The sequence below is a fragment of the Cenococcum geophilum genome, assembly GCF_001692895.1.
Source record: "Cenococcum geophilum 1.58 unplaced genomic scaffold K441scaffold_23, whole genome shotgun sequence".
Classification (NCBI taxonomy): domain Eukaryota; kingdom Fungi; phylum Ascomycota; class Dothideomycetes; order Gloniales; family Gloniaceae; genus Cenococcum; species Cenococcum geophilum.
In genome coordinates, this window is record NW_027137581.1 from 1,146,830 (window position 1) to 1,291,008 (window position 144,179).

The 144,179-nt window shown below is 36.5% G+C and overlaps 7 protein-coding genes across 7 annotated transcripts in view; 1 reads left to right on the top strand and 6 right to left on the bottom strand.

The window, feature by feature from the left end:
- K441DRAFT_660432 (uncharacterized protein) overlaps positions 1–555 on the top strand; it is a 624-nt gene extending 69 nt beyond the window's left edge. Inside the window, exons 1-2 of the mRNA XM_067648697.1 lie at positions 1–64; positions 119–555. The exon at positions 1–64 is cut by the window's left edge and continues 69 nt beyond it. Of these exons, the coding sequence (XP_067503658.1) occupies positions 63–64; positions 119–431 (315 nt within the window). The 5' untranslated portion in view covers positions 1–62 and the 3' untranslated portion in view covers positions 432–555. The remainder of the gene's footprint in view (positions 65–118) is intronic.
- On the bottom strand, positions 486–1,603 carry K441DRAFT_660433 (uncharacterized protein). Its single transcript, XM_067648698.1, has one exon. It carries the CDS (start codon positions 1,543–1,545, stop codon positions 721–723), a length of 825 nt encoding a protein of 274 aa, XP_067503659.1. The 5' UTR covers positions 1,546–1,603; the 3' UTR covers positions 486–720.
- A 36,365-nt stretch (positions 1,604–37,968) lies between these two features.
- On the bottom strand, positions 37,969–38,610 carry K441DRAFT_660437 (uncharacterized protein; the record flags this gene model as incomplete). Its single annotated transcript, XM_067648699.1, has 2 exons — positions 38,588–38,610; positions 37,969–38,516 (listed from the first exon to the last, which is right to left on the bottom strand). Coding segments are annotated over exons 1-2 (346 nt in total), but the record flags the coding sequence as incomplete, so codon positions are not given.
- A 1,822-nt stretch (positions 38,611–40,432) lies between these two features.
- On the bottom strand, positions 40,433–40,921 carry K441DRAFT_562740 (uncharacterized protein; the record flags this gene model as incomplete). Its single annotated transcript, XM_067643574.1, has 1 exon — positions 40,433–40,921. One exon carries the CDS (start codon positions 40,919–40,921, stop codon positions 40,433–40,435), a length of 489 nt encoding a protein of 162 aa, XP_067503661.1.
- Positions 40,922–41,866: 945 nt separating this feature from the next.
- K441DRAFT_677673 (uncharacterized protein) lies at positions 41,867–42,574 on the bottom strand (the record flags this gene model as incomplete). Its single annotated transcript, XM_067651092.1, has 1 exon — positions 41,867–42,574. The coding sequence occupies one exon, from the start codon at positions 42,572–42,574 to the stop codon at positions 41,867–41,869; it is 708 nt and encodes a 235-aa protein (XP_067503662.1).
- A 19,476-nt stretch (positions 42,575–62,050) lies between these two features.
- K441DRAFT_562510 (uncharacterized protein) lies at positions 62,051–67,024 on the bottom strand (the record flags this gene model as incomplete). Its single annotated transcript, XM_067643561.1, has 2 exons — positions 62,051–62,188; positions 66,911–67,024. Coding segments are annotated over 2 exons (252 nt in total), but the record flags the coding sequence as incomplete, so codon positions are not given.
- Positions 67,025–89,574: 22,550 nt separating this feature from the next.
- Positions 89,575–93,301, bottom strand: K441DRAFT_562126 (uncharacterized protein; the record flags this gene model as incomplete). The annotated part of the gene is made up of 2 exons (XM_067643554.1): positions 89,575–89,668; positions 93,153–93,301. Coding segments are annotated over 2 exons (243 nt in total), but the record flags the coding sequence as incomplete, so codon positions are not given.
- Between the last annotated feature and the right edge of the window lie 50,878 nt (positions 93,302–144,179).

The window sequence follows — 144,179 nt, forward strand, 5'->3', positions numbered from 1 at the left end:
ACACTACTTTCCGTCCCAACCCTAGCTACACACTGTAACACTATATACGAGCAAGCGCGAACATGTATGCTTAGAAGCTTTCCGAGAACGAAGTGCCTGTCCCCTAATATCTTTCTAGGTGCTCAGGAGCAACCGTAATCAAAGATTATACGGATGACAAGGGGAATAAAAAGTCAACTTCGACTTATGAGAAGAAGGATTGTGGCCAATCCACGTGTTCCGACTCCATCAGTTACGAATCGCCTCAAAGCAGTTCAGATATGGATATTGATAAGAATAAGGAACCACCTCAAAGCAGTTCAGATATGGATATCGATAAGAATAAGGAACCACCTCAAAGTAGTTCAGATATGGATATCGATAAGAATAAGGAACCACCTCAAAGCAGTTCAGATATGGATATCGTGAAAGATGAGGAACCTAGTTCTTAACGGACAGCAAGCAGTTAGGTTCATATATTATATATTGATAAGGACATATCATAAAGTGTAATGGATTTGCTATTCGTTTGTGGACTTCGATCTAAATATACGACTCTTGAAATGTTTTACGATCCTATCGACCTATGGAACTTTAGAAGTCACATCAGTCCTTGGTCGAACGATAAGCGTTCAAAGCTCTAACTGATTAACCAAATACGTCGTAGATCTGTCGAAGCTAACGACGACTTCTTAATGTATATATAGAGGCTCTAGAACCACGTTCAAGAGAACAAAGTCCTCATTCTTGATCGTCCTGTTCGACAGATCCTATCATTCCTTCCGCCCATGCTCTAATCTTTCTCAGCGCGATTTTGTCATTTTCTTTCTCTGAGGTGTCCAAGTTCTGTTCCACCCAGCCTCGTGTACCTCCAGAGATTAGTTTCTGGCCAAATGGCCTGCAAGAGCCTAGGTCAATAATAACCACATGATCGTGATTATCAACCATGATATTGGCAGGATTCAGGTCGTTATATGCAAGACCAAGGGAGTGAAGATGTTCGACAGCCGACTCAATACCTTTTATTGCTCCAATCGTGTCGAAGCTTGCCGGGTCCTTCCTGAGCCGTGCTTCTATTGTTTGAAGGTATTTTGTCAAAGCGAAGCCAATGATGCGACCTCTCTTAATGACAGATCCAAGATAGTAGACGAGGTTTGGGTGTGGGTTCTTCTTGAGAAGTTCCAGTACCTGGATTTCGTCCAGAAGAATTTTTGGGATAATATTGAGCCCTTTAAGTCTCCCGTAATTTGAGAGATTCGGCCGCTTCAAGTAATAGCCGTTTCTCGACGTGACGTCTGCCAAGGTCGTGTCTTCTGGTGGGATAGAAAAGATGTCCTCATCCGGGATTCTCTTAAGGCTGTCATTGACTAGACGAAGTGTGGGGTCTCGTTTGGCGCAGGTCGCAGAGCCGAAGAAGGCATTGTCATCCTCGTCTACGTACGTGAATGTTAGATGCGAAAGCCTCTCCTCCCCAGGTTCTGCTATGAAGAATTCGCTGAGACTGTGTAATGACTTAAACGATCGCACTAATCCTTCAGTGCTTCCATCCTTGGCATCGCTCATCATGAGACACGGTGGGGCCAGGAATGAAAAGATCGCGTAGAAATGAATATTGTAGCTAAAGCTATCCGTTGGGAAAAGTGGTGTAGGGATCAGTTAGGCTAACCTGGCTAAAAGCTCGGCTCACATGTCCGATACCGCCGATCGTGCCAAGCAAGAAGGGTTATCAACTGGTATAGAATGCACCGCTAATTGCTTAATAGGCTAAAAAGTCACGTGTTTAGCTAGCTACCTAGCTAAGATCCTTGTATATCTACGGCGCTACCTATAGCTAAGCTGTAGATATACCTTATATACTTATATATTTAACTACCCGCTAATTAGGGCGCTAATTAATATAAACTATAGTATAATTTAGGGCCTAGGTATATATGAAAAAGGTCTTCCTTTTTAATTCTAAATCCTTAATTACGGTAGTACGTCTACTATTATATCTATACAATGGCGCTAACCGACTATATAGAGATTAATAATGCGGAATTACGCACTAACGCGTACTATATCCTCGCCTTTACACGTGCGGCTAGGCCTAATAATATATCTTTAGCGTATAACCTAAAGTATATAGAGTATAAGGTAACCTCTCCCCTAAAAGTATTATAGTTATAGTTATAGCTAATACGTTATCTAGCTCTAGGTCTTCTATAAGCGAAAGCAGTACTATAACGGTAATACTATTCTAGAGGATAAGCTACTTTTTTTCCTTATTAAGGAGGTTATAGGCTAGCCCTTAAGGGTAAAGAGCTGTAAAGCTAATAGTAAGGCGCCCTAAGAAGAGACACGGCTCTTATTATTACGGCACTAGTAAAAACTAGTAAATTGTAGCTGATAGATATTGGTAGATTATGGCAGATAGTTGTAGATAGTCGCAGATAGTTTTATATAGTTTTAGATAATTACCGTTACGTGACTAGAGGATTGTATATAACGTTAATCGGCGCCGCCCTCCGTCTCCTTTTCTTTCTTTAGCTTTAGATCCTTGTTTATAGACTACCAATTATATAGGCTTACGCGTCCCTTTTGCCGTGCTCGTGCCTTAATTAATTAAGTCGCTAACATTATCTAAAGCTTAAACTACCCTTTCTTTCTAAGAAGGAACTTAAATATATTTATAGGACTATAAATAAGAATAGAACATAGAAGTAGATTTAAAAACTATTACCAGAATTTAAAGAATAGAAAAGAATAATAAGACTTATAAAATAAGTATAAACTAGAACCCCTATAGAATCCTACTAAAAGTTACCCTAATAACTATACCACTATGCTAAGAAATATAGTAGCTGGTAAAGTAGCCGTAGGACCCTTAAATACCTCTAATAGTAAAATAGCAACTAACTTAAACTCCTAGGAGAAGCTTATAGTAGCTAATACTAAAATTAAATAACTTTAAGAGCTGCTTAAAGCTAGAGAACCCCCTATACTTAGTAAAGAGTTATTAGATACCTAAAGACTTGCTATAGTCCTTAAAACCCTAGCCTAATATATAGTATTAGCATTATTACGATCTATAAAGGTCGCGGACCCTCTATTACTTATAGACGGAACTAACCCTATATTTAATAATTAGAAGCTTTAATTACAGAATAAGCTTAAAATTAATATAGACTCTTTCCTACTACTTAGGCTAAAATAGCCTATGTCTTTAGCCGTACCGGTAGGGATATATAGACGTACTTACGTCCGTAATACGTATAGGACTTAGCAGATCCCTTCCTCTCTAAAAAAGAGATAATTATTTACCTGTCTTCTATTTATAAGGACCCCTTTAAGGTATAAAACGCCCGGCTTAATTATAAAAGCCTAAATATAAAAACAATAGAGACTTTCTTAGCCTTTTAGACCCGCTTTCTATGCCTAGCTAGCTAGGCTTAAATTCCCTAGAAATATCTACTGCTAGACCTATTTAATAAGCCCACTCTAGACTTACAGCAAGCCGTACTGCTAGTTTTTACTACTATATAGACGCTAAATAAACTTATACACTAGCGCTTAGCTATTAACTAAGGCCTCTATTATATTAAGGTACGCACTAAACGGTATAAAGCTAGAAATCCTTCTAATTAGACTATAAGTAATATAAGAACGGCTTATAGTACCCTAGTATAATTTATAACTCCTATAGCACTAGCCGTATAACCCGCCGTTAATTTAGTAGCTAGCTATATAGCCAGTCCTACTATAGGTCTGGCTTATACTCGACCTATATATAGCAACCCCTATAAATAGGCCCTTAGTAATTAAGGAGCTTATTTCTTATATAGTTAAAAAAGCTACTATATAAAGGATTGCTTAATAAACGTAAAAGCGGATAAAGTTCTATTAATCTAGAAAGGTAGTATAGAGTTAAAAAAGAGGAACCCTAAACGAAGACTTCTCTTTAAAGTTAAAAGGGATTAATATATTATATATTAATCTAGGTCAGCTAATTAGTAGAAAAAGCTGCACTATCCCTTATACTTTATTTTGTAATAGATATTAGGTTTTAACCTCTACTTTAGCTAACTCTAAAGTAAATACCTTTGCCTTAATAGATACCTAATATACTATAAGCTAGCTAACTTTTTAAACATACCTATTAAAGAACTGCCTAAACTAATTCCTATTTATAGGTATAATAGATAAATAGGGCCACCTATTATAACTATCTTACGGATCTACCTCCACGTTAATAGACGAAGGTAGTATAATATCCCCTTTCTTATTATGGACCTAAAAAGCTATAATATAATTATAGGGAGAAAATAGCTAGTCTATTTAGGCGTATAGCTTAATATATAGAATAAACGGCTTATCTAGCCTAAAACCCTACCCCTAACCCCTTCCTTTATAAAAGAAATTGGCATTATAATAGAAAACCTTATACGGCACTAGATTAATACTATTTATTAGGCTAATGCTATATATAGGGACTAGGCCTTTAAAAAGGATATATAGCTTAATCTGTAACAGATCTATATGCTATACCGCCCCTAAATTATATATATTACGTTATCCGCACTAGAGACCTAAGAAGTCCGTAGTAACCTAGCTAAGCCCCCTATAAAGAACTTAGGCCCTATAAAGCCGTAAAGAAAAGCTAGAAATATTAGACGCTATACTAAACTAATAAATAGAAAGGATAATTTATAGAAAATAGAATATAAGCTAAGAAAGACTATAAACCCTATACCGCAAAATATAGCCTAATAGATGTCTGTAAAGAAACCTACGGACCTTCTACTAGTTAATATCTACAATATTAGCGCCGTAGAATTCTACTAGAACTTAGTTTAACCTAATACTATTACCTTTATAACTAGCTTATATAAAATTAATTAAATAATTAAGAAAAAGAAAAGTAAGCTTAGTAGATAGGAAAGTAAGCTTAGATAAGAAGCTAGTAGAATAAAAACTGCCCTATTAATACTAGGAATTTAAGGACATATTCTCTAAAGTAGCGTTTAATATACTTCCGCTATACTAACCGTATAACTATAAAATTAAGATTAAGCAAGATAAGAAAAATACCTATAGCTTTAACCCCCTTTACTAATAGTTTATTACCAAATTATAAGCTATAAAGTAGTACCTTATTAGTAACCTAAATAAGGGCTTTATTAAGCCTAGCTAAGCCCCTTTTAACTCGCCTATTTCCTTTATTAAAAAGCTAAATAGAGGACTTTATTTCTATATTAACTACTATAAGCTAAATAATATACTCTTTAACTACCTTAACGACTTCTATACAGCCTATTTAGATAATATTATAATCTACTTTAAGAATAAGCTAGAATATAAGGAGTATATCTATAAAGTTCTATAACGGCTCCGTAAGACTAGCCTCTAGGTTAATAATAAAAAGTTAGAGTTTAGTGTTAAGCGTATAAAGTATCTAGGTTTTATTATTAGTGTAAATAGAATTAAAGCTAACCTAGAGAAAATAGCTGTAATTAATTAATGGGTACCCTTTCGGACCGTAAAGGGGGTATAATTATTTTTAGGGTTTTATAACTTCTATTAACGCTTTATTAAAAACTATAGTAGAATTACCTAGCCTCTTAACTAACTTACTAGAAAAAACTAGCCCTTCTATTTTAACACTATATATAGGTAGGCCTTTAATAAGCTTAAAAACGGCTAGTATTGGCTCTCCTACTTACTTATTTTAATCTAAAATGGCCCTTAATACTAGAAACTAATGCCTTAGACAGCGTAATAGCTAGTGTTTTTTCCTAGAAGTAACTAGATAGAGAATAGTACCCTATTATATACTATTTAAAGACTATAATAAATACCAAGCCAAACTACTATATCTATAATAAAGAAATGCCAGCTATTATCTCTAGCTTTTAATACTAACATATATAGCTAAAGGGGCCCCTAAGCCCATTATAGTAGTTTTAGATTATAAGGCCCTTAAATACTTTATAATAACTAAGGCCCTTATAGTATAGCAAGCGCGCTAGGTGGATACCTTATTTTAGTTTAACTTTCTAATAATATATAAGCTAGGCGCTATTAACTATACGGATACTCTTATAAGGCGTAAATAGGACCTAAATAACTAGATAGCTGTAAAGATCTCCTTATAGATATAGACGCTACTATAATTAAAGCACCTTAATCCTTAAATATAGGTAGAATTAAGTATAAAATCTTTAGAAGCTAAGATATGCCCTATTAACTCCCTAGAACTTAACCTTATTAATAAACTACTATAGGTAAACTGTACAGCCCCTTTTTTATAGGAGTACTATTGTGGGAGGGTACGACCACTCTCAGATAGGAAAGTCACAGTGCCGTCTGTCTGTCTGTCGGTCGGTCGGTCGGTCAGTCGGTCGGTCGTCAGTCGTAATCAATCAGTAGGAAAGCAGTCAGTAAGAAGAAAGGAAAGAATGTATTCCGGTCGGTCGTGATCGAGAGAAGGAGAGAAGCCGAAGGCTCGATATATACAGGAAAATGCCAAGGCACTAAGTAGTGGCCCATTTTACCCCACTACACTATAAAAAGGTAAAGGATATTACTAGCCTATAGTCCCTTAAAAATGGACTGCTTAAGTACTAGGTATAGCTAGTAGTAGTAAAGGAATAGAACTTACGGACTTAGCTTATTGCCGAAGTATATACCTAGGTCTTTATAGCCCATCTTAGAAAAAATAAGAGCTATAGAGTTATTTGTAACCGCTATTACTAGCCTAAAATAGTTATAGATATTAACCGTTATATACGGAACTGCGATTGCTGCTATAGATCTATAATCCTATAAAATAAAACCCTAAAACTATTAAAACTACTCCTAATACTAGAACACCCCTAGTAGTATATCTCTATAGACTTTTATAAGCTGCCTATAGACTGTAACGGATATAATATAGTTATAATTTTAGTTAACCGCTTTAGTAAGCGCCTATTCTTAATCCCCTATTATAAGAATATTAATACTAAAGAGGCGGCCTAACTATATATCTTCTATATTTACTAAATCTATAAACTACTAAATACTATTATATCCAATTATGGGCCGTAATTTATATCGGCTTTCTAGAATAAGTTTACCTAAATCTTAAGTATTAAGCTAAAGCTTTCTATAGTATACTACCCCTAGATAAATAGTTAGACGGAAATTATAAATTAATACTTAGACTAGAGACTTTGGCCCTTTATTAACTACTTCTAAAATAACTAGGCTAAACTACTACCCCTAATAGACTACGCCTAAGCAGCCCTACCTTATAACTTTATAGGATTCGCCCCTATCTAACTAGAAATAGGCTACTTACCCTATATAAGCTTTAACTAGGAAAGACTAAAAGGACCCCAGACTATATATAAGAAACTATCTTATAAGGAAGCCTAGCAGTACACCAAGCGCTTAGAAAAAGCCCAGATAGTAGCCTATATAAATTTAGAAAAGGCCTAGAAATTAATATAATAGTAGGCAAATAAGTATAGGTAAGAGCCTAACTTTACCGTAGGAGATATAGTCTGGGTTATAATAAAGAATTAGAAAACGGAACGACCTAGCCATAAGCTAGACTATTAAATAGTAGGGCCGTATAAGGTCCTTAAAAAGATAGGTAACTTATATAGAGTAAAGCTCCCAGATTTAATTAAGGTTTACCCTATTTTCTCTCTAGATAAGCTATATTAAGGCGCCTCCGTATATACCTAGTCTATCTAGGTCTAAAAGTCTTCCTTCCCTTTAGCGGTTAAGCTTATTCCTTTACTGCCGTAGCTCTTATATAAGCTAAATATTTAGGAGATCTTCTTCTAGAAGGATATCTATTTGCTTAGCGCCCTCTATAGCTATTATCCTTAACTCTATAGCCTCCTTTAGTCTTTCAAATATAAGGGTACTAGGCTCGTCTGCTACGGTCCCTATCTTTTCCATTATATGCCTATAATATTCAATAGGGAGTCCTTATATAAACTACCACCCCTTTTCTTATACAGTAAGGTTTTCTACAGCTACCGCTTTAGCTAAAATAGTGGTAAAATCTTATATATAGTAACGTAGATTTCCTAGCTGCTCTGCTAACTTCCGAACAAATGCCTTAATAAAGTCTCTTAACTCTATTCATTAGTAGTAGTCATCCGCTTAATATTTAGCCCTAAGCTTTCTTATAAGTTTTATCCAGTCACTAATTACAAACTTAGGCAGACTTTAAACCTATATCCCTATCTAGTAATCGCAGTACTTTAAAAGGCCCTAGTGCTTCTCCTTGCTTATTATACAATATCGAGTATATAGCCATTTATACTGTTTAATGAACTATAATACGTTCTATCCTATAAAGTAAAAAGTCCCTATAGTTCCTAGAGCTAGCATCGGCTAAATTATAACGCAGATCTTATCTTAAACCGGTAACTACTAGTTATAGGGTAATATACCTAGAGCTTCCTTAGGAGCTTATAGGTGGTTTTTACGGTGCTTATCCTTCGCCTACTAAGGGTTATCGGTCCTAGGTGTCGCGGGTAAACATTATAATAGGTCTGCTTATATTGCCGCCTAAGGTAATAGCATCCTAGATAGCTGTTCTGGTGTTAGTTTATACTTAGCAAAAGACGTATAGACTTTAGTTCCTTCTAGCTGCTTCTTAATACCTAGAGGTCGGTCTTCCTAAAAGAGCATAGTGTCTTTATCTACGGCCACTAGGTCTTAATACGTCCATCTATTTTAACTTGCCGTTATTCTATATAGTAGGGTACTACTAAACCTTATGCTTTTACCTATATCTGCTTCTTTACGGAATACCTTTAAAGCTACTACTAACACAATCTAGATAACTTAAAAGAAGATAAAACTAAGCTAGAATAGGTAGCTTTTAAGAGCAGATCTAATCTCGTATACTTATAACCTTACTTAGTATTCTCTCTTCTATTCCTAAAGGGCAGCGCTAACCTCCTCTACCGCCAGTTACGTTAGATCTCGTTTCTATCTAATTAATTAGCCCTTAGCTGCCTATTGTCTCTATATCTCTAATAAAGCTCTAGCCATATCTGTGCGTAGATAGATAGTAAAGATATTAAGTAACTCTAACCACCGGTAAAAGTTATCTAATTAGCTCGCTGGTTCGCTTAACGTCCTTACTAAGACCTTTTAATTTCTACCCTTTTTCCTTCTGTTTCCACTCTTTAGCCTATATATTAAGTCTAGCTGTCCTATCTTTTCCGGGACTGGTTTCCCTTACTATCCAATACTGCCTAATTCTCTTCTTCTACTATCTCGTCTGTTTAGCTAGCGGTTCTTTTATAGCTAGTTGTTCTTCTACAGCTAGCGGCTCTTTAGTAGTTATAGTATGTTCCTATATATATATAGCACTAGACTTCTAATCTAAAGAGCTTACTGTTATCCCTATATAAAATGCTATAAAGTATATAGAAGAGTACAACCACTCTTAGATAGGAAAGTTATAGTGCTATCTATCTATTAGTCGGTCGGTTAGTTAGTCGGTCAATTATAATTAGTTAGAAGTAATTAGTAAAACAGTTAGTAAGAAGAGAAAGAAAAGAATATATTCCTAGTAGGTTCGTAATATTAAAAAAAAGGGAAGCAGAAGGCTTAATAAATACAGGAAAATGCCAAGGTACTAGGCGTAAGCCATTTTACCCCACTACACTATATCTCCAATTAATAACTTAGAGATAAGAAATATCTTTAAGGATAAAGGTAAAGGGGAGGGGGATAGTATTACGGACCTTATATTAATAGGAGTATAACTACTAAAAAGAGATATAAATAAGTTAGTTAAGATAGTATAGAATAAAGGGTAATTAAGTTACGTAGCTAGCTGTGTTGCAAGTTTAAAATATAGAAATATAAAAACGTAAGAATATAAAGCGTACTAATGTACTAACGTACTAATATACTTAGTATATTTCTTAGAAGTAGTATTATATATTTAAAGGACTTCAGTCCCTACCTAGATAGTTATTTTCTTTATAGTAAATTTTAGAATATAATTAAATTTAATCTATTAGGTACCTACCTTACTAAGTTTAGAGTTATTTTATTTATTTATCTATATACCTAGCCTATTAATAAGTCTACCATAATATTTCCTATAAAGCTTTGTTATAACTTACTAAGCTAATACTATATAAAGAGACCGGGCTATTAGCGACTCAGTTAATCGAGATATAAGTACGGCAAGGGGGTCGCGCAAGCTTATACAATTGGATTGTCTATAAACGAGAATCTAAAGCTAGGGAAAGGAAAGGAGAAGAAGAGCAGCGCCGTTCAATATTTTATAAGATCTTTGCGTTACGTAACCGCAATATACGGCAATCTGTAACAACTTACCGGTGTGTAGTTCTGCTAAGTCTTACCAGTGCTATAATATTACCTCCCCCTCTAAAAAAGCCTGCCCTTAGGCTTTATTGCTAAAAGTCTTAGTAAGAGAATCTAACTAATTAGATAACTTTAACTGCCGGTTAAAGTTTCTAGATATCTTAAGACCTTATATAACTAAGAAATTTCTAGGGTATTTTTGTTCTTATATTCTTCTAGTAGCTTATTATCTTTGTTATACCAGCATTCTATCCACTTATTTAGGTACTTTAGCGGTCTGGGTTTATTAGGGTAACGGCTATAAAACTTCTAAAGCTTATAGGGACTACCTATAAAGTTCTATATAGGGTACTAAGTGAGATCTAAGTTATATCCTTTCTAACTAATACAATATTTTAATATTCCCTTTATAAGTTTACAGGTTAGTATTTCTTTAATTTCCTATTTATTATTATTATTAACTTAAATTAGCAGGGGAGGTTTATTCTTTTATTTGGGTAGTAGATTATTTATAGCTTTCTATAGCTTATCCGGTAAGAAGATAGGGTGAACTTTAATTAAGTCTGGGAGCTTAACCTTATACAAGTTGCCTACTTTATTAAGAATCTTATATAGTCCTACTATCTTATAGTCTAGCTTACGGCTAGACCGTTTTATCTTCTAGTTCTTTATTATAACCTAGACTATATCGCCTATAGTAAAGTTAGGCTCGCGCCTATACTTATTCGCCTGCTATTTTATTAATTTTTAAGCCTTTTTTAGGTTTGTCCGGGCTACTTTCTAGGCTTCTTCTAAGCGCTTAGCGTACTGCTGGGCTTCCTTATAAGATAGTTTTTCACGTACAGTCTAATTCCCTTTTAGTCTTTCCTAGTTAAAGCTTATATAGGGTAGGTAACCTATTTCTAGTTAAATAGGGGCAAATCTGGTAGAGTTGTGGGCTAGGGTAGCTTAGGCATAGTCTATTAAGGGTAATAGTTTGGCCTAGTTATCCTAGAAGTAGTTAATAAAAGGCCAAAGTCTCTAGTCCAAGTATTAATTTATAATCTCCGTTTAACCGTCTATCTAGGGGTAATATACTATAGAAAGCTTTAGCTTAATACCTAGGATTTAGGTAAACTTATTCTAAAAGGCTAATATAAACTACGGCCTATAGTTAGATATAATAGTATCTAGTAGTCTATAAATTTAGTAGATATAGTAGATATATAGTTAGGCCGCCTCTTTAGCATTAATATTTTTATGATAGGGAATTAAAAACGGGCGCTTACTAAAGCGGTTAACTAGGATTATAACTATATTATATTTATTACGGTCTAGAGGTAGCTTATAAAAGTCTATAGAGATATATTACTAGGGGCGGTTAGGTATTAGGAGGGCTTTTAATAATCCTAGGGTCTTATCTTATAGAATTATAGACCTATAGCAGTTATTGCAGTTCCGTATATAGCGGTTACCAATAATCCTACAGGTCTTATTTTTTCTAGGGTAGGCCGTAGAGACCTAGGTATATACTTTGGCAATAAGCTAAGTCTATAAGTTTTATTCCTCTACTACTACTAGCTATTCACGGTACTTAAGTAGTCCACTTTTAAGGGACTATAGGCTAGAAACGTTCTTTGCCTTTTTGTAGTATTCCTATAAAGAAGGGGCCGTACAGTTTACCTATAGTAGTTTATTAATAAGGTCCAGTTCTATAGAGTTAATAGGGCATATCTTAGCATCTAAAGAGTCTGTATTTAGTTCTACCTATATTTAGGGGTTAAGGTGCTCTAGTTATAGTAGCGCTTAGGTTTATAATAAGATCTTAGCGGCTATCTGGTTATTTATATCCTATTTACGCCTTATAAGAGCGTCTGTACGGTTAGTAGCGCCTAGCCTATATATAATTAGGAAGTTAAACTAAGATAGGGTATCCGCCTAGCGCGCCTATTAGGCTATAAGGGCCTTTATTATTATAAAATATTCTAAGGCCTTATAATTGGACACTACCTAAATAAACTCGGGGGTGCCTTTTAGTTGGGCTTGCTAGTGCTAAAAGCTAGAGATAATAGCTAGTATTTCTTTATCGTAAATTAGGTAGTTTAGCTTAGTATCTACTATAGTCTTTAAATAGTAAGCAATAGGGTGCCATTTTTTGTCTGTCTACTTTTAGGAGTAAACGCCAGCTATAACACTATCTAAGGTATTAGTTTTTAGCATTAAGGGCCGTTTTAGGTTAATATAGGTAAGTAAGGGAGCAGAGACCAGTCGTTTCTTAAGCTTATTAAAGGCCTACCCATATACGGTGTTAAAGTAAAAGGGCTAGTCCTTATAGGTAAGTAGGCTTAGTGGCCGGGTAATCTTGCTATAGTTCTTAATAAAGCGTTAATAGAAGTTATAGAACCCTAAAAATAACTATACCCCCTTTACGGTCCTTAGGGGTACCTATTAGTTAATTATAGCCGTCTTTTCTAGGTCTGCCTTAATCCCATTTATACTAATAATAAACTCTAAGTACTTTATATACTTAACACTAAATTCTAACTTTTTAATATCGGCTTAGAGGCTAGCTTTCTAAAGCCGTTATAGGACTTTATAGACATGCTCTTTATATTCTAGTTTATTTTTAGAGTAGATTATAATATTATCTAGATATACTATATAGAAGTTATTAAGGTAGTTAAATAGTATATTATTTATATATCGTTAGTATATGGCTAGTCCGTTAGTTAGTCTAAAAGGTAGTACTTTATATTTATATGTTTTATAATAGGTCCGAAATATAATAAGGTCTTCTAATTTAGGGTCCATCTTAATTTAGTAAAAAGCCTAGCGGATATTAAGCTTTATAAAGATCTTAGCTCTACTTATTTAGGCCAAAGTCTTATTAAGTAAAGGTAGTGGGTAGCGGTCTTTAAGGGTTAAATTATTAAGCTTATAGTAGTTAATATAGAAACAAAGTCCTCTATTTAGCTTTTTAGTAAAGAGAATAAGTAAGTTAAAAGGGGCTTAACTAGGCTTAATAAAGCCCTTATCTAGGTTATTAATAAGATACTGCTTTATGGCCTATAATTTAGTAGTAGATTACTATTAGAGGGGGCTATAGCTAAGGGTAACCACCTTATCCAGCTTAATTTTAATTTTATAGTTGTATGGTTAGTGAGGCGGGAGTATATTAAACGCTACTTTAGAGAAGGTGTTTTTAAATTTCTGGTATTAACAAGGCAGTTTTTGTTCTACTAGCTCCTTATCTATAAGCTCGCCTTTCTCTTAGGCTAAGGCTTCTTTCTCTTTAATTATTTAATTAATTTCATATAAGCTTAGTATAAAGGCAATGGTATTAGGCTAAACTAGGTTCTAGTAGAATCTTATAGCGCTAATATAGCAAATATTAACTGGTAGAAGGTCCGTGGGTTTCTTTACAGATATTTATTAGGCCGTATTTTACGGTATAAGGTTTATAGTCTTCCTTAGCTTATATTCTATTTTCCGTAAGTTATTCTTCTAGTTTATTAGTTTAGTATATTATCTAATATCTCTAGCCTTTCTTTATAGCTATATAGGGCCTAAGTTCTCTATTAGGGACTTAGCTAAGCTACTACTAACTTTCTAAGTCTTTAGTATGGGTGGTGTAATATAGGTAGTTTAGGGGCGGCGTAGTATACGGATCTGTTGCGGATTAAGCTATATATCCTTCTTAAAAGCCTAGTCCCTAAGCATTGCATCGGCCTAATAAATAGTGTTTATCTACGGCCGTATAAGGTTTTCCATTATAATACTAATCTCTTTTAAAAAGGAAGGCGTTAGGGGTATAGTTTTAGGCTAGATAAGCTACCTGTTTTATATGTTAAGCTATAAGCCTAAATAGGCTAGCTATTTTCTCCCTAAGATTATATTATAGCTTCTAAGGTCCGTAATAAGGAAGGGGATATTATACTACTTTTATCCGTTAACGCGGAGGTAGATCTATAAGATAGTTATAATAGGTAGTCCTATCCGTCCGTTATAACCGTAAATAGAGATTAGTTTAGGTAGTTCTTTAAGGGGTATATTTAAAAAGTTAGCTAGTTTTATAGCGCACTTTATATTAATTAAGGTAAAGGCATTTACTTCTAAGTTAGCTAAAGTAGAGGTTAAAACTTAATATTTATTACGAAATAAAGTATAAGGGATAGTGTAGCTTCTTCTACTAACTAGCTAATCTAGATTAATATATAATATATTAATCCCTTTTAACCCTAGAGAGGAGTCTTCCTTTAGGGTTCCTTTTTTTCTAGCTTTATACTATCTTTCTAAATTAATAGGACCTTATTTATCTTTGCCTTTATTAGGTAGTTTCTTATAGGGTAGCCTAGTTAACCGTATAAGAAGTAAGCTCCTTAATTACTAAGGGCCTATATATAGAGGTCGCTATATATAGGCCGGGTGTATACTAAACCTACAGTAGGGGTAGCTGCGTAGCTAGCTGCTAGGTTAATAATAGGAGTTACTAATCGTGCTAGGGCACTATAGGCTGTACTTATAGTATTTACGGCCTAGTTTATAAGGTTTCTAGTTTTTAGCTAATTAGCGCGTGCCTTAATTTAACGGAGGCCTTAGTTAATAGCTAGGTAATAGTCTATAAGTTCCTTTAACGTCTATACTATAGTATAAGCTAGCAATACGGCCCGCTGTAGGTCTAGGGTAAGCTTATTAAAGAGGTCTGGTAGTAGGTCTTCTTAGGGGATTTAAGCCTATTTTTATTTTTTTTTATTTTTTTATATCTATTGTATTATACTACGTACAATACTGCGCATGCAGCCTCTAGGCTATGGCGCTATAGTCATATATATATAAATCCCTTAGGACAGCTTAACATATACTAGTAACTATATCCTAGTAGTTTATAAGCCCCTAAACTAGGGGTTTATAGTTCCTTAGTAAAATACTAAGTTATAAATAACTACTAGAGAATAAGAAAATGGTAGAAAACTATAAGAAATAAGAAATCCTAACGCCTTTCCCTGTCCTTTTGTAATTTATTTCTGTTTTTTTACTTACTAATATCTCTTTTTTAGAAGCCTAGTAGGAGTTACCTCCTATAGATCCTGCTATTATTAGCCACTTTCTAGTAGCTATTTCTGTCCTACTTAGAAATAGAAAAAGCGCCTCTCTTCCTCTTTATATACAAAATAGCTTCTTTAGAGAGAGAGAAGAGCCTAGTTTCTTTCGCATTTCTCTTCTTTCTTCCCTATATAGGTTGNAGTCTAGTAGTAGATGTCTAGGGGTTTGTAGTGCTCTACATTCCCTAAAGCATCTACCTTCTTTATCCTCTCCTATTACTTTAGTAAAGGATTTAAAATAGCCTTTTCCTAGCTTTAGCTAAAAGAAAGCCGATTATAGCCTTTTAGGATATTTATCCTTAGGGGCTTTAAGAGAAAAGGAATAGCTTCCTTTACAGATCCTAGTATAGTGTTTTCCNTTATTCTTATTCTGCTGCTAATTGTTTTTCCACTATTCTAGTATCTCTTCTCTTGCCGCTCTCCCTATATAGGCTAAGGAGGTATAAGAAGATTATTGTTTTCTTCTAGAAAGGCCCTTTTTAGCTAGCTTATCTGCTATTTCGTTTCTATAGATTCCTAAATAGCTAGGNACCCAGTAGAAGTTAATAGAGATCCCCTTACTAGCTAAATAGGAACAGCTTTGCGTAATTTTAAAGACTAGTTCTTGCCCCCCTATAAGAGAATTAAGCTATAATCTCTTAATAGCCGCTTGGCTATCTATAAAGATATAGACTTGTTTCTCTTCTAGTCTTTATTATTTTAGGTGTTTTAGGGCCCTATAGACTGCATAAAGCTCTACGTTTATAATTTCTATATAGGGTCCTAAATTCCAGTTCGTTGCATATTTAATCCTATTTCTCTCCCCTATTTTATATATAGCAGCTATATTTAATTTATTGTCTTTAGAGCCATCTATATAGTATATATCTACTAAGTCTCACTCTAGGGATTCTTGTAGATTTTCTACTAGTCTTAGATGTTCTTGTACAGCTTCTTCTTTACTACCCCTTAAGATAGAAAAGAATGCAGAGATAGGAGGAGACCACGGTTTTTGCCATTCTAAAGAGATTCTCTCTATTTTCCAGGTTTAAATTAGCTGCTAAACTCTAGAGGCTAAAGATAGTAGCTATGTCTTTAGCTGTAAGAAGTACTTTATAGTAGAGTTTTTAGGGCTAGAACTAGAGCTAGAATTAGCTGCTAATTCGTCCCTATCTTTGTTAATCTCTTCTATATAGACCTTCTTAATTACGTGGTTTTCCTTAAATTTTAGGATTCTTAATGCGTAGTTATTGCAAAGCTTTTTAAATCTAATTCTAGGAGGAGGAATAGAGGCTTCGATTTCTATAGCTTAGCTAGGAGCAGGTAGTTATATATTAGCTAGTAATACAGTAGAGTTCGACATACCTGCTTATCTAGGCCTCTACCCTAGTTTTCTAGTACTTTAGTCCCAAACTACAAGCAGTTGGCTGCCACCACCAATCGCATAGGGATTCTCACCAGTTCTTATAGATATCTTATAATAGGGTTGGCCCAAGTACTAGTCCGCCCCCTAGCAGTCTATATAAGAGTTTCCTCCTAGGGTTAGTACGCTTTCGCACAGCTTAGGAGCCTTCTATAGCCTCTAGTTTCACGCCTCTCTTTATTATTTCCGCCGGCATGGGTATAAGCTGCCATTTATAGGGGTTGTAACTCCCGTCTTACGCACCTACTTTTGGCGTAATCCTATAAGGGCGTTGTAGCTGCATCCTGCAATATAGTTAGGTATACCTTCTACGGTCAAGGCCTAGTTAAAACCTCTCCTACCTAAGTAACTCCTGTTTACTCCATAAGCACGTCTTATTGGCATACCGTCCTAGCAAAGCGAACGGTTCTGTCTGTTAATATACTAACACGCGCATCCGTTCTCTTAAGCCACGTAGTAGTCTCTCCGGCTAAGACGTGATTTTACCTACCTATTAGGTATACTAAGGGTCAGAGCCCAGCTAAGGGGTGAGGTCCTTAGAGCCAGCAGTAGCTACTACGCACTACGCCCTGTAGGAGGTTTTAATTCCCGTTTCGCGTTGCCTATAAGAGTCTCCTTATAATAGGCCGACCGTGTCTTACAAAAGGGGGCCATAGACCAGGTCCCGTGCCAGGTAACCTACTCCCCCCTCTCCTACTAACCAAGCTTGTGTCCCCCCTCCTTATAAGCTGGCCTGTGTCTCTAACTTATTAAGTCCTCGTACAACTGGCCTGTGTTTCCTTAGAGCCTCCCCCATATATATACGCAGGTTGCGTACACCACGCCTATTAAGACCCTCCTGTGAGTCACCTAGTCGAGCGCCATGGAGCCGTCGAAGCTGGCCTGTGTTTCCGCTACCTAGAGCTTTGCCCGTGTTTCCACCTCGTCGAGCCGTCTGGTCGCCGTCTGGTCGCCGTCACGTCGCCGTCGCGTCGCTGTCGCGTCTGTCGTCCAGGTCGCGCGCACCACGCCTATTAAGACCCTCTTCTAAGTCACCTGGGTGTTGTATACCAGATAGGCCCTCGTAGAGGGGCCTTAACAAGTTCTCTAGGCAGGGCCTTAATAAGTTTCGTACGATTCTACGACGCGTTAACCTTAACAAGTTCTTATAAAAAAGAGGTTCCCTACGCCCTCGCCGTGTCCCTACGGTCTCAGAGCTAGTGCAAGCCAAAGGGTGTCCTGTTATACGACTAGGACGCGTCTATGTTAACTAGCTAGGTGATAAGGCCAGTTTCGGGCCTGGCTACGAGCCAGGTAGTCGTATATCGGGTGGTTTTCGTATCCCAGTTTCCCTTGATGGCCCCCCTAGATGGTAGAGCAGGAGCCCTAGGCGGGGGCAGTAGGACTCCTGGTGTTGTTGAGGGCGATGCTTTGTACGATGCTTCGTATGCGTCGCAGGCTCAACACCACAGAACCGCGACGACAGCGCGCTGCACGCGCTGCGACGGCTCCCTACCATCGCCTCTGCACTTGGCCATCAAAAGAAACGATTTCCTGATGATGTTTCCACCCGCGGCGACGTGGACGCGTGCAGTAGGGCTTCGCGGGCTAAGCCTATTTAGCTAGGTATAGAAAGCGGGTTTAGAAGGCCGAAAAGGTCTCCGTTATTTTTATATTTAGGCTTTTATAGCTAAGGCGGGCGTTTTATACTTTAAAAGGGTCTTTATAAATAGAAGATAAGTATTTAATTATTTCTTCTTTAGAGATAAAGGGGTCTGCTAAGTCTTTAGTATATCGCGGGTATAAATGCGTCTAGGTATCTCCGCCAGTACGGCTAAAGACGTAAGCTATTCTGGCTTAGGCGTTAGGGAAGTAGTCTGTATTAACTTTAAGCTTATCCCGTAATTAAAGCTTCTAATTATTAAATATAGAGTTAGTTCCATCTATAAGTAGCGGGGGATCCGCGACCTTTACTAATCGCTTTAGTACTATATAGGCCTTATTTAATCTACTAAGGCGCTAGAATAGGGCCTAAAGGACTATAGTAAATCTTTAGTTGTCTAATAATGACTTATTATTAGATATAGGGGTATCTCTAGCTTTAAGTAGCTCTTATAGTCGTTTAATTTCAGTATTAGTAGGCGTAAGCTCCGCCTAGGGGGTTAAAACGTTAATTATTTCTTCGTCTAAAGTATTTAAGGGTCCTATAGCTGCTTTACCTACTACTATAGTTCGTGGCATAGTGGTAGGCGTATTAAGTAATTCTAGGTAATTTCTTTAGGGGTTCTAATCTGTGCGTGTCTTATAGGTCCTTTCCTTAGGGTTCTATTCTTTTCTTTTAGGTCCTGTCCTTATAGTCCTAGTAATATCCTTAAAGTCCTATTCTATATTCTTATCCTATTTATAGTTTTATAGATATATTCAAGTTCCTTCTTAGAAAGAAAGAGTAGAGAGAGCTTTAGATAATATTAGTAACTTAGTTAATTAAGATATAAGTATAGTAAGGGGGTCGCGCAAGCCTATATAATTGGATTGTTTATAAACGAGAATCTAAAGCTAGGGAAAGGAAAGGAGAAGAAGAGCAGCGCCGTTTAATGTTTTATAAGATCTTCGCGTCATGTGACCGCAATATACGGCAATCTGTAATAACTTGCTGGTGTATAGTTTTGCCAAGTCCTACCAGTGCCGTAATACAGGCTTTTAAGAAAAATATACGGCTTAACCTATAACAGACCTATATATTAAGCCGCCCCTAGGCTACCTATATTATATTGCCTATACTAAAAATTAAGAAAGTTAGTAAAAAGCTAGCTAAGTTACTTATAGGGAATTTAGGCCCTATATAGCTATAAAGGATAATAAAAATTCTTCTTCTACTTTTAATTCTTAATTAACGTCTAATACGGTCCTAACTAAGGTTTATATAGACTACTACTATAATATAGATATAAAAAACCTCTAAGGGAGACGTAAGTGGTAATATATAGTATACCCCTTTAAGTGTTATAGTACTAGCAAGTCGCCAGGTAAATTGCTAGGCAAATTCTTATAGATTGCTATAGATTGCGTTATATAACGTAAGGTTATATAAAACTTCGAGCAGTACTACCTATCCTTCCCTTTCTTTTTCCTTAGCTTTAGATCCTTGTTTATAGATAATCCAATTATATAGACTTATATACGTCCTTCTTGCTATATTTATGTCTTAATTAACTAAGTTGCTAACATTATCTAAAGCTCAAACCACTCTTTTTCCTAAGAAGGAACTTAAATATATCTATAAAACTATAAATAGGATAAGGACATAGAATAGGACCTTAAGGATATTACTAGAACTATAAGGATAGGACCTAAAGAAAAAGAATAGAACCTTAAGGAAAGGACTAATAAAACACGCATAGACTAAAACCCCTAAAGAAATCACCTGGAATTACCTAATACCCCTACTACTATACTACAAACATAGCTATAGGTAAAGTAGCTGTAGGACCTATAAATACCTTAGATAAAGAAATAATTAATATTTTAACCCCCTAGGCGGAACTTGCGACAGCTAATACTAAAATTAAACGGCTATAAAACTGCTTAAAACTAGAGACACCCCTATATTTTAAAATATCCTATTAAATAGACTTGCTATAGTCCTTAAGGCCCTAGCCTAATACACTATATTATTAAGATCCGCAAAGGTTGCGAACCCCCTATTACTTATAGACGGGACTAACCCTATATTTAATAATTAGAAGCTTTAACTACGGGATAAGCTTAAAGTTAATAAAGATTACTTCCCTAATAACCGAGCTAAAATGGCCTATATCTTCGGCCGTACTGGTAAAGACGCCTAGATATGCCTACGTCCGCAATATATTGCAGACTTAATAAATCCTTTTATCTTAAAAGAAGAAATAATTAACTATCTATCTTCTATTTATAAGGACCCCTTTAAGATATAAAATGCCTACTTTAATTATAAAAGCCTAAATCTAAAAACAACGGAGACCTTTTTAGCCTTTTAGGCCTACTTTTTATATCTAGCTAGCTAAGCCTAAATTCCCTATAAAGGCCTAATGCCAAACCTCTTTAATAAGCTTACTCTAGACCTATAGCGCGCTATACTATTAGTTTTTACTACTATATAGACGTTAAAGGTACTTATAAACTACTGCCTAGCTATTAACTAAGGCTTTTATTAAATTAAGGTATAAGCTAAGCAGTATAAAGCTAGAAACTCTTTAAACTAAACTATAAGCTCTATAGAAATGGCCTATAGTGCCCTAGTATAATCTATAACTCCTATATCTTCTACTATATAGCCTATTGTTAATCTAGTAGCTAGTTCTATAGCTAGTCCTACTATAGGCCTAGTATATACTTAGCCTATATATAGCAACCCCTATAAATAAGCCCTTAGTAATTAAAAAGCTTACTTTTTATACGGCTAAAAAAAACTACTTTATAAAGGACTACCTAATAGCGGTAAAGATAAATAAAGTTTTATTAATTTAGGAGAATAGTATAGAGTTAGAAAAAGAGGAACTCTAGAGAAAGACTCCTCTTTAGGGTTAAAAGGGATTAATATATTATATATTAATCTAGGTTAGCTAGTTATTAGAAGAAGCTACACTATCTCTTATACTTTATTCCGTAATAAATATTAAGTTTTAACCTCTGCTTTAGCTAATTTAGGAGTAAATACCTTTACCCTAATTAATATAAAGTGCGCTATAAAACTAGCTAACTTCTTAAATATACCTCTTAAAGAACTACCTAAACTAATTCCTATTTAAGGATATAATAGGTAGATAAGGCTACCTATTACAACTACCTTGCGGATTTACCTCCGTATTAATAGATAAAGGTAATATAATACCCCCTTTCTTATTACGGACCTTAGGAGCTATAATATAATTTTAAGGAGAAAATGTCTCGCCTATTTAGGCTTATAGCTTAATATATAGAATAGACGGCTTATCTAGCCTAAAGCTATACCCCAACACCTTCCTTTATAAAGAAATTAATATTATAATAGAAAACCTTATATAACTATAGACAAACACCGTTTATTAGGCCGACGCTATATATATAGGGACTAGGCCTTTAAAAAAGATATACAGCTTAATCTAAAACGGGTCCATATATTACGCCGCCCCTAGACTACCTATATTACGCCACCTATACTAAAAACCTAAGAAGTCGGTAATAACCTACTTAAGTTCCCTATAGAGAACTTAGGCCCAATATAGCTATAAAGAAAGGCTAGAAATACTAAACGCTATACTAAACTAATAGATTAATAGAATAACTTATAGAAAATAGAATATAAGCTAAGAAAGATTATAAACCTTATACTCTAGAATATAGCCTAATAAAAGCCCGTAAAGAAACCTACGGACCTCCTATCAGTTAACATCTACTATATTAGCGCTATAGAATTCTACCAGAACTTAGTTTAACTAAATACTCTTGCCTTTACCACTAGCTTATATAAAATTAATTAAATAATTAAGGAAAAAAAGTAAGCTTAGTAGATAGGAAAGCGAGCTTATAAATAAGGAGCCAGTAGAATAGAAACTACCCTATTAGTACTAAAAGTTTAAGGATATATTCTCTAAGATAGTATTTAATATACTTCTACCTTACTAACTATATAACTATAAGATTAAGATTAAGCTAGATAAAGAAAACACCCTTAGCTATATCCCCCTCTGTAAATAATCTATTACTAAACTATAGGCCGCTAAGTAATACCTTATTAATAACCTAATAAAGGGGTTTATTAAGCCTAACTAGGTCCCTTTTACCTCCCCTATTCTCTTTATTAAAAAGCCAAATAGAGAACTTTATTTCTATATTAACTACTATAAGCTTAATAATATAACCTATAAAGACCGTTATCTACTACCCCTACTTAATAAAATACTAGCCCAAATAAATAGAGCTAAGGTATTTACAAAGCTTAATATCTATTAGGCTTTCTACTAAATTAGGATAAACCTTAAATCTATAGATTTTATTATATTTTAGACTTAATATAAATTATATAAGTATAAGATACTTCCTTTTAGACTAACTAATGGACTAGCTATATACTAACAATATATAATTAATATACTCTTTAACTACCTTAACGACTTCTATACGGCCTACCTAGATAATATTATAATTTACTCAAAGAATAAGTTAGAATATAAGGAGCATGTCTATAAGGTCCTATAACGGCTCTATTAGGCTAGCCTCTAAGCTAATATTAAGAAGTTAGAATTTAGTATAAAGTATATAAAGTATTTAGGGTTTATTATTAGTATAGACGAAGTTAAGGTAGACCTAGAATATACGGTTGCAATTAATTAGTAGGAACCACTATAGACTATAAAAGGGATATAGGCTTCTATAACTTCTACTAACGCTTTATTAAGAATTATAGTAGAATTACTTAGCCTCTTAGCCGCCTTACCTAAAAGAACTAACCCTTTTACTTTAATACCATCTATCTATCGCAGTCACGTGAGGGGATATTTTAATTTTTGTATAATTGGGAGGCGCAGGGCTATAAGGTCGCTCTAGGGCTAGTTCTTAGCAGTTTTGCTAGTTCCTAGCACTCAAATCTGCTAAGGATTTGCCCTAAAGCGGCCAGATGTCCCCGACCGCAAGCCTATAGCTATAAGACTATCTAACTATAGTAGTCGCATTAAGGCTAGCTCTTAGTAGTTTTGCTAGTTCCTAGTACCTACTAAAGAATTACCTTAAAGCGCTATCTATATATAATGTATACTAAGTATAAGGGATAGCGGGTAGGGAAAGCGAATTAGCCACGTAGTGACTGCGTTTGATATTCGCGAATATTGCGGGAGGTCTTAGCATTGTGCGTTGCTAAGGTAAATGCTGTTAAGTAATATATAGACGCTAGTATCTATCTATCGCAGTCACGTAAGGGGATATTTTAATTTTTGTATAATTAGGAGGCGCAGGGCTATAAGGTCGCTCTAGGGCTAGTTCTTAGCAGTTTTACTAGTTCCTAGCACTTAAATCTGCTAAGGATTTGCCCTAAAGCGGCCAGATGTCCCCAAGCGAAGCTCCTACGCCCAACAAGACATTACCGCATTTTGCCATATTCTGCCAAATTCTACCACCTTATTACATTCTGCCAAATTCTGCTACATTATCGCATTCTGCCAAATTCTGCCATATTATCGCATTCTGCCAAATTCTGCTATATTGTTGCATTCTGCCAAGTTCTGCCATATTATTATATTCTGCTATATTCTACTAACCCTAAGTTATAAGCTAACCAATCAGGATTTTCCATACCCGGCATAGAAAATCGCTATTAGCTCGCTTACCACTAGCGCCTTAGCGGCCCTCTTAACATCTTAACCTATTACGTAGTAATCCTTACGCTAAGAGCGGTATACTACGCTAAAAGTAAGAGTTAAGGCGATAGAGGTTAGTAGTTTTAGTCTTAATATATAGGCGAAAGGCTTCTGATAACCACCGACCTAGCTACTGAATTTGCTAATATAAATACCCTAAATCTTTAGCGAACTGGGCAGCGCCCTAGTGGAAGGAGTGGTTTAAGTAACTACTTAGGTTAATCCCAGCGGCTACTAAATGGGAGAAAAGAATCTTGCGAACCCCTAAAGAGGTAAAGGGTTTACCATTAAGACTAAATAAGGGAGAGTTAAGGGGTTAAGGGTCCCTATTAAACAGCTTTATTATAGTAGCAACTGGGCATAATAGGCCGCCTACCGCCGCAATGGCGACGTTAACGCCCTGGTGTTACTTATCGGCTTTGCTCTATTTAAGGCGGAATGTTATTCTACTAGGTATAAAGGTAATATCGTATTAAGTAGCCTTTTTCGCTAGGAAGGTCGTTCAGTTTTTAAGCTCCGCTATAGTATATATAATCTCGCCCATTTATAGAAATCTAGCAAATGCGAGGGTGAATATAGCATTAGTGTTAATATCTAATAGCAATAGGCCGTATATTACTACCTGGGCTAGAATGTCCCTAGTAATAGGTTGCTTATCCTTTTTTATTAAGGGAGAGATAGCGGCTGCTCTGGCGAGTAATTGGTGTACTATAGAATCCTTAAATGCTATAATTAAGATGCCGTAATCTACGTAGCGCGAGCGAATTACGGAGACGTAGGCTCGTAAGGTTTTGGCCTTAAGCCTGCCTATCTATAGCTGGGAGGTACTAAACATACAGCGGGTAATCCATTCGCCTAGTTTACGCGGCTTAGCCGGGTAAAGGGAGACTTCTTTAAGTGCGCAGTATAACTCCCAGCTGTTAACTGCTGAGGAATAGTTCCTATAGGTTGCTAGCATAAGGCCGTTCTAGAGAAGGAGCGCGTAGAGGTTAGATAGCGCATTAATATTATCTTTAAAGTTTATAAGCGGTTGTGAGTAGTCCGTTAGGTTTACGGCACCTATTAAAAACTTATTAGCTTTAGTAGTAATAAATTAAGGGCCTAGTATAGGCAGAACTAATAGATAGCCGCGGCCTAAAATTAAGATAGTGCATTAGCCAAGCCATTTAAATCACTTGGGATCCACTTCGCGGATATTATAATATCGTAAGCTATAGCAGCCAGTATAATCTTACGGAGCGATTCGTTTGCTACGCTATAGACAACGGTCTTCTTAATACCCTAGTGAACTACTATACTATTAGTGTGAATAGATAGCGCGCTATACTACTAGTTGGTAGACTATAGATTAAATGCGTAAGCAATAGCATATATCTCTTTTAGATTAATATGGTCTACTTATTAACTAAGCTTAGGCAATATACTAAACGCCTAAGATTAAGGGAGGTTAGCTATATACCACTACCAATTATCCTTATATTTAAGTTCCTTAAAAAAGTAAAAGTCACTAAACCCGAACCGGGTAGAGGTGTTAGTAAAGAGATAAATATAGGTATACTTAACGTCGTTAAAGAACAATACTCTATTACTCATAGTAAGTAGGTTAAGCCAGATATATAAGTTACTTCGCAACTTAGTGCTAAATCACCTAGGTTTATACTTATTTACTAGAGTCTCCGGCTAAGTAGTAATAAAGATCTAGAGGGATTTAGAGTAAGATTAACCGAGTCTAATTATATGGGCGCACTATATAAGGTAGCCCGCAAGCTACTAGGCTTAAAGGAACAATAATAAGCCGTATTAGAGTGCGGTAGTAACTTTCTTAATAGCACGTAATTATTTCTATAGTGATAATCGCGTTTATATTTATATAGTGTTAATAGTATATCCTAGAACTTTAATAATAGTTCCTACTATATCTTTAGAGCCATTTTAAGGGATACCTAAGGAGTTAGTAATAGAGATATAAGTCTAGGTAACAGCCACTAAGTTATTTAGGTTAGTAAGGATAAAGATAAAGTCATCTAGGTAGTGTTCCACCTTATAAGGCAGTTATAAATAGAGTATCCAATACAGGCCTTCCGCAAAGAGGTTAAATATAAGCAGCGCAGTTCGAAGACCGAAGGATAGGCAGTATTCCTAGTAGGTAATACCTTCCCAGGAGAAGCCTATTAATGTTCTTACCCTATAAGATAGGGGGACTATACGGAACGCGTCTTTAATATCTCTTTTAAGTAGTAGACATCTACAACCTATAGAAATAACGTAGGCTTAAATAGCGGTAACTGTAGTGTATACTAGTGCTTTATATTCTTCTAGGATTGCGTTATTAACTAAAGATACTAGTGGAAAGGAAAGATTATAAATTTAGCGGTATCCTCTATCCGATTTTGGCACTAGGCTAAGAGGTAAGACTATAATAGGCCCTATCGCGATTCTAATGTGTCCTTTTTTAAGGTCTAATATTATCTTCTTAAAGATAAGGTCGGCGTTATCCTAAGAGGAGTTATAGTTCCTATAAGATCTTAGGGTAGGGATAGACTCGGCTCCTATCTTATAGCTATAGGTTAGGATACCTACTAAGGTAGCTGGTAGATTGCCTGGGTAGTTAGATAGAAGGGAGTGCTACGCTGAGATCCTTAGGGGTAATGGAGAGTGGTGGAGAGCCTTCGCCTCTATAAAGGTAGAGAATAATGGTAACGTATTAGGCCTAGGTCCTAGGCGTATAATTAAAGTTAGTATTGTTGTTAGGCTAGACCCTACTTTATAAGGTTTGCCTTGCTGTTCCTAGGCGTAAGCTTTAGATAATGCAGTGTAATTTTTACTATACTTTAAGCACTTATGCGGGTATTTGCAAGCTATATTATCGCAGCCTCTGCTATTAAACCTACGGCAGGTATTAGAGGTATAGGAGGTATCTAACCTAGGTCTCTTTAAGGCAGCAAAGCCGATAGCACTAGACATTGTAAGGTATAGCGCTGTATACTAGGCTGGCATTTGCCAATTAGCGGGCTCTAGTTGGCCATTGGTTATTATAAAGGTATAATAGTTAAGTATTAAGTTAAGTATATAACCTACCTAGATATACTAGGTTAATAAGGTACGAATTATATTTATCTAGAGAAGCATGCTAGTAATAAGGTCTAGCGGGTATATATAGAGGGTGCCAGTAATAACCACGTAGTTAGTAAAACCTTTAAACTAGACGCCTTTATCTACAAATAGCTTTCTATCTACCTTTGCCTTTCTTATAACTAGAGTACCATTCTTAATCCGTATCTCGTCGGTGATCTTAATTTAAGCGGTATAAACTTAAAGACGGGCGAGGTTTACTAGATTAAAGGTACCCTTAAAAATATCTAGGTAATCCCTTTTTATAACGCTAGGAAGGCGGAGTTTAAGTAACTTTACGCCAGGAGGGAGAGGCTTACTAAGGACATTAGCTATAGTAGCTGTTGTGGTGGCCTGTAAGGCTAAAGTGGCCAAGCCTAACTGTAATTAAGCCATTTAAGCTAGGTAGTATTTATGCTAGCGAGCCTCCTCCGCTAGGCGGGCTTTGCGCTCTTCCTTATACTTCTAAATCTCCCTTTTATCTCGGGCTTATTCCCTTTACTCTTTAGTAATTTCGCGCTCTTCTACGGCAGCGGCGCGTATATTAGCCTTAGACGGCATTATAGAACTAGTGGAGGAGGGTGTAGCGGTTATAGACGATGGTGTAGTTAAGGTAGGTCGTCTAGGTGGGTTTGCTCGTTAAGATTATACACGCATACAAGTCTCCCAGTTAGTTATGAGCGGTAATAGCGTTATAAAATAATTCTTAAACGAATAGATGATAAATGTATAATAAATATTAATAAGTTTAGCGATATTAAAAGCGAATTAGCCACGTAGTGACTGCGTTTGATATTCGCGAATATTGCGGGAGGTCTTAGCATTATGCGTTGCTGAGGTAGATGCTGCCAAGCAATATATAGACGCTAGTATATATAGACAAGCCTCTAATAAGCTTAAGAAACGGCTAATCTCTACCTCCTTACTTTCCTACTTCTACTTAAAATAGCCCTTAAGGCTAGAAACCGACTTCTTAGATAGTATAGTAGCCGGCATTTTTTCCTAGAAGTAACCGGACGAAGAATAGCACCTTATCGTATACTATTTAAAGACTTTAGTAGATGCTAAGCTAAACTACCCTATCTATAATAAAGAAATACTAGTTATTATCTCTAGCTTTTAGCACTGGCACGTATAGCTAAAAGAGACCCCTAAGCCTATCTAGGTAGTTTTGAATTATAAGGCCCTTATAGTGCGGTAAGCGCACTAGGCAGATACCCTATCCTAGTTCCACTTCCTAATTATATATAGGCTAAGCGCTATTAACTATATAGATGCTCTTATAAGGTATAAATAGGACCTAGATAACTAGATAGCTATAAAGATCTTATTATAGACCTAGACGCTACTATAACTAAAGCACCTTAACCCTTAAATATGGGAAGAACTAAGTACTAAATCCTTAAGCGCTAAGATATGTTCTATTAACCCTATAGAATTTAACCTTATTAATAAACTACTGTAAGTAAACTATACAGGCCCTTCTCTATAGGAGTACCGTAAAAAGGCAAAGGATATTACTAGCCTATAGTCCCTTAAAAATAGACTACTTAAATACTAGGAATGGCTAGTAGTAGTAAAGGAATAGAACTTATAAACCCGGCTTATTACTAAAGTATATACTTAGGTCTCTACGGCCTACCCTAAAAAAAAAGACCTATAAAATTATTAGTAACCACTACTACTAGCCTAGAATAGCTATAGATATTAACCGTTATATACGGAACTGCAATAATTGCTATAGGTTTATAATTTCACAAGATAAAACCTTAGGACCATTAAAGCCACTTCTAATACTAGAGCGCCCCTAGTAGTATATTTTTATAGACTTTTATAAACTACCAGTAGACCGTAATGGGCATAATATAGTTATAATCTTAGTTAACCGTTTGTTGGTTTTATAAGGTAATATTACATAGCTACGGTTCGTAGATAGTATAATAATTGTTCATTCTATGTATCTTAATTAGGGGGGGGGCGAGGAACTTAAGGCTCCTCGCTACGCTAGTGCCGCGGCGACACGTGACGGCAACTTGCCGCACGTAACGGCAACTTGCCACACGTGATGGCAATATGCCTTATATAGTGACCCCTTGCCTTTATTCCCAATACTAGCAACTCTTCTTTTATAGTTGCCATCTATATATATACCGCTTAACTAGCGGAATAAATATTAATCCTTCTTACTTACTATTGCTATTATAATATAAGTTTTACTATCCTAAAATTCGCCTCTTAGCATATAGTGCTTTCTTACTTATAAGTTATAGGTAGGTATCTAATTAGTAGGGCTACTAAGGCGCTAGCGGTAAGCAAGCTAATAGCGATTTTCTATACCAGGTATGGAAAATCCTAATTAGCTAGTTTAAGTTAGGGTCTATAGAATATTATACTCCCCTCTTTAAAAAAGTCTTAGTAAGAGAATCTAACTAATTAAATAACTTTAACCGCTGGTTAAAGTTCTTGGATATCTTAAGACCTTATATAACTAAGAAATTTCTAGGGACTCTCTTTTAACCTAACCTTTAACTTATATACGTAGAGTATTTATATTAACAAATGTCTCTAGTGCCTTATTTAGGTTTACCTTTATTATTATATCTACCGGGTTATCTTAGCTATTAATCTATTAAATCTTAAAGAGTTTTTAACGCTTATAGGATTACTAAAGTGCTATAATATTAATTATAAGGCGCTTCTCCTTTATAGTACTAAGCTTAACTAAACACTTATAGAGGGAATATAAGTCGGTATATATAATTATAAGGATAATAGAAAGTATAAGTTAATTTATAATTATCTTTAGGGTAGTTCTAATTGTAATTACTATATTAACTTTGCTAATTATTCTATATATCTCTAACGCCAGAACGCTTTAAGTAATATACTTACTCTTAGTTGAGCTTTAATAGATAAGATTACCGTAAATTATAAAGTTATTTTCTTTAGTAGATTTATTTATAATAATAATCTTATATTCTAACTAGGAGCTAAAATCTTTATTATTTACAAACGATCTATTAATAAATACAAAGAGCTTAGCGGTAGGAAGATTAATAGGTATATAGAATAGTCCCCAATTAAAATAGTTTATTTACTAGAAAAAACGTTTATTTAGGGTAAGGATATTATCCTTAGTTAGTTTCTAGTATTAAGCCGTAACAAAGAGGTTAAATAAAGCCTTAGGTTAATAAATAGAAGTAATATAAGCTTTGCAAGCACATTGCTCTACATATCCTTGCTTTAGAGAATTAACGTTAATAATATTAATCTTTTTGCCTTAACCCTTCTAGCGTAAAGTAATAGAATCCTCGTTTAGGGAGAGGATGCATCTATTAAAGAGTAATAGTATTATTAAATTAAGCTTTTCTTTTGGCTTTGCTATAAGGTTTACCTTTACTAGCTTATCTTCTTTAAGAGCTAAGAATTAGTTATCTCCTAAGATAATTATATTATTAGTTTATATACCAATAATTCTAAATAGGGTTCCTGTGGTTATAATAAGGAAGTAGGGATTAAATATAGATATAGTCATTAAAAGCTTCTCTTTATAGTGCTTACTATAGGTAGCCTACTAGTAAGTTCTTGCCTCTGTAATTCCGTATAATAGCTTAAGCACAACTATAATTATATCTTTAGGATATTAGTGGCGAATTTACTCTAGAAGGTGCGCCAATATTAAGCGCTAAAGGTGCGTCTTTAATTAGGTGTAGGCCTAAGGAATATCTCGCAAATAAACCGCTATTTTATTCTTTATTAGGGAGGGAGCTAGTGCAATAATAACTCGCTAACTAGCTCGTTAAATTATAGGAGATTGTATAAGAATTACCTCCTTACTATTATTATTGTAACCTTAGATAATAAGTCTCGATTTCTTAAATAGGGCATTAGTAGCTTTACCCTTAATCTTATTAACTATTTTTAACTTAAAGATGCAAACTTTATTAAACTTAGCTAGGTTATATTTCTTAAATTTAAAAACTCCTCTTATAATAAGGCCGTCGATCTTCTACTTATTAGATGCTTAAAAAGGAGCTTCTAGGGTTATAATACAACCTTTCTTTTAGAGCTATTTTGCCAGCTTAAAGTTAGCCTTCTCTTTAGCTGTTATAAAGGCCATTAATAACTTAACTCTATTCTTAATGGCAGTAATAAATTGCTCTTTAAAATTAATAAGATATTAGTAATTTTATAATTCTTTTAGGCGACCTCTATCGCGTTATAGTTGTGGCGCATCTACTATAATTGTATTAGGATTATAGTCGCCTTCTAAAGTATATTAATTATAGTTCTCCTTTAGAGTATCTTTTAGGGAATCCTATAAAGGCTTAGAATTGTTATCTTTATAGTAAGGCTTAATAATAATTAAATAGAATTAAGTGGGTCTATAAGGCATCTAAATAGTATAAGTTTAACTATTACTTACGATAAGTTAATATAGGCCTAACTATCCTCCCTTTTTACGCTATACGTGTACCTTAGACTGGAGTGGCAGATTAAGCGTAGTTAAGGTATTTAGGCCATTTCTTATTTCTAGTGTATTATTAACCTAGCATATAGCGTAGAGGTATTAAACCTCCTTCGTTACCTTATAAATAGCCTTAGCTTATTATATAATAGAGGGAGATAGTAAAGAGTTATTAGTTATTTAAGGGTAGGCGCTAAAGACTAGTAATATAGGTATAAGTCCATCTAGGCTAGCGGAATTATTAATAGCTTTAATAGCTATTTATAAGGTAATTTCTTTACTAGCATCCTTTAGTTCTAAAGAGATAATCTTATATACGCGGTATAATAGTATATAATATCGCTTTACTTTCTAATACTATTATATGCCTTAATGGGGACTTCCTTAACCTTAATTACTATTGCCTTTATCTATTATTGGAACTCTATAAATAAGAAGTTCTTTCCTACGTTATAGATGATTTAGTTAGGGGGTCCTAGGTAGATATTAATCTAGTATAACTAAAGGGTATCCTATGTGTTTCTAGCTAATATATCTTTAAGAAACGTGCGGCTTAAAAGAAAGTTAAGAAGTTAATAACTTAGAGTACTAGCTTACCGCTAAGATATATAACGTTAATAATAATATAAAAGTTAAAGTTATAGTTATCCTTAAGGGTAAACTTAAATCGGCTAGGGAACTTCTAGTTTATTTAGTAGTAATAGCAGTACTTTATAAGATGCTTAATTGCCTTAACCTTAACTTTATAGCCTACTTGCTAAAGAACCCTAAGTAATTAATAAACGGATAGGTGGCCAAAACGATAGTGTAATTGGCGTAATTCTAACTTAGTTAAGTAGCTTTAAGTAATACTCCTTTCTAGTTAATAAAGGAGCAATTAGGGGTAATCCTATTTGCGTATAATAGGTATTTAATTATCTCCCTAAATAAATATATTCTTAAGGTTATTAAGTCTAACGCCTAATTTATTTATATCTTTAATGTAAAATAGAAACGGAGTGTTTGTAGGAATAATATAGAAAGTAATATATCCTAAGGGGGTTTAGACCCTAATTATGCTAAGAGAGATTATAGTACCTTTGCTAAAATAAATCGTATATTAGCCTGCCGTTAATTAGTTAATCTAAATAGAGCTATTAAGCTACTAAAGAGCTTAAACTTAAGGTTCTCCTACTATAGATACTCCTACGGCTCCTATATCTAACATAATACCATAAAAGACGTTCGCTAAGTATCTATTATTAAAAAAAAACGCGGAACTCTCCTTTGGCTTATTAAAGATATCTAACTTTATAATAGAATAAAGTATAGATTAGTTATTAAGAATAGCGACGGTTTATATACTATCTACCTTACTATACTTAGTAAAGTATTAGTTAGGAGAGTAGTTTTTAATTTCCATATCTATAAGGAGCTATTTAGTCTTATTAACCTTACCCTTAAGATCTTCTGCGCCTTTATATTAAACTAGGAAGCTTTAGAAGTAGGCTATAGTAACCTTATAATTTCTAATATTTCTTATACTCTAACGGAACTTATTATATGCCTCCTTTTACTTATTAAGGGAGTATCTAGTTAACTAGTAATTTGGCTTCTTATAAACATAGTACTTTTTTTAGCAATTATTTTAAAATAAACCTCTATAAGGACCTCCATAATTGCCTTATAGTTAATATTAATTATACCCTTTACCGTATTCCCTACTACGGCTACTATATATTTAGTTAGTCTAGTTATAATCGTATTAGCTAGAAATGCTTAGTTAGGTAAGGTTTTTAGTATAAAACTATTAAGATTCTTATATTTATATCGCAGTACCTATAGCGAAGCGTAGCTCGGTATATACTCCTTTAAATATATCCATAGGTTTATATAGCGCTAAATTACACTTAGGAACGCTATAGCATACTAAGATAATCTAGTCCCTTAGGCTATTCTTATTCTAGTAAGTTTTAGTAAGGCTATATTAGATTTTCTAGAGTTTATTAAAAAGTAGTTAAAGGCACTCTAAATAAGTCTTTATTGGGTTAAAAGTAATAACTCTTTAAAATATAGTCTCCCGCCATTTAGATATATAAAGTTAACAATTTTTATTAGTTTTAAAGTAAGCTTTAGTAAGCTAAAGCATTATATTAAAGCTATAGTTTTTACCCGTAATATAGTTATAATAGAATATTACTATCCGTCCCTTTAACATAATAGAGAAAGCGTAGTAGTACTAGTAGCATTAAATTTTAACTTTATTGCAACAGTTATAGAAGACCTATAGTTTTGCTCTAAGTATATTATATAATTCTCCTCTAAACTTCTTCTCTTTGTCTAAATATGCCTTTATTAGATTCGTGACTTCTTATAGTAAAGGTTTACCAGTTAGCTAAAGTAGAGGAGCTAGAGGTAGCGGAGGTAGAGGAAGAGTACCTCTAGGTAGGAGAGTACCTCCTAGTAAGAGAGTATCTTTAGGTAGGGGATTAGCGTTTTAGGGGTTTAAATACGAATTAAAGTTGCCTTCTAAAGAATATAGGTTAGTTTTAGGTTTCCGTAGTTAATATATAATTTTAGCTTCCGTCTATACTAGTTTCTCTATACTAATAATAACGGCCTAAATATTGCTAGCAATTAGGTTACCGTTCTTAGTAATATATACCCCATTCCTATAAAGAAAGTCTTAGAAATCTTAAATAATATTAATATTGCTAAGTACCTAAGTATTAGCGGTCTATCCTATAAAGTCCTCCCTAAAATATTCCTATAGTTATAAATTGGTATAGTGTCTACTTTAGTAGAATAGGATATAGTATAGGAGAAAGCTATTAACTTATTTTACGGTATAAGTTATTATATTAATGGTAAATTTGTCCTAATTTTTATTAATAAATTTCGCGTATAAAGCTACCCCTAGTGGTAAGGAGTCTTCCCAGTTATTTAAGGTAGGCGTAGCCATATTTTTAGAGGGAGGAAAGTATTATTAGTATAGGGATTGTCGTTTAGTACGCGTTCGTCGTTTAGTACGCGTTTGTGACGTATATTTGCGATTATAGGGCTTAGGACTAGTTCTAGCCTTAAATCGCAAAGACTTATAAAGTGTATTATTCTGCTTAATAAACGTAAGAATCTATAATCTGGGAAAGGCTTAGGACCAGTTCTGGCCTTTAGATCTTTAAATTTGTAAAAAAGTTCTATTTAAGGTTTAGGACCAGTTCTAACCTTAAAAGATAGCTTCCTTTAGCATAAGTAGCACTAGTATAGTGGCTTGTCTCTTCTTAGTGGAATACCTAGCTGCTCTATAGTATAATAGTAAAGTTAACTACTAATTAGTATTGGTTTTACAAGGTAATATTACGTAGCTACGGTTTATAAATAGTATAATAATTATTCGTTCTATATATCTTAATTAGGGGGGGGCGAGGAACTTAAGGCTCCTTGCCACGCTAGTGCCGCGGCGACACGTGACGGCAACTTGCTACACGTGACGGCAATGTGCCTTATATGGTGACCCCTTGCCTTTATTCCCAACACCGTTTTAGTAAACGCCCTTTCTTAATTCCCTGTTAAAAATATTAATACTAAAGAGGCGGCCTAATTATATATCTACTATATCTACTAAATTTATAGACTATTGGATACTATTCTATTAGACTATAGGCTGTAGTTTATATTAGCCTTTTAGAATAAGTTTACCTAGATCCTAGAAATTAAGCTAAAGCTTTTTATAGCGTACTACCCCTAAACAGATAGTTAGAGATTATAAATTAATACTTAGACTAAAGACTCTAGCCCTTTATTAACTACTTTTATATTAATTAGGCTAAACTACTACTCCTAATAAACTATACCTAAGTAACCCTACTTAATAACTCTATAGGATTTGCCCCTATCTAACTAAAAATAGGCTACTTACCCGATATAAGGTTTAACTAGGAAAGACTTAAAAGACCCTAGACTATATATAAAAAACTATTTTATAAAAAAAACCTAGTAGTACGCTAAGCGCTTAAAAGAAGCTTAGGTAGTAGCCTATATAAACTAAAAAAAAGCCTAGAAATTAATAAAATAGTAGGTAAATAAGTATAGGCGCGAGCCTAACTTTACTATAGGCGATATAGTCTAAGTTGTAATAAAGAACTAAAAGATAGGACGGCCTAGCCATAAGCTAGACTATTAAATAGCAGGACTATATAAGGTCCTTAAAAAAACAGTTAACTTATATAAAGTAAAGCTCCTAGATTTAATTAAGGGTTATTTTATTTTCTTACTAAATAAGCTATAGAAAGCTATAAATAACCTATTACCTAGTTGAAAAAAATTAACCTCCCCTAATTTAAGTTAATAGTAATAATAAATAGGAAGTTAAAGAAATACTAGCTTATAAACTTATAAGGGAAATATTAAAGTACTATATTAATTAAAAAGGATATAACTTAGACCTAACCAAGTACCCTATCTAGAATTTATAGGCTATCCCTAAAAGCTTAAAGAGTTTTATAAGTAATATCCTAGTTTACCTAAACCTCTAATGTATTAAGATAATAAAGATAATAAGCTACTAGAAGAGTATAGAGATAAAAACGCCTTAAGGCTTTAAGGCCCTAATATAAAGAACAAATCGGAACCTATAAGAAACTAGTAGAATTTAGTAAAACTTAGTAAAAATTGCGAATATTACAGCTACCCTTTTTACTTTATTTCGAATAAAGCCTAAAGGTAGGCTTTTTTAGAGGAGGGGTAATATTATAGTACTTGCAGAATTCAGCAGAACTTAGTAAAACTTAATAGAGAGATACGGTTACGTAACTAAAGGACTATATAAAAGAACCCTGCTTTAATCGGCTTCCTTTTCTTTCTCTAGCTTTAGGTTCTCGTTTATAGACAATCTAATCGTATAGGCTTGCGCGTCTATCCTTGCTGCGCTTGTGCCTTAATTAACTGAGTTGCTAATAAAGAACGTATTTACAGCTCGTAATAGAAATATTAGGGGAAATGCTTCATTTATATTAGTAGGGGGAGGGTACTTAAGCAGTTTCTTTAAGCTTGTAGCGTATACGTAATAGATTATATAATAGTAAGCGGACTACCTTATAGATATCTTCTCGAGCTATTAAGCCCCTTAGTTAGATTACTCCTTATAGGGCCTTTTATATATATTTTCCGCTAGCCTTATTAGTAGTCTAACAATTTACTATAGCTAAGCGAGAGATTTATATAGGTTTCTTATTTCTTAGCGTATAATTAGCCAACTAGATCTTAGCCAAAGATCTAAATATCCTTAACTTCTACCAAAAGCTTTAACTTACTACTAAATCTTACCACTAATGCAGCGAGCTGTTAGCTAGCTGCAGTCTTATGGCTAACTGACTGTCATAACTCTATAAGCTCGCTAACTACTTACGTTATCAGCCTCTTGGCAGTGACGCTGTTAGCGATGCTAACTCCCGGACACACTGAATATATACTCGTATAATTAGAAGCTCCTCTACCGTAGTAAGTATAGGTAGGAAGCCAGGAACGAGCCCCAAATTAAGCTCATTACCTTTACTAAATAGGGAAGAAAGGGCTAAGTTCTTAAGGCTATTAGCGTCCCTAATATAGGCTTTGTATATACCTATATTATTATCCTCCGTAGCTAGGCCTATTAAATACTACCGCTCCTTATAACGTCTATACGTTTCTATATATATAGCTTATAGCGTATCTCTAAACTTCTTAATTCGCTCCTAATTAATAGCCGAAATAGGTGGTAGGAAAATAGAAAGTTAAACGATACCTCCTACGGTTAAGGTTTGCAGGAGGTGCGCAGTTTTGCACGGTTTTGAAGTTCTTTCTCTTGTTAACCCAGTAAATGAGTGTTTGGATAAAAATAAGGTATTTGCATATTTCATTATATACTTGATGATATGATTAATAGATTTTTTGGCGAAGTTGTCCCTATAAACGGAGGGATTCATTGAAGCGAGCCCACGGTCATTTCCCGTGTGTTATTAACTATTCGAAAAAAGCAGTTTCGATCTTCGGGATTAGCGACCGTGGTGTATGCTGCAATTAATACAGCGAATTAACCGAGTAATAAATTACTCTGGACGTAACATTGTAATGTTAGTATACAAGTTCCAGCATCCAATCAGGATCTCAACACCGCCAGTAGGGTTATCCCAGCACTATAAAACACGAATAACAGTAACAATTCTCAGTTGTGGTAGCACCGGCTAGACTGTGGGATAAGGAATTCATTTCTAGAATTTGGCAACTGCTACACCATAGCAATGCATTCTGGGGTGATGAGACCAGTAGGGACCTGCTATGACCTTGAACACCAGACAACAGCTTCAGTTCGTGCTATGTTGTACTGTATTATATTACTAATACTGTTCGCAAGGTTGAGATCTAACTCACATCTCACAATAATCCAATTGTAACATCTCCTTTAACTCTTGCGTAGATCTCAACCTGAACATTACATCAGCCCAATTGTAACATCTCCCTTGACTCTCGCGTAGATCTCTACCTCCACTTCAAGATCTAGCTCAATCTTAATCTTCAAGCTGCTGTCCTTCTCTCCTACTTTCGGCGGTCGGTCTGCAATTCGAGATTGATGGACGGGTACAATTCTTCTACCACGGTTGGTAGACGGTAGCCCTTCGTTCATAGCATTTAATTCTGCTGCATCCATTCCTACGGGGGGGGGCCTTTGCTTCTGCAGCGCAAGTTTCGCAGGTTTACGGGTATTTGTGGGGACTGGGGAGGCTTCCATGTCAGACAAGCTGTCTTCGGTGCGTACACGGTTTTGTTCTTGCACGTCTCTGTCGACGGGGATTAACTACACGTGGAAAAGGCTGGGGGGTCGATAGGAAAGAGTGGAGCCGAGACTTACCCCATTGGAGTGACTTGCGGCTGCTGGGGGAGGTAGGATCTGATAGACCGCTACGCGAAGTAACGGGAGGGATTAGTGGAGAAAATTGAAGAGCTGTGCTGTAAAATTTGGATTAGACACAGACGGCCGGGCGCGCGATTTAAGGTGAATATTGTGTCAAGGTTCATAAACATGACGACGAGGCTTTATCCTCTAGAGCGCTAGTTTGCTACCAGAGTCTGAATTTGAGCACGACATAAGTGTTGCAATACAGGTTTCCCTTGAACAGTCTTAGGGAGATGAGGGAGGAGTGTATACAGATTGGCTCTAGCGCTAATCTGTTTTGTGGTCAGACCGTGATTTACTTGGAACCGCGCCGATAGGATGAGCAAGAAATGCATCCACAGATCCAAGGACCTTGTTTAATTCCGTTTACACCCTGCATTTGCCCAACCAAATCGGGACCTAAAACCTTATCTGACTCCCAAATAGAACTAGTGAGATCTTAGGATGAGAGATGACATAGAATTGTGAGGGAAAAGGACAACTGCAGCCTGGGAGTACTTGCTTGTGAGGGCGAAAACAGGTTTATGTGACAGGTAGACCCGAAAAGTTCGACGGCTTGAAAGTTGCTGTGACACGTTTTAGCTTTTTTAGCGGAGACGTCTCCGGTTTAAACTACGAAAAAGTGATGATATCATTCCAGATGCTCCAGCTGATCAATCCAAAAAGTCTCCCATTTCTAACAAGGAGATTTAATCCTGTAGGAGTACTCTCCCACCTCTTCTCTCAACGCAGTGGGATTACCGCCAACCGCCTCAATTCCTCCCTCACTATCAAGTTCTTCCTCTTCCTCTTCCTCTTCATGCTCTACATTCTCTATTAACGTAGTCCTATCCCCCCCAATCCCCTCATCCTATAGCCTCACCTCCTCACCCACCTCCACCGATTCCGGTCGACGCAACCCCTTCGCCTTCCCACCAGCAGCGATCCGGACAACCCTCGCCTCGCGGGGACGCCGGCGAGGGGCGCTGGGTCGATTGGGCGTGCGGGTGAGGTGGCGGCGGCGGGGGAGTCGAGGGGTGGTGCTGTTGGGTCCTAGGTGCCGGTGCTGGTGCGGGTTTTGGGCGGGCTGGGATGATAATGGTGGTGGTGGTAGTTGTGGGGCACTGGTGTGGCAAGGGAGTGCACCGCGTCGCGGCTCTGATATGGCGGGAGCTTGTTTCGGGCGGTTTGCGGATGTAGTGTCCGAGATGCGGATAGGAACCGAGCTGGAAGACGATGCAACCGCACTGGACCTTAACGATTTGCGTGGAGAATTCGTCTACAACGTCAGGGCAGTAGGGGCAGGTTTGGGGCTAAGGGGCGTTGAGCTGGCAGGCGCGGCTGCACCTGGGTTCAGAGCCTTCGAGCGGTGTTGTACTGGTCAAGGTCGGGGTGCTGGGCTAGGTCTTAATACGATTACTGACGCGGGGATGGCAACGCGTGTGGCGCGGGTTTTTGGTACGTGAAGGGAAAGAGAATAAGTATGTTGTCATGACCATAGAAGCGGCTGTTGTCTTGAATTATTTACCCAGAAATGCCAACCATCAAGCAAAAACACTTCAACTCCAAACGCCCTAAGACGCACAACGTCCAGATTCAAGAATCATGAACGGCCCTTTCAGCAAAAAGAAAAAGAAAAAAGAAAAAACCAAACTCAAACAATCGTCCAGTACTGCTGCAGTATGTCGTTTACAAAGTCCAGTCCTGGATTCGTTCGGAGTCGACCCGCGCCGGTTATGCACTAAGCCTTGTTATTCTCTGCCATTAAGCAATCAGCCTGCTATCGGCCTGGGGATACAATAAAAGCCTTTTTTTGTTAACTCACAATAACGAGAGTGTTAAGTCGCCTCGGATACTCGCTTTGAGCTCAATCTCGACCTCGAGATTAGCTTCCAGCTTCAGCTTCAGTCCTTCCTGATCATCCAACGTGCCCTTCTTCGCCTGCTGCGGGTCCATCCGATACGGCTGATTCGGATCGGTGCCGCGCATGGGGATCTCGCCTCGCAGCGCTCGAGCCTTGGTGACGGGGCCGTCCATGGAGGTGCTGTCGGGCCCGATGCGCTCAAATGCCTGCATGGAATTGAGCTCGTTGTTGGCGTCAGCCTCCTCGAGAGCTTCCAGGCTGGCTGTCTTCATGTATTTGCCCTCCTCGATGCCCTTGAGAATGCGTCGCCGGCGGTCGCGGCGAGACTGCGAGCGGGACCGGTTTGACTGGAGGCCGGCTTCGCGTCGTGCTTGCTTTTTGGCATTCACCAGCTTCTCCTGCTGCATCACGGTGCGAGCCTGAGGCTCTGAATCGGATTGGGCCATGTTGACGGTAGCGAGATGAGAAGATGAGAAGGTGAGGGTGGTGGTGAATCAAAGGTATAGTATTGGAATTAAGAGATGAGGGGTTATAGAAGATGGGCAATAGGGTCTATGGCGAGGGAAAGAAGTGATGGTGAGGGTGGATGAGAGATGAGTACTGGGAGTTTGAAGGAGAACATGGACAAAGAAGGGGAGAGCACCAAGGCCAGGGTCATGTTGGGCCGGCGAGTACGAAAAACAAGATTGATGGACGAGATGGATTGGTGGACTAGGGGGTGGTGGCCCGCTGCAGGTTGGATGCATGCGGGCGCTGGGAGCAGGCCGTATCGGGATATACACGAGCACGCGAAACTTGGATCGTCGATTATTGACGTCACAGGCTAAGGATTACGACTGACGTCTGGCGATGCTAAACCCTGGGGACAAGGAGGCGTCAAGAACGGCCAGCTCGACACCAAAAGAGGCAACGATTTTTGTGGAGAACTGTCGACGACCGCGGTAAATTTTACACAACTTACGTCAACAAGAGATCATGCTCCGGTCTTGCTGCATCTAGGCGAAGGCGAAGCTGTCCGAGCTCCCATGGCCGCTGCTGTCCCAGCCCCGCAGGAAAGAACCTCCCGCAACATTTTCCCAATTATTATTTTTACAACTCAGGACACATTGCCATTTTCACAGAGTACACCGCGATTGGCTCTTTTGAGATGCTGGATAGCTTTTATATGCACATAATGCTGCAGAGGTAATAATAATAATAACAATAACACTAAGGGAATCCAAACGCCGTCCCAACACTATAGATCCAATGTGATTAACCCTGACATCACCGAACAATAAATTTGACCGCGCCATCCTGAAAGCTGCGTTGGATATAAAAGCTCGTCGCCGGTGGTAGTTTAGTTGCTAATCGAGGTCAGCCTGTTTCATCTGAGGCTCAATTTGCTGCACTTACAGTAAGCCCAACGTGAGATCACCATGAATCTTAGCCTTCAGCTGGATTTCAATGTCCAGGTTGAGCTCCAGCCTCAGCCTCAGCTGCTCGCTCTTGTCTTTACCGTCATCCTCCTGCTTCCCGCCGCTAGTCAGGCCGCCCAGGGCCTGTCCTGCCGTGTTGCCGACCGAGTTGACGGCGTTGCCCGCCGTGTTCTGTACCATGTTGCCAGCACCGTTGACGAGATCTCCGCCGGGAACGTTCTCGGTGATGCCGTCAAGAGGACCTCCGCCTCTCTTCGCCGCCCTCTGGCGCTGGCGGTTGCGTCGGCCGCCGGTCGCGGACACATCGGACCGTGTGGCGGACTCAGCATCACTGTAATCGGGACCGCCTTTTCGGCCACGGCCGCGGGACTGACGGCGTCGGGACACGGCTTTCTTAAGCAGGGGTTCTGGTTCGAGATCAGAGGACTCGGCGTCGCCATGAACTCCTGCGTTGCCAATGGCTTCAGCCTCGCCTTCACTCTCAACCTCGGGAGTGGGTTCGGGTGTGGGTTGTTGTTGCGGCTTCTTGTTGCCCAACTTCTTTGGGGTCTTTTTCTCGGTGGTTTTCTTACTCGAACTCTGGGAATTGAGACTCCCGCTTCCTCCAATGGATGCGCTACCTGAGGCTTGACCCTCGGCTCCTAGCGAAGACTGCCGCTCCTCAATCGTCTTGTCGGCCATGTTTGCTGATAACGCGGATGATGGATGTGACGAGATAATGTAATTAGATGAGAGTGCGAAGTGCGAAAATGCTAGAATATGAAGAGCGTGAAAAGTGTGAGTGTGGGATTATGGCGAATTGGATTGGAAAAGTACAGGAGTAAGAAGAGCAGTGTGTAAAGAGAAAAGTGCTTGAGAACAGGAACCGGTTTGAAGTTGAGAGACCTTGACATCCTGGCGAGTTGCAAGCCACCCGACCCTGCAGTCTGACGCAACTTCTCCATGTTGCACCCCACGAAAGCGGCCTACCACTGGGTGCACGGCATCGCCATAAAACCTCGCAAAACCTTGCAAAACCTGTCCGCCATCCTGGTCACAACGCTTGTTCGGAACACCGCGAAATGCTGCCGCCGATCGTGCGCCGTGCGCCTACAGATCCCAATGCCAACTTGAAGGCCTTGCTCGTGCCCGTTTTACGCAGCTCACACGCCTCCGTCACTGGTGTTTCGAACATGGTGCATCTTCGATTTCATGGAATGCTGTCTCGTGCGGATCCGGCTAGCCTTAGAATTACTCTTTTTGTAGGCAGTGGTGATGTAAACGGCCAGATGCAGGTCAGATGCAGGCCAGACGCACGGCTCTGCCAGAGATCAATGTTCATGACTGTAGTGGCGGGGGAATTGGCTGTCTGTGTGTTTGACAACCAAGTTTGCATGGTAACGTCGCAACGCTTGGCCGGACATATCTTTTTATTGTGAGGTGCGAGATACACGCGGTCAAATCTTATCTCGCCACGAAGAAGCTGTCATGTCACTCATGTGAAAATTAGAGTGAACCGGAGGAGAAGATCGAAGGACAACACGGTAGTGCGTACGGCTCGCCCTAAATATTAAGGTTTAACCACAGCTTATAAATTGTCTTCTTAGACACCTTTACTGCCTCTGCAATAGCTGCTATACTTTTATTAGCTTTAACACAAAGCCTAATTCTATAAACAACTTTATCTAGAAGGCGGCGGCCCATAATTACGACGATTGTGGTGGTAAATTGAAATCATACTCCCTCCGCAAATTTTTGGTGAGGTACGATGTAATTTTTTCGGCTTGGCGAATTTTTACCGATATTTCGTAAACGACTATAAGCAGACCCCAATTTTCGGCTGCAACAACGTGCTCAAAATTTTTTTTCCTAATAACAACCGTAAATAAGTTATAGGGTTAGTCTTTTAACTTTATAGGCGTTAATTTATAGATACCGGTTTTTACATACGGTTAGCTCTATATTGTACTATCTCGGATTACTACCATAAAGAGTATTTCGGTACTACTTCTCCTAAATTAAATAAAAACGGACAATATTATATATCTAGAAGTTTTGCTCATATAATAAGGTATATTATTTTATTATATATTATTCTTAATTCTTAATTAACGTCTAATATAGTTCTAATTAAGGTCTATATAGACTACTGCGATTAGCGACTTAGTTAATTGAGGTATAAGCACGGTATAAGGGATACGTAAGCCTATATAATTGGATTGTCTATAAACAAGGATCTAAAGCTAAGGAAAAGGAAAGGGGAGGATACGTAGTGCCGCTCGAGGTTTTATATAACCTTGCGTTACGTAATTATAATTTATAATAATTTATAGCAATTTACCTAGTAACTTACTAGTACTATAATATTACCCCCCCTTTAGAAAGCCTACCTTTAGGCTTTATAGTCTATATTATATATATAAGGCGTTTTTATCTTTATACTCTTCTAGTAGCTTATTATCTTTATTATACTAGCATTCTATCTATTTATTAAGGTATTCTAGCGGTCTAGGTTTATTAGGGTAACGGTTATAGAACTTTTAGAGCTTATAGGGACTACCTATAAAGTTCTATATAGGGTACTAAGTGGGGTCTAAGTTATATACTTTCCAACTAATATAATACTTTAGTGTTCCCCTTATAAGTTTATAAGCTAGTATTTTTTTAATTTTCTATTTATTATTACTATTAACTTAAATTAGTCAGGGCGGTTTATTCTTTTATTTAGGTAGTAGGTTATTTATAGCTTTCTATAGCTTATCTAGTAAGAAAATAGGGTAAACCTTAATTAAATCTAGAAGCTTTACTTTATATAAGTTACCTATCTTTTTAAGGACCTTATATAGTCCTACTATTTAATAGTCTAGCTTATAGCTAAGCTATTCCGTTTTCTAGTTCTTTATTATAACCTAGACTATATTACCTATAGTAAAGTTAGGTTCGCGCCTATACTTATTTACCTACTATTCTATTAATTTTTAGGCCTTTTCTAGATTTATATAGGTTACCGTCTAGGCTTTTTTTAAGCGCTTAGCGTACTACTAGGCTTCCTTATAAGATAGTTTCTTACGTACAGTTTGTGGTTCTTCTAGCCTATCCTAGTTAAAGCTTATTTAGGGTAAATACCCTATTTCTAGCTAGATAGGTATAAATCCCGTAGAGTTATCCCTTGCAGCGTCAATTTAGGTCCTTAGGTTATCGATAAGAACCAACCAATTAGATTGGCTGAATTTAGTGCCCGTACTTAGAAATATTGTGGTGTTCCCGCATGGACTACGTACTTTAAGGACCCTGACGTTGCAAGGGATAGGGTAGGGTTACTTAGGTATAGTCTATTAGGAGTAGTAGTTTACCCTAGTTATTCTAAAAGTAGTTAATAAAGGGCCGAAGTCTCTAGTCTAAGTATTAATTTATAATCTCCGTCTAACCATTTATTTAGGGGTAGTATATTATAGAAAGCTTTAGCCTAATCTCTAGAATTTAGGTAAACTTATTCTAGAAGGCTAGTAATATCCTTTATCTTTTCGCGGTACTCTATTATGGAACCCTACTATAGGGGCCTCTATAGGAGAGCCCCGTGCTCTTATATACACCTTACGTATAGCTTATATTAGCTACGCGTAGGTATATTACCTCCTTACGCCCTTAACCCTTATAATTAATCGCGTAACGTTTTATAGACTCCTTGAATATATACGCTTTATAGCCACTGCCCACGTCCTATAATATTACGTTACGCCTTTTTACTACTAATACTTAGCCTATAACTAATTCTACGTCTTTATAATACTATAGGCGCTGCTAAAAGCAGTATGTCTATAAATTACCTTACTTTATACTTCTAAGGAACCTATAATAGTAAGACGATATTTCTTACTAGCTACTATATTAAACCCAAAGAATAATCTAATACCTATACTTAACCTACAACGCCAATTAATCCTAGGAGAATTTAATTTATTAGCCCTAGCCTTAACCCCTAAGGAGATAAACACCAATAATATCTTATTCTTTAATAACTATATAACTATAAACAAGTAAATAAAAGAGCTACTATTTATTAAAATCGAAATATAAGACGCTAAGATATTTATAAAAATAGTAGTACGAGAACCTAATAAATACTATCGCCTTATATAGAACTACTACCTAAAGCTTATATAAACTAAGATGCGTACTACCTAAGATTATAATATTATCTAAGACCTATAAGCTCGTAAGGCGCTCGCCAATAACATATATTAAGAAACTAAAGATAACCTCCACGTGTTTAAACGCGACGTCTAATAGTTAAAGAAGGCTAAGATTACACTAATTACTATAATTACTAAAAAAGAAGGCATAATTAAATACCTATAATCTTAGCTTAATAAGTATATTTATAACAACGCTAGATACCCTTTTACTGTATATAACGCCATCTAAGTCTTTACACCCCTAGTAACTTTACCTACTTAACGCTTAATAAAGGGTTAGCGCTAAGTAGCTTTATTTAATAGGAACCCCTACTAAAGCAGCGATAATAAAAGCTATAATAATTAGACCTAAGCTGCTATTATAAGGTTTAATATATACTACCTTAATCCCCTAGTCTTTTAGGGAGACTGCAAGGAATATAGCTACTAAAAGATATAAATCCGTAAGAAACTAATTTAAAGCGCCTACCTTTTTCCTACGGAAAATACTAAGATTAGCTATATTATTGGGCGAATAAAGGGTATACTATTTAATAGACTCTTCGCCTAATAGAAAACTAGTAGCCCCTAAAAGTAGTAGTCTTACTAAAAAGTCCTTAATAATCTTAACCTAATATACTGCGACTATAACCTATTAGCTACTAACTAAGCTAAACTACATACCCTAAAGATAAGCCCTACTAAATTATTTAATAAGTTCTATGTTAAATTCTAGGAATATACTAGAGCCCTTACCTAAGACAATACTAAAGGCTAGGGAGATCTCCTTAAAAAAGTTACTTATCGCCTTAGTTATATAGCCGCTAGCTATAACTACAATAATATTTATAATATAGTAGTAGCCCTACGGAAGATTAAATAATAACTAAATTAGATTGTTACTGCTAACCCTTACTTAAAGACCTCCCTATAGAAGCCCTCTGGACCTATTAAACCTATATATACTAAGACACTAACATTTACTACCTTAAATACCACTAGAGCTAATATTAACCTCTTTATACTAATCTTTCCATAAAAACTCCTAAATAGAGAGTATAAGCTACTCCGGAAACTAGGACGCTACTATAAATACCGTTAAAAAGGCTATTATTATAATAACCTAAACTACCTAATAGCTAGGTTTAGTAGCCGCCGCCTAATACCTAACTTAATACCTTAAATACTAAATATATTACTATATACCACTACCATATAAAATAAGGACGTAGTAATAGTAGTAAAGTTAGATACGGAGGTAGAAAACGCTAAGTCCTAGCCCTAAGTTATAGGTTAGGACGTTCTAATAACGGAGGGATTTATATATTGACTTGCTTAATAGATAACTTAGTAAAAATAAATAAACGGAAATAGATAGTTTTACCTATAATAGGAACTACTGCTAAAAAATAATATAAAAGCCGTTCTATAATTAACTATAAAGCTATTAATAAATTTATAGATACCTAATTTATGTGTACTTATAACCTACCTACCTTACCCCTTACTAAAGCCCGCGCCCTATAACTCGCTAACAGTAGTTATACTGCATAAAAGATTACCTATATAGTATAACTCTACTTAGATATAAATAGGCACTAAAAAGAACTTTAGGCCTATATTATACTACTTATTAATTACCCTATTATCCTTAAAATAAACTAGCTTAAATAATATAACCCCACTATTAACTAGAAGAAGAAGGAAGTAACCTTTAACTCTAAATACTATAGAGAGACTTGCCTAGGGTATAGCCTAGCTGCCTTTATTTACTCCCTAGGATATTAACCTAAGGAATCCCTTATTATCCTACCTATAACTAACTGCCACTATATAAGCGCCCCGGCCTTCTACTATATAGCATATAAGAAAGGCTAGACCGCTACTATAGCTTCCTAATTATAACTATATAAGCTTAATAAAGAATAAAACTACGTCCTTTATAGTAATAGAATAAATATAGTTAACCTTTTAGAAAATAATTCCCTTATAGAACTTTACGGACTTTTACCTTTAGACTTTAAGAAGTTTATAAAGCTTAAAAAAGGACTTACTAATAAAGAACTCCGTAAGCTCCTCCTTAAGAGGTACTATAACTTTACCAATATATGCTTATAAAAGGGCGTAGATATACTCCCCCTATATTAACCTAATAACTATGCCATTAATATTAAGTAAGAAAAAATGCCACCTTATAAGAGACTCTACTTAATATTAAAAGACAAACTTCTAGTTATAAAAAAGTATATTAATAAGCACCATAATAAAGGATTTATTTATCCTAGTATATTACTAGTAGCCGCCCCTATCCTTCTCGCTAAAAAGCTAAAAGGANGTATTTAATTCTACGTTAACTATAGAGGACTTAACGCTATTATAATGAAAAACTGATACCTAGTACCGCTTATACGTAAGACCCTTAAGCGGCTTAGTTAAGCCAAAATCTATACTAAGCTTAATATTATCGCCGCCTTTAACCATCTTTAAATATAGGAAGGTAATAAATGGAAAACTATTATATAAAACCTAAGTAGATAGTTATATAACCGCAAGGTATGGGCGACCCTAGGGCAACCTAGAGGTGACTCGCCTATGAGGCACGTGCTCTATACATGCCTAAGGAAAACCCTTCCTACCTCGCATACAGACTCCTCCTTTTCCCTTAAGGATTCGTCTCTGTCTATACAATATACCCTATTATTCTATTATTAGACTCCCTATTTACATCCTTACCTTATATTTAAATCCTTACTAATCCCCTTAGTCGGTTTAATTTTTCTATAATACCTCTGAAAAGAAAACCAACGCCTACACCTAATAGTAATACGCTAGCAATATGACCGTAGAATGTCTTAGGATCTAGTGTAAACAAAACCGCTAGAAGCATACTAGTAGCATCTAAGCCACCTTCTAAACCTTAAAATAATTAGACATCTATAAACGCTAGAGACTAGTTTAACTTATATACCTAGGCTTAACAGAAGCTTAGTAAGGTTACTAGCGTTTTACCTAATACCGCTAATATAAAGGAGCTAGAGAAGCTAGCTAAGAAAATAGCTAACTTATAGAGCATTATTGATTTAATAAAGCCCTCCTGTTGCCTCTCTAGTAAAGAGTATAAGTTACGTAGTGAACGCATATGCTGATTAAATCTCGACGCCCTAGTTAAGAAGTCACTACCCGATATTAACGGTACTACTTAATAGTATTTTAACTGGTGGATTACCGCAGTTAAGAACCGATTTAAGGTTAATAACGCTAACTATAACTGCAAGCGACGTACGCGCTAGGCTATTAAAGGTTTTATAAAAAAAAGATAATTACCTAACTAGTTTATTACCAGTTAGGCACTAAGGATAAGGGTCCTTTACTATAGGATAAGTTTAAGACTATAGTCTAAGACCAGATTAGGAACCCTGTAGTAAGACGCTTTAAGTAAACTTTTAGGGAGACCACCTAAAAGCCGGATGGCTTAGGGGACCCCTTAGACGCTAGTGCTACGCAGGCGAGTTAAAGGACCGTAGGCGGCCACTGTAAGGAATACTAGAAGTAGGCTAATAAAGAGAAGTTAGCTCGGGCTTTAGAAAACCTAAAGCCCTAGTAGCGTATCTCTTTTAACTGCAACTAGGGCCTAATATAGAGGGAGAGAAGAAATATATTATAGTATATATTGTAATAGATATACCCTAGAGCGAAGTCCGTCTATATACTTTATATAATAATAGGTACTAATTTAACCTTATTAATTAAGACGTTGTTTATAGGTTTAACCTGCCTATATACTATGCGCTATATTTATATAAACCTATTATACGTTTCCTTAATAGTAACTAGATAATAATCTAGGATACCTATAATCTAATAGTTACCACTAGCAACTCCTAGGGTACCCCTTGCACTATTAGCTCGTAGACCTTTTAGGGCGGCTTATTTAATAGTTATAATATAGTTCTTAGATAGGGTTAGCTCGCGGAAGTAGATCTATTAATTAGCTTCTATTCTAGACAGTTTATCTAGGGTACTTTAGACCCTAAACGCCTCTAAATAGTTACCCTTAACGCTCTCCTAGTAGATATTAAGGCTAGTAAAATAGTCTATTTGCTATAGCTAGAAAACTTCTTTATACTGGTTATAAATATAATAGAGGACCTATTATTACTAGCAGTAAGTACCTATATAGACCCTTTGGATATAGAGATACCGGTTATAAATATAGTAAAGGACCTACCGTTACTAGCAGCGAGTACTTATAAAGACCCTTTAATGCTGGCGCAGATTACCTATACGTAAGGGAGAGGTAATCGAAACCCTAAAACTATTAAGTATACTGCAGTAGAGCTGTATATACTCTTAGTGCGAGTATACCTATAAAACGCATATTGGCCGCACCTTTCTCTCTACTAGCTCCTAGAAGCACACTACTATATAATAGTTACTTCGACCTCCGTAGCACCTAGCCTATTAAATATATATAAGGAGGAAATTAATATCTTCTCTAATAAGCTAGTAAGTATACTATCGCAGAACTCTAAGTATAACTATATAATTAACTTAGAAAAAGGTAAAACGCTACCGTAAATGCCACTCTATAACCTCTTATAGAAAGAGTTATAGATCTTATAAGAGTACCTAGACAGTGCTCTTAAGAAGGACTAGATTAGGCCTAGCAAGTCGCCTACTAAAGCGCCTATCCTCTTTATACTAAAATCAGACGGTATAATGCGGCTATGCGTTAACTATAGACGCCTAAATAAGATTATAATTAAAAATTGGTACCCCTTACTACTAGTCGGCGAACTCTTTAATAGGCTTAGCTATGCGAAGATATTTATAAAGCTAGGTCTTTATAATACGTACTATAGAATTTGCATTAAAAAGGGAGACGAATAAAAGACTGTATTTAAGACACGCTATAGTTACTTTAAGTACCTAGTAATGCCCTTTAGTCTTACTAACGCTCCTATAATATTCTAGAGCTATATTTATAAAGCTCTAAAAACCCTAGTAGATACCATTTATATAGTCTACCTAGATAATATTCTTATCTACTTAAATAATAAGGATAAGTACGTCGAACACGTTAAGTAGGTACTGCGATAGCTCCGCGCTTAAGGCCTATACGCTAAACTATTAAAATATATCTTTTATATTAAAAACGTTAAGTTTTTAGGCTTTATTATTACCCCTAGGGGTATTATAATAGACCCTAACCGCGTAAAAGCTATTAAGGAATGGCCTAAGCCTAAGTCCTATAGGGATATCTAGGTCTTTCTTAGCTTTGCTAACTTCTATAGGCGATTTATTTAGAACTACTTGGATACCGTATACCCCCTATATATATATTTTATATAGGCATATCGCGACCTAATATTAGATAGGGAGAAGAAGTAGAAGCGTAAGTTAAAAGGGCTTACTAAATAGTATTAACCTTGGTCCTGGCTTAATAATACGCAGTAGGCGTTCTGTAAGCTACGCGCTACGTTTATATTAGCTTCTCTACTTTACTACTTTAACCTTAATCTACCCCTAATAGTAATTACTAACGCTTCTAACTATGCCTATAGCGGTATACTTCTGCAGCCTTTAGGGTAAGAAGATTAACTCCACTAGTACCTAATCGCTTATTATAGTTAGAAACTTACTAGCCTAGAAGTATAGTATAATACGCATAATAAAGAATTACTCGCTATAGTATAATGCTTTAAGACGTGGCGCTATTACCTTAAATATACCGCGCATATAACGCGCGTACTCTATAATTATAACAATCTTAGGTACTTTATAACTATTAAAAGCTTATCTACTTACTAGGTCTAGTACGCTAAGGAACTAGCTAAGTTTAACTTTAAGATTAAATATAAGCTAGGTAAAGCAAATCCCACTAACGCACTATTTTAGCGCCTAGATTATGCTAAAGGCTTTAAAAATAGTAGTAAGAGGACAATCCTTAATGCTATACTGCCTATATTGTAGCAAAAGTTGTAGGTTATAGGCCTTATGGGCAGCCCTAGTGCTATTATACTAAACTAGTAAGTAGCATGCGTGCAGTATATAAGTGACCCTTATAAACTTGGCGCCGGCAAACTAGAGTATCCTACTATTCTCTCTAAGACTACTTTAACTAACCTAATAGCGCTTAACCCTAGGGAAGACCCCTTAGCCTAGGCTATGGTCCCCTATAATAACCTAGTGAGTTACCTATATATTATACGTTACTTTGCTAGCACTAACTTTGCGCAGAGTCTCGTGCTATAGTAAGAAGTAATAGTAGCTGCTTTAGCTAAAACGGCGTTTATAAAACAACCCCCTAAGTTACTAGTTAATTTTATTTATAGAGTATAAAAAAAAGGGACGCCTTTACACGCTCTATATATAATTAGTTAACTTAGGGATAGGTTCCTACTAGTAATAAGGACTACACTCTAAATAATTAAGGACTTCTAAGGTAAAATAATAAGGTCTAGGTGCCGAATTATATACTACTATAATAGGAGATTCTTAAGCGTAATTATAACGATCCTATAGGCGGCCACTATAGTTTTAACCGTACCTTTAAGGTAATTGTGTAGAAGTACGCTTGGAACGGCCTTACTTAGGACCTTTATAAATACCTAGATAATTACAATACCTACTAACACTCTAAATCGCGCCGCTATAAACCCTATAGTAAGCTTCAGCCTCTTTAGGCCCCCACCCGAGCCTAGCGGCATTATTTACTTAACTTTATTATAGATCTCTTAGAGTCTAAGACTCCTAATAGCGTAGAGTATAACTCTATTCTTATCCTTATAAACTATTTTATAAAGCTAGTACGCTACTATCTAGTATATAAGATGATTAATGCTACACAACTCGCAGAACTCTTATTTAGAGTCTTTACGTAAATAGGACCTTTAGATAATATTGTCTCTAATAAGGGTAGTATATTTATAAGCGAGTACTAAAGCACTATATGCTACTATTTTCGCGTTTAACGTAAACTTAGTACCGCATTCTACCCGTAGATAGATAGTTAGATAGAGTGTTAGAACTAGGAGCTTAAGGTATACCTACGTATATTTACGAACTGAGAATAATCTAATTAGTCCTCCCTACTTAAAGAAGCAGCTTTTGCCTAAGTATCTAATTTAGTTTTATATACTGTCTCTAATAAGGCCCCTTACTCTAGTCTTTTTACGTTCCGTTTAAATAGATCCCTATATCCGTTTATTAATAAGTAGAGGCGTATCTATTTATTAAACTCTATCTATCCTATAGTAGATTTTAGTTTCCTAATCTTATCTAGCCCCCTAGTCTCTTTTTTAGTTATAAAGCTTATCTTTGCCTTAACTATATATGTCTTTAGTAAGACTAATAAAGAGTTCTTAGGCTTGTTAGGGATAGGTTTAATTATTAAGGCTTAGGGAGTTTAGAACGTTTAGGGGAAACAGGTAAAGATAAGATATTTATAGTATTAGGTTTAGAGTCTTTAGTAGTGGTAGAGCTTTAAGGTTTTAGCGTCTTTACTCCTTTAAGTTTAATAGATTCGTATATAGTTTTAGAGGCTTAAGAGAGTTCTTTAGTTTTAGAGGTCTTTAGAGTATTTAATAGAATAGGTATAATAAAGGTTTTATAGGGTAGTTAAAGAGGGGTTTAGATTTTGAGGCTAAAAAGTTTGGTTAAGCTGGCTATAAAGAGGGCGCTGTTAGAGGCTAAGGAGCTATCTAAATTACTAGAGTAGTTGGGTATGGTGCCAGGGTCGAAGTTATTATCTTTAAGGTCCTCCGTAAAGATATTTCTAGTATTTTTCTTAAAATCTTTAAATATGTAAGAGTAGAGGAATGTAACGGCGCTGGGGCGCGTCACCTAGTTAGGGGTTCGTGTAAGACTTGGCATATATATATAGACGTCGCCTTACTACCTTTTCTTGCTCCTTAGCTTAATATCTTCATAATATAGCATTTGTTCGCTTAATCTTGCAAGCATTTATTTAAGTTTCTGTTAAGACATTTATTTAATAGTTTAAGCCGTTATATTATATTAAGCTCCCCAGTTATATATAGGCTATAATATTTATATCTTAGATCCCAGGTCGCGAAGTCCTATAGTAGTAGGGTTGCTTATAAGCTTAGTCCCTATACCGTATAGGCACCCTTATACTTATGTTTTTATTCTCTTCTTTTTTTTCCCTTCTTTCTACCTAACGGCTGCCTATACTATAGGGAAGCACGTGCCGGGTAGTAACCTCTTTCCGACCGTACGAGCTCGTCGACCGACCAAGCAACGCGCATATCCGTCAACTGAACGCGTATGCCTACTGACCGACCTATCGACCGAACGACGATAACGCGTCTAACGCGTATATCTATCGACAATTAATTAACCTACCAACCAACTAAACGACCGTATATCTACGGACGCTTACACCGTACTGCTACCTAAATAGTCCTTTTTAACAGACACTAAGCTATATATACTGCGAGAAACGACATCGGCTAATACTAAGATACTATCTACGAGAACGACGTTGATTAATACTAAGCCATTAGCTGCGTTCAAGCCTTCTTAGGCGTTTATTCAAACTGTTAGGCTACATAGAAGTTAACTAATACTTAGCCACTATCTGTAAGGAACGACCCTAACTAATACTAAGAATAAGAAGTTAAAGAAATCCTAGTAGTTAAGAAGGACTGCAACGTCTTAAAATACCATACTAGCTAAGTAGGTCACGATAAGGACCTAAAATAGTATCCTACGTCTAATTTTAAGTACTCTCCCTATAAGTTACGGGACTTCTACTTAGCCTACCCTAACCTCCTAGGACTACTACGCTAGTTAGAAAACTAGATTAAGTGTTAAGAAGAAGGGGTAGATAACTATAATAATTTAGATAATAATACGGAGCTAGAATAACGCCTAAGGGCAGGCTTTTTTAAAAGGGGGGGGGGTGATGTAATGGTGCTAGGGTACGTTACCGGCCGTACTATTTGCTACTATCTAATACTGTTTGCTACTGTCTAATACTGTTTTCTACTATTAGCTCGCCTACTACTAGCGCCTTAACGACTCGCGCTACTTATTTATTTATACCAGCCTTAGTGACCCTCTTTTCTTCTCCTTAGCTTAGTATCTTGATTAGATAGTAATCCATAAGCTTTAGTTTAGAGGCATTTATATAAGCCGTTACAGTAACCTATTAAAAAAGGTAGTAGAAATAGCTAGTATGCAGATTAGGCTCTTTTTAATAACCACCTTAGGGATAAGCCCCGCATAGGGCGTACTAAAAGATTACCCTTAATATTAAGCAGAGAGTTATTAACGCCGTTATATACAATTGTTATAGGCGTAAAAAAAAGCAGCTAAAAAATCGCTTAAGAAATAGGAATCTCTATAGCATCTGTTTAAATTACACTTAAAAAGTATAGCTTCTATAAAATAAAACTAATAAGGAAGTTTAGATTAACTATAGCTATAAAAAACAAATGGTATAGATTTATAATAGCCTACTACTACTAGACCGTAAAAGGTTAGAAGGATATAATTTGGTTAGATAAGATAAGTATTATTTTTAGCCATCGTTAAGGGGGCTACTAGGTATAGTAATAATCCTATAAGGCCTATGTATGCGGCTGCGTATAAGAGTGGTAGAAGAGATATTCTAAGTTTATGTTTTGGGGTTGCTTTATATACGACTTTAAAGGCCCTTATTATATTTAAAAGCCCTAGATAAAGAAGAAATTTAATAAGTTAAAATCTATTATTAAGATCTAGAATAAAGCTTTAGAGCGAAAGGTATATAAGGCCTAGGAGAAGAAATAAGCCTATAAAAGAGATTTATATAAATAATATTATAGGAAGTGTATGGGCGGAGTACCTACTAAATAGAAGTTTATAATAGTATAAGGAGCTTCTACCTAATTAGATAGAGGTGGAATTAATTAATAATAATATTTAACAAATATCTATTACGGGACTACCGTTCTATACGCTACGCTATACGCGTAACTAACGTTATAGGATTCCCTTCTTTATTTGTTTATTTATTTGCATTATTTAGCAGATAGTTTATCCGCCCTATTGCCCCTATATAGATTTAGCCGCAGCTGCATTTATATTAAGCTCTCTAGCAATCCTCTTAAGTCTCCACAATAGCTATATATAGCTATTAATTCTTTAAATCTAATGCCTGTTTATCTAGCGTTCGTATATAATACTTCGTTATTATAATAATATCTTACTGCTAAAACTTCTTCCTTTTACCTAGAACTTTACGTGCTTAAATCCTAATATAATTATATAGGAAGATAAGGCTACTTCTTATATTGTAAGAATTTACTAAACCTACTTTAATGTCTGCGAGATTTAACGTCTTCTTTAGCTAGGCAATTTGCTTAATCTAAATAAAATTAAGCTCTACTAGAGCTACTTAAAATGGATTACTATAAAAAAGAGGCCTATTTACCTCTTATATAGCTATAAAGAAGGCTTAGCTTAGAGCCTAGTAGGATCTTAAGCAGTAGCAAATTTAGTAGTGAATTGAGAATTGGTAGTTTATACACCGATTATAAGAAAAGAAGGACTTATATAAAGATTGATCTATAAAGAAAAAGAGGCTATATATATAGTGTAGGTGCAGATAATAGGGGGGAGATAGCGGGTATACAATATATCTAAAATAGGGTGGTAGTATAACCTAATTTAGATTAATAAAAGGATCCCTCGCCATATTAAGAAGGTTATAAAACTTTATTATAGAGTAAGTATAAGCAACGATAATATATAATAAGGTAGATATTATTAAGCTATATATATAAACTATATAAGGAAGTCAAGACGTTATGTAAGGAAAGAAGGTAGGAAAACGAGAAGAAAGGGTATATATTATAGACTTAGTTACTTAGTTAACACATATCCCTTGCACCGATAGGGTCCTATAAAATGTGGCCTATGCACGCATGTCGAGAACATCAACTTTCTCGCGCCATAAACTCTGTCGAATACCACTATACAAAGACGGCCCGTGTTGGCAGGAGCACGTAGATCGACTCAACTCTAAAGAATAAGACTTTATATACAATATACACCAATATTTCATTGTTTATGACTTTATTTATAAGCTGTAATAATGCGGCAGAACGACTTACCGCCCATATGTAATTGGCGCGCACGGGCCACATTTTATAGGACGTTATTATCGGTGCAAGGGATACAGAGCAGAATAGGATTTAGGTAGTAGTCCTAGCAGAACTTAATAGGATTTAGTAGAACTTAGTAGAACTTAGTAAAATATAGCAAAATACGGCAGGTTGCCGTTAGGTTGCCATAAATTACTATTAAATTGCCGTCTTATAGTCGGTCTTTAGTTACTAAGTTAGTGAAAACAGGTGGACGTATATAAGGTATTACGGGGGTATCCTATAATAAACTTAAAGGAGGTAACGACTATAGAGAGGGAGTAGAGGAAAAGTAGTAAAGCTAAAAGCAGCTTTGTAAGGAAGCTAATTATAAGCTCTCTATAATTGTTAAGGTGCTTAAAACTAGTTACTAGACGTTATATAATTACTATAGTTTACCTAATACCTATATATGATTTTTCCTTCCTAAACAGAGCCGTAAGGAAATTGTTAGTGACTTAGTTAATTAAGGTATAAGTACGGTAAGAGGGGCGCGTAAGCCTATACAATTAGATTATCTATAAACAAGAATTTAAAGCTAGGGAAAGGAAAGGAGAAGAAGAGTAGCGCCGCTTAATATTTTATAAGATCTTTGCGTTACGTGACCGCAATATATAGCAATCTATAGCAACTTGCCGGTGCGAAGTTTTGCTAAGTTCTGTTAACTAAGTTCTACTATTTTCTACTAGTACTATAATATTACCCCCCCTTTAATAAAGCCTGCCCTTAAGCTTTATATATCCGTATTACTCCTATAGGGCGTTTTTATCTTTATATTCTTCCAGTAGTCTATTATCTTCGCTATATTAGCACTCTATTTACTTATTTAGGTACTTTAAGGGTCCTAGTTTATTAGGGTAACGGCTATAAAATTCTTAAAGCTTATAGAGACTGCTAATAAAGTTTTATATAAGGTACTAGGTAGGGTCTAGGTTATAGCCTTTCTAACTAACGCGGTACTTTAGCGTTTTTCTTACTAGTTTATAGGCTAGTACATCTTTAATTTTCTATTCATCGTCGCTATTAACTTAAATTAGTAGGGGAGGTTCGTTCTTTTATCTAGGTAATAGGTTATTTATAGCTTTCTATAGCTTATCTAGCGAAAAAATAGGGTAAACCTTAATTAAATCTAGGAGCTTTACTTTATATAAGTTACCTATCTTCTTACGGACCTTATATAGTCCCGCTATTTAATAGTCTAGCTTATAGCTAGGCCGTTTCGTCTTTTAGTTCTTTATTATAACCCAGACTATATTACCTACGGTAAAGTCAGGTTTGCGTCTATACTTATTTACCTACTATTTTATTAATTTCTAGGCCTTTTTTAAATTTATATAGGCTACCGTCTAAGCTTTCTTTAAGCGCTTAGCGTACTACTAGGCTTCCTTATAAGATAGTTTCTTGCGTATAGTTTATAGTCCTTTTATTCTATCCTAGTTAAAGCTTATTTAGGGTAAATACTCTATTTCTAGTTAGATAGATGCAAATCCTATAGAGTTATAGGGTAGGGTCGCCTAGGCGTAGTCTATTAGGGGTAGTAGTTCGCCCTAGTTATTTTAAAAGTAGTTAATAAAAGGCCGGAGTCTCTAATCTAAATATTAATTTATAATCTTTATTTAACTATCTGTTTAGGGGTAGTATGCTATAAAGAGCTTTAGCCTAATACCTAGAATCTAGGTAAACTTATTCTAAAAGGCCGATATAAATTATAGGCTATAATCGGATATAATAGTATCTAGTAGTCCGTAAATGCGGTAAACGTAGTAAATATATAGTTAGGCCGCCTCCTTAGCATTAATATTCTTATAATAGGGAATTAAGAATAGGCGCTTGCCAAAACGGTTAACTAAAATTATGTTACGAGGCGCGGAATAGTGGCTGCTAAACATATGTATTCGAGGAGTCTATAAGACATTACGCGATCAATTGTAAGGATTGAGGGCGTAGGAAGGTGATATACTACGCGTAGCTAATGTAAGCTATACGCGAAGCGTACGCGAGGGCACGGGGTTCCGCTAGGGAGTCTCCTATAGAGGCTTCTACGGCGGCGTTCCGTAACACTACCCCCCCCCCTTTTATAGAGGCAGAGCTCCGGCGACGCTGTGGTTACTATATATATATAAAAGGAATACTTAAGGTATAGAGAAGGAAAAGGAATAATGCTAAAGGGGTTAGTAGTATAGAGTTTTGCCAGCTCTAATCGTTAAATAGACTAATTAGGATTTTCCATCCCTAGGATAAAAAATCGCTATTAGCTTAGTAGAAGGCGGTAAGCTAAACTAACATCTTTATAGTCTACAGCGATATTATATAATAAGGCCTGGCACCTAAGAATTTAACTAATTAGATAACTTTAACCGGCGGTTAAAGTTCCTAGACATTTTAACGATTTTTTGGTTATATAATGGCAATCTACGGCAATTTAACGGCAATTTGCCCTTACGTAGTAGTGTATAACGGTTAAACTCTATAAGGGCTCCTATAGAGGATTAGGTACGAAATCTCTACTTAAGCCCGGTTTCTATAGGTTTGCGTAGTAAAAGTCGCTAATTAGGTCCTTTGTATTTTTAAAGTCTTTCTATAATTGCTATTCTGGCTAATCTATATTAAATCCTGTATAGATAGCTCTGTAGTAGAGCCGCCGTCCTCTGCCTTTACTAAAGTATTTAAAGTTAATAATTTATTTAACGGTCTACTCCTTATAGTTCTTATCTTTGTTCTTATCTTAGATTAGTACTAGTAGGGGTTTAGACTATATCTATCCCAGTAAGGAATTAGGCTAGTAAAGGTATAGTAGCTATAGGTAAAATATAGGCTATATCCTACGGGTAGCTAGGGTAGGTAAGAGCTCTAGCTTATATACGGCTCCCTTATTAATAACTCATTTAATTTAATAGGGGCCGAGATTTTTATAATTAAGTGACTTTATAGGCCTTTGCGTAGAGATATTATATACATTTAGCTATACCTAGTCGCCGACACGTATCTCCAGTAGTGGTGTTCTATAACAGTCGGCGAAGTAGGCTTACTTTACTTAAGCCCAGGCCATTTCTCCCCTGTAGTAGTTAAGTAGATTTTTTTATACGGTCTATATACTAGTTAGTAAGTAGCATCTTAAGGCGTTTTCTATATAGCAGTTTCTTATTAATAGGTTCTAGTAGCTTTATGCTAAATTAGGGGTAATAACCCTTATTCGCGAAAAATAGAGTAAGTCCTATAGTGGCTAAGACGTAGTTATTAGCTATAAACTTGCCTAGTAGGAGGTAATCTACCTAGTTGTTCTAGCCGTAGGCAACGACCTATCGTAAGTACGCCTTTATACTGGCGTTGGCGTTTTCTAGCTGTCCTATAGTCTTATAGTAGAAGGATATAGATATCTTAACGGAGATACTAAGACGTTAACAGATCTGTCTCTATAGGTTAGAGTTAAATTGTATACCCTGGTCGGACGTAATAGAGTTAGGTATCCTATATAGTTAATAAACTTCGCGAAAAAAAGCGTCTACAACGTTGTTAACGGCTATACCTTCGGTTAGGATATAGTAACGTTCCTTTATAAGTTGGTATATTATTATTAGAATGTTCTTATAGGTATAACCATGCCATTTATAGGGTGGTAGGTTAGTAATAAAGTCTATAGCTATATCTGCCTACTACCGTATAGGGATTAGTAGCGGGTGTAGTAGTCCTTAGTACTTAGTGCGAAAGGCCTTAATACGCTTATAGCTATAGTAGGCGCTTATAAAGCATTTAACTAAGTCTATTATCTTAGGCCAGAAGTAGTATCGGCTAAGGAGTTTATACATTCCTCCTTTACTTAGGTAACCGCTTAACCGGAGGTTATAGGCTATTTAGATTAATTGCCGTTATAGGTCTTCTAAATTAGGGACAAATAGACGGCCTCTATAGTAGAGTCTATTCTCCTTTACTTCTAAGGCTGCTATATTAATTTAGCCTAAGTTTTAGAGGCTAGTAGGTGGCTTACAGACGCTAGCAGTTTTTGCGGTAATAAGTTAGTGTAATAACGGGTTAATAGAGATGTTATATGTAGCAGTAATAAGCTTATTAATTTTAGGGGGCGGCTCTAAGTCTATAGCGTAAAGCTAAGGTGCGGATGGTTTTATTATAGGTAGCATACTAGGGGCCAAGTTCTTTACTTTTAGGATTATCTGCTATTAGAACTAATTATAGGGGTTATCCTCTAACTAAGGAAGATCTTATAAGCGGCGTATTAGGCTATTAGGTTTTATACCTTATACTCCTAGCCTATATATAATTTTAAAGTTAAAACCGGAGAGGAACTTATTCTAATATACTTAGCATTAGTTTAGCTGCTTTATAGTTATAAAGTACTTAAAGTTACAATAATCTGTAAGGACTTTAGTTAGCTAGTTAGGTTTTACTAAAGAGAGTTCTAGTTAGAATTCTTTAAACGCTTATATAATTATAGGGGGTTCTTTATTATAGATCTTATAGTTATACTCTTATAGTATAAGCTTAGACGAGTAGAATGCGGCTAGGTAAAGGAAACCGTTATTACCTATCTAAGAGAGGACGCCTACGTTAATATAATCTAAGGAGTTGGTTTTAAGATAGAGTTATCATCCTAGTATAAAGTGAGCTAAGATAGGTACTTTAGTAAAGGCATTTTTAAGGTCTTGGAACGCCTTCTTATAGTTAGGTATCTAGGTAAAGCATAGGTACGTTTTTCTTCCTTTTATAGAAAGGCCCTTCGTTTATATTATTGCTATAAATAGTGCTACTACGCCTAAGAAGTTATATATAAATTTTTAATAAAAGTTAGTAAAACTAAGGAAGGCTTATACGTCCTTAATGCAGTTAGGGGCTTACTATTTAGTAATTATATATACCTTCTTAGGGTCTATACGGACACCCTTAGTAGTAATAATTAGTCTAAGGTATTTTACTTCTATAACTAAGAATTTATACTTATTTAAATTAATATAGAGTCCTACTTTCCTAAGGCGCTATAAAACCTTTTAAACGTGCTTAGTATACTTAGAAGGGTTATTACTGTAAATAAGTATGTCGTCTAGGTACGCTAAGTAGAAGTCATTAAGGTAGCCTTATAAGGCGTTATTAATATAGCTTTAGAAGGTACCTAGGCCGTTATATACGCCAAAGGGCATAATAGTATATTTAAATTGGCCGAAGCGTAATACAAATGCGGTTTTCCATTTATTACCTTCCTATATTTAGAAATAGTTAAAGGCGGCGATAATATTAAGCTTAGTATAGATTTTAGCTTAGCTAAGCTACTTAAGGGTCTTACGTATAAGTGGTACTAGGTATTAATTCTTAATCGTAATAGCGTTAAGTCCTTTATAGTTAACGTAAAATTAAATACCTCCTTCTAGCTTCTTAGCGAGAAGGATAGGGGCAGCTACTAATAATATACTAGGATAAATGAACCCTTTATTAAGGTGCTTATTAATATACTTTTTTATAACTAGAAGTTTATCTTTTAATATTAGGTAGGGTCTCTTATAAAATAGCATTTTTCCTTATTTAATATTAATGGTATAGTCGTTAGGTCGATGTAGAGGAAGTATATCTACGCCCTTTTATAAGCATATATCAATAAAGTTATAGTACCTCTTAGGGAGGAGCTTGCGGAGTTCCTTATTAGTAAGTCCCTTTTTAAGCTTTATAAACTTCTTAAAGTCCAAGGTTAAGAGTTTATTAAGTTCTATAGGCGTATCGTCCTCTAGGAGGTTTACTCGATCTATCCTATTACTATAGAGGACGTAATCCTATTCTTTATTAAGTTTATATAGCCGTAAGTAAGAGGCTACTATAACGACCTAGTTCCTCCTTCGTACTATATAATAGAAGGCTACGGCACTAACGTAGTAATAGTTAGTTATGGATAGTATAATTAGAGGTTCTTTAGGTTAATATCCTAAGGAGTAGGTAAAGGCGGCTAGGCTATACCCTAGTCAGGTCTCTCTGCAGTAGTTAGAGTTAAAAGTTACTTCTCTTTTCTTCTAGTTAATAATAGGGTTATGCTGCTTAAGCTAATTCATTCTAAGGATAATAGGGTAATTGGCAAGTGCTATAACGTAGGCCTAGAGCTCTTCTTAGTGTCCATTTATATCTAGATAGAGTTATACTATATAAGTAATCCTTTATGTAGTATAACTACTATTAGCAAGTTATAGGGCGCGGGCTTTAGTAAGGGGTAAGGTTAGTAGGTTATGTTTACACACAAATTAGGTATCTATAAATTTATTAATAGCTCCGTAGTTAATTATAAAACGGTCTTTATATTGTTTTTTTAGCAGTTATTCCTATTATAGGTAAAACTATCTATTTCCGTCCGTCTATTCTTACTAAGTTATCTATTAAGCAGGCCGATATATAGATCCCTCTATTATTAGGGTATCCTAGCTCGCGACTTAGGGCTAGGACTAAGCATTTCCCGCTACTTCCGCTACTGCTGCTTCTTTATCTTATACGGTAACGGTACGTAGCGAGGTATTTAGTATTTAAGGTATAAAGTTAGGTGTTAGGCGGCGATTACTAAACCTAGCTATTAGGCAGTTTAGGTTTTCGTAATAATAGCCTTCTTAACGGCATCTATAGTAGCGCCCTAGCTTCTAAAGAAGCTTATACTCTCCGTCTAGGAGTTTACGTGGGAAGGTTAGTATAGAGAGGTTAATATTGGCTCTGGTAGTAGTATTAGTAGTAGGTGTCGGTAACCTAATATATATAGGTGTGGTTGGCCCAGAGGGCTTTTATATAGGAGCCTTTAGGTAAGGGTTAGCAGTAAAGATCTAATTTAGCTGTTGTTTAATCTTCTATAGGGCTGCTACTATGCTATAAACATTATTATAATTATAACTAGCGGCAGCGTAACTAAGATAATAGGTAACCTTTTTAAGAAGGTCTTCCTAGTCTTTAGCGTCGTCTTAAAAGAGGACTTTAGTGTATTTCTAGAACTTAATATAGAACTCGTTAAATGACTTAGTAGGACTTATCTTTAGGGCGCGTAGTTTAGCTTAACTGGTAGCTACTAGGTCGTAGTCGCGATATATTAAATTAAGATTATTAAGGACCTTATAGTAGGACTACCACTTCTAGGGGCTATTAGTCTCCTATTAGGCGAAAAGTCTATTAAATAGGGTACCCTTTATACGCCCAATAATGTAACCAATCTTAGTATCCTCCCTAGGAAAGAGGTAGGCGCTCTAGGTTAGTTTCTTATAGATTTATATCTTCTAGTAGCTATATTCCTTACGGTCTCCCTAAAAGACTAGGGGATTAAGGTATTATATATTAGACCCCGTAATTATAGCTTAAGTTTAGTCGCTATTATAGGGGTTATCCCTATTAGGTAAAGCTACTTAACGCTAACTTTTAGCTAAGTGTTGGGTGGGTAAGGTTGCTAAAGGCGTAGAGACTTAGGTGGTGTAATACGTAGTAGGGAGGTACTTAGCATCGTTACAAATATGCTCGTTAAGCTAAAACTGTAGGTATTTAATTATACCCTCCTTCTTAGTAACCTAGGCAATAAATACAATCTTAGCTTTCTTTAATTATTAAATATTACGCTTAGATATATAGAGGTTATCTTTAGTCTCTTAGCGTGTGTTATTAGTAAGTGCCTTACTAGCTTATAAGTCTTAAATAATATTATAATCTTAGGCAGTACGCAGTTTAGCTCGTATAAGCTTTAGGTAGTAGTTCTATAGAAGGTGGTAGTATTTATTAGGTTTTCGTGCTACCATTTATATTTTTAAGACTTTTATTAAAGTTCTAGAATAATAAGCCTAGCCGTTATTAAGATATTGAGTTTTAGCCCCCAATTTTGAGCTAAATTGCTATTCCTTTAGAACTACTTAATGAATTACTTCTAAAGTTAGAGTAGAGCCTTAGAATAGGCATAAAAGGTTAGTTATAGAATTTTATAATTTATTATAAAGCCGTTATTAAGATATTAAGATGCGATTTTCCTGATTTTTGGTGGTTTTTAGAGTAGTCTGAGGACTAGGGTGGACCGGGGAGTGGTGGAACACGTTACTACGCGTGGCTGACATAAGCTATACGCGAAGCGTACGCGAGGGCACGGGGTTCCGCTAGGGAGTCTCCTATGGAGGCTCCTGCGGCGGCGTTCCGTGACAAATTATAACTATATTATATCTGTTATAGTTTATAAGTAGCTTATAGAAGTTTATAGAGATATACTACTAGGGGCAGTTGGGTATTAGGAGAGGTTTTAATAATCCTAGGGTTTTATCTTATAGAATTATAGACCTATAGCAGTTATTATAGTTCCGTACGTAACGGTTAATATTTATAACTATTTTAGGCTAGTAGTAACAGTTACCAATAATCTTATAGGTTTTATTTTTTTAGGGTAAGCCGTAGAGACCTAGATATATACTTTGGTAATAAGCCGGGTTTATAAGTTCCGTTTCTCTACTACTACTAGCCGTTCTTAGTACTTAAGTAGTCCATTTTTAAGGGACCATAGGCTAGTAATATTCTTTACCTTTTTATAGTATTTCCGTAGAGAAGGGTTTATATAGTTTATTTATAGTAGTTTATTAATAAGGTTAAATTCTATAGGGTTAATAGGATATATCTCAGCGCTTAAAGATTTAGTACTTAGTTCTTCCTATATCTAAGGGTTAAGGTACTCTGGTTATAGTAGCGTCTAGGTCTATAATAAGATCTTTACAGCTATCTAGTTATTTAGGTCCTGTTTACGTCTTATAAGAGCGTCCGCATAGTTAGTAGCGCTTAGCCTATATATAATTAGAAAGTTAAATTAGGATAAAACGTTTGCCTAGCGCGCTTACTAGGCTATAAGGGCCTTAGTTATTATAAAGTATTTTAGAGCCTTATAATCCGAAATTACCTAAATAGGCTTAGGGGTCCCTTTTAGCTATACTCACTAGTGCTAAAAGCTAGAGATAATAGCCAACATTTCTTTATTATGGATTAGGTAGTTTAGCTTAGTATTTATTATAGTTTTTAAGTAGTAAGTAATAGGGTGCTATTCTCTATCTATCTGCTTTTAGAAATAAACGCTAGTAATAATACTATTTAAAGCATCCGTTTCTAGCATTAAGGGCCATTCTAGGTTAAAGTGGGCGAGTAAGGGAGCGGAGACTAGTTGTTTCTTAAGCTTATTAAAAGCCTGCTTATATATAGTATTAAAGTAAAAGGGCTGGTCCTTTATAGTAAGGCAGCTAAGGGGTTAAGTAATCTTACTATAGTTCTTAATAAAGCGTTAGTAGAAGTTATAGAAGCCTAAGAATAACTATATCCCTTTTACGGTCCGTAGTGTGGGAGGGTACGACCACTCTCAGATAGGAAAGTCACAGTGCCGTCTGTCTGTCTGTCGGTCGGTCGGTCGGTCGGTCGGTCGGTCGTCAGTCGTAATCAATCAGTAGGAAAGCAGTCAGTAAGAAGAAAGGAAAGAATGTATTCCGGTAGGTCGTTATGGTGAGGAGAGAAGCCGAAGGCTCAATATATACAGGAAAATGCCAAGGCACTAAGTAGTGGCCCATTTTACCCCACCACAGTAGTAGTTTCTACTAATTAATTACGGCCATCTTTTCTAGGTTAGCCTTAATTCCGTCTATACTAATAATAAACCCTAAGTACTTTATATACTTTACACTAAATTTTAACTTCTTAATATTGGCCTAAAGGCTAGCCTTATAGAGTTATTATAGGACCTTATAGACGTGCTCCTTATATTCTAACTTATTCTTAGAGTAAATTATAATATTATCTAGGTAGGCCGTGTAGAAGTTATTAAGGTAGTTAAAGAGTATATTATTTATATATTGTTAGTATATAGCTAGTCTATTAGTTAGTCTAAAAGGAAGTACTTTATACTTATATAATCTCTATTAAGTCCGAAATATAGTAAGATCTATAGATTTAGGGTTTATTTTAATTTAGTAGAAAGCTTAATAGATATTAAGCTTTATAAATACCTTAGCTCTATTTATTTAGGCCAGTGTTTTATTAAGTAGGGGTAGCGGATAACGGTCTTTACGGGTTATATTATTAAGCTTATAATAGTTAATATAGAAATAAAGTCCTCTGTTTAGCTTTTTTATAAAAAGGATTAGGGAGGTAAAAGGGGCCTAGCTAGGCTTAATAAACCCCTTTAATAGGTTATTAATAAGGTACTACTTAGTAGCCTATAACTTGGTAATGGATTATTTATAAAGGGGGGTATAGTTAAGGGCGTTTTCTTTATCTAACTTAATTTTAATTTTATAGTTATACGGTTAATATGGTGGAAGTATATTAAATACTGCCTTAGAGAATACGTCTTTAAACTTTTGGTATTAATAGGGTAGTTTTTATTCTACTAGCTCCTTGTCTATAAGCTCGCTTTCCTTTTTACTAAGCTTACTTTTCTTTTCCTTAAGTGTTTAGTTAATTTTGTATAAGCTAGTTATAAAAGTAATGGTATTAGGCTAGACTAAGTTCTAGTAGAATTTTACGGCGCTAATATAGCAGATATTAACTGGTAGGAGGTCTATAGGTTTCCTTATAGCCGTTTACCGGACCGTATTTTACGGTTTAGGGTTTATAATCCTTTTTAGCTCCTATTCTATCTTCTATAAGTTATCCCTCTAGTTTATTAGTTTAGTATAGTGTCTAATATTTCTTGCTATTCTTTATAGCTATATAGGGCCTAAGCTCTCTATAGGGGGCTTTTTAGGTTATTATTAACTTCCTAGGTCTTTAATACGGGTAGCGTAATATAGGTAGTCTGGGGGCGGCGTAGTATATAGATTTATTACGGATTAAGCTATATATCTTTCTTAAAGACCTAGTTCCTATATATAGCATTAGCTTAGTAAATAGTATTAATTTAAGGCCGTATAAGATTTTCTATTATAATACTAATTTCTTTTATAAAGGAAGGAGTTAGGGGTAGGGTTTTAGGCTAAATAAGCCGTCTACTCTATATATCTAGCTATAAGCCTAAATAGGCTAGCCATTTTCTCTTTAAAATTATATTATGGCTTCCTATATTACGGAACGAGGGTAGTGGCTATAGAGCGTATATATTTAAGGAGTCTATAAAACGTTACGCGATTAATTGTAAGGGTTGAGGGCGTAAGGAGGTAATATACCTACGCGTAGCTAATATAAGCTATACGCGAGGTGTATATAAGAGCACGGGGCTCTCCTATAGAGGTAGAGCTTTGGTGACGCTGTAGTTACTATATATATATAAAAGGGACACTTAAGGTATAAAAAAGAAGAAAAAAGGGGGGTATTACTAAAGGTTTAAAACAACGTTATATAATAAGGCTTGGCATCTAAAAATCCGACTAATTAGATAACTTTAGCTGCCGGTTAAAGTTCCTAGATATCTTAACAATATTCCGGTTATGTAATCGCACTTTACCGCAATTTAATAGTAATTTGCCCTTATATAGTAATGTATAACGGTTTAACTCTATAAGGGCTCCTATAGAGGATTAAATATAAAATCTCTGCTTAGGCCCGGTTTCTGTGGGTTCGCGTAGTAAAAGTCGCTAATTAGATCCTTTGCATTTTTAAAGTCTTCCTATAGTTGCCATTCTAGCTAATCTATATTAAATCCTATATATATAGCTCTATAGTAGAGCCGTCGTCCTTTACCTTTACTAAAGTATTTAGAGTTAATAATTCGTTTAACAGTCCACTTCTTATAGTTCTCGTCTTCGTTCTTATCTTAAATTAGTACTAATAGGGGTTTAGGCTATATCTACCTTAGTAAGGGGTTAGGCTAATAGAGGTGTAATAGCTATAGGTAAAATATAGGCTATATCCTATAGGTAGCTAGGGTAGGCGGGAGTTCTAGCTTATATATAGCTCCCCTATTAATAACTTGTTTAATTAAATAGGGGCTAAGGTTCTTATAATTAAGTGACTTTATAGGCCTTTGCGTAGGGATATTATATATATCTAGCTATACCTAGTCGCCAATACGCATCTCCGGTAGTGGCGTTTTATAGTAGTTAGCGAAGTAGGCCTACTTTACTTAAGCCTAGGCCATTTCTCCCTTATAGTAGTTAAGTAGATTTTTTATACGGTCTATATACTAGTTAGTAAGTAATATCTTAAGGCGTTTTCTATATGGCAGTTTCTTATTAATAGATTCTAGTAGCTTTATACCAGATTAGAAGTAATAACCCTTATTTATAAAGAACGGGGTAAGTCCTATAGTGGTTAAGACATAATTATTTACTATAAATTTACCTAGTAGGAGGTAATTTACCCAGTTATCTTAACTATAGGCGACTACCTATTATAGGTACGCTTTTATACTAGCATTAGCGTTTTCTAGTTACCTAGTAGTTTTATAGTAGAAAGATATAGACATCTTAACGGAGATGCTAAGGCATTAGTAGATTTGTCTCTATATGTCGGAGTTAAATTATATACCTTAGTCGGACGTAATCGAGTTAGGTAACCTATATAGTCGGTAAACTTCGTAAAAAAAGGCATTAGTAACATCGCTAACGGCTACGCCTTTAGTTAGGACGTAGTGGCGCTTTTTATAAGTCGGTATATTATTATAAGGATGTTTTTATAGGTACGGCCGTGTCGTTTATAGGGTAGTAGGTTAATAACGAAATCTATAGCAATATCTGCCTATTGTTATATAGGTACTAGTAGAGGGTATAGTAGTCCTTAATACTTTGTATTAAAGGCCTTAGCGCACTTATAACTATAATAGGCGCCTATAAAGCATTTAACTAAGTTTATTATTTTTAGCTAGAAGTAGTATTGGCTAAGAAGCTTATAGGTTCCTCCTCTGCCTAGGTGGCCGCTTAATTAGAGGTTATAGGCCATTTAGATTAGTTGCCGTTATAGACTTTTTAAGTTAGGGATAAATAGGCGACCTCTATAATAGAGCCTATTCTCTTTTACTTCTAAGGCTGCTATATTAATCTAGCCTAAGCTTTAGGGGTTAGTAGGTAGCGTATAGGCACTAGCGGTCTTTCGGTAATAAGTTAATATAATAATAGGTTAATAGAGGTATTATATACTATAGTAATAAGCTCGTTAATTTTAGGAGGTAATTTTAGTTCTATGGTATAAAGCTAAGGTATAGTTAGCTTTATTGTAGGTAGTATACCTAGGGCTAAATTTCGTACTTTTAGGATCGTCTATTGTTGGAACTAATTATAGGGGTTATTTTTAGACTACGGAAGGTCTTATAAGCGGTATATTAGGCTATTAAGCTTAGTACCTTATACTCCTAATCTATATACAATTTTAAAGTTAAAACTAAAGAGGAACTCGTTCTAATATACTTAGCGTTAGTTTAGCTGCTTTGTGGTTATAAAGTACTTAAGGTTACAATAGTCCGTAAGGACTTTAGTTAGCTAGTTAGTATTACGGCTTGTATAAATACCTCTAAACTAAAGCTTGTAAAATGCTATATTACAAAGATATTAAGCTAAAGAGAAGGGGAAAAGGGGTCGCTAGGACCGATATAAACAAATATATAGGGTGAGCCGCTAAGGCGCTAGCTCTAGGCGAGCTAATTATAGGTCGGCAGAATATAGTAGAATTTAGTAGGTAACGTGCGATAGCACCATTACATTACCCCCCTCTTTAATAGAAAGCCTGCTTTTAGGCTTAGTTAGAAATAGAGTAGTACTAGGCTTATAAATATAGGATTATAAAATATAAGATAAGGAGATAAAGGGGATATAAGTGCGTTTAGACTAAGTATAAAAGGCAATTATAGGCTAAGCGGAAGCACTAGGCTAGAAATAGTAGCCGCTAAAAGTCTTAGCATAGATCTAACTAATTAGATAACTTTAACCGGCGGTTAAAGTTCCTAGATATCTAAAATTTTATAGTACTAGCAGAAAACAGCAGAATATAATAAAATTTGGCAGACAGCTATATTAGGGCTTTAGGGCGTTTTTGTCCCTATATTCTTCTAGTAACTTATTATCTTTATTATACTAGCATTCTATCTATTTATCTAGGTACTTTAGGGGTTTAGGCGTACTATGGTATTAGTTATAGAACTCTTTAAGCTTTTAGGGGCAGCCTATAAAGTTCTATATAGGGTACTAGGTTAGGTCTAGATTATAGCCCTTTTATTAGATATAGTATTTTAGCGTTCCCCATACTATCTTATAGGCTAGTATTTTATTAACTTCCTATTTATTATTACCGTTTACTTAAACTAGTAGGGGAAGCTTATTCTTTTATCTAGGTAATAGGTCGTTTATAGCTTTCCGTAACTTATCTAGTAAAAAGATAGGGTAAACCCTAATTAAATTTAGGAGCTTTACCTTATATAAGTTGCCTATCTTTTTAAAACCCTTATACGGTTCTACTATCTAGTAGTCTAGCTTATAGCTAGGTTGTTTAGTCTTCTAATTCCTTATTATAACCTAGACTATATCGCTAGGGGTAAAGTCGGGCTCTTAACGGTATTTGTTTGCCTGCTATTCTATTAACCTTTAAGCTTTTTCTAGGTTCTTATAGGCTACCATCTAGGCTTCCTTTAAGCGTTTAGCGTACTATTAGGCCTTAGTATGGAATAGCTTCTCTTATATAGTCTAGGGTTCTTTTAGCCTTTTCTAGTTAAAGCTTATACGGGGTAAGTATCCTATTTCTAGCTAAATTGGGGCAAACCCTATAGAGTTATAGGGTAGGGTTGCTTGGGCGTAGTTTATTAAGGGTAGTAGTTTAGACCAGTTATCCTAAAAATAGTTAATAAAGGGCCTAAGCCTTTAGTCTAGGTACTGGTTTATAATCTCCGTCTAGCCATCTATCTAGGGGTAGTAAGCCGTAAAAAGCTTTAGCTTAATGCCTAGGATCTAAGTAGACTTATTCTAGAAGGCCGATATAAACTATAGCCTATAATTAGATATAATAGTATCTAATCGTCTGTAGATTTGGTAGACGTAATAGATATATAGCCGGGCTACCTCTTTAGTATTAATGTTTTTATAACAGGGAATTAAGAACGGGCGTTTGCCAAAGCGGTTAACTATAACTATAACTATATTTTATCCGTTACGGTCCCTAAGTAGTTTATAAAAGTCTATAAAAATATACTACTAAGGGCGCTCTAGTATTAGGAGTAGCTTAAGTAGTCCTAGGGTCTTATCCTATGGGATTATAGCTCTCCTATAGTCTTTACAGTTCTATATATATTAATTAATATCTATAACTATTCTTAGCTAGTAGTAGTAGTAGTTAATAATTTTACGGGTCTTGTTCTTACTAGGGTATGCCGTAAAAACCTAGCAATAAGCTTTACGGATTAGTTTAGTCTATAAATTGTTAATATTAGGGATTATAAGCCGCTCCTAATATAGGAGCAACCCTTCCTCCGCTTTAAAATTGGGGTCTCCTTTTATAGCTTAATCGCAGAGGGCCTTTAGGGCGTTAGCCGTGCGGTTTGCAGTTAGGAGGCGGTTAATTAGCCCTATTAGTTTGTCTAAGGTCTCCTCTATTAATACTAGCTCGTTTAGCTGGGAGTCTAGCTCCTTAAGGATCTGTAGGTTAAGCTGTTTAGGATAAAGAAGGGCTTGCGTGTAATATTAGGTCTTTAGCTTATCTTAGGGTTCTATATCTTATTCTCTTTAGGTTAGAGTATTAGCCTTAGAGTTTTACTTTCTAAAACGATATATAATCGTAAAGAAGAATTAGAAGAGTATTTTAGCCCACTAGGCTTATTATCTAGTAAGCTGCTTTATAGTTATAAAATACTTTAGGGCTTTATAGTCTATATATATCTTAATCCGGGAGTTTATACCTTTAAGCTCTACGCACTATTAAAAGAGTAATCTAATAATAGCTAGCATTTCTTTATTGTGTACTTTATAGTTATATTTAGCTAGGTCTATTATTTTTATATAAAAAGGTAATAGGGTACCATTCGCCGTCTAGATATAACTATAATAGGATTCCCGCTATAACCCTATTAAAGGCATCCATTTCTAGTATTAATTTAAGGTCTAGGTTATAGTAATAAAGGATTAGGAAAGAGATAAGCTAATCCTTTATCTCTTTAAAGGCTTTTATATAGTTATTATTAAAGACAAAAGGTGTGTCCTTTCTGGTTAATTATATAAGAGGTTTTACTATAATTCCGTAGTCGCGGATAAACCAGTAGTAGAAGTTATAAAAACTAAGGAAGGATTAGATTCCTTTTACTATATAAAGGGGCTTTTAGTTACGGATTGCCTTTACCTTCTTAGGGTTAACCTTAATTTCTTCTATAGTCACGATAAACCTAAGGTATTTTATACGTTTTACCCTAAATTTACATTTCATAATATTAACTTATAAGCCTGCGTTCCGTAGTCTTTCTAGGACCTTTTTAATATAAACTTAATACCTAAGTTTGTCGTCTAAGTATATAAGAATGTCGTCTAGGTATACCGTGCAGAATTCGTCTAGGTAATTAAAAAGAACGTTATTTATATACCTTTAGTATATAGCTAGTCCGTTTATTAGTCTAAAGGGAAGAACTTTATATTTATAGGAGCTATAATAGGTATAGAACGTAGTTAAATCTTTAAATATAGGGTTTATATGAGGGGATCTTGTAGACAGGGGGCTATAAGGACACGATTGGAATAGGATAGATTGGTGAGAGAGATGAATCCTTAAGGAGGTAAGGCCTCTGGGATTGTAGAGACTATATATTACGGGCACGTGCCTTTAGCATGTAACCGGCGACTATCCAAGGGGCGTCCGGGGGTTGTCCTAAGGGCAACCTAAGGTGTCCGCAATAATATCCCTTACATTACCCCCCCCTTCCTGCGGTTGGCCCCCAATCGCCGTTACTTTACAGTAGGGAGATTATAAGGGCTCGTCCCGGAAGAGGTTTAGAGAGATATTAGAGAGGTATCGGTATACCACTATATATTATTTATTTATCTAACCCCTACTTTAAACTCCTAAAAAACCTTAATAAGGAAAAAATATAATTAGAGAAAAAATGTGAGGATTGCTAGGAGACCTATTGGAAGCCTGCTAAAAGTATACTGGTAACTACCTAGGCTAACATAGGGATTTTTATACAACTCTGCTTTTAAGCCTTTATACCAGTCTATAATTAATCACGAGTATTATAAGCAATTTAGTATTCTAGTATAGTTCTATAGAACCTTTTAGTATAGGATTTAACGTATAAAGCCTTAGCTTACTGTTATCTTTAACTGCTAAGATATAGTCTATAATTCTTTCTCATAATCCTTTTCTTATAATCCTCTACGTTACTAATATATTACTCCCACATTTACCCTTAGGCTATTAGATATGGTTAAAGTATTAATTAGTTAGTTAAAGAGACTTATCTCTTAAGATTTGGTGTATATACTTTTAAATCTGGTAGTCCTGTGCTATATATTTGGCGTAGCTTTACTGCCTAGCAATTAGGGACATTTCGCGATAGTAATTATAGCTATTATACAATTGTCAAGAACGTCTATAACGTTATCCTTTAATACTATAGTATCGTTTTAGGTCTAATTTAACCCATATACGTCTTTAATTTAATGTCTTAATTGCCTTCCCCTGGCCGCGTAGTTAGTTTTTATAAGGAAGTAATAGTTAAATAACTTATACGCGTATTTCCTTCCTTTTAAATAACGCTATTATAACGGAGTTATATCGGCAAGGTTGCGGCTATTTACTAGAAGGGTATTAGACGGTAAAGTATAAAAACACTTTGCTTATTAAGCTTAATCCTTTTCCTTAACACCTTACTTCCCATTATTAACCTTCGTCCAATTTAGACGTATCTTTAATATATTATTAAGATTTTCTTCTTTTTTATTATTAATTTAATATGCCTCTTTATTCTCTTGCTAACTACTCTTCTAAGTAAATTCCACAGCGTATCCTAGCCCTACCTTTATATATAGAACCCCAACCTCTACTAACTCGCAACTAGTGCTAGTCCTACCTAAATAATTTTGCCTGCACGTCTTTAAAAGACCAGAAATCTAATAATAGGATTCTGGAGGCTTATAATAAGACACACTACGTTAGATCTAATACCTTTAGTCCTTATAATTAATGCATACGTACTAAGAGCGGTAGTTATATTAAGGTAAGCTTTTCTATTCTTAATAGATTTCTATTACTAACTTTAAGCTTTAATAGCCTGGGCCTAAGTGGCGACGTTCCTTTAATATCCTTAACTACTACATCGCCCAGGCTCTCTCTTATTCCAGCGTAAATACTAAACAACTTAGCCGAATTTAAGACTATGCTACGGCCATCTACACTACCTATAATTCCTAGCAAGCTAGCCAGCAACGCCTAATACAAAAGTAAGGTTGGTATACTAAGGATAGGGTAAGAGATGGGGGTAATAAGAAAAAGGTTGCTGTCTACTATAGGAAGGAGTTTACGCATACGCGTTAAGTTTCGAAAGAGCATAATATAATACGTTATTAGGTAGGTTACCCTTTAGATACCTACCGGATAGGTAACTAATAGTTGCTATAGTAAGGTCTTAGTAGTTCTAGACTATGCTAGCTAGCTAACGTCTCTATTTATTCTAGGCTTAAGCGTGTCTTTATTAACTATAAGCTTACGCCATAAGAGCTTTATTAGTATTAGTTTGGACCTAATGTTAGTATTAAGCGTTTAAGAGTCTCTGCTCTAGCTACACCTTATTATCCTACCCCTAATTTTATACCTACTCGTACGCCTACTAAGGCATCTAGATCCCATTCTCGTTAGCTATTACTTAGTGGCCCAATAGACACTAATCTTACTCCTAATAATAATGAGGTATAGTAGCTTTTTAGATTAGGCATTTATAGTTTAGACTTTTAGGATTTGTTCTTGTACATAATAGCAATTAAGGACCTTAATTAGGTGCTCGGGAAGGCCTTATAAGGCTTTTAGAAAGGGCTTAGAAGCCCTAGAAACAATATTCCTGGTATAAATTAATAAATGGGAATACAATTCTAGCAAAATGCCCTATTAACTCTATGCTATATACGTGAAAAGGCTAAGAACCCGTCCTGCCTTAGGCTATAGCCCTATCCCTATAGTTTCCGGAGCCTATCCGTTCTATATTCAATTTAACCTATTTACTCTTTTCGCAAGCTTTCTTTATAGGTCGCGATAACACTATAGTATTAGAGCGCTTTCTGCGACTTATAGATTATAGACCTTGGTCCCAATATTCTTTTAGAATATCTTCGTAATAATTGAGGTAATCCTCTAGTTCCTATATAGAGTCCTTAGCGGGCCAGCCTAGCCATTTAACTTTAAATTAAAGCTTGTTCTTAACAGACTTATAGCGTAGTATAGCTTTAACCTTATACCGCTCGCCCACTACTTTAGGGTGTTTAATTGGACCTAGACGGAAGTTCTTTTCTAGTAGTAGTCTATACTATAGCTCTAGTAGGTTTACGTAAAACACTAAATGTATATAGGCTATAGATAGGGGTAGCTGGAGACAATAGGCTAGCTTGCTAATTTGTTCCTTTACTTAAAAGGGACCTAGGTATCTTATATTAAGCTTCTTTAATAGTTAACGGGTTTTAATATTCGTTAAATATAATAGAACCTTATCGCCTACTCTAAAATGCTTATCCTAGTGCTTGCGGTTATACTAAAGTCTCTACTACTTTTGGGTATCTTGCAAGCTCTACTTTACATACTTTTATTACTCCTCCCATTCCTAGAGGTATCCTTATACTCTTTAGTGGATATCCTTAAACTTCCCAGTAGGATCCTATAACTAATTATACGGCCTTAGCTAGTAATTATTAGGTATACTATTAAACCCAAATAGTTAAACGCCATAGGCAATCCGGATTGGTATATACTTATACAATGGATATTGCTTTAAATTATAAGCGTACTCCGCGTACGGAAGTAGCTCGTACTAGTTATCTTACTAATAGTTTAAATACATCCGCAGGTAAGACTCCAGTTCCTAGTTCTGGCGTTCCGTTTGCCCATCCGTCTATAGGTAAAAAGCCGTACTATACTAGTGGTCTATCTTTAAATGGAAGTATAGGTCCAACCAGTATTGGCTTATAAAGACGCTGCCCCTATTAGTAATAATGGAGTGTAGCTAATCTACTTTAAGAAAGCATTTCTCCTTAATTAGGTTAGCGAGCTCTTATACGTTAATTATCTTATTAATAGGAAGGTATTAGATATACTTTAAAAACCTATTAATAAGTACGAGGACCGAATCGTATATTCGTCCTTAGCCATCTTTAGATAGTAGGAGATCCGTAATAAAGTCTATGGCGTAATATTACTATAGCTTACTAGCGGGGGGAACTGATTTAAGTAGACCCTATAGCTTGTGCCTGTGGATCTTGTATACTTAACACTTTTTACAATAGCTAATATACTCCTTTGCTTCCTAATTAAGCCTTAGCCAATAGTATTTGCGCTAAAGTAATTCCACTATCTTTACTTAACTATAGTGGCCGCCCAGGGGATCATCGTAATTCTTTATAAGAATCTTCTATTGTAGATTTACTTCTTATAGCACCCAAACCTTACTACCTTTATATAGTAGGCCCATCGGGTTTAGTTCCTAATAGTAGCACCTAGCAGCTTCCTTTCCATTACATTTCTAATTTACTTCCGTATTAAGGATAGCATAGGAAGCGTCCCTCCGTTATACCTTATAGATAAGATCCATTAAACTTTCAGATAGTTCCCAGGTAAAAGCTATTTCATCCCATACTGCTCTAAGTATAAGACTAGATAGTACTATAGATCTTGCAACTCTTTAATACGTATACGTTAGAAAGGCCGCTATAAGGTTAAAGTCCTTTAGTTATTATAGGGCTCCGAGTTCCAATTGCTTTATAGCTTCGCTATTTATTTAAGGGGATAGCTCAGTAATTAGAGATGGTGTATTACTAGGTTCCGAGAATATATTAAGGATGTCCTGTTTAGGTATATTCAGACCCTTATTAGTAACGGACTGGGTACTAGCTAGAACGTTAGTAAAAACTAATAGGGCTTATACCGCCTAAGACTTAGTATATAGAGCTATAGGTGCTTAAGCATCCTATACCCGGAGCTTGTTCTACAATATAGGGAGTAAGATATCTATTATCTGTTTTCCTTCTCCCGTTTTAAAGCCTTTAGCATAATCTAGCCGTCGTAACGGTCTATTAGCAGGGTTATTTTCCCCTAGCTTATATTTAATCTTAAAATTAAATTATATAAGCTCCTCTGCCTATCTGGCTTATTAAGGTATAAGCTCCTTTATAGTTATAAAGTAGCGTAGATTATAGTAATCTAAGAGTACACGAGTGGTATAGCTTGCGTACTTAAGGTAGTGTCGCCACTATTTAAAGTAGTTAACTATAGCTAGCAGTTCCTTATTGTGGGTATAATACCTAACTTTAGGTCCCTAGAATTTTCTACTATAAAATACTATTAGTTTTTAATGGAGCTAGGTAGTGTCCAGATACCTATTAAATTACAGCAGGATACTAGCGAAGGCAAAATTTAATGCATTAGTGATTATTATTAATAGCTAATCTGGGTTAAAATGCCGCAGTAATAGAGCTTCCGTAAACTTTGCGTAAAGTTCTTAAAAGGCCTTTTAAACCTTTCCGGGCCATAACTATGGCTTATACTATTTAGTTAGTTCCCTTTTAGTTTTCTTCCTTACCGCCTTTAAGCTTTTTGCTCCTTAGGTTAGGTCTTAGGAAGCTTCCATAATATAGTTGGATAGGTATTAGGCGATGTCCAAGTAGTTATAGATAAAGCGCCTATAGAAATTAGCAAAGCCTAGGAATACTTAAATATCCTAGTAGCTCTCTAGCTCCGGCCACTCCTAAATTATCTGCACCTATACTAGGTCTATAACTATACCTATAGACGTTACAATATAACCCAGGAACTTGACCTACTTAGTGTTAAAGATATACTTTAACGCCTTGGCGTAAAGGCCCTAATTATCTAAACATTCCAGTACTTCGCGGACGTGTTACTTATATTAATTCTCGTCTTCTAAGTAGATTAAGATATTATCTAAATAGATAATATATATGCGGTTAACTAGTCCCCCTAAGGCTCTATAAATGTATAATTAGAATATTATAGGCGCATTAGCTAGCCTAAAAGGCATTATTAGATACTTAAAGTGGCCGTATTAGGTCTTAAAGCGGTCTTCTACTTATCCCCTTCTTTAATACAGAGCCTATAGTAGGCGTCTTATAGATCTAGCTTTATAAAAATCTTCGCCCTAAATAGTCGATTTAGTATTTTACTAACTAGTAGTAGTAGGTAACAGTTTTTAATTGTAATCTTATTAAAACCGCGATAGTCTACGTATAACCTTATGGTTCTATCTAGTTTTAGGACGAAGAGGATCGGTACGCCTGACGGCAACTTACTAGGCCAGATCTACCCCTTTTCTAGTAACCTATTAAGGTACTCCCATAAGATCTTAAGCTCTTTACGCGAGAGGTTATAGATAGGAAGGTTTAGCGGTTATTTACCTTCTTTTAGATTAATTATATAATCGTACTCCAAGTTCTATAGTAGGACTTTTACTCTCCTACCCAAAAATACCCTTAGTAAGTCCCTTAGGCCTGCTAGAATATTTAATAAATTAGGGTCGCGTTCGTCCTCCGCATTATTATTGGGTAGGTCCTAGAGCTCCCTTAAAATGCTCGCGGGTAGCGTTATGCGCTATAGTAGTTGCTTATATATAGTTGCCACCGTATATTAAACCGTTTTATACGGTAACCAATAGAGGGTAGGGAACTCCTTAACGCAGTATTTAAGGTGTTATAGCATACTCTCTGTATATTGCTTAAGCCAGAGTAACCCGTAGCGGTTAAAGTATCTTATAAGATCCTTAAGATCGCCGCCTCCCTATAATATCTTTGTAACCTATCCGGTAATTCCCTATAGGGTCTCCGTTATAGAGGGGTTATTACCTATACTAGGCTCTATACCCATCTTACTATTAAATAGGGGTTAGATCTAATACTCCTTTAGGTATAAAGCGTATACTATTTCGCCTAGGGCTACATTCTCTAGGATGTCCTTTAGGCTTATTAGTAATATACGCCCTTCCAAATCTTTATTATTCTACTATTTAAAGGCTCCAGTTTTAAAGCGTATTTTAGGATCTGCTTTCGCTAGCTAAGGGTATCTAAGGATAAGGTCGTAACCTATAAAGTTAGCCGCCTAAAAGGGTTGCGGGCCGACTACCTTAGTACAGTTGTGCATATTGGCTACTAATACTGTAAGCTTATAGGCACTATATAGCTTAATCCGATACTTATCTAGAAAGCCTATAATAGGTTTCCGCCACCTTTGCGATAGAATAAGTTTATACTCTTTTACCAAATTATATTATATAAGATTAATTTCGGCGCCGCTATTATATAGTGCTTAGAACTATTATACCTTACCTATAGGGAGTATTATTTCTAGCTTAACAGCAATATAAAGAGTCTCTTCTTCCGTATCTTGCCCTAGTTATAGCCAAAAGAGGTCCTCAACTAGGGCTTTTCTTTTTTTAGGTTGTTAGTGCGATTATTGCCCAACTTGTTCTTCTAATAAGATTTGCCTTCAGGGAAATTTCCTTTTAGCTTCTTAGAGTATTCCCATAAGGGTATTAGACGGGTGTCGGGTTAGCCTTAGAAATCTTTCCTATTACTTAGGGCTCCTAACTTTAATTCTTTTAAAGTTCTCCTTAAAAACGGCTTCTTTAAAGCTTAGGTCTACCCTATATTGCTACTAAAATGCCCACGCTTTTAGTTACCCCCTAGCTTCCTACTAGAAGAGGTCTAATTCCTTACCGCATCCTCGGCGTTTAGAACCGCTTATTCAAAATCCGCATATACGGTAATCCGCGGTAGGGCTCCTACGCGCTTTATTTCGTCACAAATTGCTAGCTTAATTCTAGCCTAGATAAATCCAATCTTCTTCTTCTTATAGACGCTGCCGTTCTTATTTTTAAAGGGCTCTAGATCCATCTGTTAAGTATAAGTTTCTATAAAGTTTATAAACTGGCGGAAGTCTTAACGGTCCAGCTACATACCATTCTAGAATTATTCTGTATTATCGTATTATATAATATACGGATCTTAGGTCCAACCCTTTAGGAAGGTCTATAGCTATAGCCATGTTGTAATTTGCTCTTTATTAAGTTAATTAAGCGCGATCTAGTTTAGCGATCGGTCCTTAATCTTGCTAATAATCTAGCGTATACGCTCTTTAGTATTATCTTATATTATTAGCATTTTAAAGAAGTGATCTACCTCGCGAACCCAATCGTCTAGCTATTAGGCGTTGGGTCTATAACAAAGTTCTAGACTATTAGAGGCCTTAGCTAGTTGGTTTATATCCTTTTTCCATTTATTATATAGGTGCCTCTCTAAGTCTTCCACACCTCCTTAAGTAGGTACTAGGTAGCCCCTAGAAAGCCCTTAGCCTTAACTAGGTTATAAAAGAATTTACCTAGCTTAGATTAAACTCTACCAAATATAGATTTACCCTTAGAGGGTTCTAATATATTTATTAGTGGCTTCCTCCCATATAGCTTCCGAGAGCCTTACAATAGCTTCCTAATATCTATCTTAAAGGAGATCGGTATAGGGCTCTTAACCTTCCGAACTTAGGCCTAGGGAAGCTCTTGCTACAAAGGTAGTATTAGTACTAGTGGCTAGTGCGGGTTTTCTAATAAGCCTTAGGTCCTAAGTCAGTGTTTAGGTTTAGTTTCCTAAAGGGGTAGGCCCGCTTAGCTTATAAGCAGTCTATATACCGCCACTATACTAATTATAGGCTGGTGGTCTTCCGGGAGGGTTCCGGTTAGGTCCCTAGTTAGATATATTAGTGTATTCCTCTAGCATTTCTGGCTTAGGGGAAGATTTTAGGGTTGTCTCTAGCGCTTAATCTTCTAATTAGCCTAGGTAGGGCCAGAGGGGTTCCGGTTGCTTTCTAGTAGTATTATAACCATTATAGAGGGTGTCTGCATTTTCCTTAGCGGTAACTATAGGTGTGCAAGAGTCTTTAAGCTCCTAGAGCATCTAGGTATTAGGGCTCATTTGGCCGTCTTACCTAAAAGGTTATATTATCGCAATCTCTCGCTATCGGAGGGACCTTCCTACCTTTGCGCAATGGCTTTCTATAAGGTATCCGTGGAGTTTCCGTTTAGGTCGTCGCGAGATTTTAAGGGAGGATAGTGGCTGTAAATAAAAGATATAAATAAATAATCTAGTCCTTAAAGCCGACTACCCTTCTAAAAAAGAGTAGGAAGGATTTAAATATAAGGGGATCTTGTAGACAGGGGGCTATAAGGACACGATTAGAATAGGATAGATTAGTAAGAGAGACAAATCCTTAAGGAGGTAAGGCCTCTAGGATTGTAGAGATTATATACTACGGGCATGTGCCTTTAGTACGTGACCGGCGACCATCCAAGGGGCGTTTGGGGGTTGTCCTAAGGGCAACCCGAGGTGTCCGCAATAATATCCCTTACAGTCTATTTTAATTTGGTGGAAAGCTTAACAGATATTAAGTTTAGTAAAGATCTTTGCCCGGCTTAGATATATAAGGGTCTTATTAATTAAAGAAATAGGATACTAATCCTTTTAAGTAATAGTATTTAGCTTTTAGTAGTTAATGCAAAAACAGAGGCCTCTATTAGGCTTTTTTATAAATAAAATAGGGGAAGTAAAAAGGGCTTAACTTAGCTCAATAAACCCTTTATCTAGGTTATTAATTAAGTACTACTTTATTGCTTTTAGCTTGTCTATTAATTATTAGTAAAGGGGGTTATAACCTAGCGAGTTATTGGCTTCTAATTAAATCTTATAATCGTACGTCTAGTAAGGGGGTAACTTATCTAAAGCCGCCTTTAAAAATACATCCTTATAATTTGTATAAATAATAGGAAGGAGGCGTTTAACTAGTTCCTCGTCGGTTTCCTTAGTTAGCTCTTCCTCCCTATTATTAATAATTCGGTTAATCTTATATAGGCTCGTTATAAAGACCTTATTATCCTTTTGGTATATATTAAAGTAGAACGCTATAGCGCTAATTGTGGCGATATTTACGGTAGGGGGGTTATATAACTTTATGGACTTCCAGGGCACTAGCGTTATTATTACTCCTTTTAACTCCTATTCTATCTTTTAGAGGTTATCCCTTATATCCTATTAATGCGTTCTTTTCTATACCGGTTAAATCTACGCGATTTAGATATCGTCTACGTTATTATCTGTCCCACTTCTATATATAGAGTCCTCTTTAAATATAGCGCTTTAGGAGAGTATCTTTATTAGTACGGAGTTCTTTCTAGCTTTATAGCGGGCGTCTTTTTAGGTAAAGGCTAGATTACGGGCTAGGACATCCTACTAGTAGATAGGGTTAGCCCTTACGGCTAGTGTCTTACGGTTAGTTCGGATTTCCCTAATAAAGAAGGGCAACCTTAATCTATCCTTTGGCTAGACGAACTGTCTTTATTATATATTTAACTAAATATTAAAATAGGACATCTATTTTTGTCCGAAGATTATATTATAGGACCCTAGGTTTAGGATGCAAAAGGGGATACTATATTAGCGTTATCCGTTAAGAGTAATAACTTTAAGACGTGGGTAACGGGCTAACTGGCTTAGTTATTATAGCCTTTTATCTAAATAGGCTTTTTTAGTCAGATAGCTTCTGCATTTAAAAACTTAGCAATATTATTTATACAGGTAGTATTTATAAAGGCAGTACTTTTATCAATATTCAGTATTGATTAGTGATATTGAATATTGAATACTAAACGTTCAATATCAATATCAATACGATATGTTCAATACTGAAAGATATTGAATATTGAAAGCAAATGTATATTTATGCTAGTTTTATAGCTTTAAGGACCTTATTAAGGCTTCTACTATAGTATATTCTACAAATATATACTATATTAGATGTAATATGGCATAATAAGGTGTATAAAGGTTATAAGGGGAGCAATGTGTCCGTTGTGGGCCGCATTTAGGCGACGTCCGGGCGTTTATTCGGGCTAAGGCTATTAGGTGCACGGTTCGTACCTTATATTTGTATGGAGGCTTGGCAAAATATTCAATATTTAACATCTTTTCAATATTGAATTACTATTTAATATCAATATCAATACGGCCTCATACTGATATTAAATATTGATAAAAGCACTGTATAAAGGTAAAGCTATTTGCTTTAGTGTTAATAAGGGCGGTTATATTAACTCTATATCTATTTTAAGATACTATATATAGAACTATAAAATACTTTCCACCTATTAACTAACTAAGATTAATCTCTTTAAGATTAATAGGGTACCCTAGGGGGGAGTCTTTCCCTAGGGTTCTTTTTTTCCTAACTTATCGGACGTTTCTCTTTTCTCTATTTTCTTAATATTGCCTATACCCTTTAGCTTCGGGCAAGACGAGGTAAAGTAATCCTCCTTATTGTAGTTGTAGCAAGTAGCTAAGGTAGGGTTAATCGGAGTATTACGGCGAATACTAGTTAATGGCATAGTACGTAGCTGGTTGGGCGTTGCTTATTAGTGCGTAGTTATAACCGCTTTTAGTATAAAAGTAGTTATAGCTTGTCTTCCCACTCTAGCTCCTATAGGTATAGCTAGCTAGTTCCGATCGCTATAGAGTTACCTTTACTAATTAGGACGGGCTTTAATCTACTTTAGTTCTAAGTCTAATAATAAGTAATAAGCTACGAGTTTATTATAAGTTGGTAGGTTATCTAAGGTTACAGCGATCTTCTCTTATAGCTAAATTATTAGCTTATTATATAAGTCTAATTAGTAGTTCCTAAGGGGAACCTAGCCTTCTCCCGTAAGGTATAGGAATTAAGTCTAAAATTTAGTAAAGGGTTAGTTTGGTTTTATTATTAGGTAATTATAGTTATACTAGGCGTCCTATACTTTATTTAGGTTAATATAAATAGCCGCTAGGTGCCGTATTATCTTATTAATAGATATAAATTAGATAGGGGAATCGTCCTTAAACTTGGCTTAGAGGTGCCATTAGGCGTCCCCGGTGGTTTAACTAAAGAGGTAAAGCATTTTAGCTTCTTTAAAAAGGAAATAGTTATAGTTATCACGGAGCTTTCCTTATACTTAAATCCTCTAATTCTTAAAGGTAGGGTCTATCCNNTTAGATAGTNGTAGGGGGTTANAGAGCTTAACGGACTTTAANTNCTTNNTTATTATATCCGTACTCCCTAGTATATTATATTTAGTAGAGTAAACAGGTTAGCTAGGGCTTTAAAAGGGAGGAGCTAGACTATTTTATAAGGCCGTAAGGCTTTCTAAAATCTCTTATAGGGTCTCTTATATATTTCTTACTTTAAGATAATTGGCTTCCTGGCTAGCTGCGAGGGCGCGAATCTACTCGCGTATATTTATAATAATATTATTATCTTTAATTTCTAATCCTAATTAGATTTTAGGTTCCTTTTAGGTAGAGGCAGCTCTCTTAAATAAGCTTACTTTAGGTACCATTATTAGCTTCCTAAGGTTTATTAGTATTATATGCATTAGTTTTAATTTTGGGGGTATAGGTTTAGTCCTATTTAGCTTATAAGGTAGGATATTATCTAAGCCTTCCTAGGTAATATAGAGTTGTTTTAGTGTCTAAGTATAGTATGTTAACGCGTTATTGCAAACGAAGTTTCTTTTGGGGTAGGATATTATTAAGGCCTTCCTAAGTAGGGTAGGGTGAGCTTAGTATAATATCACGGCTTATATAAATGCCTCTAAACTAAAGCTTATAGAATGCTATATTACAAAGATACTAAGCTAAGGAGAAGGGAAAAAGGGGTCGCTAGGACCGATGTAAATAAATATATAGGGTAAGCCGCTAAGGCGCTAGCTCTAGGCGAGCTAATTATAGGTCGGCAGAATATGGTAGAATTTAGTAGGTAATGTGCGATAGCGCCGTTACAGTTAGGCTCTATTAAGGAGAGTTCTAGTTAAAATTCTTTAAACGCTTATACGATTATAAGGAGTTCTTTGTTATAGATCTTATAGTTATACTCTTATAGTATAAGCTTAGATAAGTAGAATATAACTAAGTAAAGGAGACTATTGTCGCCTATCTAGGAGAGGATGCCTGCGTTAACGTAGTCTAAAGAGTTGGTTTTAAGATAGAGTTGTTATTCTAGTATAAAGTAAGCTAAGATAGGTGTTTTAGTAAAGGTATTTCTAAGGTCTTAGAACGCCTTCTCGTATTTAGGCGTCTAGGTAAAGTATAGGTACGTTTTTCTTCCTTTTATTAGCGACTTAGTTAATTAAGGCACGAGCACAGCAAGAGGGACGCGCAAGCCTATACGATTGGTAGTCTATAAACGAGGATCTAAAGCTAAAGAAAGGAAAGGAGACGGAGGGTGGCGCCGCTCAACGTTATATACAATCCTCTGGTTACGTGACGGCAACTATTTATAACTATCTGCAACTATTAGCTATAATCCACTAGTGCCGTAACATTACCCCCCCCCCTCTAAAAAAGCCTGCCCTTAGGCTTTATACGTCCGTATTATGTCTGTAGGGTATTCTTATCTTTATACTTAATAGGCAGCTTATTATCTTCGCTATTCTAGCACTCCATCCACTTGTTAAGGTACTTTAGGGGTCCGGGTTTGTTAAGGTAACGACTATGGAATTCCTAAAGCTTATAGGGACTACCTATAAAGTTCTATATAGGGTACTAAGTGGGGTCTAGGTCGTACCCTTTCCAACTAATATAATATTTTAATGTTCCCCTTACAAGCTTATAGGCTAGTATTTCTTTAATTTCCTATTTATTGTCGCTATTAACTTAAATAGGCAGGGGAGGTTTATTCTTTTATCCAGGTAATAGGTTGTTTACGGCTTTCCGTAGTTTGTCTAAAGAGATAATAGGGTAAACTTTAATTAAATTTAGGAGCTTTACTTTATATACGTTACCTATCTTTTTAAGAACCTTATACAGTCCTACTATTTAGTAGTTTAGCTTATAGCTAGGTTATTCCGTCTTCTAGTTCTTTATTATAACCCAGACCATATCTCCTACGGCAAAGTTAGGCTCTCGCCTATACTTATTCGCCTACTATTATATTAATTTCTAGGCCTTTTCTAAATTTATATAGGCTACCGTTTAGGCTTCTTCTAAGCGCTTAGCGTACTACTGGGCTTCCTTATAAGATAGTTTTTCGCGTACGGTTTGGGGTCCTTTTAGTCTTTCCCAGTCAAAGCTTATACGGGGTAAGTAGCCCATTTCTAGCTGGATAGGGGCAAATCCTATAAAGTTGTAAGGTAGGGTCGCTTAGGCGTAGTCTATTAGGGGTAGCAGTTCGGCCTAATTATCTTAGAAGTAGTTAACGAAGGGCCGAAGTCTCTAGTCTAAGTATTAATTTACAATTTCCATCTAACCATTTATCTGGGGGTAGTATACTATAGAAAGCTTTAGCTTAATACCTAAGATCTAGGTAAATTTATTCTAGAAAGCCGAAATAAATTACGGCCTATAATCGGATATAATAGTATCTAGTAGTCCGTAAATTTAGTAGACGTAGTAGATATATAGTTAGGCCGCCTCTTTAGTATCAATATTCTTATAATAGGGGATTAAGAACGGGCGTTTGCTAAAGCGGTTAACTAGGATTATAACTATATTATATCCGTTATAGTCTATAGGTAGTTTATAAAAGTCTATAAAGATATACTACTAGGGGCGTTCTAGTATTAGAAGTGGTTTTAATAATCCTAGGGTCTTATCTTATAGAATTGTAGATTTGCGGTAGTCATTATAGTTCCGTATATAGCGGTTAATATCTATAACTATTTTAGGCCAGTAGTAGCGGTCGCTAATAATCTTACGAGTTTTATTCTTTTTAGGGTGGGCCGTAAAGACCTAGGCATAAGCTTCGGCAATAAGCCAAATCTATAAGTTCTATTCCTTAGCTACTACTAGCCGTTCCTAGTACTTAAGTAGTCCGTTTTCGAGGGACTATAGGCTAGTAATATTCTTTGCCTTTTTACGGTACTCCTATAGAGAGGGGGTTGTTTAGTTAGCCTATAGTAGTTTATTAATAAGGTTAAGTTTAGAGGAGTTAACAGAATATATCTTAGCGCCTAAGGAGTCCGTACTTAGTTCTACCCATATTTAGGGGTTAAGGTGTTCTAGTTATAGTAGCGTCTAGGTCTATAATAAGATCTTTATAGCCATTTAGTTATCTAGGTCTTATTTACGCCTTATAAGAGCGTCCGCACAGTTTATAGCGCCTAGTCTATATATAATTAAGAAGTTAAATTAAGATAGGGTATCCGCCTAGCGTACCTACTAGGCCGTAAAGGCCTTAGTTATTATAAAGTATTCTAGGGCCTTATAATCTAAAACTACCTTAATCGGCTTAGGGGTCCCCTCTAGCTATACACGCCAGTACTAAAAGCTAGAGATAATAGCCAGCATTTCTTTGTTATAGATATAGTAGTTTAGCTTAGCATTTATTATAGTCTTTAAATAGTATATAATAGGGTGCTACTCTCCGTTTAGTTGCTTCTAGGAAAAAACACCAGCTATCGCGCTATCTAAGGCATCAGTTTCTAGCATTAAGGGCCATTCTGGGTTAAAATGGGTAAATAGGGGAGCTAATACTAGCCGTTTCTTAAGCTTATTAAAGGCCTGCCTATAAATGGCGTTAAAGTAGAAGGGCTGGTCTTTTCTAGTAAGACGGTTAAGGGGCCGGGTAATCTTACTATAGTTCTTAATAAAGCGTTAGTAGAAGTTATAAAAACCTAAAAATAATTATACCCCCTTTACGGTCCGTAGGGGTACCTACTAGTTAATTGCGGCCGTTTTCTCTAGGTTGGTTTTAATTCCGTCTATACTAATAATAAAACTTAGGTACTTTATATACTTAACACTAAACTCTAACTTCTTAATATTAACCTAAAGGCTAGCCTTGTAGAGCCGTTGTAGGACTTTATAGATATACTCCTTATATTCTAGCTCGTTCTTAAAGTAGATTATAATATTATCTAAATAGGCTATATAGAAGTCGTTAAGGTAGTTAAAGAGTACATTGTTTATATACCGCTGGTACGTAGCTAGTCCGTTAGTTAGTCTAAAAGAAAGTACCTTATATTTATACGTTCCGTAATAGGTCTAAAATATAGTAAGATTTTCCGACCCGGTGTTATGCCTTGCGCTACCTATACGTCATGTATGGGCTGGAGAGCTTATAAGACATTCTAACCAGCAGCCCGTCTAGTCGCAAGACACTGCTGCTATCTTTTTAGTTTGTATGGCTGAGTGGGTTGGGCTTGGGCATAACACCCAGGGTCTATCCTAATTTAGTAGAAGGCCTAGCGGATATTAAGCTTTGTAAAGACCTTAGCTCTACTTATTTAGGCTAGAGTCTTATTAAGTAGGGGTAGCGGATAGTGGTCCTTATAGGTTATATTGTTTAGCTTATAGTAGTTAATACAGAAGCAGAGTCCTCTATTTAGCTTTTTAATAAAAAGAATAGGTAAGGTAAAAGGGGCTTAGCTAGGCTTAATAAAGCCCTTATTTAGGTTATTAATAAGATACTATTTTATGGCCTATAATTTGGTAATAGACTACTTATAGAGGGGGCTAAAGCTAAGGGTATTTTCCTTGCCCTACTTAATCTTAATCTTATAGTTATATAGTTAGTAAGGTAGAAGTATATCGGACGCTGCTTTAGAGAATATATCCTTGAATTTCTGGTGTTAATAAGGTAGCTTTTATTTTACTAGTTCCTTATCTATAAGCTTGCTTTCTTATTTACTAAGCTTACTTTTCTTTTCCTTAATTATTTAATTAATTTCGTATAAGCTCGTTATAAAGGTAACGGTATTAAGCTAAACTAAGTTCTAGTAGAATCCTACGGTACTAATACAGCAGACATTAACTAGTGGAAGGTCCGCTAGTTTCCTTATATTTGTTTTCCGGACCGTATTTTATAATCTAGGGTTTATAATCTTTCTTAGCTCCTATTCCATTTTCCGCAGATTATCCCTCTAATCTATTAGTTTAGTGTAACGTCTAATATCCCTTACTGTTTTTTATAGCTGTATAGGGCCTAAGCTCTCTATAGGGGGCTTTTTTAGGTCACTACTAACTTCCTAGGTCTTTAATGCGGGTGACGTAATATAGGTAGTCTAAGGGCGGCGTAGTATATAGATCCGTTATAAATTAAGCTGTATATCTTTCTTAAAGGCCTAGTCCCTACGTATAGCATCGGCCTAGTAAATAGTATTAATCTAGGGCCATACGAGGTTTTCTATTATAATGCTGATTTCTTTTATAAAGAAAGGGGTTAGGGGTAGGGTTTCGGGCTAGATAAGCCGTCTATTTCATACGTTAAGCTATAAGCCTAAATAGGCTAGCCATTTTCGCCCTAAGATTATATTATAGCTACCTAGGTCCATAATAAGGAAGGGGATGTTATACTACCTTCGTCCGTTAATACGGAGGTAAATTCGTAAGATAGTTATAATGGGTAGCCCTATCCGCCCGTTATACCTACAGATAGGAATTGGTTTAGGTAGTTCTTTAATAGGTATATTTAGAAAGTTAGCCAGCTTTACGGCATACTAGGTATCTATTAAGGTAAAGGTATTTACTCTAGAGTTAGCTAAAGCAGAGGTTAAAACTTGGTATCTATTATAGAATAAAGTATAAGGGATAGTGCAGCTTTTTCTACTAATTAGCTAACCTAGATTAATATCTAATATATCGATCCCTTTTAACCCTAGAGAGGAGTTTTTCTCTAGGGTTCCTCTTTTTCTAACTCTGTATTATCCTCCTAGATTAACAGAACCTTATCCACTTTTACACCCGTTAGGTAATCCTTTATACGGTAAACTTTCTAACTGTAAGAAAAGTAAGCTCCTTAATTACTAAGGGCCTATATATAGGGGTTGCTATATATAAGCCGAGCATTTGCTGGACCTATAGTAGGACTAGCCGTATGGCTAGCTGCTAAATTGGCGGCGGGCTATATGGGCGGTGCTATGGGGGTTGCTAATCGTGCTAGGGCATTACGGGCCGTTCTTATATTGCTTATAGTCTGATTTAAAGGGTTTCTGGCTTTATACCATTTGGTATATACCTTAATTCGGCGGAGGCCTTAGTTAATAGCTAAGTACTAGTCCGTAAGTTCCTTTAGCGTCTATATAGTAATAAAAACTAGCAGTACGGCTCGCTGTAGGTCTAGGGTAAGCTTGTTAAATAGGTTTAGCACTAAATCTTTCTAGGAAATTTAAGCCTAACCAGCTAGGTGCAGAAAGCGGGTCTAAAAGGCTAAGAAGGTCTCTGTTGTTTTTATGTTTAGGCTTTTATGATTAAGTTAGGCGTTTTATACTTTAAAGGGGTCCTTATAAATAGAAGACAGGTAGATAATTATTTCTTCTTTAGAGAGGAAGGGATCTACCGAGTCCTGTGCGTACCGCGGACGTAGGTGCGTCTATACGTCCCCGCCGGTACGGCCGAAGACATAGGCTATTTTAGCCTAAGTAGTAGGGAAGTAGTCCGCATTAACTTTAAGCTTATCCTATAATTAAAGCTTCTAATTATTAAATATAGGGTTAGTTCCGTCTATAAGCAATAGGGGGTCCGCGACCTTTACGGACCGCGACGATGCTAATGCTATACGTTAGGCTAGAGCCTTAAGGACTGTAGCAAGTCTCTAGGTATTAAATAACTCTTCGCTAGGTGTAAGGGGTTCTCTAGCTTTAAGCAGCTCTTAAAGTCGTTTAATTTTAGTATTAGCTACTATAAGCTCTACCTGGGAGTTTAAGTTAGTTGCTGTTTTACTATTAGAGGTATTTAAGGGTCCTATAGCTGCTTTACCAGCTGCTGTATTTCTTAGCATCGTGGTACGGTTATTAGGGTAACTTTTAGTAGGATTCTGCAGGGGTTTTAATCTGTGCGTATTCTATAGATCTTGTTATTCTTTTCTATTCTTCGAGTTCTAGTAATAGTCTTTAGGTCTATTTCTATGTTCTGTTCTTATTTGTAGTCCATAAATATTTTTAAGTTCCTTTTCAGAAAGAAGAGGTAGTTGAGCTTTAGATAATATTAGCGACTTAGTTAATTAAGGCACGAGTATAGTAAGAGGGACGCGTAAGCCTATACGATTAGTAGTCTATAAACGAGGATCTAAAGCTAGAGAAAGGAAAGGAGATAGAGGGCGGCGCCGCTTAACGTTATATACGATCCTCTAGTTATATAACGGCAACTATTTAGAACTATCCGCCATAATCTACTAATATCCATTAGCTATAATCCACTAGTGCTATAACACCTTTTACAGAAAGGCCCTTTGTTTATATTATTGCTATAAGTAGTACTACTACGCCTAAGAAGTTATATATAAATTTCTAATAAAAGTTAGCAAAACTAAGGAAGGCTTATACATCTTTAATGCAGTTAGGGGCTTACTATTTAGTAATTATATATACCTTCTTAGGGTCTATATAGACACCCTTAATAATAATAATTAGTTTAAGGTATTTTACTTCTATAACTAAAAATTTGCATTTCTTTAAATTAATATAAAGTCCTACATCCCTAAGATGCTGTAGGACCTTTTAAACGTGTTTAGTATACTTAAAAGGGTTATTGCTATAAATAAGTATATTGTTTAGGTACGCAGAGTAGAAGTCGTTAAGGTAGTCCTATAAGGCGTTATTAATATAGCTTTAAAAGGTGCCTAGGCCGTTATATACGCTAAAGGGCATAACGGTATATTTAAATTGGCTAAAGCGCGATATAAATGCGGTTTTCTATTTATTACCTTTCCGTATTTAGAAATAGTTAAAGGCGGCAATAATATTAAGCTTAGTATAGATTTTAGCTTAGCTAAGCCGCTTAAGGGTCTCCTATATAAGCGGTACTAGGTATTAATTTTTAATTATAATAGCGTTAAGTCCTCTATAGTTAACGTAGAATTAAATACCTCTTTTTTAGCTTCTTAGCAAGAAGGATAGGGGCGGCTATTAGTAATATGCTAGAACGAATAAACCCTTTATTAAGATACTCGTTAATATACTTTCTTATAACTAAAAGTTCGTCTTTTAATATTAGGTAGGGTCTCTTATAAAATAGCGTTTTTCCTTATTTAATATTAATAGTATAGTTATTAGATTAATATGGGGGGAGTATATCTATGCCCTTTTATAAGCATATATTAATAAAATTATAGTACCTCTTAGGGAGGAGCTTACGGAGTTCTTTGTTAGTAAGTCCTTTTTTAAGTTTTACAAACTTCTTAAAGTCTAAAGGTAAAAGTCTATAAAGTTCTATAGGGGCGTTATCTTTTAAAAGGTTAACTATATCTATCTTATTACTATAGAGGACGTAGTCCTATTCTTTATTAAGCTTATATAGTTGTAATTAAAAGGCTATAGTAACGGTCTAGCCTTTTATATATACTATGCGGTAGAAGGCTACGGCACTTATATAGTAGCAGTTAGTTATAGGTAGAATAATAAGGGGTTTCTTAGGTTAATATCCTAGTAAGTAAATAAAGGTGGCTAGGCTATGTCCTAGGCAAGTCTCTTTATAGTATTTAGAGTTAAAGGTGCCTTCTTTCTTTTCCTAGTTAATGGCGGGGTTATATTATTTAAGCTAACTTATTCTAAGGATAATAGGGTAGTTAGTAAGTAGTATAATATAGGCTTAGAGCTTTTTTTAGTGCCCGTTTATATCTAAGTAAAGTTATACTATATAGGTAATCTTCTATATAGTATAACTACTATTAATAAGTAATAGGGCGTGGGCTTTAGTAAGGGGTAAGGTAAATAGGTTATAAGTATATATAAGTTAGATATTTATAAATTAGTTAATAGCTTTACAGTTAATTATAAAACGGCTTTTATATTATTTTATAGCAGTAGTTCCTATTATAGGTAAAACTATCTATTTCTATCTATTTATTTTTACTAAGTTATCTATTAAGCAGGCTAATATATAGATTCCTCTATTATTAGGGCATCCTAACCCACAACTTAGGGCTAGGACTTAGCGTTTTCCGCTTTTATATCTAATTTTACTACTATTACTACGTCCCCGTCTTATTTAGTAGTGGCGTATAATAATATATTTAGTATTTAGGGCATTAGGTTAGGTATTAGGCGGTAAGTACTAAACCTAGCTATTAGGCAATTTAGGTTATTATAATAATAGCCTTTTTAATAGCATTTATAGTAGCGTCCTAGTTTCTAAAGTAGCTTACGCTCTCCATCTAGGAGTTTTTACGGAAAGGTTAGTATAGAGAGGTTAATATTAGCTTTAGTAGTACTTAAGGTAGTAGGTGTTAGTGGCTTAGTATATATAGGTTTAATAGGCCTAGAGGGCTTCTATAGAGAGGTCTTTAAGTAAAAGTTAACAGTAGCAATTTAATTTAGTTATTGTTTAATCTTCTATAGGGCTGCTACTATCTTATAAATATTATTATAGTTATAGCTAGCGGCTGCGTAACTAAGGCGATAAGTAACTTTTTTTAAGGGAATTCTTTTAGTCTTTAGTATCGTCTTAGGTAAGGGCTCTAGTGTATTTCTAGAATTTAATATAGAACTTATTAAATAATTTAGTAGAGCTTATCTTTAAGGTATATAGTTTAGCTTAGTTAGTAGCCAGTAGGTTATAGTCGCGGTATATTAAGTTAAGATTATTAAAGACTTCTTAGTAAAACTGCTACTTTTAGGGGCTACTAGTCTCCTATTAGGCGAAGAGTCTATTAAATAGTATACCCTTTATTCGCCTAATAATATAGCTAATCTTAGTGTCTTCCGTAGGAAAAAGGTAGGCGCTTTAAGTTAGTTTCTTACGGATTTATATCTTTTAGTAGCTATATTCCTTATAGTTTCCTTAAAAGACTAGGGGATTAGGGTAGCGTATATTAGACCCTATAGTAGCAGTTTAGGTCCGATTATTATAGCTTTTATTATTACTGCTTTAGTAGGGGTTCCTATTAGGTAAACTACTTAGCGCTAACCCTCTATTAAACGTTAAGTAGGTAAAGTTGCTAGGGGCGTAAAGACTTAGGTAGCGTTATATATAGTAAAGAGGTGTCTAGCGTTATTACAAATATACTTATTAAGCTAAGATTATAGGTATTTAATTATGCCTTTTTTTTTAGTAACTATAGCAATTAATATAATCTTATTCTTCTTTAACTATTAAACGTCGCGTTTAGACACGTAGAGGTTATCTTTAGTTTCTTAATATATATTATTAGTAAGCGCCTTATAAGCTTATAGGTCTTAAATAATATCGCTATCTTAGGTAGTACGTATCTTAGCTTATATAAACTTTAGGTAGTAGTTCTATAGAAGGCAGTAGTATTTATTAGGGTTTTATGCTACTATTTTTATAAACATCTCAGCGCCTTATATTTTAATTTTAATAGATAGTAGCCCTTCTATTTACTTATCCATAGTTATATAGTTAATAAAAGATAAGATATTATTGGTATTTATCTCCTTAGGAGTTAAGGCTAGGGCTAATAAATTAAATTCTTCTAGGATTAATTAGCGTTGTAGGTTAAGTATAGGTATTAGATTGTTCTCTAGGTTTAATATAATAGCTAGTAAGAAATATTGTCTTACTATTATAGGTTCCTTAGAAGTATAAAGTAAGGTAATTTATAGACACGCTGCTTTTAGCAGCGCCTACAATATTATAAAGATATAGAATTAGTTATAGGCTAAGCGTTAGTGGTAAAAAAGGCGCAATATAATGTTATGGAACGAGGGTAGTAGCTATAGAGCGTATATATTCAAGGAGTCTACAAGACGTTACGCGATTAATCGTAAGGGTTAAGGGCGTAAGGAGGTAATATACCCACGCGTAGCTGATATAAGCTGTACGCGAGGTATATATAAGAGCATAGGGCTCTCCTATAGAGGCCTTTATAGTGGGGTTCCGTGATACCTAGGTCCGTAATAAGGAAGGGGATGTTATATTACCTTTGTCTATTAATATAAAGGTAAATCTATAATATAGTTATAATAGGTAGTCCTACCTATCCGTTATACCTATAAATAGGAATTAGCTTAAGCAGTTCTTCTAAAAGCGTATTTAAAAAGTTAGCTAGTTTTATAGCGCACTTTATATTAATTAGGGTAAAGGTATTTACTTCTAAGTTAGCTAAAGCAGAGGTTAAATTTTAATATCTATTACAGAATAAAGTATAAGGGATAGTGCAGCTTTTTTTATTAACTAGCTAACCCAGATTAATATATAATATATTAATTCCTTTTAACCCTAAAGAGGAGTCTTCCCCTAGGGTTCCTCTTTTTTTAACTCTATACTATCTTTCTAAATTAATAGGGCCTTATTTGTCTTTACTTTTATTAGGCAGTTCCTTATAGGGTAGCTAGATTAACTATATAAAAAGTAAGCTTCTTAATCGCTAAGGGCCTATATATAGGGGTCGCTGTATATAGGCTGGGTATATACTAAACCTATAGTAGGGGTAGCTGCGCGGCTAGTTACTAGGTTAACTGTAGGCTAAGCGGCTGGTGCTATAGGGGTTACTAATTATGCTAGGGCATTACGGGCCGTTCTCGTAGTACTTATGGCCTAATTTATAAGGTTTTTAGTTTTTAGCTAATTAGCGCATGCCTTAATTTAATAGAGGCCTTAGTTAATAGCTAAGCAATAGTCTATAAGTTCCTTTAACGTCTATATTATAGTATAAGCTAGTAATACAGCCCGCTATAGGTCTAGGGTAAGCTTATTAAAGAGGTCTAGTAGTAGGTCTTTTTGGGGGATCTAGGCCTATTTAGCTAGGTATAAAAAGCGGGTCTAAAAGGCTAAAAAGGTCTCCGTTATTTTTATATTTAAGCTTTTATAGCTAAGGCAGGCGTTCTATACTTTAAAAGGGTCTTTATAAATAAAAGATAAGTGTTTAATTATTTCTTCTTTAAAGATAAAGGGGTTTATTAAGTCTTTAGTGTATTACAGGCGTAAATATATCTAGGCGTCTCCGCTAGTATAGCTAAAGATATAAGCTATCTTAGCTTAAGGGGTAGAAAAGTAGTTAGTATTAACTTTAAGCTTATCCCGTAATTAAAGCTTCTAGTTATTAAATATTAGGTTTATTCTATCTATAAGTAGTGGGGGATTTATAACCTTTACTAACCGCTTTAGTACTATATAGGCCTTAGTAAATCTACTAAGGCGCTAAAATAGGGCCTAAAGGACTATAGTAAGTCTTTAGTTATCTAATAATAACTTATTATTAGATATAGGGGTATCTTTAGCTTTAAGTAGCTCTTACAGCCATTTAATTTTAGTATTAGCTACCATAAGCTCCGCCTAGGGGGTTAAAATATTAATTATTTCTTTATTTAAAGTATTTAAGGGTCCTATAGCTGCTTTGCCTACTACTATATTTTATAGTATAGTAGTAGGGGTATTAAGTAATTCCGGGTAATTTCTTTAGGGGTTGTGGTCTATGTATATTTTATAGGTCCTATCCTTATAGTCCTAATAATGTCCTTAGGGTCTTATTCTATATTCTTATCCTATTTATAGTCTTATAGATATATTTAAGTTCCTTCTTAAAAAGAGAAAGTAGAAAGAGCTTTAGATAATATTAGCGACTTAGTTAATTAAGGTATAAGTATAGTAAGAGGAACGCGTAAGCCTATATAATTAGATTATCTATCCCTTGCAACGCTAAGGTCCGACGCTCGGGCCACATTATGAGCCCATGCGAGGAACACCGCTCAGCTGTGCGCGAGGGAATCAGAACTCAGGGCTTCCTATTGGCTGAGCCTTATCGATACCGTCGTGCCCATCTCAGCGTTGCAAGGGATAAATAAGAATCTAAAGCTAGGGAAAGGAAAGGAGAAAAAAAGCAGCGCCGCTTAATATTTTATAAAATCTTCGCGTTATGTAACCGCAATATACGGCAATCTGTGGCAACTTGCTGGTGCGAAGTTCTGCCAAGTTCTGCCAACCAAGTTCTGCCATTTTCTGCCAGTGCCGTAATTACCTCAGAAGCTCAGACTAAGAAATCGATTGCGGATATAGGAATATCCGCACCGTCCGCTAAGCTAATTTAGGACGGTAATCGTTTTCTTAGTCTAAGAGACTTTGGCGAGATTTATAGGAAAACCTAAATATGGTTTATATAAGAAGACCTTATTAACTTTAATAAAATTAATCTACCCTCCTATAATACCTATTAATATAAAAATTACACCAAATTATAAAGAAAAGCCTACTCTATAAGTTATAAGATCTTTAGCTCCTTATACACACGCGATATTAAGAGGAATTTATCGCGGTAGAGGCCCCAATTCTACCTCTACACCGCCGAGCCGCGCAGTAAACACTAACGCTAAACGCTTACGCCTACGCCACCAGCCCTCTCTACAGCTAGCGGATATTTTATCTACTAGTCAGACAAAGACATTAAAGGAAGAAAAGGTTAACATTATTAAGGACCTTCTACATTAATAGGGCTAGTCTTTTCGCAGGCTAGTCTTTAAGTACCTAAAAAGCGAAAATAGGCACAAAGGTAATAGGAAGAAGAAGAAAGTAGGGGACCTGCTTATTCCTTTACTAGAGGATAAGGAAATATAAAAAGAACTTATTAAGAGGGCTAATATTTATATAACGCTGGTAACCTATACTATCCGCTATATCCAGAAAGAGCTCTGCCAACTATAATTATAACACGGCCCCTTTAACACATAGACTCTAGATATAGAGTTTTAGGATATTAACCTTAAGAATACGGCTAAATTTATTTAGTAGTACGGTCCGCTGCTATTCTAGCTTATTAAGGAGATATCCGTACTAAATAGAGAGGAACGTAGTTAAGATCTACACGGCGGATGTATAGCTATAGTTGCCTCTATATTCCTCCTAGGGTTCGCCTAAAACTCTATAAATAGTTTCGCTTGTCTACTTAGTTTATATCTTTAGGCGCTTAGTATAAAACGCTATATACTATCTTTTCTATATAGCCTTAGTCTAATTAACAGTTATATAACTTTTAACGCTAAAAAGCTTGGGCTAGCCGAACGTTTTAAAAAAGGTTTTATTAATTTTACTAGCCCTTCTAGCGCTAATAACCCTTAAGAAACTAATTAAGTCTCTATCTATTTATAATAATATCTACATTATCTATAATAACTTTAACTATTGCTAAAAAACTNAATATTAGGTTATNGGCGAGATTANNNAGTTTAATTNNNATACTANGGGAAAGATNTTACGCGGAGTATGNATGCCTAAAGGGGGCCTTAAGCAGTTAATGTTAAATAACACCCGTTAACTTAAGCTAGATAAGGTTATTAATGCAGCTAAAAATAGGTTTAATAATCTCTAAAAGTAGATATTTATAAGTTTTATTACAGACGCCATCTAATACGCGTATCCTACTGCGGTTAATAGTATATTCGACTCTAACGCGGATATTAAATATCCGCGTATACTAGTAGTTAATATTCTCCCTTATAGAAGGATAGAGCATATAACTCTAAGACATATTCTAGATAGCGAGGCTTCTATTAACGGCAACTATCATATAATAGAGAATATTTTCCTAGAATAACTGCAGTATAATTATAATATAGAGTTCTTTAATCATATTTAGTTCCTATAGGTTATTAATACTTATAAGCTTCTAAAATACGCCATTAAGCATATAGATATCGGACTACTAAAGCGTATAATCCCCCGCCTTTACTTATACTTTACTAAAAGCTTATTAAATAACTATATATATAATATACTAATCTTATAGCGACTAGTTAGAACAAGTGCTTATAATCTAGTGCTTTAACAGGCTATTCTTACTAATAGTTTAGTTAACCTCTAGGGGCAACTAAATAGCTTCTTTAAGATAGACCGCCTTAATAAACTGCTAAATCTTTAACTTAAGGAGTTGCTCTAGACGTATGGGAATTCGATATTTGGCATAGATGAGCTGTTTAAGTAGAGTGTTCTTATAATAAGTTACACTAGCGCGCTCCGCGACATTTTTAAGCGTGCATTTAGTAAGCGTATAAACAGCGAATATACGACTAAGTCTCCAGCCCTAGATATCCGCTATCTTGCAGATTAGATTAGGAAGGATTTAATTATATAATATAGGCGGCGCTTAGCGGATTTTAAGGCTCCTTTAATTCTATAGCGCGGATATAAGAAACTCGCGAAGGACGGCGTAAATATATTTAACGCCTTCCTATTAACTGCAGCCGGTTTACTATTTAATCCCCTTATATGCAGCTTTAGTAATATTAACGAGAATATAGAGGTACTAGGAGAAGCTACTAAATATATTTACATAGTTTATTATCCTAATATTATACCTATACCTCTACTAATGTATATAATAGTTAGTATATAACTTGCTTAATAAATACTAAGAGTAACAGTAATTTATTATTTTAATTGCGGATATACTTCTATTGTGCGTTAGTGTATATAGGACGTTGGGTTTAAGGCACCTACTATTCTTTAACTTAGATTAGAGCGGCTCTTATAGGGCAGTATTACTAATTTTAATATACGGATGTCTTATATTAGCGGTTTACTATACAACCCTTATAAGGACGGATTTAATAAGGCTATAGATAATATACCGGAGGACTTTTAAATGCTTAGGCTTATGGTACGTTTCTGTCTTAATATATTAATTAAGTTCTTTTAATTAATATTAACTCTAGCCGGCGTATTATATTTTTAGTGCGTAGTATATAATATAGTAGTAGGCTATTTTATAGTGTAGATATATAAATATCTTCATCTTAGCTTATACGGATATTATTATCTTAGCTTATACAAATATTATAATATTAATTAAGTATATCTATTAAATATAAGGCAGAGACTTAATTCCTATAAATATAGTAGTAAAAAGGTATAAGCTACTATTTCATTATTATAAACTAGCAATAACGGCTAACCTACAACAATAGCTAACTTATATCTACCCATATTTGATATTTAGTAGCCTAGCATTATATATAAGTGCAATAATCATCAGGAAATTTTTTTTTGGGCACGTTGTTGCAAACGAAAATCGGGGTCTGCAAAACCTGCGTAAGTCGCAATTTTGGCAATTTGCGGCGATTTGCAGCAATTTGCTACAAACACATAGGCTACCTATGCACGCGCCTGCCCTATCTATGTGTTCGTAGCAAATTGCTGCAAATCGCCGCAAACTACCAAAATTGCGACTTACGCAGACCCCGATTTTCGCTTGCAACAACGTGCCTAAAAATTTTTTTCCTAATACAGAGGCTCTACACGAAGCTCTACACGAAGCTCTACACGAAGCTCTACACGAAGCTTTGCACGAGGCTCTACACGAGGCTCTACACAAAGCTCTGGCATATAGAGGCTCTGCACGAGGCTCTGCACGAAGCTCTACACGAAGCTCTACACAAGGCTCTGCACGAAGCTCTACACGAAGCTCTGCACAAAAGCTCTATGAAGCTCTACACGAAGCTCTGCATAAAGCTCTACGAAGCTCTACACGAAGGCTCTAACATATAGAGGCTCTGCACGAGCTCTGCCGGCGAAGCTCTACACGAGGCTCTACGCGAAGCTCTGCATACGGAGGCTCTACACGAAGCTCTACACAAAGCCTTTGTGTGTGCGCGGGACACACTACTATTGGGGTCCCCGCTATATTCCCGATAGCTCTACACGTGCCTCTGCCAAGTATACCCCTATATAACACCTAGGTAGCCACCTCATTTTTTACCCTTCCTTACATCCTCCTACCTAGGAAGACACCAGGAACGACAGCCAGCAGACGACCGTCGCCGGAGCCAGACGACCGTCGCCAGAAGCCAGACGGACCGTCAGAGCCAGACGACCGTCGTCAGAGCTAGACGACTGTCGTTAGAGCTAGACGACCGTCGCCGGAGCCAGATGAACCGTCGCCAGAGCTTAGACGACCGTCAGAGCCAGACGACCGTCGTCAGAGCTAGACAACCGTCGTCAGAGCTAGACGACCGTCGCCGGAGCTAGATGACCGTCGCCAGAGCCTGGACGACCGTCGTCAGAGCTGGACGACCGTCGCCGGAGCCAGATGACCATCGCCAGAGCTGGGACGACCGTCAGAGCCCAGACGACCGTCGTCATCGCCACACCGACCGTCTCGCCAGAGCCACACGAACAACCGTTCGAACGACCAGCCAGCGAAACACGATTAAACGATTCGATCGATCGATCGAATCAAGGTGAACATAGACAGCGTAGGCACAGACAGGTAGGCATAGACGGTACGGTATAAGACGGACGGAACAGACAGACAGGTAGGTAGGCAAGCAGGCAGGCAGGTAGGCAGGCAGGTAGGCAGGCAGGTAGGCAGGTAGGTAGGCAGGCAGGCAGGCTGGCAGGCAGGCAGGCAGGCAGGTAGGTAGGTAGATGATTTAGAGCCTCTGCGAGAGGCTTCCCCCTTGACGCCCAAAGTAGATAGCTCTACATTTTATATAGTTATAATATAAATATATTTAAAAGTATATTATAGAAATCTATGGGAATATGTGATAATTTGGTTATTATATAATATAATTATAATTTATATAGTTACAATTTGTACAGTTTTTACAATTCGTACAGTTTTTACAATTTGTACAGTTTGCGCGCTATTTATTTATAGGGTAGCGTTTTGCTGCAATTTATTTATAGGGGTAGCATTTTGCCGCAATTTGCTATCAGGTGCTGCGATTTTGTTACAAAACGTGCGTTTTGCGCAAATTGCTATCAACCATATCCACCTGCCGCAGCCGTACGGTTTGCGGCAATTTGCCGCAAACCGCAACAACGAGCCCCAAAAAAAATTTCCTGATGATACCACGCCTTAGGAACGCAAGCTTATCCTTTATCTTACTTAAAGAATCTTTAAACTTATTAAACCGGCAATTTATAGCTTAAATATCTTTCGCTATATTAGTCACCCATTTATAAACTATATTAACGCGCGTAAAAATAGTAATTGCTAAATACACCCTAATAGACCCGGCGCTAGCGGAAGTAGTAGCAGTAATAGCAGCACCTAGCGTGCTAGCAATTGCCAAAAGGGTTAAAGGAGCGGCAGTAGAGCGGGTGCCCCTATGGCTATTGTTATGCCTAAGCCTAACCCACTTGACCATACAAACCACCAAAAAGGTAGCAGCAGTGTCTCGCGACTGGACGGGCTGCCGGTTGGAATGTCTTATAAGCTCTCTAGCCCATACGTGACGTATGGGTAGCGCAAGGCATGACAACTACACCCCCTCCTAGGGCGCATGTCCTCAGGCGCCTGGACTGCGACAAATGGCTGGCCTTTCGCCAGGTGGTCTTGGCCACGCAGCGCGCGAGCTGCCCGCAGCACCCTAGCTGCAATCGCGAGGGGTCCCGCTAGTATCCACAAGTACTAGTTATTAAGCCATAAGGTGACCTCCAGCAAGCACGTGCGATACCCCGCACTCGACTGCAGAGAGTGCAGTCGCTTAGGCTGTCCCGTACTCGTGAATGCTCAACCCCGCCACGGATTGAACACTGACCTCCGGGTAGTCGCGAGATACATTGTTATGCCCAAGCCTAACCTACTTAACCATACAAACCACCAAAAAGGTAGCAGCAGTGTCTCGCGACTGGACGGGCTGCCGGTTAGAATGTCTTATAAGCTCTCCAGCCTATACGTGACGTATGGGTAGCGCAAGGCATGATAGCTATGCGTACTACTATAAAGTGGGAGTCTTAATAGGAGGGGAGGTTTTAGTAGGGGGAGGTGTAGTAATATAGGCGGGGATGGTGCGAGAACGAAGCTATGCGGATATTAGCAATATCCATATTATTAAGATGTAGATAGCATACCTTCTTAGTAAGTATTCTAGCCGGACTACTAGCAAAAGCTAATTACGCATATTTTTTACCCTAAGGTATAACCGGCTCTAGATTTAGTAAACTTTTTATACGCCTATTAGCTGACAGAATAATAGTATACTATTAGCACGTACCTTTCCGCATAACCTACTACCTATATAATATCTTAAGCACACGCCCCTAAAATATAGCCCAAAGTCCTTCTTATAAACGCGATATTTATAGCTATACTTCTTATATAGAGTATATAGTGGATTACGCAGCTTACTAAAGCTACCCTTAATATTCTAAACGTGTGTTAATATCCGCTAGCAACTTTCCTTTATATTATCCTAAACACTAGCTTTTAAAGTGTACTATTTATTTGCTAACAGTACTTAGATAGAAAGGCGCTTATTTGTATTAGAAGTACTATAAAGATTATAAGGGCTGCTAAGATTTTAAGGGCTGCGGAGATTATAAGAGTTAGCGTTATTAAGGTCTTTATCTTTATCGCTATCTAAAGATTTACTATTTAAAGAAACCTTATATATAGTATTTAGGTTACTATAAGAGGTAAATTAGTAGATAAGATATTAAAATAGTATAACTAACATATATAATTTAATGGCTATCTTAAGCTTTATATTTATATTAGCAGCCTTTATAGCCCGCTTTTTAAGAAAAAAAGATAAATAAGCCTTATTAAGCCTCTTTTCAAAAGTATTAGGCGGCGGTAGTAGAGAGGCGGACGGTAAAGTAGTGGATGGTAAAGTAGCCTATAGCAAAAATATAGGCAGCAGAAAGGTATCCGGTAAAAAGGTAAGCGGGTTTTTAGCGGATTTTACTCTATCCTTATTATCGTCATCTACTAAATTCTATAAAGAGCGCCTTAGTATATATTTTCTAAAATTATATTAGCTATAGGCATAATTTAGTATTAGAAAGCTTACTCTTTAGGAATAGAGCCTAAAGGCTTAGTAAAAGCAGCCATAGCGTGCTTAACAGCATTAAACTCCTTATCGTTAACGTTACATATATTAAGTTCCTTAACCGCCTAGTTACTATTATTTACATTAATATCATTTAGAGGTGTAAATAAAGGCATTATAGATCGTAGTATTCTAAGGGATAGTATATAAAACAACAATAATAAAGTTTATAGTGCGGTGCTATAAAGTAAAAGGTTAGTAGAGGAAGAAGAGATATGGAGGTTAATTAAGGTAAATATCCACGCTGCCGATTTTATTAAATTAGCTCACTAATAAATAATTGCTGCTATAGTAACTTACCTTAGTAAACATTAACGGTGCGCGGATATAAATATCTTTATTTTAGCTTATACGAATATTATTATCTTAGCTTATACGGATATTATAATATTAATTAAGGATATCTATTAAATATAAGGCAGAGACTTAATTCCTACGTATATAGCAGCAGAGAGGTAAGAGTTATTATTTTATTACTCTAAACCTATAATAACAGCCAACCCGCAGCAACAGCTAACCTATATCTACTTAAGTTTTATATCCGGTAACCTAGCGTTATATATAAGTATAGTAATACCACGCCTTATAAACGCAAGCTTATCCTTTATTTTACTTAATGAACCTTTAAGCTTACTTAACTGGTAGTCTATAGCCTAAATATCTTTTACTACCTTAGCCACCCATTTATAAACTATATTAACGCGCGCGGAAACAATAATTACTAAATATACCCTAACATTTTCCAGACTAATAGGAGTAATAGTACTAGAAGCAGCACTAGGCGTACTAGGAATTAGTAAAAGAGTAAAAGAAGCAGTAATAGAGTAGGTGCCTTTATAGTTATATATATCGCTATAAGTAGGAGTCTTAGGGGGAGGGGAGGTCTTTAGAGGGGGGATAGTGCGGGTACAAAGCTATGCGGATATTATACCTTTTTAGTAGGCGTTCTAGCTGGACTACTAGCAGAAGCTAATTATATATATTTTTTGCGCTAAGGTATAACCGGCTCTAATATTAGCAAACTATCCTATATACGTGTTAGCTAATAGGATAGTAGTATATTATTAGTATATAACCTACCACTTAAGTAATATCTTAAGCATATACCTTTAAAATAAGGCCTAGAGTTCTGCTTATAAACGCAACATTTATAGTCTTACTTAACGTATAGAGCGCATAGCGGATCGCGCAGTATACTAGAGTTACCCTTAATATTCTAGACGTGGGTATATATCCACTAATAAGCCTCTTTTATATTTCCTAAGCACTAGCTTTTAGGGTGTACTATTTATTTACTAACAGCACTTAAATAAGAAGGCGCTTGTTTGTGTTAATATTTAATATTATAGCTTAGGTTATATAGAGCTTATAAGGGCTGCGGAGATTATAAGAGGATAAAGGAGAGCTTTTAGGAGAGTCGGCGTTATTAAGATTGCTCCTTTTATTGTTATCTAAAATCTCTAACATTTCTGTTAGGTTACTATAAGAGGTAAATTAATAGATAAGACACTAAAATAGTATAGCTAACACATACGATTTAAAGGCTATCTTATACTTAATACTTTGCGCAGTAATTTTATTAGCCTACCTCTTAAGAGAAGCAGAAGCATAATAATAATTAAACTTTTTAGAGGTAGTAGGCGGAGAAATAAGCGGCTTAAAGGTATGCGGTAATGTCACGGCACTGACCTAACGCATACTGTTTTATACTATCTCGTACTGTTTCCTACTATTGGCTGGCCCACTACTAGCGACTTGGCGGCTGGCCCTACTATTTATATATAATACCCCCTTTCCACCTTCTTCCCCTCTTTATACTACAACGTAGTTATTTAGTCTACTTTATTGCAGCACTGTAACAGTTTGTGGTATCTTTAATTTGCGCCCTATCGCAATTACCGATTCCCCGTACCCTAGAGCAATCGCAACCTATATATACCCCTACTAAAACCAATACATCCCTAGTACAGTCCTAGAATGATCTTTAGTTTTTACTTAGCGCCTAGATGGGCGACACTAATAACGCCGAAATGGCCAAAACCTAGAACCCCCGCGATGTTTTTGTAGATCTCTTTATAGAGATATACCCTAATATCGCGTGGACAATCCGCTGCTCCCTACTATACCCTAAAACCTTTAAGCCTAGCAAAGCTTATCTTACCCTTATTAACTATACCAACGAGTTTCTTAGTAATATTGAAGTAGAACTATAGTATATATATAATATAAACACCGCCAATAAGAAAGCTAACGAAAACCTTAGTGCCCTTATCGCTTCCTAGATAGGAACTATTAACTCCTAAGTAGAGACTATCACCGTGTTAAAATAATCAACCCCTATAATAACGGTAGTAACCTAGCAGAAAAAACGGAGATCTAAAGACCCGCCAATATTTAGTAGAAAAGGCACCCCACTAGAACAATAAGCTAACTTTAAGACCTAGCATATTAAGATTAAGGGAGTCTTTAACCGGGACTAGGACTACTTTAATACAGTTTAGTTCTAGATCCTTTATATCTTGGATATACTAGAGGATAAGGCCTATAAGTTTATTAAGTAGGGCCTAAAGCTTATATATAAGAACCCAAATAATATATCTGCGTGGAAATAGCCTACTAAGGAAGATATGCTTAAAGACCTTACTACCTACTATAAGGTCCTTAATATAACCTAGGTCGCAAAGAACAAGCTTAACCGTTTCCCCTAGGGCGAGCGTAATTACTAGTCCTAAAAGGGAGAGCTTAATAAGCTAATAGTCCGCGTTAAGAAGATAGACGAATAGAAGGTAGACTTACTCTAAAAGTTTATCTCTCCAAAGATGGAAGAGCTGGTACTTAGACTTGCCTACAAAATTAATAATAGTAACTATATAGGTTAGAGTAAGCAGATAGATATATTTGCTAAAAACCTCGCGAACTATACACGCTAAGCCAACCTTAAGGAGAACGCTAACTACCGCCTACCTGCCTAAACCCTTACCCCTATATCAACCCCGACCCTAGTAGTAATTAGAGAACCTATAGACCTTAATAGAATCTTAGACACGGAGCGTAAGCGCCGCGTTAATAATAGACTATACCTTGCCTATGGCCTACCTGGCTACTAAAAGGATGCCTATAACCCCACTAAGACAGTAAACCTAGTTCTAATGCTACCCTATTAAATAACGCGAACTAATAACCGCGGATGCGGCAACTGTAGAGTCTATTATAGACGCGGCGACCGCGAAGCCTATTATAGCCGCGGTAGACGACCCCCCCCCCTTTAACCCTATAGCTTAGTTACTCCAAACTATACCCTATATAGGAGCCTAACCCATTAATAACGCCTAGTATTAGCAACTTTACGCTAGCGAATATAAACACGGCCACGTCATTAGCGAGGTATTATCTTCCTATACCCCGACCAAAATTGAAACTAACACCGCTAGCTAGACGGACACTAGACTACCCCGCTAAGACAGCTCTATACCCTAGTTGTTAAAAGGCAAACCCTTAAACTAAGTCGCGTCTAAGGGTTTAAACTATATAAGGAGGAAGACGAGAAGATTAGGTCCCTATTACTAGATTAATTAGTCCTTTCTATTAGTAAACTGCCACTTAATCTTAGATTAGTAAATAGTAATAAGAAATTAATCCTTATTTAAACCTAACTCTCCTTATTACGTAACCTATACCCCTAAGTTTATATTAATANAGTAAGCCTAGTNGACTNNNGTAGTACTATAATAGCATTTACNAACGNAGAGTCTATTATAAGAAAGTATAANGTTATAACTAAGAAGCTNCTNGNACCTAGGCCACTNCGCCTTATAAATAGTATTCTAACTTCGCTTATTATAGACTACTTTACCGCCCAAATATTAATCGGCCTCTATACTAAAGCTATACTCTTTTTTATTACCAAACTCTCGCCCGCTACTCCAATTATCCTAGGTATACCCTAGCTTTAGAAGTATAAGCCCCGTTCTAGCTTTAGGAAACTCAAAATCCGCTTTAACTTAGACTACTACTTTAGGCACTACCTCCTATGGGGGATAACTAACGTTAGTAGGGACGCCCTATATAGATACTTAGCACTACTAAGCCTAGTGCCTAGGACTATATATAAAGCCCTAATAGTAAAAGACGTTCCTAATAAAGGGGAGCCTATATAGCTATAAAGAAACGAGATAGTAGAAGACTAGACTACCCTAGTACTTAAGACTAAAACAACGGGCTAGCTAGCCCCGCTGAGACTAAGAAAGAAGGTCTGCTTTGCGCCATTACTACTAAAAATCCAACCCTAACCCAGGCACTATTTAAACCCTAGCCGCCTAGCCCGATACCCGGAACTAAGCTATATGCTATATACGTATACTATAGCTCGCGTTATAGCAAGGACTAGCTATAGAACTACCGAGACCTAAATAATAGAAACCGCGCCACCGTAACGCCTAACCTTATACCTGTCTCCCACGCGTACCATATAGGGCCGCCGCTTCGTTTCCGCCCCCCTAGGCTAACTAAGCCGTGCTAGCTTAGCCGTAGCACTAGAGAACTAGGCACACCCTAACCTAGACAATATTAAATACACTTATGCTGTTAATTTTACCCAGTTCTATAAATAAAAAGACGTAAAGGTGATAAGGATTTATATAGCGGAGCTAGTAGAACTGGTTAAATAAGATAAGCACTAACAGCTGCTTAAAGAGCTGCCTATAGGCCTAATAGAAGTACCGAACCTATTAGAAAGGTCTTTCCGCCGGCTAGTAGAAGGCGACTATACAATAAAGAAAGCCCATAAAGTGCTCCCCCCCTATTTTTATAACTTCCTTAAGATAAATCTAAAAACTAAACCCAAGCTTTTATGTCGGAAGATAGTCGACACTAATATTAAAAAATTCCTAAAAAGTAAACTAGGATTAACCCGTAAAGACATTCTATAACGCCTACTAAAGGAGTTTAGTAAATATATTAAGCACTTCCTCCCTAAGAACGTAGATAAGCTGCCCCTTTACCGACCATAGGACTATAAAATTAAGATCACCCCTAGAAACTAGGCCCCGTACTATAAAAATAAACTACTCTTACCTACTAAACTTAGGTATATAAAGAAGTGGATTAATAAGATGCTAGATAAGGGTTTTATCCGCAAATTAACCTCACTAGCTACTGTACTACTCCTCCTCGCTACTAAGCCTAGCGGCGGTATATAAATCTACTATAACTACCGAGGCCTAAACATAGTTACTATTAAGAATTAATACCCACTGCTACTAATCCATGAGACACTTAACGCACTTTATAGTGCTAAGTACTTTACTAAACTTAATATAATTACTACGTTTAACCGGATCCGGATTATAGAGGGCCATAAATAGCTTATAGTATTTATTACCCGGTTCGGACTCTATAAGATACTAGTTATACTATTTAGCCTCTATAATGCACCCGCTATATTCTAAAACTATATTAACTATATTTTATATAACGCCTTTAACGACTACTATACTACCTACCTTAATAATGTCCTTATTTTTTCTAAAACACGCGCCGAGCATACTAAGCATATAAATAAAATTATCTAAAGACTTAGTAATGCTGGACTTTAGATTAATATTAATAAGTTTAAGTTCTACTCTACCAAAACAAAATACCTCGGCTTAATTATCTTAACTAATAGTATAACTATAGACCCTAAGAAGGTATAGGCCTTATAGGAATAGAAGGACCCAACATTAATTAAAGAATTATAATAATTTTTTAGCTTCGCGAACTTCTACTAACGATTTATCCAAGGCTACTCTGCTATTACTACACCTATAATAAAACTCCTAAAGAAGGATATTAGATGGCTATAGGGATTAAAACAAGCTAAATCGTTTAAGGCCCTTAAGGGAGCCTTTACTTCAGCACTAGTACTAACATACTATAACTATATAAAGAAAACAGTAGTAAAGATAAACGCATTGAATTAGGCTTTTAGCAGAGTCCTTTCCCAGTACAATAATAACGGAAAATTAAGACTAGTCGCATTCTTCTCTGTAAAGCACTCTACGCTAAAGTATAACTACGAGATCTATAATAAAGAACTCTTAGCTATTATTAAGGCTTTAGAGGAATGGCGTCCTAAGCTATAAGGGACTAAGGAGCTATTTAAAATTATTACCGACTATAAAAACCTATAGACGTTTATAACTACTAAGCAGCTAAACTAGCGCTAAGTCCGGTAGGCAGAGTTCCTTTTATAGTTTAACTTTATAATTATATATAGACCTAGTAGTAAAGCTATGCTCCCTAATACCCTAAGCTGGCTACTAGGAATAAGGCCTAAGGACGCCAATAATAAACGCCTCCGCTACCGAGCCTAAGTTATTATACCGCCCTAGAAAGTTAACCCTATAATCTTAAAAGAATTATTATATAAGTCCCGTAACGCTAATAACGCGGAGTTTATAGCCGCCCTAGACCCTAAAATAGCCGAAAAGTTACTAAATAAGTTAATCTAGCTAGGATACTAGGAGAACAAACTTATAAGAGATATAGTGGCAGCCCTATGTAATTGAAAAGCTCGCCGTTAGCTAAAGAAGATTAGGAAATTACTCTATTGCAATAAGTTAAAATATAGTATTATTAACAAACAGATCTACTTCCGCTAACATTTCTTTGTCCTTAACGCCCTAGACCTCTACCTAAAAGTTACCTATTACTCTTATAGTAGTAGCCCCACTAGTTACCCCGGCCGGGTTAAAACTCTTAACCTTTTAAACTAAATATACTAGTAGCTAGGAATCTCCCAGTTCACGGCTACCTTTATTAAAAACTATACCCTATACTTTTATACTAAAACCCCCTATTCTACCCCGCCCGGTTTCCTAAAGCCACTAAAATTACCCGCTTACCCATAGACTAATATCTTAATTAACTATATTATAACGCTGCCGGTATACTAACGCTACGGCAAGATATATAAACATATCCTTATTATTGTGGACCGCCTAACTAAAATATAATACCTTATTTTAGTAATAGGACTCTTAATAAAGGAGCTAGTTAATAGCTTTATTAATAACGTATATAAGCTCTACAGTACACTAAGCACGATTATCTCCAATTATAGCACACAATTTATTAGCGACTTTTAGCGATAACTAAGTAAACGCCTTAAGATAACCTTATAACTAAGCTTAGCCTAGTACCTAGAAACAAACAGCCAAACTGAAATTATTAACGCTGCCGTAAATAAATACCTCTATGCTTTTATTAGCTTTATATAGAATAACTAGGTTAACTACCTGCCGCTTACTAAGTTTACTATAAATAACCAAGTTAATAAGAGTATAGGCATCTCCCCGTTTTTTGCAAACTATGGCTTTAACCCTTACCTTGGAATTAAGCCTGCTAGCCCCCGCCTACTAATACTATTAGCATAAGTAAAAAAGGAGTTCTTTTGCGCAGACTCTATAGCCAACCGCTTTAAGCGGATATTAATATAGCTTAAGGCCCTAGCCCGGATTTTATAATAACGCTATAAAAATAATGCTAATACCTATAGGGATAAGAGCGCGTTATTCTACGAAGGCGATATAGTTATAGTTAGCTTAGAAAATATAAAGATAAACAGACCTAAGAAGAAATAGGACGATAAATAGGACGGCCTATACCCTATACTCGCAGTATACTAAGGGGTAGTCGTAGTAGACCTCCTAGACCACATCCGAGTAAATAAATCCTTTTATATATTTAAGGTCCGCCTCTAGGCTGTTAAAGAAATCCCTAGCTAAGCAAATATTAATACTATAAAGCGCCGTAATATACAAGGATAAGTAGTAGAGAGAGATAATAACGGCAACATAGAAGATAAATAGGAGTTTAAAAAAATCCTTAATGTATATAACGAAGACCCCTAGGGCCTAACTTATAAGATTAAATGGAAATATTATAAGGATACAACCTAGCAGCTAGAGAAAAACCTAAAGGGTTATAAATAAGCTATATAGCGTTATTATAAGCAACACCCTAAGAAGCTAGGACCCCCAGACTAGGCATAAGATAAGGAAAAGTCACGCTAAGGTCGCGGCCAACCACCGTATTAAAATTTATGGTGGTTAAGATATTATAAAACTTTAACCAGCGGTTAAAGTTGTCTAATTAGCCAAATTCTCGCCAAGAAACGCTATATAGACTAATTTAGGTGGCGGTATAGAGTTCTGCCGACCTTACTCACTAAACTAACTAATTAGGATTTTCTATGCCCGGTATAGAAAATCGCCATTAGCTTAGTTAAGGGCGGTAAGCGGAACTAATATCTTCGCGATAAAAAATAGGTAACCCTATATACTGCCTATTTTTAAGTTATTTATTTAGTTTAGGGACCAAACCATCTAGGGGAGAGGAGTACTATTACGGCACTAACCTAACGTATACTATTTCATACTATCTCATACTATTTCCTACTATTAGCTAGCCTACCACTAGCGACTTAGCGGCCGGCCCTACTATTTATATACAATACCCCCTTTCTACCTTCTTCCCCTCTTTATACTATAACGTAGTTATTTAGTCTACTTTATTGCAGCACTGTGATAGGTAAAGAGGTAGGCGGTAAAGAGATAGGCAGTAAAGAGGTAAGCGGATTTTGTAATAGCATTATTATAGTGCTCTGCTATATCTAATAAAGAGTACTTTAGTATATATTTCCTAAAATTATATTAGCTATAGGCATAATTTAGTATTAGAAAGCTTACCCTTTAGGTAAAAACCCTAAAGGATTAGTAAAAGAAAGAGCGTCCTTAAAAGCGTCCTTAATTATTTTATCATTAACGTCGCGTATATTAAGTTCCTTAACTAAATAGCTGTTAGACGTATTTAGAAGTATAAATAAAGGCACTATAGATAGTAGTATGCTAATAGACAGTAGATAAAACAATAACGGTAAAGTTTGCGGTGCGGTACTATAAGGTAGAAGGTTAGTAGAAGAAGAGGTATAGAGGTTAATTAAAGGTAATGTATTCCATAAGCAAGTTACCCATATAAGCAAATTGCCCACTTTTTGCATATACCATATAATAAATCTTACTTCTTCAATAACTTATAACGTAATGCCTTTATTAACTTTAGAAAAAGAGGGTAGATGCCTACTTGCCCTAAACGCGTATCGCAACGGTTAATTTTAAACTATTCGTGCCGCCGCAACTGTATATAATGTTAATCATAAAACCCTTATGGCCCGTAGTAAAGGCCAGCCACTACGCGTTACTTGCCTACCTAACGGTCGCAAACTTACAATAACGGAAGAGAAGACTTTAGAGGACTGGATATTATCCTTAGACGCGCGTAGGCTTCCTACTCGCGTCTAAATAGTTAGCTATATGGCTAACCTACTACTGGCCAGTCGTGGTATTACCCCCCTACTTATAGTCGGCCAAAACTGGGCTATAAATTATATTAATCGACATAATATATTAAAAACGGCCTACTTTTAGAAGTATAATAAGCAATGGGCAAAATATGAAGATCCAATAATTATCTCTAAGTGGTTTGACCGTATACGGGCCGTAACAGCTTAGTACGGTATACTTTCGGAAGATACCTTTAACTTTAATGAAACTAGATGTATAATGGGCGTAATAGTAACTGCGAAAGTTGTTATAGGAATATTAACGTACTATACGGTTTATATTCAGCCTAGAAATAGAGAGTAAAGCATCAGCATTTTGTTGGGGTGCCAAGGTCCTGGAGGCCTCCTGACAGGATTTTGATTTTCCTGGAGGTCCTGATCGTCCCGACAGGCTCCTGGCAGGATTTTAATTTTCCTGATCGTCCTGTCAGGGTCCTGACAGGAAACTAGTATTTCCTGATCGTTTTGATAGGATCTTTGATTTTCCTGATCGTCCTGTCAGGTCCTGACAGGAAACTAGTATTTCCTAATCATCCTGAGAGGCTCCTGACAGGAAACTAGTATTTCCTGATCGTCCTGTCAGGTTCCTGGCAGGATACCCCTAAGCGACACCCCTCCCACCCCCCCCCAAAAGCGACACCTATGCACATACCCCTCAAGCAACACCCCCCCAATGCGACACCCCCCCCTAATGTGACACCTTAGGTGCGCGCGCGCGCAACACATAGTGCTATCAGGCGCGACACACAGTGCTATCGGGTCCCCGCTATATTCCCGATAGCCTACATGTCGAACGGAGAATGACGTGCTTATCACTGTTTTTGATACCTAGTACCCTATGTCTCATTACCCCGCTATTTACCATCATATGTCTCATCGAATGTCTAATTACCTGTTTCCACTACCGAATGACGACTACGTCGTCATTCTATTTATCACCTATCTGGTGTATATATAGAGGCCTTAGAGCCACACTCAATAAACACACGAGTCCTCATTTTCAGACCTTATTTTCAGGTCGACACTACACGTGCCTGCCAAGTTACCCCTTTGTAGCCACCTTATTTTTTACCCTTCCTTACATCCTCCCTACCTTAGGAAACACTAGAATGGCAGCCAGTAGACGACCGTCACCGTTACCAGACGACCGTTGCCAGAACCTGACGACCGTTATTAGAACTAGACGACGACCGTTACCAGAACTAGACGACGACCTTTTGAACAACCAGCCAGCGAATACCACGAACGATTCAATCGATCAAATTTGATATCGGCCTATCACCGAATCGAATCAAGGCCTCCTAGGGAGGCACCCTAGACGACCACCGTTCGAATGTACAGCTAGCGAACGGCCATAGAGAACGATCTGGATCAATTAGAGCCTTCAATCGGGCCGACCCCTCCCCCGAATTNAATTAGATACTGACATAGGCAGGCAGGCAGGCAGGCAGGCAGGCAGGCAGGCAGGCAGGCAGGCAGGAGGCAGGTAAGCAGGTAGGTAGGCAGGCAGGTAGGCAGGCAGGTAGGAGAGGACCGTCGCCGGAACCAGACGATTGATTCAATCGATCGAATCGAATCGAACCAGAGCCTCGATATCAGCCCGTTACCGAATGAGGCACCCCAGACGACCACCGTTCAAACGTACAGCCAGCGAACGCCCATAGAAAACGATTCGAATTAATATAATTAATCGCAGTCGAATCAAGCAGATCCTTTGATCGGGCCGACCTCTCCCCCGAATTACAGATACAGACAGGTAGGCATAGACAGGTAGGCACGACAGGCAGGCACAGGCAGGCTCGGACAGGTAGGACAGGCAGGCAGGCAGGCAGGCAGGCAGGCACTAGGCCTAGTTAGGAAATCAGCACACGGCCGGCGGATCATCGGGAACACCGCCAATCGACGATTTGGAGCCTCCGCGAGAGGCTCCTCATTCGATCGCCCGACGCCCGAGCAATCGTAGAGCTCCTATGACAGACACAGGCGGTAGGCAGATTGGATTATTTAGATCATATTTAATTAAAATAATTTTGTATTTTTTGACTAGCTGTAAATACTGGAGTGTTAATATACCCTATTTTTAAATCTAGAATTTTTATTATTGTCCTGATGGTCCTAATGGTCCTAATGGTCCTGATGGTCCTGATGGTCCTGATGGTCCTGGAGGTCCTGGAGGTCCTGGAGGTCCTGGTGGTCCGGGCGACCTCCTGACAGGATGCCGAGTGTGAGTGTCTCCTAGAGCTCCTGACAGCCCTGACAGGAGCTGTCAGGAGCTGTCAGTACTGTCAGGAGGCACAAACATTTTGCTGATGAATAACCGCGATTAAATGTATTTCTGCTGCAGGATAGGCCCTTCCATCTATACTTATTTTTACTAGAAAGGTCTATATTTCTACCTAGTATACAACTAATTTACCTTCTGGATGGACTATAGCGCTTAGTGAAAATAGATGGATAAATGACAAGCTTGGATATTACTGGCTTATAGAGATTTTTGATCCGTATACACGTAATCGTATAGTGGGCCGCTATCGACTTCTTATACTTAATGGTCATAGCAGTTATATTACACCCGAATTTAACCGGTACTACCTTAATTACAATATTATATACTTATATATGCCGCCGTATTTATCTTATCTATTACAGCCTTTAGATGTTAGCTGTTTTGCGACCTTAAAACGGTTATACGGTTAATTAATAGAGGACTATATATGGCTTGGCATTTACCATATTACTAAACTAGATTTTATTACGGTATATCCAACTACTTATACGGAAGCTTTAATAGCTAGTAATATATATAGCGGGTTTATAGCAATAGGATTAGTACCATTTAACCCTAGTTAAGTACTATTAAAGTTATAAATCTAAATAACTCCTCCTAGATCACCCCGTAGGTCTATCTCCTCTATTTAGACTTTAAAAACACCCTATAATATAATGCAACTATAAAAATAAGTATTAGTATTTAAAAGTTTAATTAACAAGGGTAGTTAAAGCCCTCTAAGTTCTGCAGAACGTCTATTTTTACAGATAGTTAAAGGTTCCGAGATGGTAATGCAAAATGCGGCCTTACTGCTTAAGGAAAATAAGCAGTTACGGGCCGCAAATGACCGTTAAAAGGCTAAAAGAGCCCGGAAACGTCTGTTTATATTATAGTTAACTACTCTTACGGCCGTAGAGGGTGTATAACTTGTTTAGTAAAGTAATATTTAAGATACAGCTCTAGTAGTAGAGTTAAATAGTATACGGCAAAGGGCTCTACCAAGATGTAGTTTATAAAATTCATTACAATATAACGCTTGTATATGCCCAAAACGCTAGTAAATAACCCTATATAGAAAATATTTATTTATTGTTATATTGTGGTTAAATATTATTATAAAATGTATTGTATATGCAAAAAGTAGGCTATTTGCTTATGTAGGTAACTTGCTTATAGAATACGTTAAATATCCACACTACTAATTTTATTAAATTAGCTCACTAACGAATAATCGCCGCTATAACTTACCTTAGTAAATATTAACCACTTTATATACGCTTATTTATAACGCGCAAATCCTTTATAGTTAAGTTACTATTAATTAAACTAAGTGGGCGCCGTCTAGTTAGCTTATAAAGTAATATTAATATAGAATTACTGCTTAGTTAAGGTGTTAGAGAAGGGTTATAAGCGGATATTAGGTGTTGGTCACACAGGGTAACTCACTAATAACGACTACTCGAGTAGGTTATAGTGATGTTGGTTAATAAAGCTTGATGATGATTGGAATGAGGAAGGGCGAGGAGCTTAAGACTCCTCGCCACGCTAGTGCCGCGGTCGTTACGTGACGACCGCTTGCCTCATTCCCGACACTGGCAACTCTTCTTTTATAGTTGCCATCTATATACAAATACTGCTTAACTAGCGTAACAAATATTAATTCTCCTTACTTACTATTGCTATCGCAATATAAGTCTCGCTGTCCTAAAATTTGCCTTCTATGGCGGCTTATACAAATGCCTCCAAACTAAGGCCATGTTCGATAACTTTTTTTGACCAGGTCGACTCTACCAGGTGGGCTCTCTAAAAAAGCCACCTGGGGCCACCTGGGGCCACCTGGCCGCGAACGGGCCACCAATATCAATATCCACCTAGTAGATACGGTCTGTTCAACGCCCTAGGTGGATTTTAGGCAGATTAGACGTCTTGGCAGCTAAAAAGGAGGTTTTACCTGGCCAGGTAGAGGCGTTCGCGTTAGCCATAATTGCGCTCCCGAATCTAGTATAACAGCGTGGTTAATCAGCAATACGAGCCACCTGGGCTGTCTACTTGGGCGAATTCCACCTGGACCTGCCGTTTTAAAGGGGGGGCTGGTGGGACGCTGACGCCTAACACGACCCGGTTAATTAATTTTGCTATCCTTCGTAATATTTTTAACCTATTATCCCCATTATGTAATCCAATTTAACGTTAACTATAAAGCCTTATATATTGGCCACAGTATTAATAGGCGTTCTAGCGATAATATTGCTACTTTATATGCTTGTTAAGTGTGTAAAGAACCTTCTAGCATTAAATGGCAGGCGCCGGCAGCTTATTAATCCTCTTTGTAGTAAGGCAAGAACGATAGAGCTATTATACGGTCCTCCGCAGGCGCTTAAAACGTTAACGCGCCTTAATTAACGAATGTTTAAATTACTCCTTAATTGGCTTGTTAACGACTACAAATTATATACGCAGGAAGGTATATTAGCGGAGTAGAAACTAATAATATTTATGGCTAGATGTGGGGGTAGGTTAACTGGAAGGTTCGTGGCGTAGGAGTTTTAGCACTCGACGTCTACAGTAAGCCTATTAGTAGGTGATATTTGGTAGGTAATAAGACGCTATAACTAACCTCTATTAGCGCCTTCTATGAGGTTCTTAATGCTCTGTATAAGCTGCATAAGGATATTATTAAGCTGCTGCCTAATTAAACTCCTAAACGGGTACAATCCGATAATAAGATGTGGCCCTTTTTTATAGATTGTATTGGTGCGCTTAACGGCTTATATATACCGATATCAGTTCCTAAAGCTTAGCAACCAGCATAGCGTAATAGGAAAGGCTGGATCTCGCAGAATATATTTACGGCGTGCGATTTTAATATAAACTTCGTGTCAATTGTACTAGGATGGGAAGGCTCTGCACACGACAGTCGCGTATTCGCTTTTGCAAAGGATAGTGGTTTTTATGCACCTCTAGGTCGCTATTATTTAGTAGACGCTGGCTACGCTGCGGATAATCCTATGGTGCTTATTCTATATTAAAAGGTATAATACTATTTAAAGGAACAGGCAAAGGCAAATAAGAGGCTAAAGGATAAAAAGGAACTGTTTAACTTACGCCACGCTTCCTTAAGGAATATAATTAAACGAGCATTTAGTGTCTTAAAGGCCCGCTTCCCTATACTTAATAAGGGCCGTAAGGGCTATAGTTTAAAGACTTAGATTAAGATTATATGGGCGTTAACGGCGATATATAACTTTATAAATATAAACGGCTGGGACCTAAATAAGGAGGACTCTGGCTATATAAGTGAGGAGGATGTAGATACTAACGAATTCGTAATTCTATATAGAATAGATGAGCGCGGAATAAGTTAGTGGTGAGAGGATATAGCGGAGGTAATGTAAAAGCAGTATTTAGAGATTCTAGATACAAGAGGCGTTAATATTTAGTAAGGAAGTAATGTAAATAGAGGTGTAAGTTTTTTAAAGTAGTAAGCGGTAGAAATAATTAATCTGTAGACGGAGTATCTAAAGCAGTAAAATAACGTGCAACACCACTTATAAAAAAGTCGTGATAGATGATTTGATTACAGCTTAATTATATCGCTAGCTTTCTTATTTAATTAAGCCAATTTCCTGACTTAATTGAGCCTTTAATTCACTATTAACCTCCACCACTTTATTAACTGATACTAGCTGCTTAATATATATAGGCTTTAGCCGCATATTGACTATTAGTTAATCTATATACCCGTTTTAAGCGTCGCCGCTAAGAGAATTAAAGATATAGGTCCTGCTTTCTACTTTAAACGCTTTTAGAATAAGCTGCTGATCAGCGGCAGTAAGGTGCCTAAAGTCCTTAATAAAGCTATGTACAGCCCTCTCTATTAGCGAGCTTTTTAACGCTAATAGCGTTGTCTCTAAAGCACTAAAAGCCGCCGTTGCTTTACTGATGCTCTCGCTTAAAGCCTCCGGCCCTTTTACTATCTTTAATAAATGGCTTTAATTAGCAGCTTTGGCTGCGTTCTTTGTTGACCGCTGTACTATATTAAGGTCTTTTGCTTTCTAAGTGTTTTGAGGCTTCTTTTCTATAGCTGGTAATGGTAACTAGCCCACTAGAGATAACGCTATACTGAGTACTAATAGGGAACGCGAGGGTGTTAAAAGCTTAGATAAGGAAGTAGGTAAGGAAGTAATACTCTAGCCCTCTATTGGTGCACTAGATGGACTCCGTTTAATCGTTTAGAGTAGAGTATTTAAATACTTAGTATCCTTATTTTCTATCTTACGCTCTACGTCTATATTAGACAAGCTAATATTATTATCTTTCTAATTATTCTAAGCCGAACTCTTATTAAGCGCGTTATTAATTAATACGGCGTGTTCGCCACTGGCCATTTTGCCCTTAAGAAGCTCCTTTAGCTGTTCAAAATGAGGTAGGTGCTTCTTCCTAAAAGGTCTCCTTTTAACATGCTAATAAAAATAGCCGTCTATTACTCTAGGTTTGTTAGTATATGGAAGACCAGTGACCTTATATACCCCCTAGCCAGAACACGCCTTTATATAAGACTCCTATTTACGCCAGTATATCTTCTAGTAATTATACTTATTTGTTAGCTGCTCTATAGTAAGAACCTGGCCTGATTTTAAGCTAATAAAGCTAATAGCGTCGGCATAGTCGGTAGCTTTAAAGGTAGCCCCATTCGTTTCCTTGCCCTAGGTTATTAGTAACCTTAGGAAGTTTAAAAAGGCTTTATTTAAGGCTAGAAGCTATAAAAATTGAGCCTGCTTATTAACAACTTCGCCTTCCTATATAGTCTTCTTCTTTTGAGTCCTTTTAGTAGCCGGCTTGCTAGTGTCCTAATCCTTATCCTACTTATTAGCCGCAAGAATTGTTGCTAATGTTATCCTCCTTGGCCGCTTCCTTAAAGAGGTTGTCGCAGATATTAATATAATAGGCGCTGGTGCGGGTTTAGTGGAGGTAGTGGCTGCTTTAAAGGACCTTATACTAGGTAGAGGGGTGCTGGCAAAGGTATAGGTAGAGGTAGTAACGTCGGCAGTATTGGCAGGGCTGCCATCTATGGGCGTATCGTCGTCGGCCATTAAAAGCAGTAAGTAGATATTACGAATTGGTTGATATATTAATGAGGCTCTAACTGTTCGTTCTATATAGGCCTTTTTAATGTCCTGTGCGGATTACATAACCATTATCCTTACCGCCCTTTCCGTCTTGCGACGGCTCCTTTCTGGCGAATCGCCTACCGAACGAACGCCTCCTACCAGGTGGGAACCCCCCTGCTCTGGCGTTTAGAAGAGGCGCTTACACCCTGCAGATTGCGCCCAGGTGGGCCGTAAAAGTATCGACCTGGCTGCGCCCACCTGGTGGAGCCGACCTGGCCAAAAAAAGTTATTGAACATGGCCTAAAGCTTATAAATTGCTATTTTAGTAAAAATACTAAACTAAGGAGAAGAAGAGAAAGGAGAAAGAATCGTTTAGAAGTAGTAGGTGGATATCTTGCGAAGGCCGCCAAGGCGCTAGTGGTAAGCGAGCCAATAGCGATTTTCCATCCCGGGGATGGAAAATCCTGATTGGCTGGTTGAAATCAGGGTCCGCAGAATATCGTAGGTGGAAGCAGTAGAAGTCGGTTGGCTGCAGGCAGGGCAGTAAGGGTCTATCGTAATAGCAGTACGGTGCCAGCGACAGGTCGTTCGGGCGGCAGTACAATGCCGGCAATGGGGTCGTATTCTAGGGAGCAAAGCTCTACCTAGTCCTGTTCGGGTCGTTCTTATCGGCACGATTATTCGGTCGGTAGATTACAGGTATATTGGCGCGATTAGTATCGTAATAGTAGGTATAGCGGCGCTATTAGTTTGTTGATGGTATGTGGCAGTACGGTGCTAGCGCAGGGTCGGTTCCGTAGGCAGATCGGCACAGAGTCTTGTTATAGGGTTGGTTCGTAATAGCAGGCGTATTAGCGCTATTATTGTCTAGTTTATAGTTCGTATCGCGGGCATATTAGCACAAGGCTTATCGGGTTTATAGCTACCGTAAATACTAGCAGTTCTTTCTGTGCTTTGCCTACGTAACTATGCCGTTCCAACCGCTTCCCCCCCCTATATCATTCTCTCTTTACGGTACCCTCCACAAGAACTCCCTATCTAAATCACGCTAGTAGCTACCTTTGTAGCTACTTTGGGAACTGCAAGAGTTTCGGAATCTTTATAGAGGAATAGGTAACTATTGCTGCTGATTAAAGATACTGTTTATAGATCTAGGTTATTATAGAGGCTTTTGCGGAAGCTTTTACGGAGGTTGCTGCGGAGGTTGCTGCGGATATTGCTGCGGATATTACTACGGATATTACTGCAGAGATTACTGCGGAGGTTGCTGCAGAAGTTGCTAGTAGGTTGGGATATCGTTTATAGATCTAGCTTGTTATGCCAGTTGTCCAGGCGCGGTAGGGGTTAGGGGAGACGTCTCGGCGCTTAAGTGGGACGGAGCTTACGCGGACGGAGCTTATACGGACGGAGCTTGTGTAGACGGAGCTTGTGTAGACGGAGCTTGTATAGACGGAGCTTATGGGGACGGAGCTTATAGAGACGGAGCTTGTAAAGACGGAGCTTAAGGCACGGGTTAGGATACGGCAGCCTGAGGAACTTAAGGTGTTTAATAGCCTAAGGTTGTCTATAGTGTTGCTTATAGCTATCCGTTATTAAGATTCCCTCGAAAGTTAAGCTTCTTTTAATGCTCGATCTCTTATAGAGTCCATTTATATTCTTCTTTTACGTTAATAACATACTCCTAAATATTATCTCTAATAACGCCCCCGTCTATAGGGACAAATACTCTATACTCCCGTAAAAAGTTACGGAAGTCTTATACGATATCCTTATTCGCGGGAGCCTATATTTCCTTTATCTATCCAACAAAGTCCTCCCTTATATATTCCCATAGCGCGATATCGTTATATTTACTATCTTTATAGTGTGCCATACGGTATAATAAGAATCCATTTAGGTCTTATGGTTTAGCGTTTATAAAGTTAATGTCTCTATTCCATATCTTTAGGTTAATATCTTTCTCATACTTCTTTGGGTAGGTTAACGCCATAATGACTAAATCTGCGAAGGCACACGGAGGGTATTAAGGTAGTTGTTGAAGTGGAACTGCCGATTTGTTTATATATTCTCGTAAGGTGCCGTTAATCAATAGGTAGGCAATTAAGGTAGTTTAACGCGTTTCGGACGTTAACTTAGGACCTTAGGTTCAGTAACACTTCTGACCTAAAGTACTTAACCAAATCTTTATAAACGTAATTATTCTGCGTAATAGACGCAACTTGGTATTTCCTAGTACTCAGTAACACTTCTATTACTAGTTTTCCGCAAGTCTAAGGTAGCACAGTGTCGCCAAGATCCATTCCATATAAGCGCATATGGCACCCCTGCACGAGACTATCTCTTCTATTTAAAAACCTAGCTGCTCTATAGTTAACTGTGTATTTAACTACTAATCAGTGTTAGTCACACAGGGTAACTCACCAATAACGACTACTTAAGTAGGTTACAGTGATGTTGGTTAATAAAGCTTGATAATAATTAGAATAAGGAAGGGCGAGGAGCTTAAGACTCCTCGCCACGCTAGTGCCGCGGTCGTCACGTGACGACCGCTTGCCTCATTCCCGACATTAGGTTTACTTAGTAAGCGGATTTCTTACTTTTAAAGTGCGCAGATACGTCCTTTTATTTTCTCTTACTGCGAGGTAAACCTAATAGCTACGTTACATCTAAAACCGAGGGCGGAGATTAAGTACTAGGCTATAGGTTTTAAGCTGCGCGTAGCTTAAAGAGCAGAGATTAAATATTAGGCTATAAACTCTAAGCCGCACCTAATTTAGAAGGCGGGGATTAAGTATTAGTATGCGAATTCTAAACTACACCTAGTTTAGAGGGCGGAGATTAAGTATTAGCCTATAAACCCTAGGCCTTAGAGTTTCCTAAGAGCGAAGATTTAGTATTATAACTTAAATCCTAAGCCTTAGGATTTTCTAGGAGCGGAGATCTAATACTATATTATAAATTCTAAATTTCCGGATTTCCTACTACCTAGGAACTAATACTACGCTATAGATCTTAAACCTTAGGATTTTTTGTAATTAGAGATCTAGTACTATATTATAAATATTAAACCTTAGGCTTATCTAAAAGTTAAGACTTAGTATTATACTATAAGCTCTAATACTTAGACTACCCTAAGGATTTAGATTTAATACTGCGCTATAGGCTTTAATATCTAGATTGCTCTAAGGGCTAAATATATAGCTATTAAGATAACTATAATAAAGTGGTATATGTAGTTTGGAACTAGTTTACCTATAAGTCTTAGGTTAATACAAGCTAAGATATTTAAGACTTAGTAATATCCGTTTACGAGCTAAATGCTAATAATAGCTATAAGAGCAGTAATAGTTCGGTTTATAACGGTTAATTAAGACTAGCACTCTTTATAGTTAATACACTAATAGGTTCCCTTTAACCTACTAATAGCGGAGGCGTCTATAATAAGCTTTTAGATACGGTAATATGTCTACTAGATTGCGACGCAGCCTATAAAATACTAGTACTAAAGTATTACATTTCTTCCTTATAAATAAAGCGGATAAGCGCGTCTACTTTATCTCCTAGGAAGCTATAATCCTATTTAGGCAATCTCCGCTTAAGGCCCTTATAAGTTAGCGGAGGTTAAATATAAAGTATATGGATTTAATCGTTAGATATAATATAACTAGAAATTAAACTCTAAACTATATCCTAATATATTATATTAAGCCATCCTTTAGTCTACTTCTTAACACTTATAAATAGATCCTTTAAGTACTTACTCTTCGCAATATTTCTAGTATATAGTGTAATAATATTATACTCCTTATAAGCCTATAATAAATTATTGTAATTAGAGTAATAGCGTAGGCCTCTAGATAACGGACTCGTCTCCTTATATAGCTTAAGTAAAATATTACGTAGATATCTAGTAGCTTTATTTATAAGCTCGTATAATATATCTAGAAGTACTACCCATTTCTCTATATTAGTCTTTACCCTCTTCTATTTTTCTATATACTTAATTAGTAGGGCTAATAATATTATATTCTTATTAAGTATTTAATCCTTTTCCTCCTAAGTAAATACCTGCAAGATAATATTACTGTTAATTATAATAAATAAAGCTAGATCGCTAGCGAAATCCGCTACCCTATCCTCTTATATTGCCATCCTAGTAGTAATAAAGTTATGGCTAAGTCGGGTTAATAGAGGGGCTATAGGTTTTTAAGACTTTCGCTTTAGCGGTATAATATCTATAAGAGCACCCTTATACCAGTCTTTAATAAGGATAATTATATATCTGGTAACACCGTTACGTTAAACAGCCTATTTAAATTGCTACAGTATTATATTTAGGCTTTTATTAGGATAATAACTATATATAATAGAACGGATAATATCTAGAATATCCGTACTATAGGCTAGGGTGTTAGACGTAATAAGAATATAGGTAGGTAAGCCTTCTATATAGAAAATTTAATACTCCCTACTCTTATTATATTTGGATAATATCGCATAATAACTCCGCACTGCTATTTTAGCCTACTTTATAGTATAGCCCTTAGTTATAAGCTAGGAACGGATAGTGTTTATATACCTATAGATATAATTTTTAGTATAAAGAAAGATAATTGTCTTAGGAATTAATTTGGGACTCAAAACCCCTCGTCTCTTTAGCTATATAATACCTCCTATTAGATTTTAGATCCGCCCAACTAATTAATAAATAGAGGTAGCGGATATCCTACTAGGCGCTATAGGCGTTTAGCTAAATAATGCGGATATCTAGCTAAGGGTTGCGGATATATAATCCTCCTCTACTACCGCCTCCTTAAATGCCTCTTTAATAACAAAGAATAGTGCCTTATAATTATTCTTATCCCTCCTCTTAATATAGCCCCTAATAATGGATAGGTTAGGCCAATTAATATCCGTTTATTTAAGATCCGTTATACTCTAATAAAACCCTACTAGCTTTATTACTGTTGGGAATAAAGGCAAGTGGTCACTATATAAGGCATATTGCCGTCACGTATAGCAAGTTGCCATCACGTACCGCCGCGGCACTAGCCTAGTGAGGAACCTTAGGTTCCTTACCCCTTTCTTAAAAGAAAAAGAACAATTATTATACTATCTACGAACTGTAGCTACGTAATATTCCCTTATATAACCAACACTAATTAGTAGTTAACTTTACTGTTATACTATAGAGCAGCTAGGTATTCTACTAAGAAGAGACGAGCTACTATACTAGTATGTCACGGAACCCGACCGCAGGGGCCTCCATAGGAGAACCCCGTGCTCTCGCGTACACCTCGCGTACAGCTTATGTCAGCTACGCGAGGGTATATCACCTCCTTACGCCCTCGACCCTTACGATCGATCGCGCAACGTCTTGTAGACTCCCCGAATACATACGCTTTGTAGCCATTGCCCGCGTTCCGTGACATAGTATTACTCGTGCTAAAGGGAGCTGTCTTTTAAGGTTAGAACTGGTCCTGAACCTTAAATAGAACTCTTCTACGAATCTAAGGGATCTAAAGGCTAGAACTGGTCCTGAGCCTTTCCAAGATTATAGATTCTTGCGTCCATTACGCAGAATAACACGCTTTACGAGCCTTTGCGATTTAAGGCCAGAACTGGTCCTGAGCCCTATAATTACAGATTCTTGTTATAAACGCGTACTAAATAATAAACGCGTACTAAATAATAAATATATATTACGAACGCGTACTAAACGACAATCCCTATACTAATAACACTTCCCTCCCTTCGAAAATATGGCTACGCCTACTTTAAATAACTAGAAAGACTCCTTACTACTAGGGGTAGCTAAGTACGCGAAACTTATTAATAAAGATTAGGATGAATTCGCCTTTAATATAATAACTTATACCACAAAATAAGTTAACGGTTTTCTCCTATACTATATTATATTTTACCAAAATAGATACTACGCCGATTTATAACTATGGGAGTATTTTAGGGAGGATTTTATAGGATAGACTGCTGATACCTAGGCACTGGGCAACGTTAATATTGTTTAGGATTTTTAAGACTTCCTTTATAGGAATGGGGTATACGTTACTAAGAACGGTAACCTAATTGCTAGCAATATTTAGGCCGTTATTATTAGTATAGAAGAACTAATATAGACGGAAGCTGAGATTATACGTTAACTACGGAAATCTAAAAATAACCTATATTCTTTAGAAGGCAACTTTAATTTATATTAAAACCCCTAGAACGCTAACCCCCTACCTAAAGCTACTCCCCCACCTAGAGGTGCTCTCCTACTTAGAGTTACTCCGCCTTTACCTCCTCTACTCTAGCTAACCGGTAAGCCTTTACTATAAGAAGTTATAAATCTAATAAAGGTATATTCGGATAAAGAGAAGAAGTTTAAAAAAGAACTGTATAATATACTTAGAGTAAAACTATAGGTCTTTTATAACTATTGTAATAAGGTTAGAATTTAACACCACTAGTACTATTACGCTTTCTCTATTATATTAAAGGGATAGGTAGTAATATTCTATTATAACTATATTATAGGTAAAAACTATAGCTTTAATATAATGCTTTAGCTTACTAGAGCCTACTTTAAGACTAATAAGAATTGCTAACTTTATATATCCGAATAGCGAGAGACTATATTTTAGAGAGTTATTGCTTCTAACCTAATAAAGACTTATTTAGAGTGCCTTTAACTACTCTTTAATAAACTCTAGAAAATCTAATATAGCCTTACTAAAACCTACTAAAATAAGAATAGCCTAAGGGACTAGGTTATCTTAGCATGCTATAGCGTTTTTAAGTATAATTTAGCGCTATATAAACCTGTAGATATGTTTAAAGGAGTATATACTAAGCTACGCTCCGCTATAGGTACTATAATGCGAATATAAGAATTTTAACAGTTCTATACCAAAAACCCTACTTAATTAAGTAATCCTAACTAATATAATTATAACTAGACTAACCAAATATATAGTGGCTATAGTAGGGAATACGGTAAAGGGTACAATTAACGTTAACTATAAGGTAATTATAGAGGTCCTCGTAGAGGTTTATTTTAAAGTAATTGCTAAAAGAAGTGCTACATTTATAAGAAGCTAAATTACTAGTTAACTAGACACTCCCTTAATGAGTAAAAAGAGGCATATAATAAGTTCCGTTAAAGTATAAGAAATGTTAAAAATTATAAGGTTACTACAGCCTACTTTTAAAGCTTCCTAGTTTAATATAAAGGCGTAGAAGACCTTAAGGGTAAGGTTAATAAGATTAAACAGCTCCTTATAGATATAGAAATTAAGGACTACTCCCCTAACTAATACTTCACTAAGTATAGTAAGGTAGATAGTATATAAACCGTTACCGTTCTTAATAACCAATTTACGCTCCATTCTACCATAAAGTTAGATATCTTTAATGAGCTAAAAGAGAGTTCCGCGTTTTCCTTTAACGATAGATACTTAGCATATATCTTTTATAGTATTATACCGGATATAGGAGCCGTAGGAGTATCTACAGCAGGAGAACCTTAAGTTTAAGCTCTTTAGCAGCTTAATAGCTCTATTTAGATTAACTAATTAACAGTAGGCTAATACACGATTCGCTTTAGTAAAGGTACTATAATCTCTCTTAGCATAATTAGGGTCCAAACCCCCTTAGGATATATTACTTTCTATATTATTTCTATAAACACTCCGTTTCTATTTTATATTAAAGATATAAATAAATTAGGCGTTAGGCTTAATAACCTTAAAAATATACTTATTTAGGAAGATAATTAGGTGCCTGTTATACGTAAGTAGGGTTACCCCTAGTTGCTTCTTTATTAACTAGAAAAGAGTGTTACTTAGAGCTACTTAACTAAGTCGGAATTACGCTAACTACACCGTCGTTTTAGCCACCTATCCGTTTATTAATTACTTAGGGTTCTTTAGTAAGTAGGCTATAAAGTTAAGGTTAAGGNAATTAAGNATCTTATAAANTACTNNTNTTACTNCTAAATAAACNAGAAGTCCCCTNGCCNATTTAAGTTTACCCTTAAAGATAACTATAACTTTAACTTCTATATTATTGTTAACGTTATATATCTTAGCGGTAAGCTAGTACTCTAAGTTATTAACTTCTTAACCTCCTTTTAAGCCGCACGATTCTTAAAGGATATATTAGCTAGGAACGCATAGGACACCCTTTAGTTATACTAGATTAATGTCTACCTAAGACCCTCTAATTAAATCGTCTATAACGTAGGAAAGAACTTCTTATTTATAGAGTTCCGATAATAAATAAAGGCAATAGCAATTAAGGTTAAGGAAGTCCCTGTTAAGGTATATAATAGTATTAGAAAAGTAGAGCGATATTATACGCCATTACGCCGCGTATATAAGATTATCTCTTTAGAACTAAAGGATACTAGTAAAGAACTTACCTTATAAATGGCTGTTAAAGCTATTAATAATTCCGCTGGCCCGGATGGACTCGTACCTATATTACTAGTTTTTAGCGCCTACCCTTAAATAACTAACAATTCTCTATTATCTCCCTCTGTTGTGTAATAAGCTAAGGCTATTTATAAGGCAATAAAGGAGGTGCAACGTCTCTATGCTATACGCTAGGTTAATAATATATTAGGAATAAGAAATGGCCTAAATACCTTAACTGCGCTTAATTTACTACTTTAGTCTAAAGTACGCGTATGGCGTAAAAGGGGAGGATAGTTAGGCCTACACCAACTTATTATAATTAATGGTTAAACTTATACTATTTAGATACCTTACAGACCCACTTAATTCTATTTAACTGTTATTAAGCCTTACTATAAAGATAATAATTCCGAGCCTTTATAGGATGCCCAAGAAGATACCCTAGAGGAGAATTATAATTAATGTCCTTTAGAAGGCGACTATGATCCTAATATAATTATAATAGATGCGCTATAACTACGACGCGGTAGAGGTCGCCTAAAGGGATTATAAAATCGCCAATATCTTGTTAATTTTAAAGAATAATTTATTGCCGCCATTGAGAATAGAGTTAAGTTATTAATGGCCTTTATAACAGCTAAAGAGAAGGCTAACTTTAAGCTCGCAAAACAGCTCTAAAAGGAAGGTCGTATTATAACCCTAGGAGCTCCTTTTTAAGCATCCGACAAGTAGGAGATCGACGGTCTTATTATAAAAGGAGTCTTTAAATTTAAGAAGTATAACCCTACTAAGTTTAATAAAGTTCGTATCTTTAAGTTAAGGATAGTTAATAAGATTAAGGGTAAGGCTACTAACGCCCCATTTAAGAAATTAAGACTTATTATCTAAGGTTATAATAATAATAGTAAGGAGATAATTCTTATATAATCTTCTATAATTTAACGAGCTAGTTAACAAGTTATTATTGCATTAGCTCCCTCCTTAATAAAGAATAAAATAGCGGTCTATTTGCGAGATATTACCTAGGCCTACACCCAATTAAAGACGCACCTTTAGCGCTTGATATTGGCATACCTTCCGGAGTAAATTCGCCACCAGTATCCTGAAGATATAATTATAGTTATGCTTAAGCTATTGTATGGAATTGCAGAGGTAGGAACTCACTAGTAGGCTACCTACAGCAAGCACCATAAAGAGAAGCTTTTAATAACTACTTCTATATTTAATCCCTACTTCCTTATTATAACCACGGGAACCCTATTTAGAATTGTCGGTATATAAACTAATAATATAATTATCTTAGGAGACGACTAATTCTTAGCTCTTAAAGAGGATAAGCTAGTAAAGGTAAATCTTATAATAAAGCTAAAGGAAAAGCTTAATTTAATAACACTATTACTTTTTAATAGATGTATCCTCTCCCTAAATAAGGATTCTATTGCTTTACGCTAAAAGGGTTAAGGTAAAAAGATTAATATTATTAACGTTAATTCTCTAAAGCAAGGATATGTGGAGTAATGTGCTTATAAAGCTTATATTACTTCTATCTATTAACCTAAGGCTTTATTTAATCTCTCTATTACGGCTTAACACTAGGAACTAACTAAGGATAATGTCCTTACCCTAAATAAGCGTTTTTTCTGGTAAATAAACCATCTTAATTAAGGACTACTCTATATGCCTATCAACCTTCCTACCGCTAAGCTCTTTATATTTGTTAATAGATCGTTTATAAATAATAAAGATTTTAGCTCCTAGCTAAGATATAAGATTATTATTATAAACGAATCTACTAGAGAGAATAACTTTATAATCTACAGTAATCTTATCTATTAGAGCTTAACTAAGAGTAAGCGCATTACCTAAAGTATTTTAGCGTTAGAGATATATAAAATAGTTAGCAGAGTTAATATGGCAATTACAATCGGAACTACCCTAAAGATAATTATAGATCGGCTTAAACTTCCTATTATCCCTATAATCGTGTGCACTGACTTATATTCCCTCTACGAGTATTTAGTTAAGCTTAGTACTATGAAGAAAAAGCGCCTTATAATCGATATTATGGCACTTTAGCAGTCCTATAAGCATTAAAAACTCTTTAAGATTTAATAAATTAATAGCCAAGATAACCTAGTAGATATAATAATAAAGGCGAACCTAAATAAGGCACTAGAGACGTTTGTTAATATAAATACTCTATATATATAAGTTAAAGGTTAGGTTAAAAGGGAGTCCCTAGAAATTTCTTAGTTACGTAAGGTCTTAAGATGTCTAGGAACTTCGACTGGCGGTTAAAGTTATCTAATTGGTTAGATTCTCTTGCTAAGACTTTTTTAGAGGGGGGAGTATAACATTCTATAGACCCTAACTTAAACCAGCCAATTAGGATTTTCCATCCCTGGGATGGAAAATCGCTATTAGCTCGCTTACCGCTAGCGCCTTAGCGGCCCTACTAACAAAATACCTACCTATAACCTATAAGCGAGAAAGCACTATATACTAAGAGGCAAATTTTGGGATAGCGAGACTTATATTACAATGGCAATAGCAAGGGAGGAGGATTAATATTTGTTCCGCTAGTTAAGCGGTATATATATATATAGATGGCAACCGCGAAAGAAAAGTTGCTAGTGTTAGGAATAAAGGCAAGTGGTCACCATATAAGGTATATTGCCGTCATGTATAGCAAGTTGCTATTACGTACCGCCGCGGCACTAGCCTGGTGAGGAACCTTAGGTTCCTTACCCCTTTCTTAAAAGAAGAAAAATAATTATTATACTATCTACGAACCGTAGCTACGTGATATCCCCTTATATAACCAACAATTACCTTTATATATATCTCCTTATTAAGTATTACAGTATATAATATACGGATCGTTAGGGCCCACTAACGAAAATTTTAACCCAAGCTTATAACTAATAAGCCGATCAATTAACCTAAAGCTTTAATTTAAAGGCTTATTATATAGAGTTTAATTAATATATATAGATATAAGGTTTCCTAGGGGGAGACCCCCTGGACCCCCCCTATATAGAGCTTTTACTTAATTTAGAAGTAGTAGTAAAGCTAAGGCGCCTTAGTTACTGCTAGGTAGCTTATATAAAGCTTTAGTAGAGCCTTATACAAAGCCTTATATAGAGCTTTATATAGAGCCTTATGCAAAGCTATATGTAGGCGTGTAGATATATAGGTATATAGACGTGCAGACGTGTAGACGTGTAGACGTGTAGACGTGTAGACGTGTAGACGTGTAGACGTGTAGACGTGCAGACGTGCAGACGTTTATACTAGCGATTAATTTTAGAGACGTTTATAGAGACGATTATATAGGCAATTACATAGACGTTTAATTAATCGTTTATATGGGCGTTTAATTAATCGATTATATAGGTATTTAATTAATTGATTAATTAATTATATGGGCGTTTATACGGCCGATCGTGCAGACATTTATAGAGCCTTCCTAGTATATCAGTGCTGCGTATTAGTAGAGCTTTAGAGCTCCGTATCAAGCTTTAAGTAGAATTTTAAGTAGAGCTTTAAGCTCAAGGGGAGACCCCCTTAAACCCCCCCTACGCACTACGTGCTCTATTTACTATATAGGCAGAGCTTTTATAGAGGCTTTAGTAGAGCAATTAGTAGAGCTTTTATAGAGCTTTATATAAAGCTTTGTGTAAAGCTTTATATAGAGCCTTTATAGAGCTATATATAGGCGTGCAGACGTTTATACAGGCGATCAATTATAGAGACGTTTATAGAGACGATCGTATAGGCAATTGTATAGACGTTTGATTGATTGATTATATAGACGTTTAATTAATCGTTTGTATAGGCGTTCGTACGGGCAATTATATAAATATTTATAGAGCCGTTTATAGAGCCGTTTATAGAGCCGTTTATAAAGACAATTATACGGCGATTAATTGTATAGGCGTTTATACGGCCAATTATAGAACCTTCCTAGTATATTAGTACTGTGTATTAGTAGAGCTTTAAAGCTCTATATTAAGCTTTAAGTGGAGCTCCAAGTAGAACTTTAAGCTCAAGGGGGACCCCTTAGACCCCCCCCCCCTGGGCACTACGTGCCCTATTTACTGCGTAGGCAGAGCTTTAAGTAGAGCTTCGAGCAGAGATTTATATAGGCGTTCGTGTAGGCATTTATATAGACGTTTGTAGAGATAATCGTACAGATAATTATAAGGACGATTATATAGGCGATTGTAGACGTTTATAGAGACGTTTATAGAGACGTTTATACAGGCGTCTGATTAATTATATAGGCGTTTAATTGATTAATCGTATAGACGTTTAATTAATTAATCGTATAGGCGTTTGTATGGGCGATTATGTAGACGTTTATAGAGCCGTTTGTAGAGCGTTTATAAAGCCGTTTGTACGGATAATTATACGGGCAATTATAGAGCCGACGTAGAGGTATTTGTAGAGACGTTCGTAGAAACGATTATAAGACTTCCTAGTATATTAGTGCTGCGTATTAGTAGAGCTTTAGATCTGTATGGGCTTTAAGTAAAGCTTTAAGGGGGAGACCCCCTTAGACCCCCCTACGCACTTCGTGCTCTATTTCACTACGTAGCTAGTATATTAGGTGGGTAAAGGTATTAATAATAATTCATTGCTTAACGTCCGATTCGGATCCCTACTGGGCCCACGCGGACTACTCCTTATTTACATGTGGGGAGAAAACTCTATTTAAGAAAAATGAGAAAACCCCGTGATCCATCTCCCCGCCTTTTAGGACTCGCCTACTTAGCGCCTGCGAGTCGCCTGTAGTGCTCTACTACCTTACTGTTTAACCTCCTTGGGAACCACTGCTGCCGTAACAAGCCTACGGACGCGCTAGTATCACAAACTTTTACTCTACTACTGTAGAGTTACTAGGGGGCACCTACTGCTCGCCCCCTTGCCTTCTATTACCATTTCCCTTACAACCCGGAACTAATTTAGCACATTTTAACTAATAAGCCACTGGGTAACCGCCTTGAGGCCTTTTTATATTAAGAGCAGTGTATTATAGTTCTCTGTGCCAGCTGCTGAGAGCATTATTTCTCGATTGGTGCGTAGGGGGCATAGCAGTATTACGTGTTTTGGTGTCTGTCTTGGCCAGCCACATTCGCATCTCGGGCTACCTACTAGGACACCCACCTAGTAAAGCCAATCTTTTAGTCCTATTATTCCTGTTCTTAAGAGTGTTGCTATTATATTTTCTGCCTTTATTAGGCCTTCTTGGAGCCCTTAGGTATTTACCCCCCATGGCATTAACCATGCTATGGCTTGGGTTCGTCTTGCCTAAGTTAGCCTCTGTACCTTCGACTCCCATTCGCCTCTCCAGCGTTAGTCCAACCAGTATTGCATTACGGTAGATGGTTTCCCGGCGTTCTTACGTATTCTACTTTAGCTCCTTTCTCTGTCTTACTATTGTCTTTGCTGACCTCTTACGCGTCTCCCTTCCTCCTCTATATGGGCCTGGGCCCTAAAACGGCACCATTCTTCTTCTGCTTTCTTTACCTATTTCTCTAATATCTCTTCCCTACTTTGGGGTTGTTAGTTTATTCTCCTACAGGGCACCCTAGGGTCCCTCCATAGTTTACTTAGGCGTGTCTTAATGTACTTTATAACATTAGAGTTGCGTTTATTTTGCGTTCTTTATATTACAGCGGCTTTAATATGTAACTATAGGGGGGGAATATTGGATTCCTTCTCAAGCAGTGCTGTGGCCGTTCGCTTGTACCCGCCTATAATACTCCAGAGGCAGGCTGTTTGGACCTTTTAAAGTAGTTTAAGGAGTAATTTTAGGGGGCCCTTCTCAGTTTCTCCAATAGCCCAGATACTGGATCCATATGTCATGGTTGGCCAGACGACTGCTGTATATAGTAGGCGTGACCTCTGGAAGCATGGACCCCATATGGAATTAACAATCCTAGATAAAGCGATAAACTGTGCTTGGCCTTTACGGGCCGCTTGCGCCGCATGTGCGCTCCACCGGAGCTTGCTGTCTACCCATACTCCTAATACCCTTAGGCCCTGAACTGGTTGACCCCCAAAGCCTTGGATGCGAATTGTATGCTAGAGATCTGCAGATTGGTTGCGTTTTCTTGTGAAATGGATTAGCTGGTATTTCTCTGGTGAGAATTGGACTCCATGACGTTTTGCCCACTCTGGGTAAAGGTATTATAAAGCCTTTAGTAGAGCTTTTAGTAGAGCTTTTATAGAGCTTTATATAGAGTTTTATATAGGCATACAGACATTCTTATAGGCAATTAATCGCAGACGTTTATAGAGGCAATCCTATAGGCAATTTTATAGGCGTTTATACGGGCAATTATGCAATATTTATAGAGCCGTTTATGGAGCCGTTTATAGAGACGATCGTACAGCAATTAATTATATAGGCGTTCGTACGGCTAATCATAGATAGAGCCTTCCAAGTATATTAGTGCTGCGTATTAGTAGAGCTTTAGAGCTCTATATAGGGCTTTAAGTAAAGCTTTAAGCAGAGCTTTAAGGGGGAGGCCCCCTTAGACCCCCCTTACGCACTACGTGCTCCATTTACTACGTAGCTAGTATACTAGGTAGGTAGAGGTATTGCAAAGCCTTTAGTAGAGCTTTTACAGAGCTTTATACGGGAGCTTCGTGCAAAGCTTTTGCAGGGCTTTAGTAGAGCATAATATTTTAAAGTTCGTCACGTGTGTTCTGTAGGTAGATATTGCCTACAAGTTTTTTTCTAACTAATCAGAAGTAGGCTTAGTAAAGTTTAAAATCCAGGACCCGAAAATAGTAGACCACCCGTACCTCGGGTTAATAAACTATAGCTCTATTAAACTAAGCAGTGATTAGACCTTAAAGAGCTACACATAATAGGGCCGGAAGCTCTTACCCTAGTTAGTAACTAGATAATACTTATTAATTATAACCAAAGAAATATATAAGCGAAAAGTGGGCTAAGTAAGGATATAGTAGAACCGTTTACTTAATAGTAACTCTAGCGATACTAGAATATATATAAACCAACCCGCCTTAATATATTTTAGGATAACTATATACGCTTTTATTACCTCCGTATATATAAATACGGGATTTACTCCTAAGATAGCCTATATCTTTAACAGCTACTCCTCTCTAATTACGTTTAGAGGTAATATAATAATAGTAATAGAATCGCCTGTATTATTATACTCTTACTTTATAATATCTTCGCCGCTAAAAACAAGTCCCTCTACCTATATATTACCTATCTTAATACCTTAATTTAACTAGGTCGTCCGCTGTACGGATATAAAAGCTTAATAGCTCTATCTACCGCGCTTAACTATTTATTTTTACTTACCTCCTATAAGGCCAGAAGCTTATCTTATACGTCCTATAACTACCTCTCTACTAGGGATATAAGATCCTCCTATATACGATTATTTAGCTCCTATAAGCTCTATAAGACCTACTAACGTTCCCATTTAACTATAGGCTTTTAACCCCTACGTCTAGTGGTTTTCTTTAGAGCTATAGTAGGTTTTTTATGCGGATATAACGCCTAGCAGTAGTAGATGCACTCTAAGCTAAGGGAGGATATTTTTAAAAAAAAAGGACCCAACTATAGCACCTACTAGGTATTGTAATAGCTTTAAGTAGTAGATATTTATATATCTATATAGTTTTATTAATATTAGCAGACTATTCAATAAAATATAATATATGCTTACGCTTTTAATAACGCGTTTTTTAACTTTAACAAAATTAATATTAGGACTAAGTAATAGCCGTATTATAAAATTTTTACTATTTAGAAGCCCTAAGTCTTAAAAATAATGTATAAACTTTTAGTAATAATAACGCGTTATATAAATAAATGAATTAAATATCCATAATATCTGTTTTATAGATTTTACTTACGTTTTTAACAAATCTCGCCAAAGCCTCTTAGACGTGATTTTGCAATTCGGAAGACGGCGTAGGTTATTCCAACGCTAGCTAAAAAATCGCGTCTAAGCTCGCTGAGGTAAGTGCCGTAACAGAAATTGAGGAGATTACTAAGGAAGAGTGGCAAAAATTAGTTAATTTAGTTGTTCTAAATCAAAGTTAAAATACCTAAGGACCTTAAAGAAACGATCGTAATCAGGTAGTAGAACGGGTAGAGAGCTAGGTAGAAAGCCAGGTAGTGTTACGGGAGTCACCCGCGCACGTTCGTCCCGTAACACCTACGCACGTCCCACGACCACCCCTATTTCTTTAACCACGTTAACCTGACCTATTCTGTTTCCTCATCTAAATGTCTTTATATCAACCACGCATAGTTACGCGTACGTAGCCTTCTTCAATTACTACCCTATTTAGTACATTGTATTCCAGCTCATGCCCACTTCCGTAACAGGTAGAAAGCCAAGGGCAGTAAAGGTAATTAAGGCCTCAAAAACCTCGAAAGCCTATAAAATATAAGGTGCGGTAAAACGAAATTAATCAGGTAAACTTTAGATACTAAAACACTACGTTTTGGAAGCTATATAGATAATATACTAGTATTAAATGCTTCAATTAAGTTAATTGAGTTGATTTTAGTGGGGTCCCGGCGCTCAAAACCACGCTTTTCCCAAATAGGAAGGAGAAATCTCTTTTTACTCCGTCCTCCTTACCTAACAATCCGCATGTTTTACCTCAGCAAGCTTAGACGTGATTCCGTTGGTGCGGATTTTCAATCGGTCCGCAAGCCGACTAACTACATTTATGGGAAACCACCGGAATCACGTCTAAGCCGGTTTCGTAGCACTTGTAGACCTCATCAGCCTATTTTACAATTTTCCCTATATTCGCGGTTAAATTGCTAAACTATAACGGCATAAAATACTACTAAAAGTTGATTGATTAGAGAGACGACCCAATATTTTATAAATATTAGGTTTAAACTAGCCCGCAGCTGCCTAAAGTTAAGATTATTTTCGCCAAAAAAAAATCGGTTATTAAGGACGTTAGACTTAGCTATAATATTGTAACGGGTATATATAAAGCCTAAAAGTTAATTAATTATAGAGCTAGTTCTTGCAATTATTTTAAGCCTATATACAGCCCTAGGCCTTACGTAGGTAGCTTTATTAACTTTATTAAAGATTATATATATCCCCATACAAATTTAGGCAACGGACGTTATAACAGACGTCGCAATAGACGTCGCAACGGGTATTGCAATAGGTGTATATATAAGGCCCAAAAGTTAATCGATTATAGAGCTGGTTCTTGCAATTATTTTAAGCCTATATACAACCCTAGACCTTACGTAGGTAGCTTTAACAATTTCGTTAAAGAAGGTAACTACTCTATATATAAAACAAGTCAGGTCGCCTAAAAAACCTTATAAAAGTCTCTTAAACCAATAGTATATCCACAGGTATATTTATATAGCTAAATTAGCGGCTAAGTTACAATTACACGGGCGAGGAGGTCCGTGCGTTTAGCGACTATAGATATTACCCCATATTTACAATCGATTTTTAATCGCTAGCAATGCCATACTCTTAACACCCGTCAAGCGCTATGCGTAGAGCCTGCTAAGCACTTTCTACTTGTACTAGAATGGTAAGAATCGGCCATAAGTTAATAAAGATATTCGCGTTTTAAGTTGCGCGCCACTACCCTAAAGCACCCTATTAAACTTATACGGCACCAAAATAAGCCCCTAGGGGGCTATAAACGAAGGTTTTAATAGAGGACCTCTTAGTATCTTATTAGAAGTCATATATATAACTATTTTAAAGCCTTTTTACCCGCTTAAAGCCGTTTATAAAGCTAATCTAGTAAGTACTATATCTGCTCCTACCGTAGATTAACCTACTATATAGCCGCTTCCTCGCTAACCTTCTAGACCTACGCGACCTACTTAATCTCCTTAATAACCTTAAGCTATAGGAAGTACTATTAAACCTCTTTTTACCGGCCAGCCTGCTATTTACTGCCCTATTTAGAATCTAGCGCTACTATAAAAGGATTGCCTCCTAGCCCTTTAGTCCACTTACGCTAAAGGGCCCGTACGGAGTTTACCGCGCGGCTTATATAGTATATAGGTGGAGACCCAGACCTAGGCTCTAGCTACAGCTGCGGCTGCGGCTATTACGGCAGCGGCGGTAGCGAAGCTATATAGGAAGGAGAGCCTATAGCGCTTACCTAGGCGGACGTATATCTACTAGATCCCATAATAGATAGAGCTAAAGGGGCCGCTTCTATAGGCGGACGTGGGGGGTTAGTAGACCGGCCCTAAGGCTATACTACAGCTACTACCGCAGCTATAGCTAAAGGGGCTTTTAGTTAAAATATAAGGCCTCTAAATGTTAGTAATTAAAGCTATAAAGACTAAGCCTATTAGGACTTATTTAGATAGTTTAATAAGCCCTTAACCTCGCTAGCTATCTACTTATATTTAGCGCGTAAAGCCTTTAGTTAGTTAATAAGGAGTAGTATAACCTAATAGAGAATTAACAGCTAATTTAGGTTCTCCTCTTTCTATAGGTAGGGCTCTAGATCCTATATAAAGGCCTTATACACCTTATGCTAAAAAACAGAGTGGCTTTATATTAGATAGCTTAGGAATATCTTATAAAGGGCTACTAAATCCTATAGAATAACCTTATAAAGGTAAAAGAGAAGGTTTATGACCCCTATAGCGGCAAGGTCATTAATCTAGTATAGCTGCGGGCTAAAACGGCCCTTCTATTTATCTAGTTCGGGCTATATTATTAATAGCAGTACGTTAGGTAGCGTAATACCCATATAGCGGATTTTAAAGCAGCCTATTTATAAGGGGTATTCTACTATTAACCTCATAAACTCTTACGGGAGAGAGTTTAAGTAACAGCCTATTATTTACTCTTAGTTCTACCTCCTAGCGCGCCAAATCTAGTCCTTACTAACCCCCTTTAGTTCCGCTGTTTTAGCGCTAGCGCTCCGCCTAATATACGTCTTCTTCTTTAAAAAGACGCTAATGTACTAGAAGGCCTTTACAACCCAATCTCGCTATAAGTTATATAAGAGGGCCGCCTTACGGTCCCTAGTACCGCTCTTAATTAGGCGTATATTATACTATACTAAGCAACTACTAAAGTCCGGAAACGGCTTTATATTAAGATCCTAGCGGTATAGGAGATAGAAAGCTAGCCCGCTAAGTATATAAATAAGCGGCTTCCTATTCCGTAGGGCCCTAATAGTCTTAAGGCGGCCGTACTAGTTCTACTTACCTACGCGTATAGTAAATATTAAGGGCATATAGCGCGTAGGGCCTTCACCCTTAAACTTAAAGGTAAATAGATTTAAGATCTTAGTAAAGTACCTATCGCCGCCGCAGGTAAGCATATAGTAGCCTAGTAGGATATTAATAAGCGTGCGGAAGTAGCACTCTAGGGATAAGGCAGCGCCCCTAGCCTAGAGCTTACAGCAGATATTCTAGAACTCGTCCTTAGTATAGCCGTTAAGGAGGGTATCTCTACCCTTATTAGCGAACTGCTCTTTTTTACGCTACGCGTCCCTCCGCTATAGCGTCTTTAGGTACTCCCTAACACTATCCTCCCGCAGAAATAGGTAGCTGTTTATTCTTATAGCTTTCTATATCTAATAAAGGTCCGTTAAAGCGGTAATATAGCCGCGAACTAACCACCATAAGAGCCGCGTCTCCTCTTAGGGTACATTAATATCAGCTTTACAGCTCTTCCCTTTTAAGGGCTGGCTTACAACCTCCTTAATAAGGAAGAGAAGTAGCTTATCCTCCGTAACGGTATTGCTATTATAGTACTACTTCCGTTTATAGAAGGCCTAAAGCTAGATAACACATTAGCCGCAGGCCGCGATACTTTTAGAAGGGGGGGGTATTACCTTAAACTCCTTTTACTTTAGATTATACGTTATAGACATATTCTTAGGCCTTATAGTATGCGTAAGGGCAAGGATATACTACGCGTTAGCGCATAATTCAGCATTATTAGCAATATTAATCTCTATACGGTTAGTCAGCGCTATCTTATATAGAGGTATAATAGTAAACGTGCTGCCGCAATTAAGGATTAAGTAGGGAGGACTTTTTTATATATTCTTAGGGCCCTAATAGCCCTAATTACCCTACGGTCGGCATTAATCAGCGGCTCAATTAGTAGGTAGCCCTTAATACGCGTATCTACTTAGCTTAGCGCTAGTAGCGCTATAGAGATCCTTAAATCTGCCCTAAGTGGCTAGCTAAATATATAATTTTCTAGCTGACTAAGGATTAGCCAGGCCTCTTATACCAATAGTATATCTATAGGTATATTTATATAGCTAAATTAGCGGCTAAGTCACGATTACGCGGGCGAGGAGGTCCGTGCGTTTAGCGACTATAGATATTACCCCATATCTACAGTCGATTTTTAATCGCCAGTAACGCCATACTCTTAATACCTATTGAGCGCTATGCGTAGAGCCTGCTGAGCGCTTTCTACTTATACTAGAATGGTAAGAATCGGCCGTAGGTTAATGAAGATATTCGCGTTTTAAGTTGCGCGCCACTACTCTAAAGCACCCTATTAAACTTATACGGCACTAAAATAAGCCCCTAGGGGGCTATAGACAAAGGTTTCAATAGAGGACCTCTTAGTATCTTATTAAAAGTTATATATATAACTATTTTAAAGCCTTTTTACCCGCTTAAAGCCGTTTATAAAGCTAATCTAGTAAGCACTATATCTACTCCTACCGTAGATTAACCTACTATATAGCCGCTTCCTCGCTAACCTTCTAGACTTATACGACCTACTTAATCTCCTTAATAACCTTAAGCCGTAGGGAGTACTATTAAACCTCCTTTTACCGGCTAGCCCGCTATCTACTACCCTATTTAAAATCTAGTGCTATTATAAAAGGATTACCTCCTAGCCCTTTAGTCCACTTACGCTAAAGGGCCTATATGGAGTTTACCGCGCGGCTTATATAGTATATAGGTAGAGACCTAGACCTAGGCTCTAGCTACGGCTATAGCTGCGGCTATTACGGCAGCGGCGGTGGCGAAGCTATATAGAAAGGAGAGCCTATAGCGCTTACCTAGGCGGACGTATATCTACTAAATCCTATAATAGATAGAGCTAAAGGGGCCGCTTCTATAGGCGGACGTGGGGGGTTAGTAAACCGGCCCTAAGGCCACACCGCAGTTACTGCCGCAGCTATAGCTAAAGGGGCTTCTAGTTAAAATATAAGGCCTTTAGACGTTAGTAATTAAAGCTATAAAGACTAAGCCTACTAGGACTTATCTAGATAGTCTAATAAGCCCTTAACCTTACTAGCTGTCTACTTATATTTAGCGCGTAAAGCCTTTAGTTAGTTAGTAAGGAGTAGTATAGCCTAGTAAAGAATTAACAGCTAATTTAGGCTCTCCTCTTCCTATAGGTAAGGCTCTAGATCCTACGTAAAGGCCTTATATACCTTATACTAAAAAATAGGGTAGCTCTATACTAGATGGCTTAGGAATATCTTATAAAGGGCTACTAAGTCCTATAGAATAACCTTACGGAGGTAAAAGAGAAGGTTTGTAACCTTTATAGCGGCAAGGTCATTAATCTAGTATAGCTATAGGCTAAAATGGCCCTTCCATTTATCCAGTTTAGGCTATATTATTAATAGCAGTATATTAGGCGGCGTAATACCTATACGGCGGATTTCAAAGCAGCCTATTTATAAGGGGTGTCCTACTATTAACCTTATAAACTCTTACGGGAGAGAGTTTAAGTAATAGCCTACTATCTATTCTTAGTTCTACCTTCTAGCGCGCCAAATCTGGTCCTTACTAACCCCCTTTAGCTCCGCCGTCTTAGCGCTAGCGCTTCGCCTAATATACGTCTTCTTCTTTAAGAAGACGCCAATATACTAAAAGGCCTTTACGACCTAATCTCGCTATAAGTTATATAAGAGGGCCGCCTCGCAGTCCCTAGTACCGCTCTTAATTAGGCGTATATTATACTATACTAAGT

Bases quoted from the DNA above. Each gene is read 5' to 3' on its own strand.
- K441DRAFT_660433 (XM_067648698.1), bottom strand. From the start codon at position 1,545: ATGATGAGCGATGCCAAGGATGGAAGCACTGAAGGATTAGTGCGATCG.